Source organism: Nesoenas mayeri, assembly GCF_963082525.1.
Source record: "Nesoenas mayeri genome assembly, chromosome: 2".
NCBI lineage: Eukaryota > Metazoa > Chordata > Aves > Columbiformes > Columbidae > Nesoenas > Nesoenas mayeri.
In genome coordinates this window covers 83,469,744-83,613,922 of record NC_137543.1, presented here as the reverse complement: position 1 = coordinate 83,613,922, position 144,179 = coordinate 83,469,744, and the positions used below count along the sequence as shown (strand labels likewise).

General features: G+C 38.3%; 3 protein-coding genes across 4 annotated transcripts in view; 2 read left to right on the top strand and 1 right to left on the bottom strand.

Annotated features, from left to right (window-relative positions):
* Positions 1-26,162, top strand: part of LOC308037267 (cadherin-6) — a gene marked incomplete at its 5' end in the record, with an annotated part of 50,060 nt that extends 23,898 nt beyond the window's left edge. The window contains 10 exons of the mRNA XM_080338926.1: positions 1,960-2,254; positions 3,737-3,856; positions 5,893-6,060; positions 7,645-7,832; positions 9,297-9,550; positions 15,455-15,591; positions 20,079-20,200; positions 20,993-21,110; positions 21,198-21,449; positions 25,250-26,162. Of these exons, the coding sequence (XP_080195052.1) occupies positions 1,960-2,254; positions 3,737-3,856; positions 5,893-6,060; positions 7,645-7,832; positions 9,297-9,550; positions 15,455-15,591; positions 20,079-20,200; positions 20,993-21,110; positions 21,198-21,449; positions 25,250-25,740 (2,145 nt within the window). The 3' untranslated portion in view covers positions 25,741-26,162. The remainder of the gene's footprint in view (positions 1-1,959; positions 2,255-3,736; positions 3,857-5,892; positions 6,061-7,644; positions 7,833-9,296; positions 9,551-15,454; positions 15,592-20,078; positions 20,201-20,992; positions 21,111-21,197; positions 21,450-25,249) is intronic.
* A 27,957-nt stretch (positions 26,163-54,119) lies between these two features.
* DROSHA (drosha ribonuclease III) lies at positions 54,120-127,287 on the bottom strand. Its single transcript, XM_080340321.1, has 32 exons — positions 127,255-127,287; positions 123,707-124,564; positions 122,012-122,104; positions 121,419-121,650; positions 120,362-120,503; positions 117,331-117,485; positions 114,126-114,206; positions 110,666-110,752; positions 110,473-110,559; positions 107,461-107,532; positions 105,816-105,897; positions 104,419-104,493; positions 100,818-100,987; positions 96,252-96,376; positions 93,195-93,294; positions 90,114-90,221; positions 85,329-85,436; positions 83,175-83,313; positions 82,436-82,496; positions 80,421-80,480; positions 78,400-78,499; positions 75,339-75,441; positions 72,696-72,766; positions 71,576-71,620; positions 67,775-67,932; positions 66,400-66,505; positions 62,595-62,736; positions 61,645-61,727; positions 61,430-61,533; positions 58,413-58,505; positions 57,564-57,610; positions 54,120-55,129 (listed from the first exon to the last, which is right to left on the bottom strand). The coding sequence occupies exons 2-32, from the start codon at positions 124,555-124,557 to the stop codon at positions 54,999-55,001; spliced, it is 4,011 nt and encodes a 1,336-aa protein (XP_080196447.1). The 5' UTR covers positions 124,558-124,564; positions 127,255-127,287; the 3' UTR covers positions 54,120-54,998.
* LOC308038068 (UPF0489 protein C5orf22 homolog) lies at positions 125,219-143,238 on the top strand. Of its 2 annotated transcripts, none has more exons than XR_013921891.1 (9): positions 125,219-127,522; positions 129,892-130,037; positions 131,993-132,142; positions 133,546-134,008; positions 136,080-136,142; positions 138,299-138,420; positions 139,310-139,376; positions 139,588-139,691; positions 139,993-140,132. XR_013921891.1 is itself a non-coding variant. In XM_080340320.1 (9 exons), the coding sequence occupies exons 1-9, from the start codon at positions 127,418-127,420 to the stop codon at positions 141,650-141,652; spliced, it is 1,389 nt and encodes a 462-aa protein (XP_080196446.1). In that variant the 5' UTR covers positions 125,219-127,417; the 3' UTR covers positions 141,653-143,238. The 2 variants fall into 2 exon arrangements, 1 of the variants encoding a protein (XP_080196446.1); XM_080340320.1 differs by lacking the exon at positions 139,588-139,691 and adding an exon at positions 141,520-143,238.
* Positions 143,239-144,179: the final 941 nt, after the last annotated feature.

Genomic DNA, 144,179 nt, shown 5'->3' with positions numbered 1-144,179 from the left:
AAAAATACTGTTTTAAAGGCAAAATTCTTTTTATGCCTTTTTTGTTCCAGGATGCCTTAGAGGAAAATTATACTCAAATATCCTATTGAAATTACTTCCTGCAGTAGACTTCAAGTCTGATTTCTTAACAAGCAGGTCTAACAGATATTCATCAGAGGTTGAGATTATATCTAGCAAATCATATAATTCCTGCAGGCCCTGTGGCCAAGTGTATTGGCCAACTGAATGAGACTCAGGAGACCTGAATTCTATTCCAGGTTCCAGTACTAGCCTTCTGAGAAACTTCAAGTTCCTATGTGTTGTTACCAAAAAAAAAGAGCAAATGGTTCTGACTGCTTTTCTGAAGGGTTTTGAAATCTACTTATGAAAAGTGTTGCATAGAAGCTACTATTGGTGTCCTTATTATTGAGAGAAAGGGCTCTGTGCAAAATCACATGGAATGCTTTTTTTCTCCCTGAAGAACAAAATTAAGAAGAATGCTTCAGCACATCTGCTAACTATTAAACATACTACAGTGCTGCTATTTTGCATTATTGGGCACTTTTGAAATGTGTGTTGACAAAGAGTTTTACCCTTAAACACATGGTTTATTGCATGGCTCATGCTTTCTGTAGGGACTGTAGGCATAAATGCACATGATGGAGCACCATGCCACAAAGCGGGTTGTCAGTAGGCTGCCAGCAAAGCACTGATCCGGGCAGAAAGCTGGAGGGAGCTCAGAATATTGACCATGTGGTCATGCTGAAGGCTGTGAAGAGTTTCTATATTCTTTAAACCTACAAATCTTTCTCTTCTACAAAGTATGTCATACAGCAATGTTAAGTACTTTGCCACATAGTCAAATAGTTGTGGGTTTTTTTTCTAACTTGTGTACAGGAAATGAGAAGCAAAGAGCTGGTTGAGAAAGTCCAGCTCTTCTGATTCACAAACTTGTCTCTTCTACAAAATAAATAATTTCCAGGAATCTGCTACCTAATAGATTATTTTTTCCCACAAATTTCATCACCTATGCCTTGACTTTAGAAGCCATTTTAGTGTTTCCTTTTTTAATTTTTTATTTTCTCTAATGTAACAATGAAAATAATTGTAGTTGATTAGCCTTGATTTTAAGGCTAGGAGGGATAAATAAGGTTTTATCAAAGGAATAGCCATGAGAGTATGATTTTATCAGTTGTACCTTTTGCTTGTGCTTAGCAGTATTCAAGAGACATGGAAATCTCCTGGGGAAAAAAAAAAATGATTGTTTGGGCAGCTCATACTTTTTATGTTAATTACTATCATTCTCTTATTTCCCCTGTTTAGTCAATGTCCCTTTGCATAAGGCAACTGATCCCTTCATTGCCAGTGCTGGAATGGTCTAGTATGCCTGCCCCCCTCTGCTCTTATTTTGCCGCATCTGTAAATGCATATATTTATCTGCTGTTCATGTATGTATTTAGTATGTTATTATGTTGTTCACTGTGTGGTGTATTACATAATGTCCACAGGGAGTAAGAGCAGAGCATCCAGAATTTAAACTCAAGAAATGGCTGACCTGGCCACTTGTTAATTCCTTCCGTATTGCAATTCCTGAATCCAATATTTTTCCACTGTAGGATCTGACTGTCCTATATTTGCCTAGGATTCTAGTTAGGCCACTAACATTTAAATCTGACTGATGTATGCTTAGCTTGGGAAAGTGATCTGCAGCTTCAGTTCATGGTTTTCCTCAGGCAATTTCTTACCATGTTGCGGATCATTTCAATTCCAACATCAAGACACAACTCTATCAATTCACTGCTTCTACTGTGGTATCATCTCATTTTCCAAAAGCAGTGTACAGCCTATTGGCTGGTATTAATAATAGTAAAACATCTATCATGGTATCAGTTAAAGTATCTAGAATTGTGTTTCAATTATTTCTTTCTTTTTTTTTTTCTTTTTTTTTTTTTTTTTTTTTAATCCCCATTTCACCACCAGCTGCATTCAGACCAGGATAAAGGAGATGGATCACTTAAGTACATCCTTTCTGGAGATGGAGCAGGAGACCTCTTCATTATCAATGAAAACACTGGTGACATCCAGGCCACAAAGAGACTAGACAGGGAAGAAAAGCCTGTCTACATACTCCGTGCCCAGGCTATAAACAGAAGGACTGGAAGACCAGTGGAACCAGAATCTGAGTTCATCATTAAGATCCATGATATCAATGACAATGAGCCAATGTTTACAAAGGATGTTTACAATGCCAGCATTCCTGAAATGTCAGATGTTGGTAGGTGCCAACTAATAATTGATTTCAGTGTCTAATCTGGGTTCTTTCTGTGGACTTAACAAAGGGCTAGTTTACAGGCACTGAATACAGACATCCACTGTTTGAGTCTGGAGTAAAGCAGCTCAGCCTTTTAAAAAAAATCTAACTCCAGGAAAACAGTGACAAGTTTGATGGAATCAGATGTGTCAGCTGAGTGAAACCCACTCCTTGTGTTGTACCAGAAAAAAACATGCAAGATTAGTTTAGCTCACAGTGAAAGAGAGGTGTGCTAAGCTGTGTTACAAGACATATGTACAGTTTAATACACTTTGTTACTATGATTTAGTAGCAGTGTAATAAGATGGTAATCCATGGTCACCTAAGTGTGTCCACACCGTCCCTAGATCTGTTCAGCAACCATTCTTTAGTTCAGGAGGGTAAAAAGAAAAATAATGGAAAAGTACAGGAGCAGAAGTGGTTGCACACAACTCGGGAACGAAAACTGTCGCTTGAGTCAACCCATCACTGATTCAGAGACACAACATTAACTTCCTATGACCTTTGCTGCTCTTTTTGTGCAAAAGGAAAAAGGTTCAAAGTCCATTGAAGTCCATTGAAATCTTTCTATTGATTTAAAATGTATCAAGCTGTAGGAATAAGTCAAAAAAAAAAAAAAAAAAAGAAAAGAAAAGAAAATAACTTCCTTGAAATATGGTTTTAAGATTGCATCTTTTCCAGAGAAGTTGCCAGGTTTCGATTTTTTGTCTCTGATTCTTAGGGAGGTCATTTTGATTTCTTTGTCAGAGAGACATAGATGGTTAAACTGCAAGAGGCACATTTCTAATCTGAAATAATATCCAGAGAGAGAAGCATTAATTAATCATAATCAAGAATGAGATTAAAATAAAGCTCAAGCAGTATGAAAATAAAGACTTTGGGGCATACTGTCTTCTCTCATTCATGGGTCTTGTCACATGGATGAAATCTCATCTGGTGAAGGAAGAATGTAATATTCACAAATCTGTTTTAAATGCCAAAACCAAAGCTCATTTTGTATGTTTGTTAACACTTTGCCTAGGGTTCAACATGAATTCTTTCTCTAGAAGACACATGAAATAAACAGATTTATATTCCTATGCCAAATACTTTACAAGCATAAGTAAATTTGAGAAAGTATATTCTTGACTTAGATTCAAATTCTAAATGCCTTCAGTATCTAGGGGAGAGTGTATTTTTAGTTTCTTCACAAGAAATATGATGAAGGATCTACACATCCAATCAATATCTGTATATTTTAATGAAGAGAGAATAAATCAACTATTTTTTTTGTTTTGTTTTGTAGCTATGTGTCTCATGAACAGAGAAGCTGCTATAAAATAAGAATATCTCTAACTTCGTGCCACGAGTTTGACCTGAACCTGAACTATGCTTTTTCTGCATCATAAACTGCCTTGGCCATGAAAAAAACTGTGGATTTATATTTTCTTTAATTTATCATTGCAGGTACCTTTGTTGTGCAAGTCACTGCAACTGATGCTGATGATCCTACATATGGAAACAGTGCTAAAGTTGTCTACAGCATTCTTCAGGGACAACCATATTTCTCCGTTGAATCTGAGACAGGTCAGGGGACCTTATCTATCACTCTATGACAATGTCTGCAATTTAAAATGACATACTAAGACAAGCTAGGACATATTAGACAAAAACTTCAAAGAGATTACATCTTACTGAGTGCAAAATCTGGCAAATTTAACAGAGCAATACATCAGTAAACATGACACCTACCTTAATTTAATCTTAACAACAAAGTCTAATGAATACAATTAGTACTGGATGTGAACCCATTTTCAATCATTTTTAAGAAGCAGTGGGTACAGAGGCTGCTGTGGATGCTTAAATTAAACCAAATAGGTTGGCTTTTAGAAGAAAACGAGAAACAGGTGGGTGTGGAAAAAAGTGTTTAGTTCTCATAGATCTTCATAATGGCTAAATTAAGACTGAGGACTTGTTCAGCTTAGGTTTGTTTTTTTTTTTTTTTTCTCTCCTTCTGTTTCTTCAAAACTTGTTTAAAGTAATTATAATTTCTGTACATCTGCAACGTATCACTTTAATGTTAATTTTATGGAAGAAATCTTAATTAAGAATAATGATAGAAGAGGTAAAATTGGCTGTTGCACTACACTGGAAGATCACAAATAGAATCCAAAACTTCTGAGTTCTGTTTATGGAAGACATTTAAATTATACGCAGTGACTGGAATTTTTTATGGGCTGAATAACAGCCAGCTTTTCAATCTGTGCATGTAAAACACATGAATTCTGACTGACTGAATCTGCTGTACCATTGACTATCAGACTACACAGATATTCTCTTCTCAAGATTTATAACAAACTTCTCCACCAAAAAACAAAGGATCTCAACAAACTCCTTAAATGGGAACATCCATTGTGATAGGTTAATGGAAGCTAAAGAAATCGGTTCTCTTCAGGACCGTTACAGGAAATGAATTGATTACCCCAGACAATTAATCAGGTTTTAGTATTGTTTCTTAAATAAATCTTAAGAGACTTGGACAAGGAAAAGGAGGGAGAGATTAGATGTCTCAAAGAAAAATACGAGGTGAAAGAATGTACAAAATTCTGAAAAGAGAGAAAGTCAAGATCCAAGGGACCTTCTCTTCTAGAGTAAGGTATTAGATACTACCGGCAAGGATTTTTGCACTGGTAGACTCATTCTGACTTGGACATTACACTATTTAAAGTTATAATAAGGATAATGTAGCTGGGAGTTCAACAGTAATAATCTCTTAGCAAGAGGGTTGCATGGGGCACAGAGGGGAATCAAAGTAAACCACAGGCTTGATCTTCCTGCCATGGAAATCAATTGCAAAACTCCTAGAGCGAAATGAGTCTCTGTCAAAGCCTCTGTAAATTTTGCCATGGATTTCAGTGCTTGAATTTCACCCTTTTTGCCTACGAAGGAGTCAGTTCTTAGCCTTAAGATACCCAGTCATTTTGCTTCATGGTAAAACTAAATGATTGAATTTCAATAGGAGTTGGCCTCACAAGTGGTATTTGTGCCTTTGAAGAAGGAAATGACATGCAAAATGATTTCAATAATTGTATAAATAGAAATATACATAATTGGGCATTCTTCAATGCTCACAATTTTCTTAACTACTTTCTCTTCTCCCTTTTAATATTATTGTACTGCCTCTTTAATGATGTCTTGCTGGAGTTAGCTTTTTTTTTTTAACCACATCTGTCGAAATAAAAATATTGACAGAACAGGAGAGAAAAGATGGAGCACATTATAATGAACAAAGAGCCTTTTTCCAGTTCGGTGAGAGATTTTAGCATGGAACTGAAAGGGGGTAAATAGTTATGTAAAATAACACTGCTCACAAATAGGTAGAATGTCTTTCTGGGAATGCCACTAATATTGTGTCTGTCACATAGGCTGCAGCCTGAGATATGATATGACAAGTCTATAATTTAATGTGCCATCTTATAACAGTAAATATTTGTACTGGGCAAAGTTTACTTATTACACAGAGGCTGTTTTGTTCTTTAGGCTGTGGGGTTTTTTAAATAAGAATTCCCATCAAAGTCAGTACCTTACCTGTGAGTTTTCCCTCTTTAATTTTCGTATTTCAGGCATCATTAAAACTGCTTTGCTAAACATGGACCGTGAAAACAGGGAGCAGTACCAAGTGGTCATCCAGGCTAAGGACATGGGAGGCCAGATGGGCGGATTATCGGGAACCACCACCGTGAACATCACATTGACTGATGTAAACGACAATCCACCTCGCTTCCCCCAGAGTACGGAATATTTACATTCTAAGTCTTTACAGTAGAATGGACAAAAATTGATATATTTTTTTTCACTTCAGGTATTGTTTCTGCTGTCATGAAATTACTGAGTATTAGACTTCCTGTATGAAATAAACAGACAAAACGCAAGCAAGCAATAGGATCATGCTAATGTTAATTGCAATAACTAGGAACCATACCTTTAATATTTTTATTCCAGTTGCAGTAGATAGTCTGAGAGGTAAATTAATGTACAGAATCATTATTTTTCCTCTGAATTAAATAGCTTTGACTGATATAATCTTTATTTCTTGATCAATATTATTTCTATTAGACTTTGTCACTGACTGTGTTTTAAGATAACCGTTCTAATCAAACATATTTAAGCTTTGAAACATATTTATTTAAGTACATAAACTGATCCCAAGAGCAATTCTATCAAAATGTATACTTACACCTGGGAAGCATTTACCTCATTGGACAAAAGCACATACATAAATATACCAGATATTTCTACCTGTTTTTCTTCCCAGATCATTTGATAGATATCTGTGTGATATTCAAGGGAATCACTTGAGCCAGATCTTAGAAAGTGATTTCTATTGGACATAAGTGATTCAAAGTGATTCAGCTTTCATCCACGTCTTTCTTCCTTTATCCTTTCCTTTCCTTTCCTCCTTTCCTTTCCTTTCCTTTCCTTTCCTTTCCTTTCCTTTCCTTTCCTTTCCTTTCCTTTCCTTTCCTTTCCTTTCCTTTCCTTTCCTTTCCTTTCCTTTCCTTTCCTTTCCTTTCCTTTCCTTTCCTTTCCTTTCCTTTCCTTTCCTTTCCTTTCTTCTTTCTTCTTTCTTCTTTCTTCTTTCTTCTTTCTTCTTTCTTTCTCTAACACTGCTCTGTGTGTGATGTCTGTGTATCACAGTGTCAGTGTGTGTCAAAGTCAAGAGCAGATGTTAGAGAAAATAATTGCAGATAGTATCAGACAAATCAGCAAGCTTTGGCGATTAAGTCACCAGGAAAGTTATTGGAAGCAACTTGTCATTTAAGTTCAAAGTCTGTTCTTAGCTGTGGGCAAAGCATTTCCGTTTAAATTAGAGCAACTCAAGAGAAAATATCGCACTCTGCCTCCAATGAGTTAATTATACATCTCTGGACATAAGTGTCTTCAATTTAAAAGCAGAAGATACAGCTTCATAATGCCAACATTCCCCAAGTAGAATTTTTTCAGAGGAAAATACAACATAACACATTATTAATAGGCATTTGCCTGGATTTAGGTTTTGTGTTACTAAGCTGCATTGGCCTCTGACAGTTCCTAATATTTGTCTTCTGGTTTCAAAACATTTACTATATACAATTTTTATACGGCCAACAGAGACTTTGGTGATGTCTAGAAAGGGACATATGTTGATAAAGATATATGTATCTAGAAAATCTAAATGCCCATCCTTCCTACTAGAAAAGGCTGTTTCCCCAGGAAGGCCTGAAAACACAGTGACTAATCCATCTGTGCATGCCCAGCATTGACAGTGGGCTGAGAGGCGGTGTCCAAAGTACCATGAGACTGACTGACAAAATGTCTTTCTCTGTCTGCTGCAGGCACATACCAGTTCAGAACTCCTGAGTCTATGCCACCTGATTCACCAATTGGCAGGATAAAAGCTAATGATGCTGATGTGGATGAAAATGCAGAGATTGAATACAGCATCACTGAGGGGGATGGATATGACATGTTTGGAATTACTACAGACAAGGACACACAAGAAGGAATTATAACTGTCAAAAAGGTACACAATTTAACACGCTTAATCCCAGCTTCTGAAATACCAGCCAAAACTTTATCTAGCACATCTTTTTTTCCCTTTGTAGTGTGATGTGTTATTTCTTTTGAATGCTATCTATACAGAAACTTCACATTCCCATATGTAAAGTTTCTTTTATACAAGCTATTGAGGTCCTTCTCATACTCTCCTTTACTAAACCAATGCATATATTTCGAAGGACCTGAGACAGTAAATAACATAGGTAGTGGGATAGGACTCTGAAAAAAATTCTACAATCTGAACACATCCACGGAATAACTCAAGGAGGCACCACCATCCAACAGTGATTTTCTCCCTGTGATGCTTGCGGGATTTGCTCACCTTCTAGAAGATGTTGTGTTAAGAACACAGAAATAATCAGTATCACATTACCTACTTTGCACTACCAGAAGGTGTTGAATTGTATAGCTATAATGTATTAAAATATATAAACAAATTTATTTTGACTCACTTTTTGTAAAAATGTAATGAATAAATCCAACAGCATATTTTTGCTTTAGAAAAAAATAATCACAGTGCTTTGCTGGATCACAATAGACATCAGCTACTAGGTTGTACATTGGCTGTCAGAACAGGTTTGAGAAATATTATTTACAGTGGGTTATCAGGCAAGCTTGATAAGGTTACAGATATCATCCTCCATCAGTTCAAGTTCAGTCATCACTAGATAGACATTGTGTAGATTTTCTGAATATGCACTTGCTTGTTGATATCAGTACGACACCTGTCATTACTTGTTTTTTAGAAGATGCCTTCCAGGGGCTGATTATGATATTGGTCTAACTCTGTTTGCATTTATGTCTGTTGCTGACAGAAGCTGTGAATCTTCTACAACATAGTGGGGAAAAAAAGGGGGTGACTACTCTATCCCCACATTTCTCCAAGTACTGCGACAAAAAGTTGCTAAATGCTGCTTCTTTACACTTTTAACAGAATGTGATATAGTGTAGCCTATAATAAAATCATGTTTTCCTTGATGGGTGGTCCTGGATGTCTAGACACTAGTTGTCACAGTGTTTTGTTCCAGTGATGGAATGCCAATATTTAAACAAGAAGTTCCTAGAAAATCTTCCCACCTTTAAGAGTGTGGTGTTTAAAGGGAGGGAATAGAGAATAAACCATCAAAATGCCGAAAATGACAGAATAAAAGGCATGAAGAGTTAAGACCATCTGAGAAGGAAAGATGAATTGATGTTTAGGAGTTCCAGGCATACAGTTCTCTGAAAAAGTCTTTTTTTCTATACCGTACCATCAGTAACATAGAGCCCTGTCTTTCTCCTTTCTGCTGGCATTTTAATTCCTGTTCAGTCGCCTGTTATCTAGCACAGGTCTCTCCATGAAATCCCCCCATTTGGCTCATCTGGCTGTAAAACCAAAGCAATCCCCACAGACCTTTCAAACTTGATTTTGTTTTTGTTTTTTCCTCAGGCCTTGGATTTTGAAAATAAAAACCTGTATATTCTGAAAGTGGAAGCTACCAATACTCATGTGGACCCTCGATTCCTGTACCTGGGTCCATTCAAGGACTCGGCTACAGTCAGAATTCAGGTGGAGGATGTAGATGAACCCCCTGTGTTCAGCAGACCAGCATACATAATGGAAGTGAAAGAAGATGTTCCAATGAACACTGTAATAGGAACAGTAACTGCTCAGGATCCAGATGCTGCCAAGAATCCTGTCAAGTAAGCACACACTATTTTGACTTGTGTGTAAATTTTTTACAGCTATAATTTTGATTTTTTTTTCCTGTCAGTACACACGCAAAAAAATATTTTTAACAATGAAATTGTTCAGGTATGCTTAAATATGGAGTATTGTAGATGGTAAACAATCACTCCCACATATCTAGGTATGTATGATTGTGTTTGGATGGCCCTTGCATCTTGAATTATATCCTGCCTTCTTCAGTAACGAATGTTTGTGGTTATTTCTACCATAGAAGAATTTACTGCAAAAAGGGCACTAAGATGTTAGTGTTTTTACATCTTCCATATTTTCCAGTGCAGTGTGGTGCATTGTCTTGGCTATATGACAGGGGGGTGATTCAGCAGCCCTCTCCTCTCCCATCTGTCCAGATCTCCTTAACAGAGGTCCCTAAACTGCAAGTAGAAATGCCTTATAAGCAGCTCCTGTGCACACACAGACTCTGATCTCACTTGTATTAGTATAAGGTTAGTAAGATAAGAATCAGTCTCATGGACTTCATAAATTACACTTGCCATGAATCAATAGTCTTAGAGGAAGTGGATGAAATCTTAAGGTTGGAGTAGCTAAACCTAAGCCTTTGTTTTTTGTAAATGAACAGCTACAATGTTTCAGTAAATTTAAAAACATATTGGAGTATTTAAGTCATATTGGATAGAGTATAAAATAACCTTTAAATAGTTGTGTGCTTTAATTGAAGTTCATTGCTACTGACAAGGCAGTAAGAGGAGGAAATGAAAAGTATAGCCATATTAAATCCAGGTCAGTTTTCAGTACATCTCTGGGTCAGGCACCTTGGACATGCAATAGTACTTTTAAGATCAAATAGAACAATGCTTTAATAAAAACCCAATCCATCAATACTTTGCACTTATGCAAACAACTATCTTTCAACAAGACATCTTACAATGTTTATGAGGCATGAGTAAGTTTTAAGCTCTCAGGTCATCTTGCAATAGGAGAAAATATTATAATCTTATTTTCCTAGATGAAGAAACTAAATCTAAAGCATTTTTGGCAGAAACCCTGTCTGTCTTCAGTTTACATGAAATGCCCTGCACATGAATTCTTGATTGAGACTAAGCCTGCTAATTTTAATTAAGGTTTGCTTTCATTTCTATCATGACATGCAACAGTTATATGGAGTTCTGGACTAGCAGAGCACAGTAACTTAAAGAGCAACATAATGTTTTGTTGACTTTGGTGAAGCCCAGGGACAGAATGAACAATCTCTATAGCATGTCTTCATGGGCATGCTAGTATGAAAATGAAAAATTGGTTGGGGTGACACCTGGGCCCATTGGAGTCATCATATGAATCTGCTTTTTTATATCTAATGGTACTGTAGAGTGAGGGGAGTGCTTCCCTCTGCTTCCCTGTGGTGATAACTACAACCATTTGCATTTCACAGCAGCAGCAGCCCTTAATTATAAGTGATTTACAGTGGGTAGGGATTATGCTGTTCAATGTTGAATACTGCCTACTGGCTCTTCTCTGTTAATTGAATCTGTGTGCTAAAACTTACCTGTCTTTCAAAAGGCAGATCTTTTATACAGTATAGGTACTTTGCATATTAAAGTATTAAATAATTATTGAGCAAAATTTAGCCAAGGTGTAAAAATTGATGCAGTGCAGCAGAAGACTTGTCTCTGTTGTACCCTCATACCATGCAACAACCAAGGTGAAACGAGAAGAAAAAGAAAAATGAGGAAAAGGTTAAAATAAAAGAAATAAATGCAGCAAGAGAAACATGAAAATCAGTAAGAGGGGAAGGAAAACGGCAGAGAGCAGTAGTCTGGGAGACGTTAGCTTGCAATAAATGTAATTTTATGGTGCTAATATCTTGGGTATCTCCTAGAATTTAGGGACACAGGTTGAGTCTGCATCTTTTTGACAGGGTGATTTATTCTTTTTTTTTCTTTTTTCATCATGCCATAGAGATGCTAAATCCAATTTTCACTCTGAGCTTCAGGGAAGATGCAATTAGAGTATATATATATGACTTGTCACTTGCTTGTCAATTTTTCTTGATGGTTAAAATAAAATCTTTAGACACTTGATATTACAATGAAAATCTTTCATTTTCTCCTCTCCTCGAGTGAAGATTTCTCTTTTTAAACAAACTGAGCCTCAACTCTGTTAGATGAAAGCCCCTTTGATCTTCCATTAAAGGAAACCTTCACAATATCATTATGAAAATGCATTATGAAAAATTCACACACATCCCTTCCTGACCCACAAATCTTCCTGACTTGTGGCTACATTATCCAGCAAGCTGCCGAACATCAGAAGACAATGAAGCAATAGCAAAATATGAAGTGGATATCTGCCCTGATTGTAAGAGTGAATAAGCATTCATGACCTGCCTACTGGTAGAGCTGAATTTCATCAGTCCACCCCTTACAAATAAGCCTTACTGTGGCATGACATTTAGAAAATGCAAAAATACACCCATAACTGTATTTGAATATGCATCCACGTGTAGCGACATTGAAACACTCCTGAGTAACACTCGACTGTCCAGCTCTATTATAAAAAGAAGTTTTCCATTCTGCTTGTGTTTGATTTAAACAGAAATGTTATGAACCTCTGCATATTGAAAAAAATAATTCTGCAATTGGCACTGCTGTATTGTACATCAGATCTTTTTAAATTGTTAGTTGAGTTTTTTTGCCATAGTAACTCCTCAGAGGCATAATGAAGTTCATCAGTCACTGGAACTGTCTCCCTGCTGTGATTTGATTTACTAAAGTGTCCTAGATGAAAATGTTCTGCAAACAAATGTAAAGCTTAATTTCGTTTGTGTATTTTACTGACAACATATTTGCATGTGTTAGATTCTCTCTTTCACCCTCCTTCCTGTAATGTATGCAGAGAGACTGAAATCTGCACAGATACCTTTTAACTTCCTAGCTTGTCTATTCCTCAAGGTTTGAAAAGGATGAAGTCCTGAAATCTGACAAATACACACCAGTGATTTCATTAAATAAATGTAAAAATTAGTTTGATGTTGTCTGCTTAATTCTTACTAGGTTATGATCTGTAAGTCAGAATCACCACAAATTCAACATAATTAACAGCCCTTGATCAAAAGAGACTAAATTATACAAACTGAAAAACAGAAGTGACAGGCTAGCTTATTAAAATCATCCTTCTAGACCAGGGTTAATGGAATAATTAGAATATACTTTAACTGCATTGATCTTGTATGTATTTTCTTTCAGATGTGAAGAGATAAAATTAACATTTCATTAAGGAGCTCTTCTTGGATATTTTTTTGTTTTGGTTTGGTTTGGGTTTTTGTTTGTTTTCTGGGTTTGTTTTTTTTGTTGTTGTTGTTTTCTTGTGAGTTTAACTTTCAACTGTATAGATGATCGAATATACATACAGTTTTACAAGGACTTGTATTTTAAAATCCTTAATATCCTGAGGAAGAAGTCCTCAATATTACAGATCTGAAAACCTTAGAAAAAGTACAGAACTTTTTTTTTTTTTTTCAAATTTCCTCCAGATACTGTACCACAGATTGAATTTGGGAAATCTTAAAAAGTAAAGATAGTGATTATGATATGCCAAGGCATTAAAATATGCTAAAGCAGTAAGATATTTTAAGTCCATTCATAATATGAGGCATGAGTGAAAGTATAATTGAAGAAAAAAAAAAACAAACAACAATGAAGGGACAATTTGTGCCTAAAGCTGGTTGCATATTTTGCTGAATAAGAGCCTGTACATACTCTTACAGTTGGCTGGAAAATGTAATCTATGGAAAATCCTGATATTTCACTTCAAATAAGAATGCAAAGTCTAGATTTACTGCAAAATGGAATTACCAAAGTATTTCAACTGAAAGATATGGAAATGAGCTACAGAATATCTGAAAAATAATTGAATTCACAAAATACCAACATAATATCATATGAAAGCCAGAATGAATGAAAGTTAAAATGAAATGTTTACCATATCAAATACTTTGTCAAAATATAACAGAGTCAGACCAGTTTGTATAAACTTGTTTCCATCAGACATTTCAGCTAAGTCAACAGATTCACATGCACTATTTACATTTGGACAAAACAAGACAGCTTGCTGGAGCTGTCCCATCAGTCAGCGCTGCATGTTACAAACCTTCGCTCATACTCTTTTCAAGTTGACATTTTCAAGCTAACGTTACAGTGCTGCATAAAAGCACTAAGTTATTGACATCATTGCTGACTATGCAGATGACTTTGCGGTACCATTAGGAAAGTGACAGAAATTAATAAAAACTAAATCAATTCCTGAAAAACTGGCAAGCTATGCTCATGCAAGTCCTGCCAAAAAAAGTTAGCTTTTTCTGTGAGTACCTTTGAATCTCATTTGGTTGTTTCCATAAGAAGTTAATGTGGAAAAAGACAAACAATTTAGTGCAAATAATTTATACCTGAATACTTGATGGTTTTGTTTAGGAAGGTAGATTACACCAAAATTCTCATTTTAGAATAAGACCAGTCAAATTTGCTGTGGCTATTATATTCCTTTTTTTTTTTTTTTTTAACTTACAGAGAAGAAAAACAAAACGCAATTATAAGATAATTAGCAAGTTAGTTCATTTTAAACCTTTGACAGAATCATGTTTAAACTGGACTCTTCTATTCCCTCCTTCCATGCAAGGTCTTTTTCAGCAGTTAAGAGACACTGCACAGCTACTGGAAAATCTGTGCAGAATAAGGGAAGTGCCATGCTGCTGCTCCTAGGGCAGAGCCAGGAATGGAAATTTTTCTACAGTCTCTGCATTCCCCTCAATTCTGCAGTGGCAGTAAACTCTGCCAGTAATTCTCCTGGCCCAGTTTTCATCCGACTGCATACCACCTCAGCTGTATCTTCATCCTTGTCTGGATACAAAGGACCATGTCCCCTGTCAAGTAGCTGCCGTGTTTCCAAGCTACCTTGTCTCCATCAACATGGCCTGCAAGACCAAGGGAGCAGACAGGGCTTTCTGAGGCTCCGTCCTGGGTTGTACTTCAGCACACATTTGGGCTTGCAACAAGAGCAGAATAATGCAATGGCATTCTTGCTTTAGCAACATCAGAGACATATTTCTGTCAAAATTATCATAATTTATGTAAGAATTTTCTCTTTGTGAGAGATGAAACCAAGTTGCAGTATTTAAATTAAGACGGTAGCACCCTCTTCCATGAACTGGAGTTCTCTGCTTTTAAAGTTGGATTCAGTTCAGTAGAAAAAGTGAAAGATCAGACTGAAATTCAGTCCATGTTCAAATTCCAAGTTCCTCCAGAGCTTGTTAGCATTCATTTTCACATTTAGATACCATCAAGCAGGGCTGAGCATGTTAGTTTTAATGAATTACAGCAAATCTTTATATGATATGTACTATGGAATAATGAATCTCTGTTCTGTGCTGACTTGTTTTGGGGGGCTTTTTTTTTAAACACTGGGAAGTGAAAGGCTGAAATGCACTCCAGCTGTCAAATCTTATATCAGAAATTATTTGGAACTGTTGAGATATCAAACCGTAAAAAGAGAGTTTTATAATGGGAAAGCCAACTCAGCCTTAAAATAAACTTAATATCTTTCAGGACACAGACTTCACATTTCTCACTAAAAACAAAGCTTTGATAATTCTCAGAGGTATGTAAATTCTGCAGTAATTCACTTATTCGCTGACAATGCTCCACCTTCTAAATCAAACCTCCAATGTGTCATTATCCAGTAGCTCAGAACTGGCTCTTTGTGTGAATATATAAAGACTCTGAAGCCTGCACTGAAAACAAAAGGCAACCGCATTTGCTAGCTGTTTGATGTCTAGTTTCAGAAAATGGTTTAAGACCATAGAAATTAAAAAGAAAGCATTCTCCTAACCCCTGTCTCTGTATTTTCAGGTACTCTGTAGATCGACACACTGATATGGACAGAGTATTCAACATCAATTCAGGAAATGGTTCGATATTTACCTCAAAACCCCTTGACCGGGAAACACTGCTGTGGCACAACATTACAGTAATAGCAGCAGAGATCAGTAAGTCAAACAAAATACCACTACTGTCCTTGATGTAATGGATTTAGCCTTCTAGCTGAGCATGGAAAACAACGGCTGGACAGATGTCAGGTTATATGGATATTCCACTCAGTACTACTGAAGAGGCAGAAACTGCAAGAGGTGGTCTGCAGTTTTGTATTTACTAGGGACACAGTTCATGAAGAGGTAACTTAGCTGAGTAGGGAGGAAAGGTAACAATTCTCTGCTTTCTAATCAGTAATAGCCATTTTTAATTTTGAACATGATTGTTGAATTTTGAAATTGGTCTGCAGCAAGCAAGCTGTTTTAAAGCCAAACTGCATTCCATGGCTGAATTCAGTCTGATCCCAACTGAATATAGCACAGGCTCGATGTTTTCAGCTAAGACTAAGGTGGCTGGGCTGAGGTAGGTGTCCAGATCTTAATCAGTTTTAAAGATTTTCCTTTTTAATTTCTTTCACATGCTTTGAAATTGCAAGCTCTAGTTACAAATCAGTCTGTCAGTTTAGGATTGCTCAGAAGCAATCTTGTGATAATACTGGTCATGTTGATTGTATGAGTGTAAATACCAGCGAACTAGATAAAGGCATGTATGCTTGGTGGTCTAAATAATCAATTCTCATTATTTTAATACATTAACTATAAGCACGTGACATGCTCAAATATTAGGGAATGCAATTCTTTTCACTTTTACAGAGTCACAGTGCCTATGAATGTGAATTGTGGTGGAATGGTATATAGATCTAACATAAACACCAGCTCTATGACCATCACAAAGTCTTCGTGCAATTCAGAGGCCAAATGGCTTTTTTCTTTTAACATAAACTCAGATAATATAAGTTCTACTTTGTTATGTTGTGTATATCCTTCAACCAGCTGCTGAATGGTGAGAAGAGTGTAACTGAGGAGTACTTGACTCCAGTTTGCTTTATTCTGTAGGTTTTTTTAAAACTGAAAACTGCTGTGAAACGAGATTATTGAAGCAAGCAGATGGGGTTATGTGAAAGAATAGTAGTCTATAGCCTACAGGAATTATGCTTCTTAATAATTTTCTCCCTGACTTGAAAGTTTATGTCTTTTAATGTTAGGTATGTGGTTTCAGCATACCAAATACTGACTTCTGGCTGACTATTAGTCAGGGGTTTGTGCTTCTATGAAGTCTTTGAAGATATAATCTAGGATCAAGACTTGTACACTACTGACTGAGTTCCTCATAGAGGATGAGGGGAAAAATAAACACCTAAAAAAGAAAGAATAGCAAGAACATTTGGGAAGAACACTTACATTGATCCCAGAGGAGCTGAAATAATAGACAGTAGCATCTATATGAAATACTCATTTAGTTCCTTGCCTCCCCCCCCAAGGACAGACCTTCTACTTGGCCCAACACTCTTAACTAAACCTTTTGTTTAGAGACAGACACACTGGTGTCTGTCTTAATTACTATTCCTCTTTAGTCTGAATCCTTCTAGTCTGCAGCAAGGTTCTTCCCAGGTTTTACTTCACTGAGCCTAGGCCAAATTGGGCATAACTGAGGTAGATGCCTTCCAAAGGCAATGTTCTTGGTTGAAATGCAGCTACTGTTTAAATAAGCCTTGGTCTGATCCAGGCTTCATCACTAGTTTTAGTCTCAAGAAACTAGACTGGAAAGCACCACTGCTCAATGCTCCTAGCAAAACCCAGTAATTTCTAGCAAGGCTGGCTAAAACCCCATTCCCCTGAATTCTAGCTAATCACTGATTGCTCTCAGTGACATAGCATCCCATCAAACTCCAGGCATATGTCATTGAAGTAATCTAAAATAAATATCCAGTAAAGTTACAGGCAGGGGGTGCTCTCTTTGATAGCAAAAAAAAAAAAAAAAAAAAAAAAAGGTCAGAAAAAGAAACACCTTTCAGTGATGACTGTTCTTGATTTCGTTTTACAGTAGAAAAAATATGAAACTATAGAAGCTGTTTTGCCCTTAATTGTCTAGAATTGTCAGTAAGTCTAGATAGCTCAATTTTTTAATGTTCTGCTTTTTCACCAGTATGAGCTGCAGTTGCTCAGCAGCCCAGAGAATCATGCTGTGAATGTTGTGAACAAATAGTTGGTGAAACACTGCGTCAGCGCATCTGCCATTGTCAGAAGGCAAACTGGTGATAAAACTCAGTAAACAGGGCTGCTGATTCACAGCTGCAGAATTATAACCGATCTAGGGGGGCAGAATTCCCAGAGTATTTTAAAACATTCTTTACTTAACACTTAAGGGTAAATCAAATGCTGGTAGGACTTTGAGAATGTATTCAGAAAAAGAAAAATCTTAAACAGTTTGGTTGCTGGCTCAACAGAAGATATACTACTATGGAGGTGAATAGATTTAAGCAGTTAATTGAGTGTGTGTGGCTCTTTTTTGAGATGGAGCCCAGCAGTATTTAAAGGATAATGTAAACAAATTAACCTACATCAATTAATTTGAAAAAATATTTTGAAAGATTACCAAAAAAAAGACTTAAAGTTGTATACATATATTTCAACTGACATTTTCAGTAAATCAGAAAAAGGCGCTTGTCCGTAGGCCACAGAGTTTTTATGAAGATTCTATTTATTACAGTATCATTTTAAACTGCAAGAATCTTAAGGTCCTAGAAGTAAAATGAAAATACGTACTCATGGTTCAAAAAGCAGGAAAGAAAACAATTGTAATTCTCGAGGAGAAACACATTTGCCAATATATTTGAATATATTTTTTAGAAAAGTATGCCCTTATAAAATAGTCTCGCCAATAGTCCTGCAACTTCAAATGAGTACCTTTGATTTCTGCCTGTTATAAAACCTCAACATTTATATTGATGTATTTTAGCACAGAATTCAGCCTACTCTATATTATGCATAAATTGTTATTTTATATATTGAATGAATTTAGCCCAATGGCTCATATTAGAAAGTGGTTTATGCTTAATGGAATCATATTAACTTCAATGGGACTGTGGAGCTTTAAAGCACAATATTTTGTTCAAATGACTGAGATCTGTAATACAAATATACAGTGCCAATTTTGGAGAAGGCATTTTCAAATTTATAAAACTATGATAAACACAGTAATAGGACTTTTATTAAAGTCTAACTCAAAAAGCTATTATAATGAACGTTTGTAGAAGTGTACAGTCTTAGATCTGCTATATTTTATTGCATTATTTTTTTCACTTGAATCATAGGTTAAAGTGCATCAATAAACTATATTAACATGAGTAGGAAATTAACATAGCAAAACTCAATGTGAGCCTTTATGAAAGGGAGGGGGAAGGTGTTTATTGTAAAAGAAACTCATTTTGATCACATTCACTCATAGATTTCACTCTCTCACATTCCCACACCCCAGGGACTGGGACCCTCACAATCCCAGGAACTGATGTGGTTATGTCTGGGTGACCTCACCTAGATGGTTTTTTGTGTGTGATATAGAGCACAAAGGACACAAATCAGGTCCTGGTAAAGTCTCTTGGTTTTCTTTTGATCAGTGATGATAAATTGCTTTGGGAGCAGGCCTTGTACCTTTTAGGATTTGATGGTTGTTATGATGTGACTTTTTGCCTCAGAATCTTGCCTATTTCATCATTCATGGCTCCTAGGTGAGGTTGCTGCCCATTGTCTTTCCTCCTTATTTTGTGTATCTTCATGACTAAAACCTGTCTCCCTGAAACAGAAAAAGGAATAGTCTATACAATATGTGGTGCATTTCCAAATGTTTCAATTTTCATCTAGAAAGATGACAATATTTTCATCACTATGTTCAGGGATATCCTTGTCAAATTCAATCTCTTGGTACTCTACAGTCCTTATAGGGAAAAAAAACCCAACATATTTACTTATGGGGATCTGCAGATTCTACGTAATGCTTATGTTCTTCAGCTGATACATTTTAGTGTTAAGTCTAGAAATCAGCCAGATAAATTCTCAACAGATCAGAGAATATCTGTGATCACAGCCATGGCTACTATTTATATAACATAATGGTAATCACGGTAGTTTAAGGAACCATGTCACAAGATTTGCGGGGGTCAGATTATTACATATCACAGAGGGAGAGGGAAAAAACCTTCAGTCCCATCTTCATGATTCTTCAGTCTTCCTGTTTCAGAGTTAAGAAAGAGAATATGTTTTAGAAACTTTGTTTGACCAAGCTGTATCAGTTAGTTTAATAAATAGATTTTATTTAATTCCAGTATTACAGATATATATAATACATAGATTCATAATCATACTTGTAGTGTTCAAAAGAATTTGTAAATCCTGGGCTCCCATCTAATCTTAACTGCATAGCTTACACAGAATCAGAGTAATGATAAAAAAGCACAATTTTTTGGAATTCACCCTATAACATATTCCCTAGAAATCAACAGAATATAAGTGAGGTGTTGTGAGAATAATTAAGGCAATGGGTCTCTAAGACTGTTCTTTTCTTCTCCTGCACTGAGTCAGTATTATTTCTGGTTTTATCATTTCAGACAACCCAAAACAAAGCAGTCGTGTCCCAGTGTTCATTAAGGTTTTGGATGTAAACGACAATGCTCCAGAGTTTGCCATGTTTTATGAGACCTTCGTCTGTGAAAATGCAAAGGCGGAACAGGTGTGTTTTCTGCTTGTACTAAGAAAATATTCCAAATTAATTGAGTTTTCTACTACTCTTGCATCACCTCATCAAGGAGTGTACTTTGTATTGCATCAAACTGTCAGTTTTGCAAAATTAAACTAGGCAGTGGCTGCACATTATCTGTTTGCATTTCGTGTTCTTGCAGCTAACACGACAGTATGTTTTACACTGTTGTTTTCTATATTGCACCTTTTTATTCCTGATTCAGTTTTGCTCTGTGATTATTTATTGAGGTTCCTCCACTGTCTCCTTCAAAAAGTTTCAGGTCCATAACTGTTCCAGGTCCTGTCTGTGATATAACTATTTCCTGTCAGATAACTCACTTTACCAGTCCTGTAACTAAATGGTTCAAAGTAGCAGGTAATTTGGAAGATTCATCCAAACAAATCCTGTGACAGGAAATTTGGGTAGGTAAATAAACAGTCATCTTGGACTGTCTCGTCTTTCATCTCTATTGCTTGTAACATGCAAAAGTTTCCTACCCACCTGGACTGGCATCAAACCAAACCTGCTCTTGAATTCAACACAATTTTCCCACCAACTTTCAAATTCATTACATTACTGGTTGATGGTATGCAATGCAATAGCATGAGGATCCTAAACAGCATCACCAGCACATACATCACTTTTGCTAAGCTTGCCATAGCAGCACCAGCTGCTTTAAAGCAGAAAAAAAAAAAAAAAAAAAAATCACTTTACAATCCTAGAGTAAATAAATAAGCGTAAGGTCCACTGACTTTGAAGATAATTTTTTTCTTATTGTTTCAGCTGATACAAACATTAAGTGCTATTGATAAAGATGACTCTCACAGTGGACATCAGTTTTCATTCTCCTTAGCTCCTGAGGCAGCCAGCAGCTCAAACTTTACGCTACAGGACAACAGAGGTGAATTTCTAGGAAGACTTTTCTTTATTATCTCATCCTTACTTTCAGTCTTCAGATGAAGATTTAGTGTGTATTTTATGTTTCCAGACAACACAGCAGGGATTTTCACAAGAAAAACCAGATATAACCGGCATGAAATGAGTACCTACTTCTTACCAGTGGTAATATCAGACAATGACTACCCTATCCAGAGCAGCACTGAAACGGTGACTATTCAAGTATGTGCTTGTGACCACCGAGGAAAGATGCTGTCCTGTAATGCAGAAGCCTTGATTCATCCTACTGGTCTTAGCACTGGGGCTCTTATTGCCATTCTTCTCTGTATCATTATATTACTTGGTAAGTAGCTCAGAGGCATTTTGTTCCCTTCATGGTTATTTTGCATTGCTACAAGTGATTATACCAAGGCCAGGACAAGAGCAAAGCAAAGACATATTTGTCTTATCCTCAGTTTTATTATTTTATTTCCTTCTCTGAGGGCTCCTACAGATGAGGTATATAGAACACATCCTAAATAATCTTAATTATCTAAAAGTTAGCACTATCCAAGCAAGAAGAGGCAGCTGGGCTCCACTCTCTGGTCAACGGAAAGAGACAGGCACATGTAGAGAGACATTCATTCCAACCCCATATTCATATCTGAGGTTGTCTGCAGTTGTCCATCTCTTCCTGTTGACCATAGAAAGCCAGATAACTTAGTTTTAAACAACTAATTTCCCATGTCTAAACAGAGGAGAAACAAGACTTAGTGCTTCTGTGCTGCTGGAAAAAGGATGCTGAAATGAGGTGGCTACTAAAGCACTCTCTCAAAAGCTGCAGGGTCCTCCCTTTCAGGCACCTGTGAATATGAAAAGGCTGGATCCTGAATGTGGAGAATGTACAGATTTCTGGCTACAGTACTTACAAGTGGTCAACTTTTTTTTTATAAAAATAAAGACAGTTTGCAATATCTCTCAGATTCCTCTCACTCAGGTACCAGCCCTCTTCTACAGCACCAGTGATGGGTCCCTCAGCCATTAGCCATCAGAGATGTTATTAGTTCACCTTTAGTGTCTGGCCAGAAAAGAAGGAATCAGATTGATTTTATAGCAGTAGTGTCAAGGAAGGGAAAAAAAGGTTTCTCCACTAATTCCATTTCTTTCTGTCATACTCATATATTCCTTGGACATGCTCATCACCACTGCAGAATCATCCTGATCTTCACTGTTAACAAAATTTCTCTCTCCAGTGATGAAAGATCATGTTGTGATTCTCAGACTTTAACAATATAGTCATGGCTTGTTCAAACAAGCACTGTCCCATTTGCAGAAAAGATTTCCACAATAACAACCTTGCCCTTAATTCACCATTAAATTCATTTTTCAAAACATGGTGTCATCACCTTTAAGGCCTGAGTTCACTTAATATAAAGTTCCTTCCCAGAAAAAGAAATCTAATGGTGCAGATAGTCTTGCACTCGTTAGTACAACTGTGCTCATTAATATCAATCTGACATTAAACGATTTCCTGTTTTATGTCAATCGAAAATAATTGATTTTGTGTGCTAAGCAGCACTTTATGTCAATTACTGCTCATGCCACCATGCACCACAAGCAGATTTTGAATTAACTCAGCTATGTAATTTTCTATTTTCAGGCTGTTTGCAGGGTTTACATGTGCAACCAGTACTGAGTGAAAAACAACACTCTGGGCAGACCTGAAACACAGCTTAAAGTTCAGCAGCAACAAAAAGTGACAGTAAATTCCTAGGTTTATTTGCAGTTTGAGTAAGCATAGCAGCTTATCAGGAGGCCTCAGATACTGTTAAACACCGACATGCAAATAGAAGTGATGTATTTTAACATATATTTTCTAATGGGTTTTTTTGCCTGCAAGTTCAGTACAAAATAAGAAAACCCAGGTATCAGAGACGTGACATAATTATCAAAGTCTCATCCTTGCATATTCTGTGTAACACCTTTTTTATTAATGAGATACTTCAGTAACCCTTCATTCCTACACATTCTCAGATCATTCTACCAGTTGCTATTCCAGAAGTCCATTCAAAATCAACTCTGTGTTTTTCAGGTTCTCTGAAATTTTCTTCAGCTAGCTCTGTTCTCTCACATAGACCTCTGCCCAATACCCCCACATAGTGTCACAGCTTTATGCTTTTAAGGAAGATAATTCTCTCCTATTGTATTTTTGCGTAGCAGTACAAAGAAGCATCACTCATATCAGGACCCTTACATGACACTATACATAAATCTTCACCATTAACATGAGAGCCTGAAGCTTTCACCATCTGAATAATAGAATCATAGAATAGTTTGGGTTGGGAGGAACCTGCAAAGATCACCTAGTCCAACCCCTCCGCAATAAGCAGGGATAACTTCAACTAGATCAGATTGCTCAGAGCTCCATCCAGCCTGGCCTTGAATGTCTCCAGGGATGGGACATCTACCATCTCTCTGAACCAGCCCTCCTATTCCCTCAGTTTTACCACCTCACTTATATCCTTTCAACTCATATTAATAGATGTCAATATGACACAGCAGGAATTAGAGCTTTTTTCTACTTCATCCTATTTTCTTGGGATCCCTCTACAGTCAATGAAAACAGAGTATGAGACCCTTCCATAACATGCTTGAGCACACTTACAGATAGCATCTTGCTCTAAGTAAACCTGCAGGGAATTCATCATAGAAAAGGAAAGAGGGGAAGCCGGGGGGCTAAAATCTTGTTTTGGGGATGTCCTCAGTCCTTGATTTTGCCCTTAACAGGGTTACAAATGAGGAAGGGAGTGCCAAAAACAGTTTATGTGCTTTGACTCACCATTTTGGAAACACAGCTGACATGAAAGATAATTTTGAAATACCTCATATGTTTAGGCATTTTCTTATTTGGTTTATCTTGTTATGAAAAAACTATGAAGACAGCGAGATTTGTTTTTTTCTCAGAGTTGGCACAGCAGAGCTGAAATACTGAGCACTCAACCTCAGACTATGAAAGCAACAGTGATAGTAATAATATGTTGCAGCTCCTTGCTGTTGTTAATTTGTAAATATTCAGTTATTTAACCATCTTAAGGTATTATCCTGCTGAGAAATCTGAAATTAGCTTCTAAAGGAAATAACATGTTGAATATGAAGGCAACCATGAGGCTGATGTGGCCCTCAATGAAAATGAGTTTGACACCCCTCCCACCCTCTCTGCCAAAGGTGTCAAACTCATTTTCATTGAGGGCCACATCAGCTTCATGATTGCCTTCAAAGAATCGAATGTAATTTTAGGACTGTATAAATGTAACTACTCCTATATTTATCTATGCCCACTTCCCCAGCAATACCAGGGATCCTTATTGAGAAAAAATATTTAAATTTGAATCACTTCCTTGGAAAGAGCTCCTGCCCTCCAAATAAAAGAAATGTAGATATATATATGTGCGCATACACACATACTTTAGAATGGCAGGCATTAAATTATTTGTTTGAGAAATCTCATGCCTTTGGCAGATTAAATAATATCATTACCATATCTCACCAGTCTAAGAGTTGAGGCATGTAGTTTTTTAAGGTGATGTAGATTGTAAAAACACACAGAAAAGACAATAAAACTTGAACTTTTTGCTGGCTGAAAATCCACGCCATATTCCAAACTTTTTTCCAGAGGAGGACTGACTTCCTTATCTTGAAATGCAGCTTTGCTAACCTGTTGTCATAGCCCAGTACATACCAGCCTTGTCCACAGCACAAAGCACATCTCATACCAGGGGTTCAAGGTAAATAACACCTGATGTTACTCATATTGGAGAAAGTGTTTCTCCCTTCCCAACTCTCGTGAAACTAGTTCTGTTCTCAAGGCAACAAAATTGCTATATGACCGAGTAAAAATGTGCCTACTGACAAAAAGATACTCCACTTGGCTTCTTATAAGCTTGATGCCTCCTTTTCTTCCAGTGCATATCCATGTCATTTCATCTCCCAGAGTACCCACAGGCGAAGCAAGCACAGTCTGAAAACGTGACATGCGCATCTGCCGTTTTGCAACACATCTTTTAAAACTTTGAATTTGAGCAGAGTCACAGCATTTCTTCTTGATTTTAATGGAGTTCAGGATAAACTTTTCCCTCTCTCTTCCCCTGTTATTTTTATTTCCAGTTACAGTGGTACTGTTTGCAGCACTGAGACGGCAACGGAAAAAAGAGCCTTTGATTATTTCTAAAGAAGACATCAGAGACAACATTGTCAGTTATAATGATGAAGGTGGTGGAGAAGAAGACACCCAGGCATTTGATATCGGCACCCTGAGGAATCCTGAAGCCATAGACGATAATAAATTACGCAGAGACATTGTGCCAGAATCACTTTTTATGCCACGGCGGACTGCCACAGCACGAGACAACACGGATGTCAGAGATTTCATTAACCAAAGGTTAAAGGAAAATGATACAGATCCAACAGCACCCCCATACGACTCATTAGCAACCTACGCATATGAAGGTAATGGTTCTGTGGCCGAGTCACTCAGCTCCTTGGAGTCGATGACTACGGATGGAGATCAGGACTACGATTACCTCAGTGACTGGGGGCCTCGGTTTAAAAAGCTCGCAGATATGTACGGCGCAATGGACAGTGACAAAGACTCTTAGTACGTTGCCTTTTTTTTTTTTTTCTTCCTTCCTCATATTCAGAAACAGCATCGAGTTATGTGAAGTGGCTATTTCTTTCTATTTCTCCACAGTTGTGTGAAAGGGTGCTCTGTTCTACCCATTTGAATTGTCTAATGACTGCAGTCTGTGTGGATCAGCCGTCAGAAAGCTTTTTCTAGCATCATTTTATGAGCTTCCAAGAGGCAAAGTTCTTATTTTTATTGCATCCGGTTTACCAAGCCAATCTTCCAAGCACGGCAGTAGTGGAGGGGAAAAAAGGATCAGATGGGGGGCAATATTTTCACTTGTTCTGCTTATATTGTAGATTGGAGTATATTACTGTTTAAGCTCACTTGCTCTTTTTACTTGTATTCAGACTACTCAGCTCAGACGACTGCTCTGTCAATTGTGTGTTGCACATCCCAGTGTAATGAGGTACTTTAGCTTACCCTATGTATTATAGTCAAAAGTAGTGGTGATGGAATGAAGGTTTATTATACAAGTAGAGTAAGCCAAGAAAAAATATCAAACATGCATTTTACTCATGAGGAGAGTAGAAAGGCCTAATGGTCATTTAAATCTAAGTGTTTTTCTAGAACTCACCGTTGCCCCCAATGCACTGAATCATACTAACACACACATATATATAGTTCATTGACTGCTATGTATATATACTTCTGACCTAGCATTGCTGGAGAGATGTGTGTGTGTGCATGTGTGTGCAGTCAGTAGCCCCAATATCTAATTCTTAGATGGTTTCCCAGTTCTAACCCAGACTTGCCTTGTGGTATGGCGAAAGTCACCTAATTCATCTCCAGATTAGATTATGACTTGGTGGAAGGAGCAGATCATAACTGTGTTTTTCTTGGTACCTTTTCCAGTTCAGTGATGGCCAGCCACTATGCTGGGGTGGTGGGAGTCAGGCTTTTCATATCCATCTACTTCTGCCTGTTCTCATGTGCAGGAGGGGAATAGTAGCCACAAGGTGACTGCCACCTGTTGCCCATTAGGGCAAAAGAAGCAATTGCAAAGGAGGAAAGTGCTTTTTTTTGTCCTGGCCTTCCCTGCCTGGATGCCTGGGTTGACTTCCCGATTGACTGTCTGTCCAGTTCTGCTATCTGTAAAGTGGGGAAATACTGCCTACCTCATCAGGATGTTGCAAGAATTGCATAAGTCATTTGGAAATGCTTTACAGATAGAAAATGCTGGCATTCTGTCAGATGAAGTAATTTCTCATACTTTTGGGTGGTTGTTTTTTTCATGTTTTTGTTGGTTGTTTGGTTTGGGGGTTTTTCTTTGGTTGTTTTGTTTTCCTCCCAGTTCTGAATGCACAAGAAAACAAGAATCATAGAATCATTTTGGTTAGAAGAGACCATCAGGATCATCGAGTCCAACCATAACGTAAACTAACTCTAGCACTAAACCATATCCCTAAGAACCTTGTCTAAATGCCTTTTAAACACCTCCAGGAATGGGGACTCCAAACTTCCCTGGGCAGCCTGTTCCACTAACTGATAACCATTTTTTCAATTGTCATTCCAGTGGCCTGAAGATAAGGATTTATAACTATAACCCTTTTTGTTTTTAATAAACTACTCAGCCCGCATTGTTAAGGACTTCACCAAAAGGCAAAATTTTAAACACCTCTCTGTCTGTGTGTGTTCATCTGCTTTGCCAAGCTAAGTAACTTTTGTTCAGGGCTAGAGCAGAGGAAGACACCATAGTCTCATGCCAAAACAGTTTTCTCTACAGTTTGGGCACCGCTCAGTGTTTCTGTTGGTTTGTCAAATGCATGCAGTTGCTACTCTACAAACCCAGTCATCTGGGAGAGGTAATCTGGGTAAAAATAACGGGCTGCCATGGGAAATATCCAATTCCAGGAGCTAAAAGCAACCCCCACTCCCAAAGTAGGTACACAGCCCACGGTACTATGCCAAGAAAAGAAGGATTTTTTAATTTTTTTTTTTTTAATATACCTCATACATAACTCATTTAATGTATTTCATTTTGAAACAGTATTTAGTACCAGAATTACAGGCATGGATCTATTTTTCCCCTCCCCTAAATCTTAAATGATTCAGTCTGAAAACTAAACACCAGCTCCAATTTAAAAATAAAGACAGAAGGGAAAAAATTAATAAACAGAAAATTAAAAAGGATTAAAAATTAATCCCTGGAATTCATTACTCCTAGAGAGTTAAAGAGAGAAGTAAGACTCTCAAGTATTAGACTTTTACAAGCATGACAACATCATTTCAGCTTTTGCAAACCAGCTCACAACAAAGAGGATGAACCAGCCACACTGCAGTGCTGTGTGGAACTGGGAAGGACTCCTTCACAGGGGGGAACACCACACATTTACAAGTTTAGGGCAAGGTAGCTAATGGCTCGCAGATGCCCAGCATGATAGATTAGACGGGGTTTCAGAGTAGAGGAACCCAGAGTTTCAAAGGGAGCTGAACCCCCATTTTCACTGATGGAGTCCTCTCACAGTCTTTCAATCCAGCGAGGCAAGGTGCCCAACCCCATCACTTGGTGAGCCTGGGTCTGTCATTCCCATTGCAGTGTCAGTTGCACAACTAGGCACTTTTTATGTCCTCCTCAAGGCTTTTCTGTAATTTAAGATTTTAAGAGTCTTTGAAAATCTAGCTCTTCATGTCCTCCTTGAGCATCCAGAAGGCAACCTGTTTGAAACCTGGCTCTGGCACGCAGGAGGGGCCACCTGGATTTCAGGTACATGGAGGAGCAGCAGATGCTCAGCATCACCTGCCACAGGTCCCCCACTTCGGTCTGCTCTCCTCATAGAATCAGCAGAGACAGCTTACCCCTCGGGTGCTCTTCCAAATTGCTCCCTTCCACACAGCTGTGCCTCACCCTTCCCTGCATGGGGTGGAAATCGTCTCAAGCTCAGAGACAAGTTGGACGCCCAAAGCGAGTCAGCGAACTCCCCTTCCCCTCCTGAAGCCCTGACGAAACAGATTTTTGTGTGGAGGGGACAGCAGAAGTGGCTATGAAACCACGCATGTATTCAGCCCTGAGAACCACCCCTGACTCACAGGGAAGAGGGAGCCACCGTCGCTTGGCTGAAGACAGACATTGCACCCTGAAAGTGCCGGGCTACATTGCAGGTCAGCTTGCGTTGGTCACTCCTCAGGATGGGATAACAAGGCAGGGGGATCGCTGATCTTGTAACTACTTTCCTATGCTTTCACAGTGATTTTGTCTGATTTGGTGATTGTTAGTAGCAGTCCAAGCTCAAGTTTCTTTTTTTTTTTTTTTACCCTTTGAATTGAAAGCTGGTTTTATGTTGTTCATTGAGTGACACAGTGAATAATAGAGTGGCTACTCATGTCTGTTGTATAAATATATTATATATAAAATTATGTTATGTCACCACAAATAAGGTGCCTGAATAGCAAATGGATTCTTATAAGAAAATTCGAGGCAAACTTGCATCCAAATTATTATTTATGCATCTAGGTTTTAAGGTCTGTTTTTTCCTGCAAATTAGACAGATTTATCATCTCTCACACAGCAAGAGGAGTTCAATTCTGTCTTTTCTTCTTGCTTGGCAGTACCACAAAGTGCAATTTATAAAATCAGTACTGCATATTAAATATTGAAAGTGCCATATTGCAGTGAATACAAAATTTTACAGTAGTATTTCTTTGCACTTTGTTGCATGCTGGCATGCTAGATGATAGAAATGAGTATTTAACAATGCTTTCACACAATGTTAAAATTGTCATTTATAGATAAAAAATGCTAGACTATAAGCTATGAAGTGGGTTTCAAGGCTGTTTTAAGCCTGGTCTTCTTACAACCACACCTATTTGAGAAGAAAAAAATATTATTAGGATGTTTAGCTAATTCAGGTAGAGAAATGAGCAATGCAGTTGGCTTTTAATTTGGAAAAGCATCTGATCTAGCAACAGGGGATGTGTTAAAAGATACCAAGGAATTCAGTGGAGTTTTAATATGAAACAGGGGCATGTTTATATGGGAAAGTTTTCAAGTCTTGCTGCTGTAGAACATAACATCTCTACACTTTAAATTGAATAAGGTTTCTAGTATAGCCATTTCATCCCGACTCCGGAAACAGCTACTTTATTCCAGAAAAATGTTTGGTTTTTTACTCCAAAAGAATTACTATTTCAGGTTAAAATGAATTCTTTCCTGAGGCAGCACAAGTACGGGGAGACACAAGAGCACATGTCTCCAATGCCGTTGTGTCAGGACGTGTCTTTGTGCAGACAAGGGCTTGGAAGAGAGCTGATGCAGAAACTTGGAGCAAGTTCTGGACAAGGGAATTTGGGGGTTTCCACAGGACTCTACTAACAGCACCACAGGACTGCGATGTGTCCCTAAACCTGACATACACAGAGATATATCTAACCAGGAGAAAAACAAGTTGTTTGTGTTTTTCAGTTACTGCTGGGAAACATTCTGAGTAGAAGAACACTCCACCTGTACCAACACCAATATTTTCTAAATTTATCCTAAGAAACAGATACATTTTTCTGGTTTTTATTATGTTAGTTGTCTTAATTCATTCTATTGACAAGCATTTCCAGCTGTTGAATGTGAATGGGAGAGGCAACCTTCAAATGATCCTGTTTTGGAAGTAGCAAGCTACAGTACAAGGCACAACATTCCCATTTCTCTGTCACAAAATAAACAAAAAAATCCCACAAAAAACAACTAAGTGAATAAATGTAGTGCCATAAAAAACAGAACAATCACGAAGAAGTAGAACAGGGAGAAATGGCTTTGGCAATATGTGTCTGCACATGTACAGAATGAATAAAAAGAAGGGAAATAATAAACTTTGAAAGCTGGCCACATTTCAAAACCATACATATCCATGTTCAGCAGGGCCAACAGTGCACAGTTATTTCTAACACTTCCAGGTTTCCTATAGCAGCCAGAAGGAGATTTGTATGGGTAGGAAACAAGACATCATCTTTTTCAGTCCAAGCAAATTAAATGCATGCCATTTCTCTGCAGACCTCTAGGAAGGAAAGTTGCTTTAGCATGATTATTGTTAAAACATGTTAAATTTCTGTGGCAGATCTATCCTGATGGCCTTCTGCAGGGTGAATTATGGACAGTGTTTCTAAGCAGGTAGCTCTCTGAACACCACCATGTTAGCTCTTCCTGCCACCATCTGTTTTAAATACCTCCATGTTTCTGTTAGTTATAAGTAGAATTGAAGTGTTTCAGAAGACAACTGTCCCAGCTGGATGCTGCCATCCCCTACCCATTCGTGTTTCAATTAACACTGCCATCTGAGCTCTCTTGTCATATGAGAGCTGACAAATTAAGAGTCATTACGCTGCTTCTAATGAGTATGAGCTATGTCATCAGTTGTGAAAGGCACGGTTTTTTTCAACCCCTCCGGACGCGTGAAACAGCAGCCTCCTCCAATAAATGTCAAAAGCCACGATGTTTTTGAATTTCAGTTTAGTCTTCAGAATGACTTGTTTTTTTCAAGCTTGTTTCTGTACTTAAAGAAGAGGAACAAAAGCATATTTAATGTCCACAGCCCCATGCATTGCTTCAGAAGGAAGGGAAAAATACATCAGCCCACACAATGTTTTAATGCCAGTCTCTCCCCGCAGTGGTTTTATTCAGGTACAGTTGGACCAATCTTGATCCTGCCCATTGTTTTGCAGTACTACACTTTACAGCCCAGGCCTGGATTTGTCATAGCCTAAACACTTTACCAAACAGTTGATAAAATTCAGTTGTAGGTATCCGAAAGCCATGGCTGGCATTAGAGAGAGTAAAAGAGTCAGAGAACTGGGAGTTTCAGGAAAAAGAACAAAAAGTGAATTTTACAGGGGGCACAAAGGGAGGTAATTAGTCATGTGCAAGGCAGGCCCATGGCACTCAAAAGCCACAAAGTTGTCATATTACACATAGAGTTACTGGATTTCAAAGGAGTTTTTACAGAATCTGCTCTTTCTTTTCCTGCCTGTGTCTTTTGCTGCTAACTTCAAATTTCTCCTTCCACAAAGCTGGTTTGGCAATGCATAAGTCCAGCATACAGAGAAATCCTTTCCACTCCCATGGGCTTTTGACCTTCCCTATGAGACTGCACTATTTATGTAAATATACCTGGAGACACTTTCTATAAGCTTTTAGTTTTCTATGATCTATTACTTTAGTGTTTATTAAAGAAACAAATGTATAGAATTATTAAGCATTCAGGTGAACACAACAAAGAAAGAACACTGCAAACACAATTTTTTTCTGGATTTTGACACACAAAAGAACTCATCAGAATCACTGTACTGTTTTAAATCTGTGATAACTTTCAATGCTTTGAAAAATTAAACTTAAAAGAATGGCCTTATAATAAATGCTATGTGCATCTTAACTGTGTTGCTGAGCAAAATCAATCTGGCAAACTCCTATTGCAATTTGTGATTTTTAAACCCTTAAAATAAATGCTTCTCAGTATTGATTTTTTTTTTAATTAAAAATACTTCCAAGCATAAATTGAAACTGATGCTGCCACCTGGGAAGATTTACTTGCTGGCATGCTTCAGCCACATGCTCCAGCTCTTGCGATGCCACCCCCTGGTTGTGCCGAGGGACCCTCAGCACTGGATGGATCTGGTCGTTGCTCAGCACAGACGGATGTTCGCAGGTGATAACATTTTGGTCACCCAAGAGATTTACATCTAGAAGCTTCCCTGTGTTGCAGAGGGACCCATGCTGGAATGATTATCTCTTCTGCAACGTGGATGGGCAGTTTGTGATGGTCAGATGGCAAGTGTGCACTCTCTCCCTTATATTTCCTGTTCACTGTACTGGCTTCTTTTTGGGGGGTGGGGGACAGGGGGAAATGAAACTAAAGGATTTAATGAGAAACCAATTTGAACAACAATTTCTCACGGACAGAGTGAATTTGCCTTTTTGCAAATTGATTTTTGTAACAAGTTATTTATATGATACTACTTAATAAATTGTTTTTTTTCTAACTTGTTTATTTTTTTCCTAATTATCTCCAACTATATTTTGTATTTACAACACTATCATAAAGATAAGCCTTTGAAAAGATTCTGCAATCACTTTAAGACACAAGGGTAAATTGACTCAGTCTTTTAAATGCCATTTCTAAGTGTCTGGCTTGCAAAATGCTGTAAGAGCAGTAGGATCACTATTCTGTCAGCAGTGAGGCCTTCCAAAAGAGCAATATTATTTCAGACGACATCATTTAGTGATACTTACTATGAGGAGGATATTGGTCTATGATCACAAGCCAAATTTTGACTAGCCAAGGTTTCCCAGGAAGTCAGCAGGAGCTTTGTCAAAGTAAAGCATGTGGAATACCTTCCCTGAAGCGTATAAAGATCATATAAATTATAATAGCACTGTTCAGTTATTTGCCTTTCATTGTATGAGATCCAAAAAAGATTTAAAGGCACAGTTCACTCATGGAGAGTCTGAATGTCATTTGCAGTATCTTTTTTTTCTACACACAGTAAACAATCTCCAGAAAAATTATTCACTTTAACACTTCTTCAATAAAATATATGATTGCATCTCCAGAAATTCCATCATATTTAGATTTCTTCCTAAATACAAGGACAAAGAAAAGAGTGTGAAATATCACAACAGAGCTGTACTTAATCAAAAGCATTAGAATGAACCACAAAAAGCAACCCATTTAGCACTGAAACCTGTATGTGGTTTATAAAAGAACTGAGTAACTTAGAATCATAGAATGTCCTGAGTTGGAAAGGACCTGCAAGGATCATCGAGTCCAACTCCTGTCCCTGCATATGACAACTCAACAGTTCACACCATGTGTCTGATGGCATTTTCCAGTCTCTTCTTGAATGCTGCCAGGCTTGGGGCTGTGACACTTCCCTGGGGAGCCTGTTCCAGTGCTCTTTTGTAACCAATAGAGGAATTAGCCTAAACATCCACTTGCAGCCTTTGGTGGACCTGCAGAAGAAAGGTTCTATATGATAACCCAAGAACCCAGCTTTTTAAGACATGCAGTAGTAGATCAGGTGGCTATAAATACATAGGTCCACATAGCAATTAAAAGTGTTTATTTTTAACCGTCTCATTATCTGAACATCAAATTGCAGAAACCAAGCCACTGCCTGATATACATAGAGGATGGCACACCCTGGTACGGACCTGCCCTTGCACATGCAAGCACAGAGCAGCAGCAGTTACCCTATCTCTTGGCTCTTACTTTTTGCATCAGGGCAGCCCTACATGATTTCACAACTTGTGCTTCTCATGTTCTAGGCAAAGACAGTAGCAGCAGCAGAAATGCTGGTTGTCCACCTGCTGAGAGATGGCCCAGGCTCTGCAAACCTCCACGTGTACTGAGGCTCTGAGTGCCAGAAGCAGAAGAGAAGGACCCTACCACTTTAATTTATGTGAAAGAGGAATCTGCCAAATTTATTTTCTTCTTGTTTGATTTACTATATCACAGAGCATCTTGATCACAGAGAAAAGACCACTAAAGGCTAACATTTCAGGCAGAAAACATGTTTGATTCTCAGACATTAATTTACCAGTGTCACATATGTAAAATAACTCCGTCCCCCAACAAGCAACACACAGAGTACAAACCTCCCAATATTCATCTTTCATTAATACTACCAAAGTCGTTACAGAAACAAATCAGCTAGACAAGCTATTAAAGCCTACAGTCACTTACTTTAAAAAAGTTTAACCAGTCCATGTTGAATTTCAAGGACAGCTCAAATATGGAAACTAAATAAAAAAGCAAGAAGTTGAACCGATTCTTGAATACTTGCATAAAAATTGCAGGAATGATCACTTCCATGAATAGCCAAGTGAGTTCAGTGTTGGTCCTTCCAATCTCAGTTAATGTTACTTTTGACACTGTAAATGAAATAAAAGTTTATTCGATAAAGTACAAATATATAAAAAAAAAAATTAAAATACAGATTCTTACCCAAAGCCTTTGAAGCCTTTCCTCTTACTTACCAGCACTACTACATCTTCCCCTGTTATTGGCACAGCCAGTTATCCGGAAAATGCCCACACTCTACCTTTTCTTTTCTCCAGACTGACCACACCAACTAAACAGGTCCTTGGCAATGTCTGTCCCCACACCAGAACCCCAAGCACCTCTGTCCCTCCAGTCAGAAAGGCTGGTTCTATTTTCCTTATTGCCCACAAATTAGAAAGCAAACATAACCATTGTCAGGAGTCCTCCATCACTCACTATTTCAGAGTCACTCCAGTACTCATTATGCAAATTTTAAACCATAGAGTGCACAAAACTGTGGATATTTTTACTTGTTGTGGAAATACTCATGGCCTGATAGGACCTTAATATGTATCTTACTTTATTTAAGCAAAAGAGAAAAAGCTTACTAGGATCAGGAAAACAGAGCCAGAGAGTCAGGAAGACTGTATGCAAGGGGACATACTGGTCTGAATCTCCCAAAGAGCTTTGAGGGGGTTCCTCCATCATTCAAAACAAAACAAAACAAAAAACAAAATGAAACCAAAACAAAACAAAAAAACACATCACAACAACCCCACCAAACACATACAGAATCACCCATGTACAGCTTTCCATGTATCCCCTGCTGGAACTTTGACTTTCTTAACTCAGAACTTTGCCAGCTGTCTGCTCACGCATGCATCTTAATTAATAAACAAGTTAATAAATCCCCTCCAGATTGTTTTTATATGTTTTTCTAAACATCTGCTTCCACCTACATTGTTAGACAAAGCTGCTTTCTTCTACAACTCAGCAGGGGAACTTACTTCTCTCTCTCTCAGGATGCAATTGGGTATTTCACATCCATTATCTTAATTGGAAGCAAGCTTAACCTGCTTCCCAATTACAGATCCAGCTTATTAGAACAAATAAACTCTTAAACCTCCTTTAATAAAATAAAACCAAAAATGCCCCCAAAGAACAAACCTAAACTTTGATAAAAAGTCATTGAAAAGAGGGCTGACTAAAAGAGGGACAGAAGGAAAAAAGGGGTGTCCAAGGGGCTCAGTCTCTGACACAGCATTCCTATCAGTCTGCTGACTGGTGGCTCGCAGAGGGTGCACTTTCACCCCCCGCCACATGCCAAGACTTCCCTGTTAGAACAAACAAAACAGAGCTAGGTGCACCTTTGTCTTGCCACTGCTGCACATTTTGATGGCACAACTCTTTTATAGTTAAGAGTATGGATCCAGGTTCTCTCTATCTTGTCCTTCTCACACCTGTCCCAGGTGCTAACAGTCATGTTCAGATGGGCATGAACCTACTACCTATTGCCAAAGAGAGAAAGCTTAAAAGAATAAAAAGAATCCAGTGAAAAGAGGGCCAAGCCACCTTTTACTGCTCCAAATTATGGTTTGGTCAGCCATACTCCTCCATATGGCCTTTGTTCTCTTGCTTACCCACTTTTTGTCACAGTGTCAAATGTATCAAATATAGAGTTTCCCATACCAGACACCCCGCTTTTTACATATTTATGAAGACAATAGATTTATACATTTCTATTTGGCTTCCCATAGATGCCATCAGCTTTTTGAGATGTAACCACCTTTTGTGCACATGTTGGATACTAGTCTAAGAAATGTTGTGTAGAAATTATTCCACATGTTCTACGATCTACTTGCAGAGAGAGCAGGATAAAGGGGCAAAATATTGAGCACACAAGGTTATATTCTGCCTACCTACAGCATCTACCAGGTACTGATCCAATGATGAGTGCCCCCCCTTGCCAAGTTTGCACGTGCAGAAATAGTAACTATGATGCTATTTTGTTGTTTTCTGGTATTGTTAACATTTCTCTAAAGAATTTTTTACAGTTGTGCGTAACAAAGAAAAGTTAAAACTGCACTTTGAGATTCACCGTTCTAATATCTTGGTATTTAATCAACCTGTAATATAATATTGATTACAGATGCCCTGGAGACAAGAGATTGGTACTTGTCTTTAGAGCAAATACTTCATATAGCTCTTTATTGCAGAAAGAGCCTTTCAAATGTTTTGATACCGAATATCCATCTGGCCCATGGGCTCGCTCACTTGCACAGTCAGAGTTTTATCATTGATTTTGGCAGGAGTGAAATGGGACTCCTGAAAGACAATACAAGTTAACTGTTTGATGACCAGCATGAAGCACAACAGAGGACAAAGGGACTCAGAGTATAGATGTTGCTCCCAAGGACTATGAAAGAAAATAACCACATGCAAACAAAGACCTCTGGCAGAAGGATCACATAAAACATTGTCCCAAGACTGAAGCATTTCATTTTATTGCCTGTTAACAATTACCTTGCAAAAGCAAAATAACTCCGCATTGTATGTCAGCCGAGACATCATCAAATCCTATCAACTGTCTCCCTTCTCTTTCTCAGTTCATGTCCACCTGTCTCTCAGTTCATGTCCCTGCTGCAGGCAGTGCTTGCTTCGTGCCAGCTCTGGCCACCACTCCTGCATAGCCGGTCTCTAAACGAACGTGACAAAAGCTGAACTGCAAACTTCCACTATACACTAACTATATACATATAATTCTGTTATGCTAATGATTACTCAGTCTTAGCATCTTACTCCATCTTGTCTTTTGAAACCCTGTTGGGTACTTAGCCCACGTTCTGGTCTACCCCTACAAGTGTAAACGGATTATTCACATTTCACTGATGTACATCGCTCTGGGCACTCACTAGGTACCTTTTAATTGTTGGTAAAGTCCAAAAGACCTTTTATGTATGTGCAGTACTGCCAGCAAACAAGTTATTCCTGTCATCACTGGAGCCAGTGTTGTGCTGAAGTGAGAAAATGTAAACTCCAGAAGATACTTTATTTACTCAAGCAAAAACACTTTCCACTTAGATTGCCTTCCCACTGCCCAGTCTCTCTGGGACAGCAGTGAGTTACAGGCCACCAGAACTCTTTCTAGGCTCCTTAGCAAATAAGACATATTTTTTATTTGGTGTGAGGGGTGCTGAGTACAGGAAAAGGAGACAAAATTTCATTGTTCCAACACTGAAAGGAAGGCCCAGAAAGTAGCTTTAGGAAGTTGTTTTCGTCATGAAAACTGTAGCTAGCTAGTGCTCTCTTCCTATCCCTCCATCCCCTTGGTACCAGACACGGAAGAGGGACAAGAGAGTATGTCTGTGTTTGTCTCACCTAAGGACAAAAAAGGGTTGACAGTGCAGAACGTGTAAAGGAGTACTGAGGGTCATCTGGACAAATGCTGTTCCTGACAGAAATACAACTTGGACTGTAATAAAGGGTTAGAGGCCATATTTACATCTCTCCCACAAACCTGAACCATTTGTAACACAGGCACAAAGGAGCTGATCAAAGGAAACTCAGACATCCAAAGACTGCTTCAAAAATAATGGAGTTAGTCTCTAAAACTTGATGTGGGCTCAGAAAATGACTCTGATTTTTTTTTGTTGTTTGTTTGGTTTTTTGTTTGTTTGTTTGTTTTTGTTTGTTTTTTTTTTTGTTTGTTTTTTATTTTATGGTTATTCAGACTGTTAGTTCACTGAAACTAAAGGCACTAGTCCTGATGTTTAAAATGAAAAAATATGCATTATTTGTGTCTTATTTTCTTCAACTCTGGGACAAGGATTCAAATTCTAATCAGTCTGTTATTGGAAAAAAATACTTCCATGCTTGGGAACACATGCTGATATGCTGCAGATGTGAGAGTTTATACTTGTGACAAAATCATGCTATGTAGTGTTAGGCACTGTCCGTTCCAGTCCTCAAAAATTCTGACACTTTACTGCATTAGATTCTCATCCATTCCTGTAGCAACTTTGAGTCATTTACCATAAAATCAGAATAAGAATACTTGGATGAAGTAGCTTGGGAGAGAACTCACAAACACGTGAATATACTCTAATCCAGGGTTCATTAGCACAATTAATGTCATATTCACAAACTTGCTCCATTTGAGGGGACAGCTACAGCACCCACTTCTTCGAAACTGGTTCCATACAAATGTACCCATGTATCCCTCTGCAATAAATGAAAACATGTTGGCCTGTTTGATTTCTTATAATGTCCCAGATTAACGTAATATCCTTCTTCATTGCCAATGGTTCTGCACCTGTAGGAGGATACTAGTCTAATCAGATGTTGCTTGCCACATCCTGCTTTTTTGAAGTTAGCTTTGTTCTACTGTGCAGTAATTATATTTAAGATGCACTGGGCTGCACAGTTTTTATGAATAAATGATGCTTTGGCATATATTGGTTGTAAAAAGTCTTGGAGTCAGTTTGAAATAAAAAAGAGGAGAAGGAAATTAAGTTCCCAGTTTCCCACAGTGGGTGGACAGACAGACGCACCTCTGCAGAGTGACAGAACAAGCCAAGGAATAATTCACCAGGCTATTAAAAAGTAATAATGTTACCAAACATTTAGTGTTACTGAAACATTTATATCCCCATCATACAAGCTATTCTGTACCTGAACAAAATACCTAAAACTCACACATGTGTGTGTTTACACAAACAGGTTCTTTCTGTGTTACAGATAATTCAAACTCAATAATTACTTTTTTCAAAAAAGTATTTTTGTCAAGGAAAACAAAAGGTCCAACTTCTTGTGTTTTCTTATATTTACTTTTATATATGCTAGAAGAAATTAGTCTGCCAGGCATAAAGACACAGTTTATAACTCAGACTTGTTGATAATTCTATGGAGAATTAGCATGAATTTGTATTTTGTGCTTCCTTAGCTCTGGCTGAGTTGAAAGAATTGATTCTTAATTTCAAATACTTATTTATTTTTGAAGTCATTTTAGTTACTCTAAAAGAAAAGTTTCATCAGGGAAGGATGACCAGTCTTTTTAACTAGAGTGGCACAAATAGTATCTTTATAATGTGGTGCCTATCGTACTTAAGGCTTGAGGTACAATAACCACAATGCTCCTTCAAATTCCCTCATTTAAAAGAAAGGTCATTTTCTTCATTCAAGTCTCTTGAACTAAGAAAGAAAGATAGAGGAGATAGCTACAGCTCTTTGTAGTACTGCTTAGATGTGAAGGTTAATCATAAAGTGCAGTACTGTTTTTAAATGTTTCAAAATGTAACATAGAGATGCACTCAGACCTGCCTCATAAATGGACCATTCTAGCTCCAACTTTGAGAAATTAATTCCTGGCTCTGATTCTTTTTACTGGGAAAGAAAATATAGCGGCCTTTTGGGGCAAGATCTTTAAAGATTTTCGATGAGATTTATGTGGCAGAAAGAGCTCTCAGAGATAAATCGATATAACTAAGTACAGCGCTCTCATGCAATCACGATGATCAGGAAAACTGGCTGCATTATCGGAGTGGCTGTCATTTTCTCACTTACATTGTGTGAGATTGCCAAAGGTTTCTCACAATGTTGAAATCAAAACCTCTGGTTGACAGCAGCCAGTGACAACAGGGGGGTTCAGGAGGAAGGAGCTGTATCTTCTCACACTCCTGAGTTTCTATACACAATTCTTTTTTGGACAGACTCAAGATTCCCACTCCCTGGCACTGGATTGTCAGCACAGGCACATTCTCAGATTGCAGCTGTCCCTCTATTAGATAATCTTTAGAAACAAATGTGAGGCCAGAGATTGCAAGGAAAAATAAATTCTTGCACTTTTTATGCATTGAATGTATTTATTTATTTGGTGAGTTTTTTAATTAATCTATTTGTAAAGAACAGCAAGAAAATGTCTCATCTCGAAATGCTAAGCAGGATGTTTCTGCTCATCAGTTGTTCACTCTCTCATCATCAGATGAACTAATTGCAGAGTGTCTTTCTGTTTGGCTCCTTCTATTTCATATTAATTCCCATTGCATGGCCCCTTGGCATCACTCTGTTTTCCTGCTGTTAGGCTTTTTCAGGTACTGTGAGGAACTGTGAGGTACTGTGGGGGCAGGACTCTCCTGTTCCCAGCAGTGCATGGAGAAAATTAGTTCCCACCCCAGCAAACTTGCCAACGACAGGTAGCACATGTCCAAAGGAATTTAGGTATAAACCAGTAAGAATCAGGAAATTAAGGATTAGGAACTAAGCCTGCCTAGTCACTTCTGAAAATCCTGTTAGACATTTATGTGCAGGTCATTGTGCTTAAATATAGTTGTAAACCTGGCCTGGCCTTTTTTAAATGGAAAAGCATCCAAAGCAGGATACACACACTGAATGCTATTCTTGCATTTTAATTGCAAAGCACAGACTATGACTGCTTCTTCAATTGCATGCACCAGACTCAACGTATGTACCACAAATTATGCAGAACCTATGTAAGTCTGAGCAGCTTGCAAATAAGGTATGCACCAGTGTGAAGTGGAAGCAACAGGAATATAAAGTCCTATTTGAAAAACATAAAGGCTATAGGTTTCTTTTTTTGGGGAGGGGGGAACTGTGGCAGTTGTCTTAACAATACATGAAGTTTGGTGCTGATGGACGTTAAAAACAGAAAACAGTGCAATAAAAGAGAGAGCATTATGCAGTATTTTTGTGGAAATGTCCTTCACAGCATTTTAAGATCAGTTCTGCTGCTTAAATATTAGTCTTAAACATATGAGAAAAAGATCACATTAGTCAAAATACTTAGATGTTCTGGTGATGAAAAAAAAAAAAGAAAAGATGCATAACATAAAAATTATAGAAAGAGAAGAAAGAAAGGAACTGACAAGACCAACACAAGGGAAAAGAGAAACCACAGGAGGAAAATGAACATAGCCTGTAAATATCTTCAAGTTAACCATGTAGGTAGAAGAAGAAAATTACACCAAGTCTCAGAAGAAAACACAAAAAGAAATAATGGCCACAAGCAAAGGAAGGAAAAGTTTAGGCTAAAGATGAGCAAAAAAAGTCTAATTCAAAGGTAGCTGCGGTTCAGTTCATCACATATTTAAGAACATTGGACCAAGAATAAAAATGATGGAGAGAGCAGATCTGTAAATTTAAGTTTTGAAATGAAACAAAAACGAAAGTCTACTCTGGCATGAAGTCCATGATTTTTCTCCACAATGGTCTGATTAACTTCAGATTGGCACAGTGTTCAAATTCTGTCGCTCACGACATATTTTTTTTTCCTTATTACGAACTTCTTGTTCGTAATTTTTTTCTTTTGTGACAGCTGACATCAATGCTATTCTTTTCTCCCTTTTTTTTTTCTTTTTTAATTTTATCTTATTTGACTTGTCATCAGTTATACTTCAGTTACCACATCTCCTCAGCTCATCATTTTGCCCCCTTTCCATCCAGCTCCTTCAATCAGTATATAGACACAGATACTTCCTTTGCAGTAAGCACTGATTTGACTGTACATTCCTTCAGTTGCACTTACCTCAAGCATTTTGAATTCTGTCAGGTTCCAAGAGAGCCTGTAGCTGTTCTGGTGTAACTGGTGGCTGTTAAAAGCTGTGCAAATGCGTGACCCTTGTTCAACATGGGGCTGGTTTTCAATAGATCTTTTCTGTCATAAGACATCTGTGTTTCACTAAGTACATTATGATTTAGTACATAGCATAGATGTTGTTTCATCAGCAGTATCTACTTGATATTTTCACAAACTGTAAATTCATGCTTTCAAAGTCTCAGTTACTTGCATGCCAAGGTTTCATTTCAAGGTTCAACTTCCAGCTCAATATAGATGTTTATTAAAGTCAAGGGAAGGATGCTATCAATTCAGATGAATTTAGAATGAGACCTTATACTTCTATTCAAGCTTAAGTAGCCCAGAACATAAATTTGACATTTGGATCCTTCACCATGCAGTCAGTACAACAGCTTCCAATTCTGCTATCACAGCTGGCAGTCTAATTCAATGGTTTGTCTTAAATTCTCACACAACTCTCCATACATTTGTATTCAAGTGCTCAAAAAGCCATAACAGACTTACACTTCCAAGACTATAAGGTTAAGAAGTGCTATTTTCTTTTGAAGATGGGAGATCGACTCAGTTAAAAAGGAGTCGGGTATCTACATAACTTTGATTACCTATGTCAAAAGAACTTCTGTGGTGTTCCAGAAGCCCTTCAGCTTTTCCTGAAAAAGCACTTGAACCTGAATTTGCCAGCATGCGGCCACAATGCTGGGAAATCTGGATGAAGCCACAGCACTGCAATGACTTCATGAGCAGGTTAGTATAGCAGTAAGGAGCTTATGTAAGCCCAGGGACACCAGCAGTAGGTAAAAGGGAAAGAAAGGAAAGACAAAGTTCATAGTCCCTTAACAATTTTCTCTTCATTTTGCCATTGCTGAGGTTAATTAACAATAATGCATGCCAGTGCTAGAGGAACAATGCAGACTGCAGTTTTTACTTCTCGCCCATATTTTCCATAGCAGTGACCAGATCTTGAGATCTAACCTCTGTGAACGGTTTCTCTTTGCCTTCCAATTAATTAGCTTCATTTCACTTATGATGTATATTATCTGGGGAATTTATGTGGTTTAAAACATTAAAATATTAATCTTCTTGACATTTGAAAATACTCTAACTTCTGAGACCCTGTCACTCCTCCTCACGTCTGCACATGAGGTGGTTGTTGAGGGAGTCATATGGGGATAAGGAAAAGTGCTCTTCACAGCAATAGCTATGCAAAGTGTTAAGAAGGCTATGCCATGCTGGCTCAATTTAAGCACTCATGTCTTATTACAGCTACATGCCACAAATGTTTAAAGCCTTGATTCAACTCATCTGACTATGGGCATTGGACTAATCAGAAAGATAAAAGAGCTGTCGGTTCTCAGACAGGAGTGTGTGATTCATGAACTGGGCTCTGGACGTGTTGCTTTCTCTCCACTTCTCATAGCCGGGTCCAAAGGGGCCACAGCTATGACTGCAGTGCCTGTTATTTGTTAGGATGTGTTTTAACCTTTGAGTTTAGCACTGCAGATGAACCTGCTGGGAGTTCTTGAGTTTGGGGCATTTTGTTTTTAATAGATGCAACTTACTGCAAGTTCTGACTTCAGACATGGTCCTTAAGAGTCTGTTGTGCTGGCCTATGCTTCCCTCCACGCTCTGTGTAATTACATGCGTGCAAGCTGCAGACAAGTGTTACTGAAAATTCATCTTAGAGCAGCAGAAGCCAAATCAACACACTTCTTCCACTATTTTGGCTAAGGTTCTTGAAAAACAGAGGCTACTCTGCAGAGCCAGGTACATTCACATGTCACTGGTATTCACCTTCAGCAAAATAACAGCCCCCAGCCTTTTCTCCACTATTACTTCCTTGGAAATGTGAGCGGGATCAATGAGAATTCTGAAAATGCCATGCTGGAAGTCAAAAGAGGAGCTTCATATCTCTTTTCCCTGGAACCTCTTCTGAAGGGGTGTCTCCTCCAGACTCGCCTTCTCTGCATATGCTTCCTTGTACGGAAAAATTGCTGAACAAAAGAAACTGAGTTAAGGTGAACATCTTGAGTTGTATTACAAGTTTTAAGACAGAAGCATGTGATCTATTCTGAAAGTCCCTGATGATTTATTTAGTGGGCATATTTTTACATTGTTTCCTTTAACATCAGAGAAAAGGTGCCTTTGGAGAGGCATGGCTTTTATCTCATCTGCTTTAAAATCACACCACAGATCTCAAAAGAAAGGCTACGCTGTGACAAAATTTAAAACATTCACCTTATGCCTGTCATCTAAAGTAGATGAATATGTGCCACCGAGTTTTAAATGACTGCTTATGCTGCCAATCATAGTCAGAAGTTCCCACTGTTTTCCTGAAAGCGATGAAGCTGAGTCTTTTTATACAAGAAAAGGATCTGGCCCTTAAGTTTCAGCGTCTTCCAAATCCAAAGTAATTTTATCTACTTAAATAATTCATCATCATAACCTATTTTTCATTAATTTGACTATGTTCTCGTTCCTCTTGGGCTTGGTACTTACAGTTTAGCTCTACTGCAAAAAAACAACTATGTGAAATTAGCACTTTCTTACTCAGCAGATCGCTTTCCTGTGGGAAGTCAGAAAGAGTGCTGCTAAACTTACCATTAAAAGTGCTAATTTTTCCCCACCCTGCTGTCTGCTTTCCACCCAGCAGAACCAACACAGCTGAGGGGAATCAAACAGGATAGGATTTTGGCTCATGTATTTATGGGACTGTTAACCAAACTGCAGGGTCCCTTGAGCAACCCCCGGGTCTCTGGGTTATGCCGACTGCTACACTCCTGCTGCAGACAGCAGAGGGATGTTTGCACAACCGAAGTTTGCTAAGCTGACTAATATTAAAGTCAAAACAACGTGAGTCCCCAATCCCAGTTGATGTGCTCAACTCAACAGAGACTGTCACGTGCTTAAAATTAATCCTAGCCATAAGCGTTGCAGAGTCAGGACCACAAGTCTATGGGCTAAAAACCAAATAAGGCTATTTGTTGATGTCCTGCAAAATTTCTCGTGTGTGAACTCTTCTGCACCAGTCCTGAGAAATTTGCTTATTTAAAATAGATCATGGAATCAGACTGAGGGTCCCAAAAATCAAATAAGAGTTGGGGACCATTTCTTACATTGTAAGAGATAAACTTATTGCTCTTTCAATGACTGATAAAGTAACATTGGTGTAAGAGGCAATACACACTCTGATGTATTCCATTTTTTTTTTCTACTTTTCAAGATAAGTCCTTTCCAAAATTTGTGGTACAAGTTCAGAATTTGTTTCTCCTTAGAAAGTATGTGTGATACATAATAAGCCCAGGAATTTTCAAAACCACTTTCAATTTCTCTTTGCCATAAGATATTCCTTATTAGCAGAATGTTCTTCAAGTTTAAACAGTCTCTTAACATATGACTAAATCACTTTGTCTGTCAAAAGGTAAAGGGCAAATGAGTTATAAGGGCAGCTAGGTCATCAGAAGTCATTCTCTTTGGACCTAGCGTAGTAAAAAATACCCTCAGTCTTCCAAACAACTAAAGTCCCGAAAGGCCACAAATCCTAGCTTTGCAACAGGCCAACCTATTCAACACAAAGGTCAGTATCATTAAACAGAATAAACAAACCAATCCTATAGCCAGAAATGACAGATTTGCCTAGGAGGCAAAGGAGTGATGCAGCTGTCTCCCTGGGCCTCCTCCACCTCCTTCACTGGCACAGTCCCAAACTTGTTTATGCACACACACATACACTTTTGTCTGTTTAACTCCCTACACTTATATGCATACATATGTGTGTACAATGTGTGCATGGGTGTGACCAGACAAAAATCCCCCGAAAACATGGGAAGCTATGAGAGAAGCGATTACCAAAACAGTATGGAAGCAATAGCTGACCGAACTGAGGTCTTCTGCATGTGTACTGTCCTCTGGACTCTGTCTTGGTCCTCATTGCCTCACAGGAAATTCTGTTTCAGTCAGAGATTAACCACAGCTTACAAAGAGAGAGGTCCTGCTTCTACCTTCAGCTCTCACTCCTGTCTCACTAGTTTCTGCCAGTCAAGGCTGGACTAAAACCCATGTTTATTTCTCTACCTGTTTTATTAATGGCTGAAAATGGGTATGTTCCCACTCACCCACCTCAGCACTGGCACCTGACGCTGCCAGCTCCAGCATGCAGCGAGTGATCTTGCCCCCACTTCCACCTCCCATCACTGCAATATGGGTTGGCGACCACTAATCCTCCTGCAGGAGCAATTACACATGATAGTACAAGTCTGAGAAAAGGGGATGCTGTTCTTTTTTACTGATGTTAACTGATGGCCCAGATTACCTTTCTGTAGCCATTACTGGAAGGCAAACAGTTCTCATACAATTTCTTTTCAAGGAAATGAGGAAATCACATGGCACTTCAAAATCAAGTACTTTGCATAAATGAGAGCACAGCTGTTTGCATGCTTGCTTTTGTTTGTAGCCATGCTGGAAGTATAGTACACGTGCTTAGAGCCATACTAGCATCTAATGGGTTTGGTGGGGATACAATCTGACTTAAAAAAACACCAGCTGTAATGCCTGGCTGTGAATCCAAGCCAGAGAGCTGCCTTGTTCTGCATGTGCAAACAGAGCCAATGCCAGCTCTGCCGCAGCACACCGCTTGTTACCACTTGAGTGACACCTGTCACATGCCCTGTCACAATGTGGACCTTGGAGCTACGAGCCCAAGCTGCCACAGCAGGAGATGAACAGCAAACGTGAATGTGCTGGCTGTGGAGAGAGATTCCTACCACGCAGCACCAGCCACTTGAATTCTGTTTCACTTTTTAAAATTACTTTCATAAGCTTTCAGTATGAAAGAGATTACGTAAAACCACATTCTACTCTGCTGTGCCTGAAATTTAAAATGCCTGCCTTAACGCAGAAATAAAACAACTACTATATCTAAAGATAAATGTTGTAAATAAGTAGCTATGTGGTATGAAGAGAGTACAAATCTCAGCCAGGACTTCACAGACTCAGGTTTTATTCTTGTTTCTACCCTTGACCTCTTCAGTGACTTTGAATAAGTCATTGCTTTCTTTCTATTTCTTTCTGTGTCAGGGATTGCCTGTCATTTTGTGTTCATATAGTGTCTGGTCTGAAAAGCCCTAGTGCTAGTGAAGATCTCCAGGTATTACTACAACACAAACAATATATAAATACCTGTTAAACAAACAATGAACACAGAGAACACTTTTTTCTCTCGGTAAAGAAGTATCGTGTTGCGATGAGTGAAAACTTCAGATATTTCATAAATAAATAAATATATACATCTATACATATATATCTGCATTCACTTCAAACATACATATTCAAATATGTCCCTAATTAAACTCCAGACACCTATTACAGCTTTGCTAGATTATTTTCCACCACTGTATCTTGAAATACTGAAGCTTTATCACCTCACTTCTACTTATAATAAAAAGTATTGATTTGCTCTATCTTATCTTCAAGATTTACACTTTGGCTTTGCATAAAACTCAACTTTTAATGCATTTTTAAAGCCATCATCTCAAGGACATGGCACAGAATTGTATTTATTTATAATGAAACTCTATATTTTTCAGTACATATTTGAAAGTGGTTAACGTGTTTTCTGTCCCAATCAATCTGCTTCTCAGCAGTCAGTGTTGAAATAGGCCTTTTTCTAGTGTTTTAGGTAACAGTTCTGCATTCTTGTACCTCTCTCTCATTGCTTATATGTATAAATGTCCATTTATAAACTGCCAGCTGAAATAGATACCAAACATAATCCAATTGCATAAATTTGCAACGTAAGCTGCAAAAAATACACCACTACATGCCTTAACACTTCACAATCTCTCTTAAAATGTCTGACAAAATCCCCCCAAAATTATAGTGGAAAGATTCAGGATTTTCTTTGCGTGGGTGTACAGTGAGGCTTCTGTTGTCGCTATTGGCACTTGATTTCTGATATAAATGTTGAGGTACGACTTGCAAGGCCAAAGAGTTCAAGGTCATTTATTCTCTTCTCTCACAGTGGGCAAGGACTTGATGCTGTATCTGCTAACCAAAAGTAAGGATCTGGAAAGTTTGAAACAGGAGGCAGTAGTGCTGTGCACCACATTAAAAAACAAATAGAAAAACAGTGAACACATTGAAAAATGAAAACAAAAAGACAAAACAAAACAAAAAAAACCCACAAAAACCCATGAACAAACAAAAAACCCCAAATAAAACCAAACAAAACACAAAGAAACCATAACATACAAAAAACCACACATACACAAAACTAAAAAACAACAACAACAACACAAATAAACCTCCCAAACAAACTAAAAACCAACCAACCACGTATTGATAGCAATAGGAGCAAAAGGAATATGAAGTCTTGAAAACCAGTCACTGGGTAAAGCCATTGAGTTCTCTGAAAATTTGGAGGGCTTATAAAGTTGGCCGTGTCCCACCATTTTCAACGTCTGGTTAAGCCCTTATTCAAAATATAGTGGGCGACAACACAAGAACCAGGCTGAGATATTGGTTGTAAAATCTGACACATTCTGACAGGTGGAAAATGTATTTAAAATGTTTAGCTTAGTTTTTGGAAGAAGGAAAGAGAAAACAATATTAAATGGCAAATTTTAAACATCAAAACCAGTTTTTTCTTTTTTTCCTTTGAACGGCATGATATTTATTTTTTTTTTCTTAATGATAAAAAAGGCAAAAGATTCTCATGTATTTGACAATGTTTTAGCATCCCAAGAACAGAAGAGCAGAAATTTTGGATGACTTGTCCAATGAGGTCATTAAAAATTCCTATCTTAGAGAATTTTAACTGGATTTTTTTTCTTTAAGAAAAAAAAGACTTTATAATTGGATATTGAAAAAATATTAGCATTTTCAAGTGCTGCTGGATTGGGAGATGGTTGCTTTCTGTTTGCCAGTTCAAGTACCCCTCTGGAAACAGGGCTGCGACATTTGAATTGTAATTCTAGTTGGCAGCAAAACCTAGTCACCATGTCAGGATGGTTCTGACACAATAAATGGCTGAAGTAATGACAGGAGGAAATCTGTAGGGAAGCAATATTTTTTTTTTTTTTTTAAATACTGGCTAAGCTTGCACCAGTGGAGTCCCATGGGTTCCCATGACTACCATCCCCACCTTTAAATAAAGTAACAAGCTGCCTCCAGTGACAAACACTCACCCATCACTACTGCATCACTTCTGGACCACTGAGGTATGAGCTATTTCTGCCACCAGTAAAAGTTCACAATTTGTCAGCTCAAGAGCCTGTCCTTTGCTAATGGATTACTTTTGAAATGTCTGCTGTAAGTGGAAGTTTTTATTTATTTATCTTTTCTAAAAGTGTGTACAAGCAATGAACTGTTTAGGGTCTGGATTCTTGGAGTAGAATCCCTAATTTTAGAGACCTTCTCAATCATTGTTTCCCAAGAGTCCACAGGAAAAAGGGATGAGGGTGACAGTGCCCAGCCTGCATAGCCAAGCTCCCCTTTTCTCCCTCAAAGACACCCTCATGTATGGGAAGAGAAATACAGCATGCTTTCAAAGAAAAGAAGATAATCAATCCACAGACTGGGGCAGCCACTGGATGAGGCATCATTGCCCTATCACAGACCTCCTGAGGCCTGGACTCAAGCGACAATTTCGTCCTTGTTTTCACATCTCAGCAACAGAATAAATAGCCCCTTATCCCCTCCACACAAATGCTGTGAAGAGCAACAGAATCTGATGCTTGAGACACTCAGGTATGATTGTATTTTAAATCATAGGTATTACATTTATACACTTATTCATTAAAGATTTTGGAATCCCTTTCAGGAACGTAGTGAGAATTTAGACAAAAGATTTAGACACCTAGTGAGGTCTTGAGTGTAATTTGGTGCTTCCTTTGTTATCTATAGAAAGCAAGTGAATAAAAGGGCCTCTGAAGTAAACTTGCTACCCGATGGATAGGGGAATCTGAGTGCCTGGAGAACGTAACCAACTTCATTTCAGAACCCCAGAAAGAATTGGTAAAAGTTGAGGGTACCTGAAAAAACAGGCATCAAAACAAAAAAAATCCAGGAGAGCCAGAGAAGACAGTCACTTTTTTGTCTTTGAGCAGTCCTTGTCTTTTGACATTTTAAAAGCAGAAGGCATATTTCCTTTAATTTCTCTCACAGACTCAGCCTACCTCTTCCGGTCAATGCACTAAGCTCTGAGGCTTCCTGACTCCCTGGTAGATTTTCCCTCACACTGATACCAGCCAACACACTCTGGTCAGCAACAGTCCCTTCCCTCAGCTCCCTACCTTCCAGGTCAGGAACGTGCTTACAAGCAGAAAGTTGAGACACAAGCGCTTGGGATGGTCTTCTCTTCTGCAAGTTCAGATGGTTGCTCTAGCTGAGCACCTCACTGCAACAGCATTGAGGTAGGTTACCATAGAGAGAAGAAAATAAGGAAAACAAGATCAGTGCAAAGTTATTCATGCTTCTTGCCTTCTACAGTGAGAGAACTGCTTTAAAAGAGGAATCCAGATAAATGCTAAGGAGATGTGATGGTCTTACCCAGCATTTCATTGCTAGACAGACACAGTATGTCCATAAACATGAAAAATTTGCTAAGAAATACACCATCTGTAACTCAGGCTGAGAACACTAAATACATCGGAATATGAGGGAAGAAAAAATAATGAAATATTTCAAAAAGGTCTTTCTCTCTAAAATAAAACTCTTCACCTTGTTTATAATTTAAGTGACCAGTACAGCTCCAGATGTGCAATCTCTTTTGATCAGTATCTTCATACAAAAAGAAATTATGTCTTAAAAATACAAGGAGTTAACCTGTTTTTCAGTAGTGGTCTAACGAGCAGCTCTGCAATAAGAATAAATCATATTGAGATGTGTCCAAGACAGGTGAGAGATCAGATTCCCTGCTTCACCTACCATATTTTTATGGCTTTTTTTTTTTTCCTTAGTGTAATAAGTAAATGCTTGTTCACTATGCAGCCACCAGTTTATCTTGCAGCTGCTTACCTGGTTATTCATATTTGCTTTACTACGAATGAAAGAACAGCAGAATCTGGAACACTTGTCCCTGAACACCATGGCTTTCTGGCAAGAATAGTTACCAGCAACAAATGATGGGACACGTCACATTTCTTTTCTGAACCTATTCACAGTAAATTGTGAATCATTCCAAGAGCTAAACATTTAAGCTTGCAGGCAGCAGAAGACAGCAGAGCACTCTTCAACTGCACATTACCACCACTCTGAAACAAACAAACCAGTAACCACTTTCTGGTCATTATTTCTCATTTAGGCAAAACTATTTCAAATGCTCAATGACAGATATATAATCTGCGAGGGGGGCGGTGGGGAGAGAAGCAGGGTGGGATATATGGGTCACAGAAATTTCTATCACAATACCATCCCCAAGAAAGACAAAGTGCAATGGTACAAAGTAGATGATCAGCTCCATAAGCTCTTACAGGGTTTCGCAAACTTCCACCAAATAGAAACTTGTTACAAGTGAACCACTTACTTCATTTAAATATGTAGCCTGTATAGTCAGAGTCTTTGAAGTAGGGAGACAGATGATCAGGATTTGCCTTTTGATCTTTCCAAATTGTTTTAGCAAGTAACAACTATGCCTGAAGTCTTTTCTGGAAAATTTTATTAGCAACAATGTTTACAATAGTCTCAGAGACCAAGGTTCTTTTAGTATCACTGTTAAATAATCTTACAGAAACGGAAATCTTACAAAGCTAACTCAGGCTCTGCAAAGAACTATGATTAATTTTATGTAAATTCAATTAAAAGTCCTAATGAAATGAGCTACAATTCTATTCAATACTTTGTACATGTGCACATTAAAAAAAAAAAATAAAATAAAAAATGTGCTTTCACAAGATCTGCTGGATCCACACAGATCTCAGTCTTGTTCTTTGTTCATCTACTTGTACCCAAATCAAGTCAATGGATCTTGCATGAGAACCTCTAGATCAGAATAAGTGAAGCTCTGGAGCAATCAAAAAAGGAAAAAAGGACCTCACCTTATCAATAAGCCAGAGACACCTTCACGTTTCTGAAAAAGCAGCCAAAGTTGCCTAGTTATAGACTACATTTGTTCCACAGATTAGCATAAACTTAGTAACTTTTTTTTTCCCCAAATTTAAGGCAACTTAACGGAACAACTTTCTCTCCTGAGTGTGTGTCATGAAAGACTGTGCTCACATTACACATTCTAGGCACCCCCTTAAAGTATCAGAAACATTCACAGGCACTGTTATTAGACAGTGCATAGAGAAAAAGACACTCTGGTTTTGACACAGACAAAGGAAACGTGAATTTCTTTAATTTTGTTTTCTGCCCTCAAGACAAGGAAAGCAAAATTTCTTCAGGCAATCTTCCTAGCCCATGCTCATACAGTGAAAAAATGGTTATCATCTGCATTTTATTGAGGAAGACCTAACATTAATTAACTGTAGTAATGGAATGCAGAAATAGTTTTAAAAGTTTGTTGGTTTTCAAGCAATTTCTGGGTCAAAGAAGTAAAGAGAACAGTTCTGGATTCCTCCCCCCAAACAGCACAGCTGATAAATTAAATCTGTTTTTATGCAAATGTTTACAGATAAGCTTACAGTCTTCTTACATCTGAGAAGTGAAATTTCATATAGGAAGAATGAAAAAATATTAAAATATGAGTTAATTCCACTGGGCTACACTGGTGACGATGAGAGAAATTTGCAAAGCAACCATATACCTGAACATTAAGTCATTGCACATTCTAGTTGTTAAACACATGAATCTGGTCACAGTCAAAACGGAAAAAATGAAATAATGGTGTACACAATTACCCTTAACCCTCAACCATTGCACCATTTCAACTTACAGCTAGAAGCAGATGGGCAATTCTACAAAAGAATTTGAAATACAAAAGACTTGAGGGCAAGGGAGTTGCAGCTCCTCGCTTTTCAAGCCTGCTGCTGTTCAGAGGCATTCCAGCTTTTTCTTTACAGACTGAAGCTATAAGGAGTTACAATCACTTCTCAGAAGTCAAAGAACAGCAGCATCCAGCAGAGAGTAGCTCCTTGCCTTTATCTTGTTGTTTTTATCCCCTCCTTTATGTTAACAGTTTATTATCATTCTGTAAATTAGACCTTTTTTTTTATTTTCCCCCTCTTATCCTCTAGATGGATTTAAAACATTAATCCATCAAGAAAAGGCAATCATAGAAGCTGGATAATGGGAGGTAGTGCTCTGGGGTCAAGTATAAAAAACAAAACCAAAGCAAGTCAAACCAACATATTTAAGTGCATCTTGCACTGCATGTGTACGACAATGTGCTTATGAAAATGCATATATTAATTAGCTCAGTAGTGAAACCTCAGGAAGACATTTGGGTAGTTTGAACGTTTCAGCTATGCCTGTGTCTATTTTGGCATCTGTAATAAAGTGCTTTCATGGATGCCCATCACACACCAAACGGCAGGTGTTTCAGGGAACTGCTGGAAAAGTTGCTTAGCGTAGCGTGGCCATTAGGCAAGTTTTCTTTTGGGAGTCTGTATGAATTCTTCAGGCCAGACTTGTGCATCTGCACTCAGGAAGCTGCTTGGTATTTATCACATACATCTGTGTTACTTATATTAGAAAAAATGCGTAAAAAACTTCCCAAAAAGGATCTCAAGCAGGAAGAAAATGCACAGTTCATAAAAATAAGAGTTGCATCTATTTAATTTATCAGAAAAGAAAGTGAAATGACTATAGAATATGTACTAAGTGACTGTTTTAACTTAGAAATCAGGACAATGAAAATGAATGGCTTGAAGCTGGCAAATTAAAACAATGCACCAACATCTACAACGAAGCTGGTAGTCAGTGAGAAAACACACCAACAGACACAGTGGATGTTCCACCTTTGGTACCATTCAGAGCTTTCTGTCTAATAGAAGCTGCAGACACCAACAAATCAAGGAAACTGGGTGACTGCAAACTATGTGTCACCTTTGAACTACACCTTGTGGACAAATTCTGCCAGTTTTCAATGAACCTACCTGGAATGGCATCTCTATGGAGTTTCTAATACACCATTTAACTGTTATCATCACACTGGTATCTTCTGGACAAAGAAATACATTACACACCAGTCTGAGAGAGCAAGAAGTTGAGAATGAAATTAAACTTGCAAATGTAAACTTGGTTCATTCTCTGCAAAACAGGTTGTCATACTCTGACTTTATAATTACCTTTTTTTCTGTTTTCTTAGAGTTTTATAATATTGATTTAAAGACAAAACCCCACAACCTCCCACACAAGTGTGTGTCACATTCCAGATGTGGAACACACTGCTTAAAATTGAATATCTCCTTTGATTAAATTAGTGTACCAGTTTCTGTAAAAGGACCTGAAGTTTATGGCTCTGGTTTAGCAGAGTCAAGAAGTACATTTAGCTGTAAAACTTAGGTTAGGTACATGCTTAAGTGCTCTGCTGAATTAATTTCTCATAATACTTTCCTCCTCCACAGTGGAGTTCATGCAATAACTTGGCTGGTCACTGACAAAACATCATTTGGACGTAGGAGACAATTGTTAAACAGCTTTTCCTCCTACAGGTTTTTGAAATTAATACTTTATTACTTCATACAAGACAGTAAAAATAATAAAAAGAATCCCACAACTTTTCATAAAACTTAAAAGGATTTAAAATCAAATCTTATTAAAAAGCCAAACAAACTTTGCACTTTAAACCAAACTAGAGAAATAATACATATACACAAACTTTTTAAAGAGGAGATTATGATTCTCTATTTGATATCAACAGGCATTCCTCATTCATCATCTGCAAGAAACTAGGTTAGGTCTCTATAGGCCACAGTCAGAGTTATTAAGTAAATATGCCACTGCTTCTGTGCCCTCCTTTTATTTCCTTGCTTCTTCAGTCTCATCTGGCTCTCTCTCCTGGTGCTCTCTTTCCCACCTCATTTCTTTCAACTCTTGTCTGTACTTCCGTTCAATGAAGCGTTTCTGATGGGCCATCTGGGGAAAGTTATCTGACACAAGGAGAAATATTTTATATTAATAAACAAACTGGTAACACAGAAAGTCTCGGCTCTTTTTTTTTTTTTTTTTAAACTTTGATGAGATTAAGGGTAGGGGGGAATAATGTTATTACCATTTTTACCCACTTATTTCTAATAATCCATAGTAAACCAGGGCTGTGTGTGATAAGACTTCGGTTTCTTTATGATTTCCACATCTCTTTCTCCTGCTACAAAGCACTGCCAAATCTAATACACTCAAAAAATATAAAATCCTGGTATAGCAACTTGGCCAGGTATTGCCTGGATTTTACATTCTGTTCTCTTAGCAACAGGTGGTCGATACTGAAAAATGAATGTGCAACTACTGCCAGTGCTGTCAGGGTTTTTTGTCTTGTCCTCACTCCAAAAAGTATAAGCCACTGGTTCCAAGCATTGTATAGATGTTCCCATATTATTATTATTTTAGACCGTGAAGAATTCACTAGATGCCCCACATGTCGGCAGGGTTCCTAATGGGAAAGTAATAGTGTAGCAAAATGGAAAGTAGCAATATCTATTCCTGAAAAAGTCAGTGCTTGGCTATGTACCAGAATACAGCCTTAGCAGAGTCTTAAGAGCATGGATGAGTGAAGACTGGGTAAAACAGACTAGACAAGGCTGAGGTGATGGAGAAATAGCTGTGAGGATGGATGCTTCCAATTTCAGACATTTGTCCACTGGCTGGTACATTTGTACACTAGTTAGAACTGAGGTTGTAAAACCAGCTTATATAATTGATCAGAACTGCTCTCAGTTTAGTGCACAGCTGACAGAATATGATGTTTTCTGCACAACTAGGGTGCTGACATTCATCTGTGTGTCTGTGCTGCAGAGACCTGCACCCTCTAGCCCATCAGAAAACAAAGAGATGGTAGAGTACATGGCAGCCTGCAGTTGGTAAATCCTGTCGGGATGACATAGAGCTCTGGGATCAGCACTGGCTACCTGTCTGTGTCTGAGATGAACGCAAAAGGTCACTACACTGACCTTTAAAGCCATAAACAAATCTGGGAGATGTCTCAGCAAAGGATTGCTCTCTATCTACTTGGCTATCAGAAGGGAATTCAGCTGAGGCTCCTCCGGCAGGAGTCCCTTGACATCAAGTGTCATCCTCCTCTTTCTGGGTCCCAGGCAGCACAGATTTGTTCAGCTAAAGAACATGGTGCAGAAGTCACATAATCTCCAGGAGTTTGTGCTAGGGCAGAATTACTTTCTGCAGCTTTGTTTTACTGACTGGTTAAATTCATGCCTTTTATTATATACTACAGAAATAAAGGGTTTATTCATCAGTTATTTACAACTAAGGCATAGGAAAGTATATTTATTTAAAACAAAAAGCAATCTAAACAAAAGCAAATAGTTTTTAAATTGCTGCTGTTTTTTTAAAACACTAGTGCTTTGTTTAACGGAGTTCTGGGATATCTTGTTGCTCATGTGCACCATAAAATGAAAATCAGATTTTCAGCACTGTGCCTGTAATGTGATTCTTTAAAAACTCTGAAGAACCCACCCAGCTTGGTAGCAACCTGTTTGTTTATAATCCATTTAAGATGCTGAGAAGGAAATCTACTAAATAAACTCATTTTGGTTATCATATATATAAACAATACATGAAAATTACTTTTACTTGAATTTAACTACTTATGCATTAAAAACAAAAAAACAACTTCACTCCACAAATAGACACAAACTAGAACAAGTGCCCACAGGGGCTGTGGAGCTTCCATCCCTAAAGACAGTCAAAAACTGACTGGCAAGGCACTAAGTAACATGACCTAAACTGAAAGTTGGCTTTGTTTTGAGGGGTAGTTGGAGTACAGACCTCTAGAGGTCTAGGGTATTCAAACAAATACGTATGTTGGAAAAGAGCTGTGAAGTCCTTGGACTGACAGGAGATGAAGCTTACAGTTTCTGGGCAGTGATAATGTCACAAGAAAAACACTCAAAGAAAACTTCATTTTGCAGGTATTCAGGCGAGGAGGGAAGTTACATTGACTGGGGATCTGTCTGTTAGATTTTAATCTAGTCTACTGTATAATCTGATATCAAGTTTAATTTTCTATATTGGCAACTGAAAATTTTCCTCCTCCCCTAAACCACATCATCAGAGACTAAGTAGTCTTACCTTACTGCATGGAAAATCTCAATGAGACTTCACTGCACAGAGTTACCTAGCTGCAATGTCTGTTGCTGAAACTCCCTTTAAAAAATACTTGTTGATATCATATTAACCTCATCTGTTATAAAATTGTCTTGAAAGTACTGAATGGAAAACCTGCTGTTCAGAAGCTGATGGTATTCAGCATATATGTTCTGTTCAAATCTTATCCCCCACAAAACCTACACCTCCCCAAAGACCAAGGATGTACACTAAATTATTTTCTTTGTTGCCCAAATATCTTACATTTTTCAAGTGCATCCATTGCAGCTCCCATTTCTGCTTGCTGAATACTGTGAAAGCCAAACAAAAACACGTTACATGAAATCCAAGTTTTACAGAATAAACTAAGGTTTCTGACAAAGTGGAACACTAGCTACTCTTTTGTAATAAAACTCCAGATAATCAGTAGCTAGTAATTCCCACAGTGTATGATATATGAGCCTTTCCATAAATATGTGAGCAATAGCAGTACAGCTCCAGCAGAATATTTTTAAACTTAGATCAATAACACTAGCAGAATATTCTAGTCCATTCTTCACTGAAGCACTTGCTTTCACTTGAGAGAAAAGAAAAAAAGAACAAAATCACAGAGGTGTGAATGCTATAAAACCAATGGTATTTTTATAACCACCACTAGATTTGGTAGTAGAAAATAAGATGAGGTCTTTGAGGTTCATGGTTGAAGTTTTCACAACTTTGGAAAACATTCTAAAATGCCTAGAAGTAGCAACATGAGATAAAAAAACCCGAGAGCCTTGCTCCCTTAAGTCGGACAGCAATCCAGTAGCAAAGCCAAAGACAATGTCACTGTTTCCTGGAAGCTGTTCTGCAGTTTCTAGCGTCAGAGCCACAGATCAGTTAGCATTGCTACCCGCCTGGCAGGCAAGTACACCAAAAAAGCCTAAGATACAAAACTATACAGACATTGAACCCCTCAGGTATTCCTGAGTTGGAATTTCAGAATAGCTTGAAGGCAGACCTATAGCTTTCCTTTTCTAAGGCCAACCACACACTTGTCTATTTCCATGGCTAGTCATTTTGGACATTGCTACACTCCAACTTTAACATCCCGTGATTAATTTTTTATTATACCTTGGGCCTTTACCGCATCCTATTCTTTCCCCTTTGAAGTAAACAGCTACTGTGTATGTCCTGGCATGAGATGGTCCCACTGTCTGCAAAGTCCTGAAATGAGAAAGATACGATTTATTCACACAGGAAGTATTAAAAACCAGAATTTGTCTGTGGCACATATATGACTGAGCTTTCAGTCTTATCAATACATACAGTGGAATTAATACAAAGCATGGAACAAGGGTTGAAAGACACCTATACAAATCACATTAACCCAGAGATTACCAGCATGGCGCACAACAAAAAGAACAAATTTACATAAAATCAAGGAATCACAGAATATTAGGGATTGGAAGGGCCCTCAAAAGATCATCTAGTCCAATCTCCCCGCCAGATCGGGAACACCTAGATGAGGTTACACAGGAATGTGTCCAGGTGGGTTTTGAATGTCTCCAGAGTAGGAGACTCCACAACCTCCCTGGGCAGCCTGTTCCAGTGCTGTCACCCTCACTGAGAAGAAGTTTCTTCTCAAATTTAAGTGGAACCTCTTGTGTTCCAGTTTGAATCCATTACCCCTTGTCCTATCATTGGCTGTCACAGAGAAGAGCCTGGCTCCATCCTCATGACACTCACCCTTTATGTATTTGTAAACATTATAACGTCACCCCTCAGTCTCCTCTTCTCCAAGCTAGAGACCCAGCTCCCTCAGCCTTTCCTCATAAGGTAGATGCTTCACTCCCTTCATCATCATTGTTGCCCTGCGCTGGACCCTCTCCAGCAGTTCCCTGTGCTTCTTGAACTGAGGGGCCTAGAACTGGACACAATATTCCAGGTGCGGTCTCACCAGGGCAGAGTAGAGGGGAAGAAGAACCTCTCTCAACCTCCTAACCACCCCCCTTCTAATACACCCCAGGATGCCACTGGCCCTCCTTGCCACAAGGGCACAGTGCTGGCTCCTGATCATCCTGCTGTCCACCAAGACACCCCGCTCACTTTCCCCTACGCTGCTCTCTAATAGGTCATTCCCCAACTTACACTGGAACCTGGGGTTGTTCCTGCCCAGATGCAAGACTCTACACTTGCCCTTGCTATATTTCATTAAATTTTTCCCCACCCAACTCTCCAGCCTGTCCAGGTCTCCCTGGATGGCAGCACAGCCTTCTGGTGTGTCAGCCACTCCTTGTTTATAAAATGCACCTTGTTTATATTGGTTATATTTATTTCTTCAGGTTCACTCAGGAGTACCATATGAAAATTAAAACTTTAGCCTATAAACAAAAATGCAAAATGTAACACGAAGTGCTTAAACACTGTAAAAACACTTGTAATAAAGTCATATAAACTGGGTGTAGCTGTGCAATTATAAATAATCAAGTCAATATGATTACTGTGCAAATTAAAATTTTAGTCCTTGGGAGTTGTGCAGTTATTTAGGTTTTAAAAGGACTTCATATTGGACATGGTAGCTCCCTTCTGTGAATTATCATACTACAAAGAAATTTTCCATCAACTTTGAAAAGTTACAGTTCATCACAAAACAAACTTTCCATCTGAGCTGAAGTCTAGGACATGCATCAACAACCATCTAAAGTGAAAAAAGAATAATTCCACAGACATCCAATGAATTGATGCTTCTGCTGTTTCTTCCTGCTGTCCCAAATCTCTCCCCACTGTCAGCTCAAATTCTGCCCACTATCTTGTTTCTTTTTGAAAGAAGCATCAATTTCACATCAATTTTTAAAGTATCTAACTACAGTACTTTGTCTCCATGTACTGCGATAAGAGCAAATAAAGCCCACCCCAAATTTAAAAGCAATAGTACTGACTGCAGTGAAACATATAACCCCAAGAAAAGGAATTTAACAAGATAATAGGAAGATAACAGCATATTACTAGCTCTAAGCTGTACTATAAAAATCAATTTATCATCACAGCAAAACAAAACAAACATTTGGTACTTGATATCGAGTGGATTTTAGAAGAATCAGGAATTGTTTCTTTTGTATTCATCTGCCTCACTGAAGACAAAGCTGTGAGCCCCCATACAGAGACACTGAAAAGTCAGATCTACAGAGCATCAGTTGCAACGTTAAAGCGATCGCATTTCTGAAGTGCACTGTTTGCCACTATAACTGAACTGCTACATTTCATTGAAAACTTTATTATGCTAAATGTGACGAATGCACTTGGACTTCCATTCTTCATCATTTTTGATTTAGTAATTCCAACACCACAAGCCTTGAACTTTCATAGCCTTTATCTCTTCTTTTGAGGGCTAAAACTGCATTCATTCTTACATTAATTGAATGGATATGGATGCAGTATGCAATCTTAGGTTTATTATTACATCTTTGAAGCAGCTATTATGCTCTTTTACAACTGAAAGAGAGAATAGTGATCCATCCCATCCAGCTTCAGGTATCTAACTGAGGGGTACAAGTTAAAACATTCATTACTCTGAACTTCTTCTATCACTAAACAGGAGGATGTTAATGGGCTGAATTGCACAGCAAAAATGTCCAAAACGTGTGTTGCCCCTCAGTGCCTGACACTGTGGATTAGAAAGAGCCTATAATCAGGATGTGTAACACAAGGCATTTATTATGTTTGCTTAAAATGCAGAGTAGAGAGAAACTTCATACTATTACTGAAAATTGAATGGACGTATCTTGACTTTACACCCTGTCACTGTTCCATTCCCTTCATTTAAAATACTGCCATTCCTTACATTAAAAGAAGAACAAACATAGACTGATGCCAATGAAATACTCCATTAAAACACAGAAATTATATTTGCCCTTGCAATCGTACATGGTAAAATGCTTAGTAATTCTTCCTTGTAATGTCTTAAAACACCTAAAGCTTGGAAAACATTGGTTCAACACTTTCCATCTTCAGACAAAGAGAGACTGGAGGGGTTGGATAACTACAATAAAACCAAACTAGGGGAAAAACATAGGGTGACTTATCACATCTTCATCCACATACAAGACAGACTGATAATTGGCTTGTATCCATCAGATATCAGTTCTTACTTGTAAAGGGGAATGTCTGGCTCTTTTCCTTCTGTCCTGAGAGTCAAGCAGCACTGTTGAAGCTGAGATTTAGGATCATTCCAATCTTGATTTAAAATAAATTCCTGTAAGAAGTTAGCAAAGATGCTTTTAAGATTGAGAGATTGTGATAAGTCCCAAATACAATAATGTGTTAAAACATAGTGGCAGGAAAGTAGGAACCTGACTGATCTTACCTTTAGACGTGGGAAAAAGCATACATTCATGAAAGTGTGAACATATTCCAAATCTTTATCAATGTACAGGGCAGCAATAAAGGCTAGGGGAAAAAAAAACAACCACATAAAATCGTGCTGTCACACATCCAAAGAGAAAATAAAGTTGATCAAGAGATTAAGTGATTTACCCAAATCCACTCAGTCATTTAAAGGGCTAGAAACAACACTCAGCTCCTAATCTCACTTTTTAACCAGGAGACCATGGATACTTACAAATAAATCACTACTGGGCACAATAAAAAAAGTTTTAGATATAAGTCTGTCCTGTTTGCATTATTTCCATTGTCTTAGAGGATTTGGCAAAAGCCAAGGGGTCTGAATGGCTCATAAAATATATCAAAATATACAAGATACAGATTTACTTTCTTTGCAGAATATTTATCACTGTTTCCACTTTCTTTGGAAAGAAGTTAGCACAAACTTCCATAAATGGACTAAAAATAATTTAATTTCCATGTAGGTTTCCCTCTTGTGGAATGACCATTTTTAAGCCTCCTAAAATTCAGTCAGATGAATCACAGATACACTCACCTGCTGAGGAACTACTTATCTTCTAACAGTAACAATAACATATTAATGAAACATTGAAAGTGCTGTTAAATAGCTCCACTCAGATTACACGCTTTAACTTTCTAGACATGCTTTTGACCTGGTCATCATGACCCCTCAACTTCAAAGCCTACAACTTTGTATCTCCAATTACAGCTACTTCTTGCATTCATACAGTTTTTAAAAATCTAGGCTGGTGTTCAAAAATTTGGCTCTCAGAGGTATAGGCATAATTCATTTGAAAACCTGAACATACATTTTTAATAGTGATTTGTGGGATTTCTAATGGCTTTCTTAAACAAGCCCCAAGGAAAAAGAAATTGCGTAAGTACTAAGCTGTCATAACCAAGTTAACTCACATTCCAAGAGATCGGCCAAAGTCTTAGTTCGAAGAGCTACAGGTCTTTTTGTCTTGTCATTAGTGATGGCAAATTCTTGCATACCCAGCTCTTCTGCCACCTTAGCCTGAGTCCTGTTGTTTACCAAAGAACTTCTCAACAGCTGCAACAGAAAACAGGTCCACTCAATGGTAACAACAAGCAATGTTAAACTATAAAAGGCAGGGAGGGAGAGCTGGGGAAAAAAAGTTCTATCCTTGTAGCCTCTCAGTTTATTTATGTTTGTTTCAGCACACCTCAAATGATTTACATAAACATACACACATTATTTCTATTGCTAATTTTTCCTTCTGTTTCAATTCTTCTCACCAAATTTTATTTATTCTATGGACACATTACTTCTGCTGATACATCTTGCATTTCAAATGCTTGGTTGTGAGTTTGCAGTCATATACCATCTCTTCAACAGTCCTGTACTTTTTCAGATAATTTGCATTTCTCCAGTTTAAGTAATACACAGTTAAATACTTTTTTCCACATTAAGTATAAACATACAATATTCTGGAGTCTATAGAGTAGGTTCCAGTGTCCACCAAATAAGAAATAAATAGGTAGCAATTAAAACAAATACATATTAAAGCAAGATACTCTGGTGTTTCTGAATGAGTAGACAAGGAAGATGCTCTATTCATTTGGCCGGAGACAAAAATGCACAGCTGGAGAGCCTGTATGTATGGTTTGCTTTACCGAAAGCAGTTCGGCTGAGCTGGTGCATCCGTGACAAAGATCCAGCTCTAACATTTTCAGTGTAAGACGATGTTCAGGACATCTGGTTCTCCAGCAGAGTTCCCTGAAGTGCTTAACCCTGGCTCTAGGCAGATCACTTAAACAAACATAGAGCTCTGGGAAAGATACAATCCAATACAGCTTAAGGGAGTATTTTTGATTTTTAGGGTTTCAAACAAGTTTTTGAACACCTGGTTAAGGTGAGCTTTTTTTTCTGTTTCTTTGCTTTTTTCCTTTAAATTAAACAGCATTAATCTAAGAAGTTAGGGATTTTATGGGAGGTGGGGGTGGGAGAGAAAGAATGCCTCTCTTTTCCACTGTTTATATGTTATGTAGAGTTTAGTATCTGCATACACACTTTTTTTCTCTTTGTCTTCCATTTCACATTTGCTCAGCTTATTAGATCCAAGTTATATGCTACCTGGCTCCAGCATGCCAAGTGAGCTTATGAAAATAAAGATTTATTTCCTGCACTTGATAGTTCATCTCTGACAACAGATAAATAAAGAACTGTATGTTCATAATTTGTTTGGCAATGATGTATGAAGCAGATATTTACACCTTGATCTTCATAAACCAGGCAGACAGCAGACAGGATTACTACCTGCCTCCTTAATATCTGCTTAAACTCGTCTTCTACTTGCTCCTTTCCAAATTTTTTCCCTGTTAGGTCCTTAAGATACATAAACAATACTTTTCCCAACAAAATCCTAAGTATGATATGGAACCTACATGACAGAAGTACAGTACCATGTGACAAAGATCTGTTTCTTGTAATGGGAAAAGAAGAATCTCTTTTGGTGTGTTTGCAGAGTATTTCTTCTGATGGCACCCATAATCATGATTAGGAGTATCATAAAACAGAGAGCAATATATACACTACACAGCGAATTAGAGATGGAAAAAAACAGTTATCCTTCTAGCACTGTGGTTATCAACTTGCTCTGTATCAGAATTTGTCTCCTCTACATGTGTGATCTAGCAAGAAATTGCATTCCCCTTAATGATATGGGGAAGACATGGTACCTGTGCCTTCCCCGCACCTTTTTTAGAGCTCTCCTCTGCTCTGTCAACACACAGCCTGCATCACTGCAGATGCTGTAACATGTGACAGATGTTCAACTGGAGCTTAACTCTAATCACAAAGCAATTATTTTTTATTCTTCCATCTCCACACAGTACACTACCACCCATGACAGCAGCATGAGCCAGTACTGGAGAATCTGCATCTTCCAATTGTGAACAAAATTTTGACCTCTTTTTTGGCCAATCACTTGGCTATATAGATAAGACTACATTCCCCTGTCTTTTTCTTAAGTATGGTTAATTTACAGACAAGTAATCACTACACACTGGGAATCCACTGCATTGCCAGTAAAATCGAATCTTCCTATCCTTGACCAAAAGTGTCCTCAACACTACAAAGACCATTCAGCTTATGTTCCATTATTACTTCAAATATAAGTATATTCCCAGACAACAGAAGAAAGAGCTCAGTGTTTGCACTGTCTCTTCAGATCCCACATCATCAGTCTCATTTCTCACACATCTTATTTAATGTGTCCTCAAATTTAAAAACATTCTAAGACAACTTTCTTTTTCACTGCATGAACATCCCTGGAGTTGAAATTTTATTCTAGGCATTGCCTACTTCCTTGCATCTTACTGTGTTTTCAGTATCCAATCCACTCTAACTTTCTAGTTTCCCTTATAAATCTGGACTGTACAACTTGTTCTACTTGCCAGCTCACTAATCGTTAAATTAAGCATCACTGAGATGTTCTGATCATTTATCTAGTATTTACACCCATTAATAGCAACAGTTCATACTCTTCTTGCCAAATAGTTCTTGAAAGATTTATCTTACTATAACAACACTGATGTCTACATTCTTAAAAGTCACCTACAAAGCAAAAAAGCCCCACCAATCTTGGATTTCTGCCTTATGTTTTTGTTTCTCTGAAGAATGAATAAGACAAGGCTCTTTCTCTTTTAACTTTTACTTCAAAAGTTCAGGCTTTATCTACTCTGTCTCTTGAATAGTGCAGAGGAATCCATACAAATATAAATGAAACTTAAGAACTAGTGAAGAAAAATTACTTTTAGTCAGAGCATATGCTTTTTTTCCTTATAAACAGCTTTAGCTCAAATACCCAAGAATATTCTTGATAACCCACTGCCTGCTAGAGACTTAGCATTGCTGTCTCTTTATTGATTGGAGAAAACCACTCTGAGTAGCTAAGAAACCTACAGTGCTACTTTCCAATTTTAACTAGAAGACTGAACTCATATTCCTGATATATGTATTATACTTTCATTCTAGTCAAGACTTCAAAACAAAGAAAAATTTAGTAAGCTTAAGAAAATGTCTTCCTCACATATAAAGCCACAGCTGTCTAGCTGCAGTACTAAATGAATCAATCAGGAAAAAACACACATATACTACCATCCTGTGTTTAAAGTGCTGTAAATTGGTGAAACATCCCCAAACTGGGTGGTTCAGAGCTCCGATACTAGAGGCTGAAAGGCTACAGTAATCAATAGCAGACTAGAGTAACAAAAGTAAAATTAAATTTAAAAGATACCACAGGAGCTTCACACTGCAGACAACAGGAAAATCAGACTAAAATAGATGTAAAAACTTCTTATCTGGAAACATAACCCTGCCTGGTTGCTGGTGTAACAGATTAGAAGTCATGAATAAAAAAGAGTCATGTGATGTGTCTATTTAAAAACAATGGTTCAAGACACCCATCTTTAAACAAGAACTAGTCTTATCTCCCAGTTTCATCACTGACATCCTTAAAATTACTGATCCATTTCACAGACAGAACAAAAATTATTGCAGTGGGCTCATAAATCACCATTTACTATTCATTGCATTGCTCATGACTTAAAATTAACAAAGCCTTATTAAGAGCACTGGTTGCTGAGGCTTCTTTTATTAATCAAATTCAGAATAATTCACTAGCTTCTCCCATAATTTCAGTCTCCATCCCACTCTCGCTTTCCTGGACAGCATGATTGATGGCAGTCTCACCGTTAAGTGCCCTTCATGATGATCAGGGAAATGTATGAATAAATACTCTGTGGCTACCAACTGCATTATGGAGTCACCCAGGAATTCCATCCTCTGGTTGTGGCCTCTGAAAAATGAGACATCAATGCAGCAAAATCAATAAGCACTCAGGAAGGAAAAAACAAAACCAGCATGCACACACAAATTAAAATAAAGAATGATCTGCAAGTGAGCCTTGCTCATTTCAAAACACATTTAAGACACTTTTCCAGTGTTAACCAGGTGAAATGAAAACATAGTTCATTACTGTTGTAACAACAACTTTCAGAAAAAAAGCAAATCAGGGTAGGAATCAGGGCAGGTACATATAATCGAATGAGAAGAGCAGTTGACATCAAGAGGAAAGGTCCTTATCTGCGACTTCTTATAAAAAAGTGAATTAATGAATGCAACAACTTCAATAAAGAGAAAGGTCTGTCCATTCACAAAAAATAAAGGGAGCAGGGTTTAAACCCATATGAGGTCTTGGACTGGGTGACCACTGGTGCGGCTCTGTTTTTTGCTTCAAAATGGGGCCTGGCAGCTCCACACACCACAGAACACAAGGGCTGCACTTGACCAAAGAGTATGGTTTTACTTCTTTCCTCTGACCAAATGTACCTCCAAGTATGTTTTGCTGCTGTCTCAGGATTCATGTGTAAACACCAATGAGGCAGGAGGCTCAGAAGAAACACCAGGATGGCTCTCTAACATCTTCTATAGTCTTTCCCAAGGTATCCACTACTGACTATGGTCACAGACGCGATACTGAGCCAGGTGGGCTTGCAAACATAGCTGCTCTACTCTCTTCTGGAGAACAGATAGAATCATAGAATCATTTCAGTTGGAAGAGACCGTCACGATCATTGAGTCCAACCATAATCTAACCTAACTCTAGCACTAAACCATGTCCCTAATAATCTGATCTAAACAACTTTTAAACACCTCCAGGGATAGTGACTCCACCACTTCCCTCGGCAGCCTGTTCCAATGCCTGACAATCCTTTCCTAATATTCAATCTCAACCTCCCCTGGTACAAACTTGAGGCCATTTTCTCTTGTCCTATCACTTGCTACTTGGGAGAAGAGACCAACACCCTCCATGCTACAACCTCCTTTCAGGTAGTTGTAGACAGCAATAAGGTCTCCCCTCAGCCTCCTTTTCTCAAGGCTAAACAGCCGCAGTTCCCTCAACCTCTCCTCATCAGACTTGTGCTCCAGGCCCCTCACCAGCTACGTTGCCCTCCTCTGCAGTCTGCACTGAAATAACATCCCATATTTGTTTACAAATAAAGCAACTTGGGATACTAACAGAAGGACCAACAAAGCTATATGAGGACACTTGCTGTGTACTCACAGAGTCAGATGGTTAAAGCCTACTGTCCTCAGAGTGAATGCACGTGCTAGAAGCCGAACATGAGTAAAGATGACTCCAATTGCCTCCTCAAACTCTGTAAGCTTCTGAAGAACTGGAGAGGTCTCAATGAGCTGCCTGTCAGTGTTGGACTCCTGCAGCTGTAAACAGAATGAAATGCAAATAATGACAAGCTGACATGGTTTCAGAACTTTTCAGAGAAAAGCAAGCCTCCTGTAAACTAAGAGCAACAAAATACACTGAATAAGTTGTTCTGTAAAGAGCTGAACTGAGAAAACCCAGTTTCCTCTGGCTTTTTGTCTTGTTTAATATGCTGGGTCAGCTGAGACAGGGTTAGTTTCTCCACTGGCAGGATGCCTGACCCAGAAGTAACCAAAGGGGGTACCGATACAACATGAGGTCATGCTCATTTACATAGGGGAGGAGCTGGGGGGGCAGTCTCTCTGGCTCTGGCTGGCATGGCCAGTGCAGTCAGGGTTGGCTCATTCTTGACCATACAGTTTGGTACTCCTGTATTTTTGGTGAGAGTCGCGGCTCAGGGTAGGGCCGTTTCACAGTGTGAGCTTTGGATGGGTCAATGGGGCAGTTTTTCAGTGCGAGCTGCAGTTGGGAGCCCGGTTACCACTTTGGAAAGAGGTGGGTTGTTGCTACATGGATTGGTTTGTGCTGTGTGCCCATCACTTTTGTAGGTTCTTCCATTACTGTTGTTGTTACTGTTTGTTTGGGGTTTTTTTCTGCCCTTTGATCTTCTGTTAAACTGTTCCTGTTCCGACCCATGAGTTCTGCCTTAGTTTTCTGATTCTCCTCCCCATCCCATCAGGGGCCGAGTGAGCAGCAGCTCGTGGTTTTAGCTGCCAGCTGGAAGGGGAACTGGGGCTAAACTATGACAGTCCTTTTTGGAAAGCAAGGTAGAAGAAACGATGGGTTGGAATAACAACAGAGCTAACCAGAGTGTGTTAAAGTTTACTACATTAGTTAAGTCATGATGTTTCTTTGTTTGTTCACATGGCTGTGTCATCTGAATTCCTACACGCCCTATTTGTTCCCTGCAATGCTGGGAACATCTGGGAAAAGGATTAGATTTATCATATTGCTGTCCCATGTAATATCAACCTATAAGGTGATTTAATTTCTTACATGGCTCTGCTGGTATTTTCATAAGACATCTTTGGTATTTCCATAGCTCAGGTGCCATCTCTTGAAATTGATTAGCAATCACACCCAGTCTATGGAGATGATGGGGGCGCAGGGAGTGAATTTTCCCTCATTTCTTCACCTCCCTTTTCTCCTTCGGCTTAGGTGCAACAGTTTTGGAGGATTTTGAACACCCTGGGGATATTCAAGCTAGCATGCTCTGGTTGCTATGTCTTCTGAATATGTGCCAGGTCATATACAGGGTTACAAAAGGACATATCATCCAAGGTTGGATGGTCATGGGTGGAATGACACGTGGGAAAACATGGGCAGATATCTAGAAAATTTCTTGCCTCTGATGGTTTGGAGATTCACTCCTGAACAACTGTAGGATCCTGATGAGATGATATAATATTTAAAAGCAAAATGCTCTGGCTATTCCAAAAAAGCACTGACAAACATCAAAACTACCCGCAGGTGGACCGAGCTGCCAAGATTGAAGTGTCTCAGGTAGATTTGGACTGGCAACACAAACGTGAATAACTCAGTGGGCCCATGATGCAACATACAGATGGGCTCGTGATCAAGGGATGAGCAAAAGCAAACCCATCTGTGGAATTGCTTTTACTCAGGGACCTGAGTGCACTTGGTGGGTAATGATGAAGGATGGAAGAATCCAATGTGTACCTCAGGGGGATTTGATTCTGGATGAGAATACTCCCATTATGTGAATTGTATGATGCCAATTGCTGCATAATACTATACATCAGACCAACAATATTCAGTAAGTATCTTGCAGGTTAAAGAAGAATGAACAAAACTCAATAAAATGTGACAATCATGGAACCAAAGCTTGCTCCAACAACTGGTATCCATCCACCTCCACAAGTTGTGCCTTTGTTTTCTGATTTTTCTCCCCATCCCAACAGGGGCAGGGGAGGGGTGAGTGAGCAAAACATGGTTTTAGCTGCCAGCTGGGGTGGGGGACCAGGGCTAAACTACAGGAAATAATTACTCAAAGAAGAAGTGAGATCTAAAGTAACAGTTGAAGCAGTTATAACATATTGCATACATAGTCTTGTCTCTATATGTGGCTAGCATGGCCTACTTATTTGCACAAAACACATACAGCTGTATGTGTCCGAGCTTTTTAATATTATCATATTGCTTGCAACTGAGCAACAGATTCAAAAATTATTAGAATAGGGCTGGCAGACTGACAGCATGTCAAGATGAGACAAAATCCAAAACTATTTCTCCCACTTTCCTTCTATATATATAAAAATTCAATAATACATACTTAGTATATGAAATTCAAAAGGGCACAATAACACAAGAAAATGAAAATTATCATTTTGGTTCAGTATCTTTCCTTATCAGTTTCTTGTCTGTTGTCCTTGGTATAGTGATACTGTTAAATGGCTTTCTGGAACTGGGAAATGACTTAAGCATTTCCGCCAGCCAGTCCAGGCATCTCTTTCGTGTCGCAATGCCTTTGAGGAGGAATCATCCAGATCAGGATGCCTGAAGGTGAAGTAAGAATAGCCATTTTTTTTTTTTTTAAGTGGCATTAAAATCTCTTTTGGCTTGTTGTCTCTCACTTTTCTATTAATTGATTACACTCAACTTGCCTTTTTCCTTAAACGCTACTGAGCTTTCAGCTGACATTTTCATAAAATTACATATTCCAGCACCAAAATCCCACACTTGGGTGATAATGGTCAGTTTGGAGTTCAGCTGCATGTGCAGCTGAGATTGCTTTTTGCTCCCTCATGCACAGTCCTTTTTATTTACCTACACAGAATTTCTTCTGCTTTTTTACTCCATAGTTAGTCACTCTTGCACTCTCACAATCAGACCGCAATTCTTCAGTCTGCTGTTTTCCCTGCTACCCTGAAATATTTGGTATTGTGAACAAACAGCCACTTCACTGCTCATCCTCTTCCCTAAGCTGTTGATGTGAACAGCCTGTACTTCAGCAAAGACCCCCCAGGGAAATCTGCCAGCGATTTCCATCCCTTGTAAGATGTGGTCATTTCACTCCTGTTCTCCATTTCTTATGTCTCGGCCACTCCTTTAAATCTTCCAAGGGCTGACACTATTCACTGGGGTTCCTATATTTTTTCTCCTCTTTTTTTAAAAACACATTTCTAAAAGCTGTTTGTGAGTGCTTTTCCAATAGCTTCTCAGGAAACCCAGGAGACAGTAACATCTGCATCATCATATGCTTTTCTGTCTCCTCTAAAATGTAGTAATTTGTGAGGTAGGACTTGCCCTTTACAAGTTGATTCTTTCTAAAGGGACTGCATTTATCCAGTTTATCCTAACTTTGAGAAGATGAACGAGATGCCACCAAAACGTTACCTCTCACTAGATCTATTGTATAAGCACAGTTATATATCAAACATGAGCCAAGGAAAGGTGGATGATTAATCCTCAGGGAGGCAGACACTCATTATTTATTAAAACAAAATATAAACAACAACAAACAAAAAATCCAAAACCAAACACAAAGGCAAATATATATACACTCATTTAGCTACTTTTTAGCACAATTTCTGCGATGTCATTACAATGGAAACCTATGGAAAAGCATCTCTGAAAATAAAACAGAGCCAGGAAATTTATTATAGAAAGGGATACACTTACTTGGAGTGGGTGTAGTGGATAATTAAGCCATACATCCCGCAGGTCCTGCAAACATTGAAAGGCGCCTTTAATGCTCAAGGGAGTCATTTAACAAATTCCACAGTACTAAATAAAATGTCATTACTTGAAATACAGAACTATTTCAGATGCTGACTCTGCTTATTGCAAATTCAATAGTGCTGGCAAACTAATTTTTAAAATCATGTATTTGCTGTTGAAACTGCCTGTAGTCTCCCAATTAGCTTGTGTCAAAGAGGTGGGAAAATCCTTTAACCAAATAAAAAGTGGTTAAAGGAAGAAAAAGATTTGTTTAAGCCTCAGGACTAACTTTATTTGCAAGTACTCCTCAGTAGCAAGTTTGACTTCACCAAAGGCAAAGACTAAAAAAGGAAAGAAACCCCCCTTTCTTCTAGTTAATATAGGCTTCCTTCACTACAGGCACTGAGTAGCAAAAGAACACTGAGTTAAAATAAGCTTCAAAATACTTTTATTTCTAATAAGCTTTGTAATTTCACAGACTCAGAGACTTTCAAGAAGGAAAACACTGTATATTCATCCCCTCACCATCGTCACATGTATTGTCCCAGCAGTATGTATTGGTTACTTTCCTTAGCCATTATACAGGATAAATTCCAACTAAAGGTGATTTAAGACACACTATGCAGATTTCATATCTGCAACAGATCAGACTTCAATAATGCAATTGGGTAAACATTGGATGCAATCCTCTGTATTTTTTTTCAAAGATGTGTTTAAAAATTTTAGGAGTGGGAGGATTTAACTAATGAAATAGGAACAGTTGCTTGACATGTGCATAATTTCCCCACAGCACCCATCTCTCTTGTCAGAGCAACACTTTGAATGGAAGTCTGCAGGTTTCCCATGTCACCTGCCCTTCCCTATTTAATCCAACCAAGACAATACACACCTGAGGAAACATAATATTTTTTTTGCCTGAATCAGTGCAGCTTGTGATCCTAAACACACCACGCTATATTCAGTTTCCAGGAAATACATACAGCAGGTATATTCCTGTTCATTTGTGATTCTCAAGTAAAACAATGGACAAGAAAGCATACCTTCAGTTATTTTTAAAATAGAATTCAAATAATATAAATACCTTGTCATTGAAGAGTAAACGTCCAAATAATTGTTTTGCTTCTTCTAGGCTCCCCTCTAGATAAACAGCTCCTGCATGAGGGGACCAAGATGTCAATGGTCGATAATGCATTAGTACTTAGAAAATTACTAAGCACAGGCAAATCAAAGATCTCTGCCTTGTTCATCTCCAATACATCTGTTTTTAAAAGTATGTTTTTGTACTAATACCTATCTTTTTTTGAGAAATGTAAGGTGTTTTAAACACCAACATAAATCAATGGTCATAAAATTAATAGAAAAAATATGAAATAGTTAAATCAGTGATAGAAAACGATACATCCAAAGAGCAAAGATTAAACAAATTAGGTTAGAAGCTATCTATTTCTACAAGTAGTTTCCAGTAATCAGCTAACTATACCACATATGTAGACAGTGAAAGCCATGAAATACATTTCAACAGCTGGCACATAATTTTCATTTATTCCATACTTTGAATAACATTAAATTCTGTCAGGACTATTCCAAACCTCAGGGTCGCCCCAGTATCACAGTAAGGCATTGTCTGAACTGGAAACAGCACCTCTGCACCTCTCAGTTTCTAGAGATTAAAGTACTTAAAAAACAAAAACAAAACTCCACAAAAACAATCAAAACCCCCCACAACAAAACAAAACCAAACAAATCAAACTCAAACAAAAACAAACAAATCAATCTCAAACAAAACCAGCCCCCTCCCCCATATACAGCCCTCGCTAGCCTGCCACATGACCCTTAGTAACAAACTCTGCAAAATTTGTGCTAGTATATTATATTTTGTGTGTACCATATACACTGTATCTGCACAGGCACTTTATACATTCAGTATCAACATTTTGTCTTTTGATACTCTTTAGAGCAGGGCTCCTGAAAACCTCAAACTATTTCTTGTAAGCATATCTGTATGCAAGCAAAGGGAATAGGTAACTATATGAAGAACACAGAGAAAAGGAATCGATGTTCCCACATACAGGGAGAACATGGTTGGCCTTGCTGTGTCTTTCCCTTCCTCTTTCCTTTCAATTTCTCCCTAAGTCAACTACTTTCTCTGGACTCTTTGGAGAACAGTTTTGGGGGTTTATAAGACTATCTTGCCAGAGGCATATTATGAGATCACAGAATTTCAAACAGGTCCTAGGCAGCCTGCTTATAATCTTGGTTCTTATTTTCATCACAGGAAAGAAGCGCCAGACTTTAACAAAGGTTCTCAGGTAGGAGCTCCAGACCCCACATATACTTTTGTAGTCCCTTAACAAGCTCTCAGATTTTAGCTATGGCCCTGACAAAAATCTTATTGATCAATTAACTTTGTGAATAACTTTGTATTGGAGGTTAAACAGCAAGCCTGCCCTCTTAGCAAATCCAGTGCTTGCCAAATAGCCTTCATCATTATATCCCAGACAAGCTGAAGTTTATGAACAAAGCCACAGATATATATCTAGTGTTCCTTTTCGATATTTTATTTTAAAATTAAAGATCAAAGCACTCAGTGAAAGTGAAATAGAGTTAAATAGAGAAATCTTATTTCTTGATAAGATGAAATGCAATTTGGCCCAAGGCAGAATGCACAGAACTGCTGACAGCTAAGCCAACCTAAGATCTATTTTTTGAAACAAGACAAAATGGTTTAGGAGCTTCTGTAGTACGTAAAGACCTGAATCAGGGCTAAACAACTCCTATAGCTACTATCACATACAGTACATTTGGATGAATATGAATACAAAACAGTGATATTTAGTTTGCTTTGTGTATTCAAATAAGTAAAGTTTTATAAAAATATGTTCTTTATAATAGAGCTTGTGTGGATATAACAGATCAGATTTCCACCTTATTGTTTACTTATTTGGTAACTGTCGTCAAGTAGTCCTGATTTCTTCTCCAACATAGATTTAACAAGTAGCCAAGCCAAACACTGATCAGCATCTTAATGCCCAGCAGCAAATTTGACACAACTTCCCTTCACCCTTAGAGAGGGATTTGGTAGTTTTATTACACTAACCCTAGCATATTGCCATGCTTTTTATTTGCAAGGAGAATGCAAAGACCAAAAAAATATTTACTTGGCAAATGTCATATTTAATTCACAGGACAACGTTAGCTGGGCACAGTGGAAGGGGGCTGGTAACCTGGCTGGGAGCACCTGGTGCATTTGGAAAGCAAGCAGCAGAGTTTAAAATGCAGGGCTAAAGTGGGACTCCACATTTTGCAGATCTGTCAAGTACTACTAGAAGCAGTGGGCCTGCACTTTTCCTGCTAGGACATGGTGGCTGAACTCCCTCCCTCCAGACGGGTGCGGGTGGCAGGCCCTGGTGGCACACGAGGGGTGGAATTCTGCCATGACAGACAGAAGTGCTGCACCGCAACAGTATGAAATGAGTGTATCTTCAGTGCATGGGAGACAGGATACAGAAGATGAGATTTTCCCCGAAATTCTGCATAGTCATCATGCTATACAGGCAGCATATATGCAGGAGATGGGAAGAGACAAAGAAGGTTTAAGAAGCTTTACTATCACCTACCCTTACTAACACACCTTCAAAACAGACCCATGCTTTCTCCACAATCAACATGGCACCTAGACATACTAAAATATAACTGTCTGCCCACACAAACACACATGCTTTACCTATTAGGGCTTCAAAGCAGTTGGCCATTGCATGGCGGAGATCCGATTCCCTGCAAAGGTCTGGACCATGAGCATAAAGCATAAACCGATCTAGCTCCAGCTTCTGCAGAATATGTGGAAAGAGTTAAAACCACAGCTTTAGAAGTACAACAGTACCAGTTCTAGTCACTAGAGCTCAATTACACTGTTATTATGCAGCAACTGAGTTTGAGGGAACTTTGAAGCTTTTCTCCACAGTTTCAGCTCAGACACACGCTAAAATTAGAAGACTTCATATTTGTTATCAGAGGCAAGTAGCTAGAGTGTGATAGTGTGGGAAAGCTAAGAATTATCAAACCAAACTGTCAAGGGAAGCCAGACCAAAATCATGTTATTAGTGAGATTTAGGAATGAGTTCAAGAAGAAAACTGAGGGTGTGACAGAAAAATTGCCTGATACCAGCTGGATGGTGCAATGTCAAGTGTTTCTTGATGGTAGTTTGCCCTCATGTGATTTGCCTTAAGAAATACCAAAGGGACATTCAAAGGGAGAGGAATTAGCATTGAGGAAAAAGATTTTGCCTCCAAGAAGAAGATAAAGTAGAACAGTGAGGAACAGGAGCTCTGGTAGACATAATCCATTGAACATCTGGCTTTTTCCCTTAAGAGCATCAACAGGTGGCAGCAACAAAAGTCTCTGGGCACTGCAAGGAGAAGACTGATGCTTTAATCCACAGTGCCACCTAGCTTTCTTTTCCCTTTAAAAAGTGCATCATTAACATTTATCTGTTGCCTAAACCATTGTTCTGCTTGTCAGTCAGAGTCTCAGGTAGTGAGTCAGATATATTACATAATGTGCAATAATTCTGCTATAGAAATGCAGGTAAGAGCTACTAGAATCTCTTTACATATTCATTTTTTGACACAAAAGCATTATTTTACTTTTAAAAAAATATTTGTGCATCCTGCAAAGTTTGTATGAGAATAAGTTCTTCCCAACTGGGTGTAAGCTTCTACTAACTAATTTCTCATCAACTTTCAACTTCATCCTCCTGGAGTATATTTTAGAGGTAAAAGTGGAGACTAAGTTGTTTGAGGTACATAGTTTAGACATATTTCAACTGGAAAAAATGAGTTTTCCATTTTCAATGAATGACAGCCTACTCAGTGCTCCAGAACACAGTGAATTACCACTTCCCATGTGCCATTGCACTCTATGAAGTGCAGAAAGTGCTCATTAGAGTCAACATAAAAGTGGAACATTGATTGGTTTATATCGAATTTAGACTTCCTACAGATTACCGTCATTGTTCATGTTAACAGGTGTTGTTTGGGTACTGGTGTGCCTCCCCCACCTCCAATGACTTATCTCAATTATCAGAGCTTGCATTCAGCTTTTTTTGCATGTGTTTTGCTTCTCATTTTTTGATCACAATGTGTTTAAGATTATTTTTTTTAATTTCTTCTACAATGTCCTTTAGAGGCTACATAAATTTATTGTTTGATCCTCAATTAAAACAGCATTCCACATGCACAGAGAAGTTGAGGAGCTGAGAATTATGTTGAGTAAGTAAACTGAATGCAACATGACATTGCAGGGGCTAATTAAAGCAGATGAAACCACGAGCATTGTATAAGATATAGCCGAGGAAAAAGGGTAAGTTGAGAAATTAGGAATGCACAGATATCTATTATTTACAGTTGTATCTAACATAAATACATATAGTTTAAAAATGCTGAAATAAAATATTAAAAAATTTCCCATGTACATAGGCTGTGAACAGAGCTTTAAGAATATATGAGCTTTCCTGATGCAGGTTTTAAAATAGTAACATGAATTCAAATGTCAGGCAGTTTAATACTACATTTGTAAACAGAACCTTGATTTGAAACATTTCAATCAATTCTGCTTATCTAAATAATTAAAGCTTTGGAGGAAAGTGGTTGTGTTCATTTCTTACCCTCTGCCTCTCCTGAGAACTGAGCAAAAAGATGACATGTTAGAAATCATGCCAAAGTCTCAAGATTGGATATGCTTGTTTAAATTACTGTGTGAATATGAACAGAGAAGACTAAAAGAGCACTTGAAAACTACCAGCAGTACACAGTGGACATGTGTGTGCACATGCATGCATAGCTTAATACATTAAAAAACAGTCTGAGATTTACTGACATAAAAAGCGTGCTAACAAAATCAAGTATGAATAAGGGAATACCAAATTATCTTTGAATAGACTTAATCAACATTCTGTATCATATTTCTGCCCCTCAGTATCATGTAGAAATGTAAAAAGATCTGTCATTCACAGAACTAAATGGAATAGAATTATTTTCTTTCTGATGAGACAATACAACTTTTCACCAAAAGCCTTTCTCACATATTTCTCCTTCACAGCTCACAGTGGATCTGAAAATGACTGTGTAGGTTAGGGAACAGACAAGATGATTTCTTCCCCCCACTTTCTCTACCACCTCCTGCCATGTTCTCCCTACATGTTCTATCAGGAAGTCCTTTTATAAACAACCAGTTTGTTTTGTTTTCTTCTCTAAATTTCTACAATCAGCTTTAGTACCTGTGCAACTTAAAGGTAAATAGACATACCTTCAACATAAGCATCCTAAAAACTTATCTTTCTGCCTGCAGAAATTACTGCTTCTAAAGCATGCTTTGGAGAAAACAACAGGTCCTACTTCATCTTTAAAATCTACTTGCAAATTGAAAAGCATTCCTGTATCACAAATCTTGTACACAAAACACAGTAAAAACACCGATGTTCAAAGTAGACAGACCCCTCAAGAAGTAATCCACACACTAATAACCTGTTGCTCTGAAAATATGACAGAGTCTTATACAATTTTTGGCTCTAAAAGATGCTTACTTTTTTACATGTATAGCTGCCTGGACACTATTTTAATTGACTTTTTTATGAACTGTAACTAGGCCTTATTTTTGGAGTAGGGTTTATATTTCGAGCATCCTCAAAAATCCTCAAAAATCATGCTACGGCTTATTTTCGGGGTAAGTCTTATTTTCAGGGAAACAGGGTAGTATTCAACCTATGGATGTAAATATGGATCTGTACCTTAGCCAACATGGCCAGGTGTTGGTTCTGCACGATGGCAGTGCGGTACGTAGCTAATCCTCCTTCCTCCAGAGTGGGAAACAGGTAGTACAAGTGGACACTGGCAAAACAAAAACCAAGTCAGATGCAGTCAGCATTTGGTTAAAGATGTGCCCCTAGGGAACTGTGTCTTTCACTCAGCTCCCAGCTGGTAATACAGGTCACTTCTTGAAGTACCGTAAAGAAACAAACTTTAAAACAACGCTCAATAATGTCTGACTGGATAGCACTGGCAACAGGGGTGGAAGAGTGCTGTTGCTCTACTGAGCAGCACATAATTTCTAAATCCCTGCGATGACATGCAGTTCCCTCATCTGAAGGCTTCCACCCTGCAACTGCAGTGGGTTCAGCAAGGTTGACAGCCAGAGGATGCTGAGGAATAAAGCACAAGGGAACTGCTGGCCTTAAGGAAGGCTGTGCTGCAGGTGATGATATTACTTGTTCAGGCTGAACCACCACTCAGGATACTTGTTTTACAAGTTTCTTACAGCACTTTAACAGATGGTAGCAAAGCCAAATAATAGAACTCAACAGTCTATTTATCAAATGTGCAAGTCATTAATACCCCAGAAAAAAGAAATAATGAGTAAAAATTGCAGGCTTTCAACTGCCCTTAATGATGTTTGTAATCATGCAAGTAAGATAATTCATAAAACAGAAACAAAAAAAGTAATTCAGTGATCCAACCAAGATCTGAGTAAAGGATATTTATTTCTGAATAACTTCATCTGACTATCTAACCCATGATGGAAAGAAGCTAATACAGAGAGGGTTTTCAGCATCCCACAAATAAAGCCATGGATGGCACTAATTAATAGTATATTTCATTAACCGAGTACATAGGGAGAAAAGTGCAGATGGATGCAAGATTATTTAAGGGCAAAAACTGATGTGAAACTTAGAGGCAATTTAATCAAGCATCATAATTCACAAAAAAAAGAGACCTGAAGTCAAGAGAGTTAGAAAAAATATCTGACTTAAACAGGTGCTTACATGCTCTATTGAACAGAAATGTAGTTCATTTTTTTCTGAACTGAAACAAAAGTTAGCTCAAAAAGTCAATTGATGGTTGATGAACAATGACAATGAAAAATGCAAGACATTTTAATCAGCAAGTCTTCCACCTTCTCAGCCTGTGCTGATGTATGAGAGAAAAGGCCACGGGCTTTAAGGGCAGTGGAGACCTTTATAGACTAATAGCTTTTAATACTGAGTAGCTAATGGCTAGTAGAAAATGGAGATGTAAGGGCAGTCTTGCTATTCATATAACAAACATGCTTAAAGAAAAGCTGTACAGTAAACAAGACTACTCCCCTATTAAAAACAGTAGAACAAAGCAGCTGAAAAGAGATCATAACCTTTATTTTGTGCAAACTGCCTGCCTCTTGTACTCAGGTAAGAAGGGGCCAATGTAGGTAACTGATAATATCTCTGTGTTGTTCACTGACTTCAGAATACTGAAAACAGACCAAAACCGCAGCAATTTTTGATGAAACATGTTTTTTTTGTTATTACTTCTAAATAAATTACATTTGTGCTTGGCTATTTTATTTACATACAGACATAATGGAAGCTACAGCCCTAATAACTGAAAATATAAAAACTGCAATGCATTCAATATTACCAGTAAATGCTTTTCATTTGCAACTAGAGAAAACCAACCCATGGAAATAAAATAGCATGCTAGGAAAAACACCTTTCTTTTAAAAAAAGGGTGCAAGGTTCCACTTGCCTGTAGCTGAAAAATCTCTAGCCCAAACCAACTTAAAATTGCACTCCATGAAACACGAACTCTAGTTTTTCATTTTGCGGTCTTCCCTGTTGTATCATCAGCACTGAAGGAGTTTTCAAGAGAGCTGTGTGTAGATGTGCAGGATTGCAAACATGCACAGTCAGAAAGGAGACGCTACAAAGCTTAATAAGCCCAATAGTATGACAATAACAATACAAAGGTGAGGATTGTTGAATAATTCCCCATTTACCTCGTTAAGAACTCCACCACAGCATCTCCCAGAAATTCTAAACGCTCGTTGTGGTTAATCCTGAAAAAAGCATTTTAAGGTTTACTATCAGCTAAGTAACACATGCTGGTTATTTACACAATACAAGTAAAACAGGAGAAACCAGAGTTGATCACTAATCAGCCATGACAGACATTCTTGCATCCCCTCTGAGTTAAAATCCTTTCCGAACCACAATAACAACTACATGAATCTTGAAACTCAGGATTGACACTACCACATTTCAAACTTCAACGTGTTCCATTCTGAGCTATTGTCAGAGCTTAACGAATGCAGAAAGGAAACAGCACCGCTGATTGGCACTGAGGTCGGGTTTCTTTGTCCATCAGAGGGCACCAGTGTTGAAACAAACAGCTGGTCTTCAGTCTTGTGCATGCAACTGGCGACATGTACGTAATTAAGACCAACACCTGCAGGGTGTGATGGCTCTGCAACAGATTCATTGGTATGGCAGAGCTACAAGGGAGTCAGTACTTTCATTTTTCATAGCACCTTTAAATGCCCCATTTTCTGTAACTTCCTTTGAGCTCAAAAGAAAAAAAATGGCTGTACAAAAAGATGCATTCAAATATGCCATTCAGCTTGTAGAATCATATATTTCCTGTGTTTTCCTTTTCTTCTATCACTGTTCTTGATTTTCCTTTGTTTTGCAAAAAGTTTCATTTCCTTCAAACTCTTTCTGCCTGCTTATATAACAAAGGACTAACAGGACACAGCAGCTGAAAAAGAAGATGAATTTGTCCTTGAATACACACAAGCTTCTATTCTACACATAAAAGCATATAGGTAGCACCATTTTGACTTCAGACATGATTGCAACAGAATCAAGTCCATTGCCACACAATTATTATTTGTTTGTTTGTTTGTTTGGTTTTTAAATCCAGATATCTCTCTCAAGTGTTTGACAGCTTTTATTGTAATTTGTACCACCCTAACAGTTATATAGTTAGTCTATTTTCTGAAATAGCAAACCTTTGTTACTGACTGAAAGAATTCAGGTACCTCTGCTGTGTAAATCAAAGTGCAAGCAAAACTACAATTCGTCTGCATAGCAACACAGTGGAAAACAAAGATCTCTCTGAAGTGGGATTTTAAATTTGTATGTTATTTTGTGAGAATTAATGGAATTTAGCCTTATCTCTTGTTATCTTAAGAGGGCTGAAATAAGCTTGAAGCTGATTCTAAAAGAAAAGGGCATGGTCTAGCTCAAACAGCACTTGGGGAACTTTGCAACAAATAATTATTCAGAATTCAACTTCTCTCATTCCTGAGCTTCCTCCAAAATGATGACTCTTAAAAGGTGGAGTTACAGCACTAATTAACTAAATACACTCTGACCTCTAGTTCACACATTTAGGACATTTCACATGCAATTGCTTCTTGCATGAGCCCTATGAGCTCTGTTTATTCAGTCTGGCTAGATATAGGTCTTGTGGCTATAAACCACATCTTAAATGTTATTTATTTGCACAGAATTCTTAGTGGTCATTTAAGGATTATTACATTACAACATTAATGGGTTTTGCATACAACTTTAAATTGAACCAATAAATCAACTAAGCCCACTTTCAGTATCACACTCATGTTAAAAAGGTGCCATGCCAGAAAGGTACTACTGTGAGGAAACGTGATGGAGAATCCAATTTATAGCAATGATATCAACAAAAACAAATCTTATTTTTCAGTCTGCAGAAAGCAAAAAGGTAGCCTGTTAGTCCTCCTTATTTCAAGGATAAACAAAAATGATAGAATTATCTGTTAAAACCTTCCTCAAGAGTTTTCTGCAAGCAAGACCAAACATTCACTATGTCAGTGCTAATGGAGGTTCAGCACATCTTCATAATATAAAAGTAAATTCAAAATGACTTTTCATTTCAACTATTTGCCAAAGCTGCTGCTGACAGTAAGTTGGTTGTTTCTATCAAACATTTCCCACTGCAACAGCTTCACTACTTGAAAACTATTATTTCCATTACCTGGAAGGAGCTGGATCATCCTGTCCCAAACGGGACATGATATTTATCAGGGTGTTTATGCCTAGAAATATAAACAATGCAGCATTAAATAAATGGCCACTAATTCAGTTGGAATAGGCTGGAAAATAATTATTCAAAATGTTACTTTGTAATTGCTGCACATAAGATCATCCCATTGTTTACAGCATTTACTTACAGCAAGTATAATCCTTACAGATGCTCTCTGCCTAACTGACTGCAGTCCCATTACAATACTATTGGACTTTTGCGTTAAAAGCACTAGATAAAAATACCACCTTTGCATGAAAAAGACATTCCAAATATTACATAAACAATGAAAAATTTACTTCAGTACAACTCAATATACTTTTAAGGGGTAAGGAATATTCTGCAGCAGACAGACCACATATTTTCACATTAATAAAACATTTTTACAAAATATCCTCCAGTTGCTCACCATGTTGTGCAGCAAATTAAGAAAACAGTATTTGCCAAAAATCAAAGAAAATACATCCTCCCATTTGTAATCCTTGCTTTTTCTCAGCTCTTTACTTGTTGACAGATTTGAAAAATCCAGTCCTTTAAAAAGATATCACTGGCATCTGTGTATAACCATTGAAAACCTCCACTGAAGGGATCTCTCAGAAGAACAATGGCCAATGAGATAATAACGAACAAAAGATTTTCTTACTGATTAATTGTGAGGCAAGAGAAAAATAGTAGTGGTGCAACAGCATACCTTTTTTTCTCATGTGCATATGGTGAACTTTTCTATCTCCATACTTCGGCTGTCGAATCCCACAGTTGGATAAGGAATTTCTAGCATGATCTGGATTCATTCCAAAGTTTAAGTGATGGCTTGGATGAGTCATGGCAAGCTATAATATAGCACATACAGGAAAAAAAAAAAAGAAGTCTGGATGTATTTTTGCAAAAGTAAGAAAAAAAATCTTAAGACTTGTAGCTAGTAATTGTTCTATTTTTGTTTGAAGAAAGGCTACAAAGTGATGTTGTCAAATAGTACCTTGGTTCCAGCAATTTAAATGTAGGATGTATTATTTCAGACATCAGCCAGTTTAACTAATTAACATTCAACTGTTTTTTGGTGTTTTCTTTTTTTGTTTGTTTATTTGTTTGTTTTGTGTGGTGTTTTTTTTCTTTCAAGAAAAATTAGTTTAGGAGAGTAAAGGAATGAACTGTTGACTTGCCTTAAGAGTTTTGTCACCAGCTTTGCTGACTTGATTTCAATACATTTACTTATTTAAACTTATATTCACTGTAACATTCCAGCATAAATATTCATATTAAAAATATGAACAACTAAAAGAACTTTTCAACCATTCACATATTTGATTTACATTATTTAAAAACCTATAAAGCTTTCCTACTTCAAAATACCAAACAATGACAAACAAGTATATTATTTCTGGCATGGTTATTCACAGAAGATCTCTTTCTCTTGTGACTATACAGGACCACTCTTCAACTGGAAGCGAACAGCAATGGAAGGATTGGTTTTCTGTTTTCCATTTGTACCATCTCACATTATCAAAAACTTACTGTGCTGCTGACAGCACCACTACAAAAATGGCAGCAGTAAATAGAACTATAGCTAGCTTTTATGATTTTATCCTGCAAACTCATCCATTTTCCCTTTTACACATACACACCTAAAAATATTATGCATGTACAAACGCATGTGTACATACATCTTGTATATAAAACATGAGATACAACGGCAAATTCAAGCTGCAGAAATCACTTCTGAAACACTTGCAGGACTGTCAGCCATGACATTCTAGTAGTTCATTCAAACATTGTCTGTGCTTTCCAAACACAAGATTTAGATAAATTTTAATTATTTTAGAGAGTAAAATTACATTTTATCAACAGTAAGAACTTTCTATGAGTCCTTTTTAATTCCTCACTATTATTAATAAGTTTGCCATACCATCATTGCATTTTTATCTTTTGTATTAAAACTAAGGCAGCCTGTGAACAATCGAGTCCTACAAGATGCTCAGTGTTTAGTGTAATTTTCAGTAGGACAAACCCTGGAAATCAACTTCGAGAAAACAGAGAAGCTATGAGAAAAGAATTCTTCGTAATCCTCTGCTTAAAGTACTTTGGGAGTGAAGCCTCCATACACATACAGAAACTGCATGTTTTCAACTTAGAGAAGACGCACCTTTCTCAGCCCTAGTCAGTGGAGGGAGATGATGCTTATTTCAGGGGGAAATCCTGTGATTTCAGAAACCAGTAACTTCAGAAGAAACATAAAAGGAAAGGGGTCACCATGCCAAGAGTCAGCTTTCTGGAGCTGATCAATTCCAAAGATGCATTCAAAACAAACAAGAAATTCTCTTCTCCAGTTCCTGCCCTCGTTTGTAAATGCAAAAATTTCATCATGTACTTCTAGAAATCTAGAGCTCAATAGAAGTTTGCAAATTCCTTTTCACTGGCTATAAATGAAAAATAAAAAGGCAGTGCTTAAGTTAATTCTTTTTTGGAAAAACAGACCACGAAAGGAAGAAGCAAGGCATGTGTGCTCATCTGCAGATTAACATTATATTTTTCACAAATATCTAAAAACAGCACTTACATGGAAATAATGAGTAATGCACCCTACCATCTTCTCAGTAAGCATATTTTTGTCTTTTTATACATTACAAGTAAATCCAGACCAGTATGTCTGGAGCAAAGGTAGGCGTGTGCCTATATGCACAACAGGTTTCTCTATTTAGAAGTCTGCAGTGCAAGTAACCAAGTACATCCAAGCTGTGGCAAGGCAGTGCATTTCTCAAGTTTGTCCAGCAGGCAGGATTATGGATAAACTCAGTAATATTTGATATCAGGACAAACCAGCAAGTAGTTGATTTTTTTCATATCTTACCTGCAGCAAACACCTGTCTCGAAAAGTGTAGCCTATCAATTTGTCCAAATGCATCAGACACTGATGGTAGCGGACGTGGTGGGTAAGGACAGGAAGCATCATTGCGTGCTAAAAAACAATTGCAATAAGGAAAAACATTCAACTTCAGTATACAGAGCACTCAGCTGACTAAACTATAAATACAAAGACAATTTTGAACGTTGGGAAACCTTGACTTTTTTTTCCTCTTTCAAACCAAAACACTGAAACCCAGTGTTGTGACAAACTGAAAATTTGGGTTTCAGTGTTTTGGTTTAAATGAGAAAAAAAAAAAAAAAAGGTTTCCTAACCCTTATCATTAGAGTACTTAATTAAGTCAATTTTGTCCATCTGCATAATCACAGTGAGGACACAGCCTCACCTGGACTAAGTAAATAAATACAGAAAACCAGTCTTCTACTTAAGTATTTTGAATGAGGTCAAAAAGAAGAAACTTGTCACCAGTTACAACAAATTTCAATAAACTGTGATTCCATACACTGCAATATGCTTCTACCTTTTAACCAGCTTTACCAAATAACAGCAGGTATTTGATTTTCAAGCATCGTTATCAGTGCCTTGCTTCATTTCCTTCTGAGGAAGGGCTTCTTGAAATGCTGTAGTCTGGCGTTTCCTGTCTTAATGTGCTAAAAACTATCAGAAAGGTTGCTGTTTGATCACCTAGGAAGCAGATAACTTTTCTTCTGTTGGGGAAAGTTTCAATAAAAATTCAAGCAACTCTGTTGCAACAACAAGAGTCTACCTCTTTCAATGTTGTAATGCAGGAGTTCTACGCTAATATTGACTTCAAATGGATCTGGGTTGAAATGAGTAGTACAGTTTTTTGGTACAGTAGTACAGCAAGTATGATATTGATATCAAAAATCTTGCATAAGAACGAATAGTAAGAACTACAGGAGAAATGTCAGTATTTAAATAAATATATGCATGTGACCATTTTTGTGGCACTGATATAAAATTTTACTTTTTCTAACCATTTCTATTAGTAACACGACATGAATATTTTCAAAAGAATTAGGTGTTTTAAGGAAATCAAAATCTGAAGGCTATCACTATTAATTTCAGAAAGAGGAACGTATGTGATTACAGAATATGCATGTATAGTGTGAAGAGATGCAAGAAAAACAAGCATGCAAGGCAAGATGATACATAATTTACAGAATAAATGATGCTATAGATTTCTGCATGTCATTTAAAAAGAATAGCAGAAGACACAAACTGGTGAATGTCACAAGATTCAGAAGTTAAGAATAACAAATGGCAATGCTTTCTGTTTAAGTAAAAGACTGCAAAATTCTTGAGAACTGAACACATAGCTGGAAAGTTATCATTGAGCCATTCAGGTTGGAAATTACCTTTAAGATCAAGTCCAACTGTTAACACTGCCAGATCCACCTCTAAACCACGTCCCTATGCACCACATCTACACATCTTGTAAACACCTCCAGGGATGGTGACTCCGCCACTTCCCTGGGCAGCCTGTTCCAGTGCCCAACAACCCTTTCTGTGAAGGCATTTTTCCTAATACCCAATCTGAACTGTCCCTGATCTCGTCTTATCACTTGCTACTCTGGAGAATAGACCAACACCCTCCATGCTACAACCTCCTTTCAGGAGAGCTAAGAGAGAGCAATAAGGTCTCCCCTCAGCCTCCTCCAAGGTAAACAGTCCCAGTTCTGGCAGCTATTCCTCAGTCTTGTGCTTCAGAGCCCTCATCAGTCTCGTCATCCTCCTCTGAACTCTCTCCAGCACCTCAATGTCTTTCTTGTAATGAGGGGCCCAAAACTGAACATAGGGTTTGAGGTGAGGCCTCATCAGCACCAAATACAGGGGGACTATCACTTCCCTAGTCCTGCTGGCCACAGTATTTCTGGTACAAGCCAGGATGCTGTCAGCCTTTTTGGCTACCTGGGCACATTGCTGGCTCATGTTATGTCAGCTGTCAATCAACACCCCCAGGTCCTCTTCCACCAGATGGAAGTAACTAGTTAATACCAAGAAAAAGACATTGAATGGCAGAAAAATGCAAAACCACTCCAAGCAAATTGATCAAGTGAAATTGTATTTTTTTTACCATGTCACTCATTCAGAGTTTTCTTAGGGTAATTTACAACCTAGGGGAACACCCCTCTCATCTCTTTATAAACACATAGGTGTGCTTCCTACTTCTTCTTTCACAGAAGGAATTAATTACAAAACAAAATCAAAAATCCCCAAATTTGTTTCATGGGACAGCTTTGCTTCCCTGTCTATATGTTCCACTGCACTAGGCAGAAAGAGTCCCTCAAGCAAAGTTTAATATTGTTTGTACCAATACAACTGGCCCTAAGTTTGAGGACTGAAATATCAAGTTTTAGATTTTTATCAGCTGTGATGCAGTGAACAAAGAATTGACATCTCCCTGGGAGCACAAAGAAGGCCTTTACTTTGACTGTTGCAATTATATTGACAAAGTGCTGCTTTCATGGCATTAACTACTAGATTGATTCAATTAATGTGCATCATGTTGGATTATAGCTATTTGATATTTCTGATGTTTTATGTATGTATCTCTTTATAAGAAAATAAAATACATGCTTAAAAAATTGCATTAGGCTAAAGGATGGCTAGTGACCAAGTCTCCTTAAACCATATGGCCACAGGAGTTATCCCATAATTTTGGTACTTGCATTTGCTTATAATAAGTAACTTTTTTTTTCTTGTTTTTAGAGATATATGACTTTAACTACGCTGCATGTTCTCTTGCTGCAGCTGGCATGGCAAGGCAGGGACTCTCTTAGGTGACCTAAGCTAGTGCCACCATCCCCTATGCTGCCAAATGCTCCTGACCTGAAGCTACTAAGAATAACCAGGTGAGCTGAAATATTTTGAAATGCATCATTTCTCTCCTCAGCCTGAACACTTCAAACAGCTGCTGAGAGCACACCAACAATAATACAGGCAATAATGGTAGTGTGTGTTTGTGTGTTTGTGTGTGTGTATGTGTGTGTGTGTGTGTGTGTGTGTGTGTGTGTTGGGGTAAGGGGAGAGTGGGGTGGTATCTTCTCTGTGTGGTTCCATCCTGCCAGACTGCGTACTAAGTGCTGCCCAGCCTGGTGGCCAAGCAGTGCACTTCATCTACTGGATAATTTCAACTGAGTCTGCCAGAACACAGCCATTTTACATTTTTGGAACATTTCACTCAACCTTTTTCCTTCCCTTCCAAGTAGTTAATTTCTGAGACTCCGAAGACCAGTGTCATTACTGCTACGTGGAACTTAGAGCAACTATAATGTATCAGAGTGACTTAAAAGAGTTTAAATTTCTAAATGGCAATGCTTTTAAAAGCATTAATCTTAAATCACTGCACTTCAGCTCTGTCCACAGAGTCAATTTATGTGTATTTATTTTTAGCCTTCTTTAATCTGGGAAAAAGCATTTAGCAACAGTAGCAGTGTTTCGTTTTACAGAGATACAGTTGGCCTGCTACAGACATACTCTTGGCCTCTCAAAGAAATCAAAACAAAGGATCTTCATACAAGAACTGACTGATTTACATGTTACGGCTGCAGATGGGCACAAAAACATGAAATAGCTGTTCTTTTGTTGTTCTTCAGTGTTTTGCTGTCCTTCAACAACAAAATGAAACAGGAATAACCAAGACAACATTTAGAGATAAATCACAGAAGTTATTATGAATAATACAACTGTTTCAAAGCTCCTAAATTAGAAACTTACACTGTTTACCTGTGAAAATACATACAATGCACAACAAAAAATTAGAAAAGAGCTGTAATTTTCCTCAGCTATGTGAGATGATATTGTTCTACTATTCTCTTTCTTTGACTTCAGGAACAATAGTAGAATCACGAGAAACATTGCAGACAGCAGAAAAGCAATTTTACTTATTAGCATTTCTCTCCCATTAGAATTTCCCCTTGGCCTTCCCAACTTCTAAGATAACAACAGGATTTCTACCTATACCTTTGCCTAGCAACTCTCAAACTTTATACTTCATACCGTTAAGTTAATATGAAATCGTAAGCATTTAATTCTTAAAAAGCATCTCCAAAACAACAGCTAAAAAAATCATGCAAGTATACCTCTAGTATAATTATTTGGCTATTATAACTAGAATTTTACTAATACAACATTATATAAAAATTGCACTTATTTTTATCATATCACAAAGCTAGTGGCTGTCAACTGCTTGAGAAGAAGATCTGGCAGAGATCTGTACCCTGGAGACGTCATGTGTATGAAACAGAGTATCTGAAAGTTATCTTCCCACTGAGGGTGACCTGCCTTAATTCAAAAGTTAGTTGTGGTGTGGTTTTTGTTTGTTTGTTTGTTTTTCTTTTCTTTCAAGTAAAGAGATATTTCTTCATGCTTCACTGTAAAACTATTTCTTTTAAATATGTAAATATAAAAATATATCAAACCAAAAATATCTAACCCCAACCCAACTGACGGATGAAGAAGCCCTTGGAGTTTGACACTAGACGACATTTGGCTAAGCCCCAGATTCAACCTGGCCATTTCTAGTCCCTCTCCCTTGGCAAGAAAACCAAAATTTTAAATTAACTTTTTGCGTGTGTGGAGGGGGTAGACCAGACACTAGAACAGTTCCCCAAATCAACAAATTTTACTTGAGGCAAAAGTATTCATTTCCATTTGGTTCTTCAGCCTAGAATCAGAGTAAACCCTTTCAAGACGTAAATGGCAGCTACCAAGAAAGGACATCAGATAACTCTGTGATTTAGTCACCTGGCAGACGTCAGAGCGTATCCCTGTTTTCCAGAAACCTTGGCTACTCAACTCGACGGTCACTTCACGTCTCATTGTGTTCTTCTGACGAATTTTCTGCAGTGCTTCCTAGACAGGGAATGAGCACAGCCTCTGTAAACATCTTTCTACAACAAAGCAGCATTGATGCACATAAGTGCATTCACAATACCCATTTAATGTTCACTTTCGGTGAGCAGTTTCTAAGACTAGTCCACATCTTGTAACTGCCAGCCACAAACTGTGGTGGATGTGCTGGAATAGAGCATAGACAGAGGATTTTGGGAGACTGAGAAGGGAACAGAGGTGACTACATTTTTTTATTGCAAATGACAGTCAGTCACACTTATACATTCAAGATGATACATAAGTAAGCAAGTTAAGGTCCTTGCAAAGAAAGCACCTTCTTTACCCACATGTGCAAAACAACCTCTTCATTCAAGTCCATCACCATGAGTACTTCTGCTTTGAAGCATTCAGTAGGAGAACAGACTAAGTAAAAGAAAGGCTTTACTTTGTGATTTTGGCTACTTCATAACAGTTCCTGTTCAACATCATCAGTACTCCCAGTCTGGGAAAGAGGTCAGCATTCACTAGTCCTGTAGCCTATTATGATGTAATCTACCAATATTGCTTCATTTTAAAAATTAAAAGAAAAAAAAAAGTGTTTTGGACTGATAACTGGCTGTTTGGTGTTCTGTAAACAGTTTATTTGTCTCTAGAAACTATGAAAGGGACAGAATCATTAAAAAGATTCTGATAGAATCATTAAAAGAGAATATTTTCTGTAAAAATGGAATGAAAGAAAAACAGCTAAAACAAATCACCCCTGGATCAGGATCTCCCGGTTCCATAACTACAAAGCCTCCAGTGTCTGCAAGCTCCCCACACAGCTTGCACTAATGGTAAAGACTCCCCCAGTGCTCTTCTTCAGAACACAAAACTTTTCAAAGCTGCAACCCATCCTCCCTCTCCTTCTCCTTTGCACTACAGGGCACTTGCTCAAAGCTGTTTCTTCCCAACTTCCAGTATAAAGCCTGTGAGCATCTCTGGGCAGGAATGGGCTGTGTCTTCTGTTCTGTAGAGACTCACAGAGTGGTTCCAAGAGGCGCATCTATACAGATTCATCAAACCTCAGACACCTTGATACTGAGGCATTGAGGGTAGGAGGCTAGTTAGTCCTGTCTCCTTTTATATTCAATGAAGGGGAATAAATGGCTTCAAAACATGCATTTCTCTCTCCACAGACTTCAAAGTGAGCCTTCAGGTCCCAATTTATGCACCTACTATAAACGCTCAAAGTTAGGTTAGAGGAATAAAGCCCTCAGGCATGACCTTGTCACAACTAATAACATCATAGAATCTCAAAGTAGTGAATGACTGATGGCAGAGGGAACAGAGATGCTTACAGCACTGCACCCCTTGTGCACTAAAATTTGCATTTTGAGGCTGTGTCATTGGATATTTTCTGAGACAGGTGTTACAGTGTTTGCTAGACCTAGCTGTACTTTCAGGCTGACTGGCTCAAGGATGCTCTAGTGTTAATAATAATATATGATTCATCATCGTGAAAAGCCAAGGTACTGGTCAGATACAGCCCTACAGTTTCTCAAAGTTGCTGACACCTCCACTGGCAAAACGCATAGGTTATCCTCACATAAAGCTTCTGCTTCAGCCCCTGTATGCCTCTCTGATGGCAAACTATTTGATAAACACATTATCCCAGATAACATTGTCTAGAAACAAAAATCAGCACACCACACAGTGATAAATACCAAAGCAGCATTTTCTTTTTTGAAGCAAAACATAATTATCTCCAACATCCAATCCACTACAATTTTAGAAATAAGTCATCTATTAGCTCCTAATGAAAAGTTGCCCATAAACCAACGGTCTTCCCTTCTACTTGCTCCGAGTCTAAAAAGCTGTAGCAAAAAATTATCTCTTATAGGGAGAATTTTTTTTTCCTTACAACTGTGGCACAGTTAAGTCACAACATTGTTTTTTTACCCACTTAAAAGGCAGCCAAGGGCTTATTTAATATCAGCATAAATAAAATCTTAACTAAGACTCTTGCTCATGCAACAGCATACTATGCTTTGCAGTAATAATAAAAATCAGGTGCAATGTCAAATTATCAAACATTTACTGCAACCAAAGCTACACAATTAGCAAACTGGAGAAGACTCAGGAATTGGACTCAATGATTCTCATGGGTCCTTTCCAACTTCGGATATTCTATGATTCTATGAATCATCAGGGTTTCTAATCAATATAAAACACCACTTAATTAAATTCCATCCAGCAGCAAAGAAGTTATTTTCTCCTCTGCGTATTCTTTAAGTAACTTGCTCAATTAAGGGTGCCTGATAGACATGCACCAGACAAATTCAAAGCTACAGTGCAAGATTGTAAAAAAATAGATACCCGAGAGCAGGCTGCTTTAGTCTATATTTAGGTTACTGTATTTTTTTGATTTTAATTCCCGGTTGGTTGAGCATCTGCACTTAGGAAATACTTATTGCTCATTATATCAGGGGAAAAAAAAGAGAGAAAAGATAAAAATTCAACAAATACCTAATTTTTCATTAGAGATTACTGAAAATGACAACAACCAGATGATTTTAACTCAAAGATCTTAAGGAATGTCACTAAGACTGCCTAACAAATTACAGTTTAAAATCATGCACAAGTGTGGCTGTTTTTATGTCAGCATAGAAGTGTTTAAAATAATGAGCCAGTTAAAAGTGCACTCTGAAGTCCTTCTCTATGCTAATTCTTGAAACCACTAATGGCAATGTCTATAAAAAGTTATGTTTCTACAAACATCATTTCTATAATTGGGAAAAAACTGCAGTAGTTTGAAAGCTGAAAAAAGTAAAAAAAAACCCACCACAGACATTCATAAACACGCAAAGATAAAAATAAAATCAGTGTTAACAGCGTGAAAATAAAATCTTTTGTGAAGGATTTCTGTTGTTGCCATAAATAGGATGGTCATCTGGATTTATTCCATCCTGAGTTAGCATGTTCAATTATCAGTTATAGGAAGGCCCAGCATACCTCTCTTTGTGATAATTTCTGTTTATCAGCCTGTTTGACTTTGGGACTATTAGCCAGCAGGTGACGCAGCTTCACATAACTCTTCCACAGCTTTTGGTATCTAAAGGACAAAACCAGAAAACAAATATTTTGGTTGACACAACAAAAGCCTCTCACCATTTATTGTTATGAGCACACCAGCTGCTAATAATGCATCCATTTACACACAGATTGTCTACAAGCATCTTTTAGCTTCAGGAAAATCTCTAAGCATTTTCCAAGACAGGTGACAGTGTCTCTGCAGTTGATCCAGTGGGGTGGGCACAGCAGCAGAGCGGAGGCACCACTGTGCAGTGTGAGTTGAACAGTAAAGCTCAGGGTAGAACCCAGGCCTTACAGATATCCACTTGTCCTCTCCAAAGGGCCAGGTTCCCCATACTGAAAAGACTTGTCCACAGCATAACATCTAAATTCACGCAGGTGAAAACTCCCTCTTCTCCACAGGGTTTACCCATCACTCACTGAAAAGCAGCAATAATCTTTCCTGAGAAGTGCATGTCCTTAGACTGGCTGAAACATTTCAGTGAAGCACACCAGGAAGAGCTCTGCAAGTCATGTGCAACGCAAAGTCATTCTGTGAAGAGTGAAACAAAAGTTTCATTCCCTATTGGTTTGCGGTGAATGGAAAGAGTAAATCAAGCTTTCTCGGTGGCTAGCATATACCTAAAGTTTCTGGTTGTCTCCAATGGTCTAGCTTTTTGGGTTTTTTTGTTTGTTTATTTTGAGGGTGTCTAATCGCACATGAACTTCAATAACAGAACTTCCCTGGTTGGGAGCCACTCTGTGACCTAGCACAGGTTTTCACAAAACTTTTAAGAATTTACTCCATTTGTAGCAACATCCCACTACTACATTCCGCTGCAACTGACCAACAGGTTCAAAAGTTACTCTGGTAGTAGCAACAAAGAGAATCATGACATGGACTTTCTGTTCTTAGGAAACAATGTTATCTTCAAAATAGTATCGCCTCTGTGGAGTTTTTTCAAGAAAACACATAAACCCAGACTTTTAATAGGAAGTGGGGAATCAGAGGACAGGAAATAAGTTTACCAAGTTATTTATCTCCTTCTATATTTACATTATAAAAGAAGATCCTTCTCAGCACCAACTTAAAGCAGTGGTTTTAGTAGGAAGTTACCACATTAGTAGCAAAGCAGTGAAAGAAGCAGCAGCACTTTTACTATTTCATATTCTTTCCAGCATCCCACAGGCACACAAACAGATCTTTTCTTATTGGCATTTTTTCCATAGCTATTTCTTTGCAGCATTCTTGAATGTATAGTCTCTGCCTCTAGAGATGCTGACATTTTTGAGTCTATAAGCACATCTGAAATAGTCAATCCATAGATTTTTCTTATGCTCTGTTCTCGGCATTTCTGAAATCAAGAACAGCGAAGTCTATTTCTGACAAATTCCAATTCAAATAAGAACATGAGTTAATAACAAATCAACCAACCAGAAAACAAACAAATGCAATTATGAGGTTTCAACCCAAAACTGAGAACCTAAAACTATGATCTACAATACTTCTTACTACCAGTATTAATATGGATGAAATATGCTCTGTTATTACAGCTAAGTTTGAGAATTAATACAGAGATTACAAATAAAAAAAAAAATAAAATCTGTATTAAAACCTGATAAAGAAAAGACACACTAGAGGAGAATCTTTTCTGGACTTTATATATTTCACACATATACCAGAGTTAAGCCTGAGATTTATGATGGCACCACAGAGGTCTTTCACAAAAACTGCACTGTTAGTCTGATAAAAAGAAGCAGGCCTAAATTCTGTGAGCAGCTCTGTGAAAGAAACAAAACAAACCAAAAAAAGCCATGGAAATTGTAAAGAAAGGTAAAACATAAAAGTGTGGTAAGAATATTTTTTGTATCTTTATACTGTTTTCGATGCACAGAGGAGTGATTGAGCCTCAAAACCACAGATGAAAATCAACACCCTTAAAAGACACTGTAGAGAATTGCATAAGGAAAAAAACCAATCTTAACTATACATGTGCAAGAGATGGGCTCTGTACTGTCTGTCTTCATGCAGAAAGCAGATCTCCAAATCATTTGAAAAGTTCTCTGAAACTGTCAGAAATTAAGAATTGTGAATGAAATCCAGCAATCACTATTATGCCATTACGTGAATCCACAGGAAACAGTATTTCTTGCTCTGCCTGAAGTCCTGATTCCCTCTCTGCTCCTTCACTACATTAATTCCAATCTCTATAAGGATTTAAAAGATACAGAGAAAAGTAGCATGAATGCAACAGCTTCCAAGATAGAAAACAGTACATAGACTTGCTCCTTCAGGGCATAGAAAGAGAAAACTAAGTAGGATATGGCAGGGTGCAAGAAACATAAATTTCATGAAGAAAGCAAACAGAAAATGGCTATATTCTTCATTATTAGATGTAAGACTTGAAGAGCATCTAATCAAATGATCAAGTAGCAAATCTGAAACAAAAGTCAGTCCCTTTTCATAGGTTGCAAAATAGTACTGGGGAAGTGATTACCTGGAATCTTCTCCCTACCAAGTAGCATAAAAAAAATTAGAACTGTGATTTGAGAAATTTAGACAAGGAAGGTCCATACAGAGGTGTTAAAATGATCTAAACACAACCTCTAGCTTAGAAGTCCATATGCTACAGACCTTTGGAAGTGTGGGCCTTCTTCCCCGTCTGCCTTCCTGTTACACTATTCTCTCTCTAAAACCCTGCAGCTGGCCTCTCAGAGAAATAACATGGAGCTTAAGGAACCTTTGGTCTGATCTAGAAGAGCTCTTCTCAGATTGATAAATTTCACACTGTGCATGCATGCACGAACATGTAGTTCAGCAGATTCTGAATTATGCCAGAAAAAAGTTATACCTTGTCTGTAACATGGAGCTTGTGTCCAAAGTCATAAGCACTAAGCTTTATATCAGACTCAATTAAGCATATAAACAAGCCCTATATAAGCCACAAATGACAATAATGAGTTTCTGAACAAACAATGGAAAGAAAAGCATCTTACTGAGGATCTCCAGCATAACTGAGTTGAGCAGGTCGTATCCCAAAGTGGACAATAATGGGGAAAGTAATTACATCAGGATTGAACTGTTCACGGTCCAGTTGATCAATACGCACTGAGCTGGGTTTCTAGGAGAAAAAAAAACCAAAATATACCTAAGTGACAATATCTCCATGGAAAATTTATTGCATCTAGGCTACAGTATCCAGGAACCACAAAGTAGCAATATTCCAAGCTTATTAAAATACACATAGAACTAATAATTAATATTAAAATAAATATTTGGCAATGACTGAAACAAAGTTAATCAACTTAGCCCTCACAGCAAAAAAAGGAAGTCTTTTTATTTTCATTTTGCAAGTCAGGAAATTCACAGTTTGATTATTTCTGAAAAGATAAAGCAACTTTCTTTGGCTGAACTTCACACTGGAAATAAAATCAAGATTAGTATTCTGGTATCCAAGCTCCCACATGCCTGAGTAGTTCACTAAGATCAGGCTACCTCTCTAATTTTAGTTCTGTTCCTGATTTCCTCAAGTGAAGCCATTATTAGATGCATTCAATCACACTGACTAAACAGCATTAAAAAATCTGTCACACTACTCTTAGAAAAGGCTGCTAGGCTGAGGTGTACAACGAGGAATACAGTCTTGTATAATGAGGAGACTTTTGTCCTTTTTACATTTCAAAACAGAAGTTCTTTTTATAGTTAAAAAGGACAGTGTAGGAGGCAACTTTTGCTTCAGGACTAAAAACGCAGAAAATGAGTAACTGCATGTCACTGCAGAAGACGTGCTGTTTGCAGAGCTCTCAATCACTTATCTAACATATTTAAAAACTGAGTTCAAGGAACACAGTTTGTCTCCAAGTAAACATTTTTCCCATCACCTGGCAAGCTGCTTTGTTATCTGTCTGCTTACTCCCCACTTTGCAGTCAGCTGGATGACACTAAAACTTTCTGCTTTTCTAAGGTTTCAGAAAAAGGGCATTACTTCTCGATACCCACATCTCAAAACTTCTAATTTAGAATTGTGCATTTCTCAAATGTAAGTTTCAGAGTTACAGAAATAGTTCCCACCATTCATAAAACAAAAGCTGTGTCAAGAACAAAGCTTTCACCCTTCAAACCACCTTGGTAGGACTGTACATAAGGATAATTTTCTGCATGGATAAGCAAAGTTAATTCTAGAAATAAAGGTAAGCCTCATCAGGTAACCACATTTCCAACCTATTCTAGAAAAAAAAAAAAACAACACCTTATTTAAAACTTTGACTTTCATATAGAGCAACATTTTCCAAGGGAAAAATGCTTATTAGCTTCCCTTTGGACATGGTGACTGAACACAAGTTACATCACTCTGCAGCCAAAAAAAAAAAAAAAAGGAGAAAAAGATTAAAAAGTGAGCTCATGCTGCCAGGTTTAAAATGAATACAAAAAAATAAAAGAAACAAAGAAAAAAGAAGACAAGTTTTTCCCCTACAGCACTTTCAATAAAAAGGGATCAGGACAACAAAATCTAATGAAAAACATGGGGAGAATTTGTAGCAGGTAGAATGCGGTACTCCGAACCAGAGCTTTAAGTCCTGAAATGAAAGTTTATCTGGTTTTGTGGGGTTTGTGGAAAGCCAATTTGAAGAGTTTTCATCTTCACCAAAGTTTTTCTTTGGTTCTCCCCTCTCTCAACATTAAAAAAGAGAAACTTCTTCCATCCCCACCCCCTCACAAAAGGAGCCTTGCTACACAACTACTTCCCTGAGAACCAAGATGAGTTCTGTCACTCAGTTACAGAGCTGTTCACAGATGCCTGGTAACAACCTGGACACAACAAAACCTTATTTAAGACTTAATCACAATTGTTTCTTCACTGAGGGTGATGAGAGGGGAGTAAGCAGGCTGCGCTTCTTCTCTTCTGTGTAGTGAACCCCAGCTTCATATCTGGTGCCGATTCTGAAGGTTTAAACGAACAAAAAGCACCAAACAGAAGCACAGAGTATAAATTGTACACCAGCAGACAGGACACAAGCAAATTAGATGTTATTCTTCCAGATTTTTATACCTGTGTTCTTTTAAAAGGAGTGCTGCGAGAGACCTTCTAATAATCACAACCTTGCTTTTAAAATCTCATTGAAAACAAATAAATTTAAACGGAACAGAGGCCCATTATCTTTGTTTCCTACTACAAGCCTCATCAATCAAGGCTCTGCTGATATTAGAAGACACAATGAGATTGCATGCAGAAGTAGCACCTAAGTATGTCAAAATACATATATATTTGTATTAGTGATAAAACCAGCAATATTTTAGAAAGAAAGAGTGAAGTATTAAAGAGGATTAAAATTTGTGAACCTTTAATTCTATTCCAACACAAAGTTTCACTGAACTAATTAAACATCATCAATAAATTAAAAGGTTTTAAATAATGCTGAACTACTGTTAGATGTTTAAGTAATGGGATTTACATGCCTATCAATTTTTTTCCCTTCTCCATCATGCATATACACGCACTTTACTTGAAAACAACAAACCCACAAAAAACCCCAAAATAACAAGAAAAAAACACAACTTTCCCCCTCAAAAGAAACCAAAACACCCCACAAAAACCACATATAAAAAACCTAGAGATGCTCACAAGATGAATTATTATTTCTGAAGTGATGATGTGGAGGAAAGCAGCAAAATAAAATACAGTGGTTTTACTTTGTTGTGTCAAGTGGATTGAATTGAATTGAAGAGCTGTCATTTTCTGAAACAGTTTCACATTGTCTAACAGAACTGTTTTGTGTTCTAAAGGTGTAAAATGCATAGAAAATACTTTCATACTCTATTTTTCACTTACTTTCATACTCAGTAATATACGCTGCAATGAACAGAAAAAAAATCCATAAACTAAGAAGAAAGTCATGGCAATCTTCTTGAGAGAAAATACATGTTCTAATGATGGCATTGCAACATGACAACATCTCAAAGTGCTGCAGATTTGTTTTATGCTTACAAATGTTGATGTCCACATGCATCTCTAAAACTTTGCCAGATAGAATGAAAAGTTTGTCAGTAAAAATCACATAAGGTCTCAAAATTAACACTAACACAAACTGCACTGCCCTGTGCATAGACATTTACAGTTCGTTTACACAAAGAAGCAGCATATATGTGTTCCTTCATGCTAAACAAAACAGCACATTTTCAGCTAGCTGAAATCTGCAAAGCTTCAGCAAAATCACATATGCTATGTCAGTGTACACCACCCAGATGCTGACACTCGTATACTAGCATGTATCTTGTATCACAGAAACTACAGGCTACATCAAGCTAAACAGTTAAGGCTGCCTAACAATGTCTATTAAGAGATTCGGGATTAGCACTCGGTTTTAACCAGCTCAGGTAGAATTTTCCATACTGAGAGTTCACATGCATTCTGTATTTCATGTTCCCACAGATGATCTTATTTTCCTTTTGGTCTAGAAAATTTTAGCCTAAACGAAAAGACTAAGAACGAAATCAAGTGAAAAATAAATTATCCTGTCCAAGTTATGATTATCTTACAAAGTAGTTTAGTAAACGTAACACTGCCATTCTTAAAAATATAAACTTGAAAAAATATATTTAGGAAGTCACCTTGGCTGCAGTTTGGGGACAGGTTTTTCAGTGAGCAAACTACATTTCCACTTAGGCTTGATACCAAGTCACACTTTTTCTGGAAAAGCTAAGTGTAGTTATGAGCAAAAGAGGAAAATTAAGTCAGGGAAAGAAAGGTACTACAACTGCAAAAGCTACATGGCAGTCTAAAATATTATTCCAAAACACGCCTCCACTACTGAGAAGTCACTTTGCAATACTGACCAAACCACACAAAGACAACCCTGCAGCTTTTATGCAGCATCATCTATTCTTGTGACCCTCATTTCTCAAGTGTGAAAGTTAGAAAAGTGGGCTAAATTAACATAAACACTGGAGTTGAAAGGAGCTGTGTTCAGAGCACCTATGCTTCAAAATACTAATTGTTTCAAAAATAATAAGGCCATAGGGGTTTCAAGCTTGGCACTGAAAATTAATGGATGCATTCATTAATGTAGGCAAAATTCCTCAGTGTGAGCAACAGTAACATAAGAACAATGTGGAAAAAAAAGTAGGTAGAAAACACCTTTTCCATATTCAGGGCAAAATCAGGATAGAGCTCTTTAAATAGAGCTAGGGGGTCAAAAGGGGAAGATGAAAGAAAACTGCAAACAGTTAGTAATTCTCTGGTGCTGTGTCAGGCAAAAAGAATGAGATCAAGCACGTGAAGACTGTCTTAAGAAAATAGGAAAGCAGAGGAGCAAACTACAGTTTCACATACATAAAATATAGCCATTCCTTTTATTGTGCACACTGAAATAGTGCTCATGTGAAAATCTGCCCTTCAGTAGAGCGGCAGAGGGTGCAATTCTTCCCAAACTGGAACAAGTCAATGAACTGTTCCTATAGCAATCTGCGACTCCTCCCTTTCCAATTCAGCCTGTTGCAGACCCTCTGAAACAAGACATGTACGTGTCACTGGGTTGTTCATAAATCAGAATTATTTGTTTTACCATGCCAGGGCTGGTAACAATCATTCCTTTGCATTCTTCTGCATATTTCTGCCATTCCAGTTCTTCCCACTGAAGCATATTGGCAATCTCCTCTTCAGGCACCAGAGCTTTACTGCATCGCAACAAGTAGAGAAGAATCTGATGCATTGAGAGTACTTCTTTCCCTCCATCTTAAAAACATAAATAAATAAACAAACACATTTCAGATATTCCCTCCTAAACAATGAGCAAAAGAGAAAATATGCAGAACATAAAATATTTGGATGAGCAAAATAAAATGCAAAATGCTTAAGCGGCTTGACAAATACAAAGGCAAATGTTTTATTGATGAATACTGCACATGTATAAACACTTTGCTAAATGGGAAGCAATAACAGTAACGGTAGCAAGAGTAACAGTTTCATCATACAGTAAAGCTGAAGTTTCTAACTTGCCTGAAAAACTTTAAAATGAATAGGCAGAACAATCAGTTATATCTTCCTTTTTACTCTTTTATCATTCTTTTTACAATGGTAGTCAAAAAGCCTTTAGGCATTTATGCAGGTTTTTTAGAAAAACACTCAAAATTTTACAGGATACTTCTAGATGACTATAGTAAGTTATCCTTACATTTTAAACTCATCTGTAGTGCTTACATGCTGTACCTGCAGTAATGAAGACTTAAAAGCCTCATGTCATCTCCTGTCACTCAATGAATTGATGGCATGTGAAAACTGCTAAATACTTCTACCCCAGGAAAAAAGCACAGCAAAGGCTGCTTGTAAAAAAGGAAGACAGTATAATAAACATCTGACTGGCTCCAGGTAGACAATTACAGATGAAGATGCAAACAGGAAAGACGAACGAATGACAATTCTGACAGACCACCACTCAGAAGACACTGACTATTCAGATTCAGTATGTCCACTTATATAAGTAAAAAGATAGACATGTTACTACAGTGCTTTAATTTTGACACATATCTCTCCGACCCTCTCCTTCAACAACAGCCTGTTAATTTGTAGGTATGGAGGTATCTTCCAATTTCATCCCCAGAGCACAAACATTGATTTGCCTTCCTCAGTAAGCAGAAGCAATCTCACCCTGTCGCTGAGTACATTCTATCACTACACACACACACACAAAAAAAAAAGGAATAGAGAACAAAAGAGAAGCCTTAGAGCAATTTGGGGGATGATGCCACAGCACAAGGAATGTGATCCCAGACACAGAAAAATCCTTGCATAATGGCAGTGCTGCATAATATGATGTCCTCTCCACAACACACAAAAACGAGTGCTTCTCTTCATCTGGGATTACAGCACCGTGGTACACAAAAGATTCAAGGGAGTGAGTGGTATCACTTGGCCTCTTAGAACAATCAACCTCATTCAAACTTCAAGAGGGAATCTTGAATAGAGAAAGACACCCCAACGTCACTGGAAACAGAGCTACAGGGGCAGATTATTTAGTGTGCAGTTTTCCTTCAAATTAAACGGGGACTCAGTTCACAAGACTCATCTTTGTCATAAACTAGATTATACTGTTAAGCAAGAGGTAGCCTATGTCCTACAATCACTAAAAAAAAAAATCAAAACCTAAACCCAACAACAGCTATAGCCTTACTTGCTGAAGACCATGTACTGGAAGGGTGCTAAACAGTAGTTAGAGACCTGACCTTCTCAGAGTCGAGACATGTGGTACTTGTGACCTCAAATGTTTTATCCTAGTCTTTTTCTCTCTTAAGACATTTAGCATCATAAAAATCTATGACAATGAATACAATACAGCAACTATTCTACATGCTATGTATCTCTGGCACTCACTGAACCTGGTACAATCAGCTCAAACCTTAGAGCTACCCCAAGGCCTGTCTTTAAGTAATTCACATAGAAAACGTGGCATCCCAAACCTCATATTTTTAGACCACGTTACAATAATATGAAACTAGAGGCAATGGGAAATTACCAATTCATTTCTACCTTAAAAGAGACAGTTGATGAATGAGTGGAGATCTGTTGCACCAGTGTATCTTCTTTGATTAGACATAGATAAAGTTCTGCAAACATACCTGAAGGAAATAGATTTCCAGTTTCTGAAAATTAAAAATCTCCAAGGATATCTCAAAAAATAATCAAAACAAAATGCAAACTTTATTAAAAAGTATCTGTCATAAAGATGCTAAAAGGCAACTATTTACGCAAAAATACCAGGAAAAAGGCATTTTTATAAAGAGTTAGAAGGCTGGGAACCTTCAAGAGGAAGCACACAGGAATATGTGTTATAGAAACTTCTCTCCCTATCAGTCAACAATCCCACATCACAGAAAGAGCTGTCTTCTAAACTGAAATTAAAAAAAAAAAAAAAATCAGAATATAAAAACCTCAAACTAATAGGAAAACACCCTCAAGCTACACAAACCAGGCAGGTCAAACTTGTTCTCATTTTGTGATGAGGTCAAGTTAATCAGCCACATGTGGCTTGATGGCTTATTTTGTAAATTGCTTCAGCAGAACCAAATCAATGTTTGCTAGCAAACCTCAGAGCTCTGCTTCTGATTGAACAGTGTTGTGCATCCAGAAGGGAACAACAATTAGAAATATAGTCATCTAGCCATCAGTACTCTCCACAGCAATGAGATAAACCTCATTTAGCTATAGCTATAATTAATAACCCAACTAAGTTTGAAAGCCCAGAGCAGAGAGCACCCCCAGGCCACAGTCTTCTTGATGAAGATTGTTCCATGTCTCATCTGCACCCTCAGTCCAGCAGCCAAAACGCGTCCTCCTGTCCACACAACACTTCTGGAACAATCACTGGCAGGACCTCAGCAGGACATGTTTTCAATGGAGCCATGACATTTATAGCAACTGAAAGTCTGTCCTAATATCTTAGGATGTGTTAAATGCCTGCATAAGCTGTTCACTCAAAACAAGCGTAATGCTCCACACTGAAGCTTGTCCTTGGCTGGCAGGCTAGGGTTGAACTGCATAGGAATGGTGTTTTTCTGTCTTTCACCATTTGCTGCAAGGTCTAAGCTTGCATTAAGATAAAGAAAGAAAGAAACAATCAGAACAACATGTGCTCAGGGGTGCCAATCATGCTGACCCTCGAAAATGCACATCAAGAATTTCAATATAATCACACAGTATCCTGAAGAGCACAAGGGACATGAAATTCAATTTCACACATAGGATTAGATAATACCGCTCCTCAAATGCCACAGCTCCAACACAGGACACAACAAGAATAACCCAGCACCACCTAAAATCACGTCAGAGACAAAAGCTAGAAGTGAGACCTGGCCTACCCATCTGAATGCCAGTGCTAACTAAATCAGCCACACTGCAAGTGAGCACTAAAGACTTCAGATGGAAGCACCAGAACTCTGGACTGACTGAACCATTTCACTTACAATAAGCTGCTTTTTTTTTGGCTTGTTGTTGTTGATGTTTTATTTGTTTGTTTCTTTGTTGGTTGGGGGAGGGGCATAGGTTTTTGGGTTTGTTTTGCTGTTGTTGTTTTGGGGGGCTTTGGAGGAGGTGGTTTTGTTTTTTTGTTTTGTTTTGCTTTGGGTATTTTTAGATCTAATTTCCATAAGGCTACATAATATGAACATTACCTGGAAGAAATCTCACAAATCGTGGCATGAAGTGAAATCTGGGGCAGCAAACAGAATCACTTTCAAGTGAAGGACCTTAAATATGAAAAAAAAAATACAGAAAATTATGAACAGCAATGTATTTGTAGAAGAAGAAAACAAAAGGTAACTCTATCGTAGATGAAAGCAATGAATGGTAATTAGATTTGATAGGGCCTAAGTTTTAATAAGAAAAGTAACAAAATGCATTGCAGAGAGGAACATAGTTAACAACTTCTAGTGAAAGCTTTCACATGGATAATTTCAAAGAAAGCTACAATAACTTACAAAGAAGCTAACAAAACCACAGTAGTTTCATTTGAAACAGTGATACAGAAAGGATTATTTTATATCAGTAATTCACTTAAGTCTTACAGACACAAACACTAGCTTATTAGTCCCTCCCAATTAGTAGGGTGTTTCCCAGTTAGAAAGATAATAAGGAAATTTCTGTGATGCTATTTTGCATGAGGTTTTTTTGTTTGGTTGGTTGGTTTTTTTCTTTTTCATTTCCTATTTCATCATCCAAAGCTTTGCATGAAATTAAAAACCAAACCAGTGAGTACCTGGTGTTAAAAGAACTATCAGAACCAGTGATATGAAAGACAATATTGACATCAGAATACCTTTAGTATCAAACCAAAGAAGGCTACACAAAATATATGAAACTTGTATGCTACTCTGTTGAACTGCAATAAGTGAAGAGCATCTCCATAGATAAAGCCAAGACACCAAAAGACACCAACATATTCTGAAATGAAACTCCTTTTATATTCTCATTTTTATTTTAGATCAGGGGAAGGATCATCCCTGCAACTCTTCTTTGTTACAGTCTTCATAGAAACATAGATTTTCATCTTGTCAAGTCAAAACTTTCCTGTATAATGATATAATACATTATCCCTCTATGGCTGGTTGTATGACACTGCTTTGTAAGTTGACTGTAGAGAAATACTGTATGAGTAACCTGTTTGTTAGCTTGTAAAAACAGAGAGAACAATTTACCTGACAACTTGGCTTTCAGAATACCATGCACACAACACGGTGCAATATTAAACATACATTAATATTCTAAATTAGATTAAAAAGAACAGTTTTGGATTAAAGAATAAATTCGGTTTATCTGAGAGAACACAATGCTAAGTTCGCATTTCAGTTGCTACAGTCCACACTAATGAACTCTAATATATTTCATCTTCTTGAAGAAGAAACTGTAAGTCCATCCTTCTCGCATAAACCACCATTTGACTTTGATCTTTTGAGGCCCATCCCCATTTTTTCTTTTTAAAACAAAGAACATCACAAAATAGAGTCCTATTCACAAAAGCTGCAACTAATTCCAATTTTGTATGGTTTTTTTTTTCCTAAATAAAAGTTACCTTTAAGATTCCAGTCATAGAGCTCCAAAATATCTTTGAATAGATATGAAGAGAACAGCTCAAGACCCCTCACACAAAAATTCTGAGGAAAGAAAAAAAAATAAACCAGACTTATAATTATATAACACTGTAATACAAATAATGCCACTCAGATATGTGTAAACAAAACAATAACAAAAACAGTAGCTTCCTATTTGCCAAGGCTAGACACTGGGCTTTGGAAACAGTACTGATATATCTGTAATCATCTACTGTAACATAACACAGTGATCTCTTCAGAAAGCACCGTAAAGAAAGCATTGTAATGAGGACACTTTAGCCAATGTCCAAATAGGCAGAAATTAAGAATTGTACACTCATATCCTTTCACCTGAATAAGCTAAGCAGATAGCATATTTCTGAGAAGGGCCTTTTTTGTAACTCACTTCTTCCTATATGTTCATATTAAAACTTTATAAATCACCATCTGTGATATCGTGATCACGTCCATAGCAACATATCAGTACAACACAAATTGAGGACTTTGACCTGAAGACTCAACAGGAAAGGAGAAAAAAAAAAAAGAAAAAAATAAAAATAATCAGATTCTTCTCATCAAGCAGAGAAGCAGCTCCCCCAAAGCAAACAGCTTTCATTCAGAAATGAAAGGACATGAAAAGCCTTCCTTAAGAAATAGTATCAGGCCACGTTGGTATAAATTGTATGTGTATGATACTGGCCATAAATTCCAAAACCAACAAGACAACCTCTCTCCCAAGAACCCTTTACTAAAGATGGTCTTAAAAGAGTGCTGTAGCCAATTGCTGTGGCCAATTGACCAAAAGTCAAAAAAATTGTCAAGTTCCCTATTTTGCTTGGTGGCTGTTTGTTGTTTCAGAGCAAGATCTGGAGACAACACAGCAGATTCAGTAACAAGAAATGAACTGCTTTGATCACGTTAATCTTGCTGAGGAATTTCAGGGCTCTTGAATATATTTAGATGCTGTTGAGCAACAAAGAGAAAACTAGAAAGAAAAATGTAAATATATGTGACTAAATTAAATGCTGATCCTATCTTTGTAGTTAATATGCAGGGGTGTTTCTGTACCTACACATGCTGTTCCACTGCAGCAATTTACATCACAAACTGGCTTCACTAGGACTAATTTGTAATAAAAAAAAAAAAATATGAACCGAATGTGCTTTGTTTGTATCCACCGGAAATTTGTTTTGGCAACAGCTTATATTAAGTACTGATAAACAATCTTCAGAGCTTCAAACTCACGATTAAGTGTCAGCTCTGCCACTGACTTATGTAGTCCTAGCAAACCAGCACCTCCACATGCCTTATTGTTGTCATCCATAAAAGGAGGATAATGCCTAACTCAGCTCACAGATAAGAGTACCTGACATATATTGTATATAACTTAAAATGAAAAGAAGCTATGGATATAAGCACTTCTTACTATTTGATTTTAATATACGATAGCCTAGGTAGATGGATTTATGGTAGAACCTGTGAGTGCAAGTTCCTTTTCAGCCATTTGTTCAGAACACAGCCTGTCTCTCAGAGACTTCACAAAATGGGATTCTGAAGAGTTTAATCCATTAAGCATATCAACAACTCATAACCCACTCTGACTTTTTGACTAATTATCCTTCTTACCTCAGGCATCATCTCCTCAATGAAATGAATTGTATAGTCAATGTTAAATCTGATTACTTTACACAGAGGAATCTGGAAGAAAAATAGAAATTTAGCATGAAAAATTATACAGCATCACTTGTATAGCTAATACAGTTTCGTATGCAAAGGTGTTACCGTCTTTTGAAAAGGGCATTTACTAAAACAGCTGCTCTGGGGGATCATGCAAAGACAGGAACAGAAACATGTGCAAGAGAAGTAACAGTTCTAACCTCCACCTCTGTAACAACACAGAACTGACAGGAGATGGTAAAGGAAGATAAAATAATGCCATCTACTGGAGAAAAAATTTTCTTTGGAAGAAAAAGCAAAGCTCAGTAAACCCATCTTTTTTCTCACTTGTGTATTTGAAAGTGAATTTATTGTTGGTGACACAACATGTCAGATTGATACAGTGACCTGAAGGCAAGGTGTTTTCAGCACATTGTCAATTCTGTTAGCTACACTGTCTTAAAATATGGCCTTAAGTCATAGCAACATAATGCAAGAACTTCAGGATAAATTTATAGGTTTATACTAATTTCATCCAATAAATGTTTTCAGAACTTCATTCAACTAATTGGTTAAGACAAACATCTAATTCCTTTCTTTCACCTTTGAAAAAAGGTTCTTTGGTTTGAAAAGCCCATGCACTGCTGAAGGTGTGTGATTTTCTGTCTTTTTTTTTAAGGAAATTTTTGAAAGAAAAAATGTAAAAGACTAAAGAAAGGCCTAATCTTACCCTACGTATCTACAGGTCTAAGCAAGTGTTACTACTCACTGGCCTTGCAAGCATAAAAGAATCTTAGAACCATTCAATGGTCTGTGAAAGTGAGGCAAGCCAAGGTTATTTTGCATTGACAAGCATACAAATAAATATCTGAACAGTGCTGGGGCTGCACTGAAATCAATGGACTTAGCAGAGACACAATATTCTGCTTGCATTTTCTTGCAGCCCAGTATCAAACACCTGACTATTTTGTCTACAGAAATCTGTTGGTACCTGCATGATAAACTAAGAAGCTACAACAAACAACCGAACAAAAAAAGTGCATTTCCTACACTTTGATACAATATTAAATGCAAATGCACAAGTAAAAAATCTTGGAAGTCAAAAGTCCTTAGAACCTGAGGATAGGAAAATCTGTCACATTTAAATCAGCAGGGCTTAAAAAAAAATACACAGAGTGTTTGGTTACTTTCTAACACGTAAGTTCAACCACGAAAGGATGTTTGGATTCTTCATGAATTCGAGCTCCATGTACACATGCAAATGCATAGCAAAGGAACATGAGGTTGGTACTATCAAATTGTTTTGGTAGTTATATTAAGAAAATTAGAATTTCTCTTATGACTGTACTAACCATTTTCTCTAATATCTTATCTGCTCAGTTATTACTGAATAATAGTAAAAACAATAGTAAGACTTCTAACAGTGTGCCAAGCTAAGACTTCAAGTTACAGAAATTTGGTTCATTCAAAGATGCTGGTGTTCGGATCTCTACTTTTGCTACTCTTTGCCACCTCCCTTTTATCAAATATGTTCCAACATGTCTCCAAAACAGCAGTTTTTATGTTGCGAAAAATCATCTCAAGACAACAAGAGACTCCTTCTAAAGGGCTTTATAACTGTTAGAAACAGGAACTGACAAAACAGTGTTGCTTTGTATTGTCCTGTAAAAAAGTAATAATTTGCTGCTGATCACTTCCCCTATTTGGAATGAAAAAGAAAAAACCAACCAACCAAACACACGTGCACTTTACGGTAAGACTAAGCTCAATGTCTTCACTAACTACTCAGGTCAGATAAGAAGAGTTTTCCTTGTTCTCATATATTAAAGATTTCCACAACTCTGCCTTCCTGTCATGAAAAGAAAAACTATAAAGATAAGGTGTTTTTTTAGCCTTTTAATGGGAGTAAAACGAAACTGTTCCTTTTTGCTCATTTGCAAAGTGAAAATGTAAAGCCTTGGGTCAAATCTGCCTGAGCCCCAAGGCTGAGTTAACGCTATCTGGCAGGAATGCTTCACACTGCAAACCCACCGGCTGAACTCTACTCTCTTACTGACTTCTCACGAACATAACAGTCTCTTCTCCTGATCACCAAAAGTAAAGTGTTGCCATACATATTATGCAAGTGAACTGTCACAAAAAAAAATGCTTTATTCTCAGTGCCTCTCAGTACTGCTACTCTTACATCCCAGTACTGAACTGATAACCATGCTTACACCGGGTTTTGGCATTGGTGGTGTAACTATTAAGATGTATAAAATCAAGGAAACAAACCCTACAATATTTAAAAAACCAGTTACTGGAATATCAAGATAACAAAAAAGTCTTCAAATGTACAGAAACTAAGTATTTGCATATTTTTCATTCAGATATGGCTAACAGCTTATAGTGGAAAAGCAGGGCAGTCAGGTACCAGCCATGTCCTTTTCTTGTTATATGACTTTCAAAACATAAAATTAATTTTAAATAGCTAAGACTTTTAATAAAAATCATAACTTGCCTAGTTCCTGAAGAAGATTAACAGATGTTAGAAAGTAGTGGATAGGTCTAAGTAAGTTTTTAGAAGAGAGAAATCCTTTTAGAGTGAATCTCTGAAAAAAGTCAATTTGTCACTTAAAGGAAAACCTTTTCCTCTTGCTGTTTTTTTCAACTCTTTCAACTTAACAAACCTCCTCATCCAATTTAATCAAATCAACAGTTTTAACAATTTACTCCATGGTTTGTTTCACTTCCAAATTGTGAAACATATAAAAACATTGCTTTGATGCACACCACAGTCTCAGTCACAGTTTGAAGACAATGCTTAATACAATTAGTAGAGAAAAAAACTGAGACCATTAGCACAAGCGCACTTCCCATGTCCCCAGTTCTGGTGCAATGTTTGTAACATACCTACACCATTATTTTACAGAAATTCTACTCAGGGCAGAAACAGCTTGCCTTCTAAACAAACCCCACGTATATAACAATGAAAATACTTACATTTGTTAGTGGGGCATGTGCAAACATTGAGAACCCTTCAAAGATATATTCGTGGTCATCATACTCAATAACAGTAGGTCTGTCTGTCTAAAAAATGCAAACAAAATCACCATGAATAAGCAGGAAGCAGCTCTACTTCCATCATTGAAAATAAAATTAGAGTCCCAGTCAGAATGCTTTATAAAGTACTTACTAAGAAGTTTGTGGGAGGTGACACAGTAATTCGATAATGATACAGTCTTCCAGCATTGTTGGTCATGGGGCGACATGGTTTAATGGGCTTAAAGAAAGAGATAAGTAGAATTATGTGTAGAGTCAAGGCAAATTTAGGTTAAAAGAGAGAATAAAGCATTTCTAATAGCCATGAAATATGCACTAGGAAAAATTAAATAAAAGCAGGTAGTCATAATAAAGCATTCTGGGAAGAGGGAAAGTCAGGCCTTATCTGCAATTTCACTTTAAGAAATATTTTTAAAGCTATTCAAAAGGAAAAAGGGTGAAAAACACTGCTGCAATTTTTTCATCTTCCATTTGACTCTCCAACTTTCTTACACCCAGCAGTTAGTTGTTTAGGTACCAGACCAACTTCCTCTTTTATAACATTTGTTTCAGGAAACTCATTTTAAAAGCTTAGGAAAAGGAACCTGGACCTCACATAAGGAGATCTCAAAGTATGTTATCAAGACAGACAAGTATCAGCTCATCTGCCTGGGGCAAATCTGGGGCCTGTAGAGAGGGATTAGTCCATCACCCAGAGGCAGCTCTGGTAACCCAGCTCTGTCTGGCAGGTTGTAATGCTCCTGCGAGGAGCAATGGCAGGCAGCCCTCGGCGTGCTCTGATGCAACACCAAATGTCTGGGACTCCGGTTTTCTTCCAGCTTGCTCTGAAGCAGTCCAGTTTAAAGACTTAAAAATCCTCAGCAGTCAGACAAAACCAGTTTCTTGCATGCCCTACATCCAATCTGCTGCAGCTCAGAGGCTGCCACCAGCCTGTTCAAAATTCATCTGTCTGCATGGTAAAAAAAAAAAAATAATTCAAAAATCACTGCAACGAGCAAGGTATAATAGTACTTGTTGAGCATTGATAAGGACCATGGCTGAAAACATTGTGACTAGTTCAGCCAGGAGAAGACACATTCAGAGCAGGGGGAACTGCGATCTACACATTAACAACAAGCTAACGAGCCACAGATCAGGCCGGCTGACGGATCAGAGATGGAGGATGTGCTGGAAGGCACATAGCCCCACCTCGTGATACGCCCAGCTCGCCAAACAAAGGAGAAAAGTTGAGACCCTTTAACATGGCCCAGAGCTTGTCGAAACTTGCTCATCTTTTGCAGTCATCACTTCCCTCGATTTCTGCATGACAGAAGGAGCAAAGAAGAGACCCCTCAACGTGGCCCAGGACCTGTCCAGACTTGTCCCTCTTTTGCAGTCACCAACTTGTCCCTCTTTCGCAGTCACCACTTTCTCCCCCCAGACTTTCCTGTACTCTGGGCGCTATAAAAAGCCCACCAAAACCAGCATGCTTTGGAGAATACCAGTCTTATCTAAGGGCCTGTCCAGTCACCATCAAGGAAATACCAGCCTCACCGAAGGAAATACCAGCTCGGCCTCACCAAGGGAATCCAGCACCCTGAAGACCCTCACTCTGAACCAGACATCAGAGGACTCTGCGCTTCTGACCCCAGCACCCTCGCCGTGGAACACCGAGGCCATACATCATCGTACAAGTCCTGTCATCCACACTGTGGGGCCATAAGAGACTAGATCCCTCACTCTTTTCTTTCTTCCTTTCTCTCTGCTCTTTCCTTCTCTCCTTTTTTCTATATCCTCATTTCTTTATCTCTCCTTCACTCTATATATATATCTCTTTCTCTCTCCCTTATACCTTAGCTTTCTTCCTTCTCTACCACTCTCTTCCTCTCTTTCCCTTTCGAACATATAAGGACAACACCATCTTTAAGCTCTGCTGTTGATTTCTGGTTAAATTTCATATTATAGCTACTGATGGTTGTCAACATACCGCTCGTAGTAGGATTTTTGCTGTTAATGTGTTGATAAGTTCTGTTATACTCTTGCAAAGTCATCATTCGCTGTAACCAATATTCCAACAAGTACTTTTAGTAAAACTCACAATTGAATTGGACCCCGGAGGTGATTGTCTGTCATTCACTTCACATAACCGTGCAGAATTAACCCAGAGTTAACTCACACCTGGTCTCATCTGTTGAGCCAGGGCACATGTCACGTCTAGAGTTACCTCATCCCTCATCCCATCTGTTGGGACAGTACCCTAAACAGCATTACAAAAAGCTGGCCTGATGGCAATGGAAGCTGCTACACCACTATGCAGCTCTGTGCACTTTGCTAAAACCCATCCAATAAGGAGCATAATTACTCTGGCTGTTCAGCCCTAGTTAAGCTTCTCACTGCTGTGACGGGACAGTTAAAAATGGTCTGTTTAAAGGTAGGCAGTTTTAGCTACAGGACACTGTGAAAACTGTATATCCTAGGAGATTTTCTGAAACCTCAAACTGTCAGTTGGCCTTGCTCCAGGAAGCAGCTGTCTTCATGCAGCAAGTTTTATATACCAGTTTTATCCTGCTAAAATTTTCTCCCTCCTTCTCTGCAGGAAAAACACTACAGACAACGTGGGGAGGAATTGATCCTGAACTGAAGCAATTTATAGTAAGACTAAAGCCATTTTTCTGAAATGGAATAATTCACAGAAACAAACATTCACAAATCTTTAACTGCAGAGAAATAAAAGAATGTTTCAGTAAATACATGTAAAAATACATGCTGAAAAATGAAATTCTTCAAGAAAAATTACAACGGTAAATTGTAAAACCTACATATTTACATTCTCAAACTCTTTCATAAGAACAAAGCGGTTTAGAATAAAAAAAGCTTGCGGTGGTCCAAGCACTGTTTTTCTTTCCAGAAACAATACTAATCATGGAGCATGATCTGCACAAATGAATACTTCTAAAGAAAAATAATCAAATACTATTTCCACAACATTTTTTCAAAAGAAAGGCAGTCATTATAAAATATGTTTCAGGATGCTGATGAAGCCATTTTTTTCTAATCACCAATTAACTGTTTCCGAGTGTACAGAGAGCACTGTGTACAGTACAGACATGCTCTAGTGCTACAGCAACACCTCCTGACAGGCTTCCTGCTCCTGTCACAGCAGAATTACTATTTTATTTACTTTTCCTTTTAAAGCAATCCCTTCACAAAGAGGGCCTTCATAACATACTCATCCACTTAAAGATGGCAGATCTTTAATAACAAGTTCTTTTTTATTAATGTAATTGTGGTTCTGTGTTTCAGAAACTCAAAAAACCCAAACCAAAGAAACAAACAAACAAAAAAAATGAACAAAACAAAACAAAACAAAAAAAAACCCAAAACAAAACAAAAAACCAACCTTGAACTGAACAAATAGAAGTAAAAGTTTTACATAGTTTTCAGGTAGATTTCATTACCAGTATTGCATTTTCAATATGAGGTTATATATATAAAGTTGCACAGGAGTTTTTACTAAGCCTGTAAATCGTGGAAAAAAAACCCTCAAATCATCCCAAGTATGAGTTTACAGCAGCAAGTTTGTATTCATAATTGCAATTCTTAGAATTACTTACCTCTTCACCAGGATAAATGCCGTGTCTTATGCCTGTTCGTCGGGCTTTAGCACTACACTTGCACAAAGGTCCATCATTCATCTGTCAAAAACAAAATAGGATTCTGTTTTTATTGAAAAATGGTTTTGGAAAACTATTTTGGTTTTAATGCCCGGGGTGCTGAAGCTTCTAAAAGCCTGCCATGCTTAGATTAAGTGGATGTTCTTAAGCCAATAAAAATGAAAACAATATAGACTAATGTAAGAAAACTGCACAACAGCATTAGAACTTCATCACTGTTTCAGAAGCACAGGATGGAAAAACGCTCTCAGCAGAACTGTACTATGCTATCACATACATCTTTTCAATTTCTTATACATAAAAACCAGCACATTGCCTAAAATGAGATTCAGATCCTAAATATGCACATGCAAATATTTACATGCTGAAATCTCCATGTTCAAACAGTTTCACTCAGTTCACTGACTGAAATCCCTTCCCTGATCAAGCCCTCTGCAATGTTACAAGGCTACCACAAGAAGTATGCAAAGCAGACCATTTGACGATTTTCCTTGTTATTTTAATGAAGTAACGAGAACACTTCAAATGCATCCTGCAGACATCAGAAAAAAGAAGGGGGAAAAAATATCCACTGCATTATTCTGTATAGGTGCATCAAATAGCTATATCACAAAAGGCCACTGCACATGGTATAAAGCCAGTGCTTTTCACTTTTATGACCAAGTTCAATGCAGGCTATCAATTACTGCAACACCCTAAAGCTTTCTGCTCCTAACATCATGCCCATTGCAGAAACTCAACAAAAGAAAATCCAGAACCAAGCCAGAGAAACTAATGAAGTTCCCAAGCTCAGGCTTTAATGATGTTTTCCAGAGTTTGAATCCAAGAACTAAAACATTATTTTTAGACTCACAAAAAACTCAACCCTATAATGCAATGCAAAAACTAGCAGAACTTCCTGTGCCATTATACACAACCTGAAAATGGACACAGCATCCATAGGAGGGCTACAGAGCATCATCAACAAATAGTGTGAAGATATCTCAGGAAGCAAGAACCACCAAACTGCTGTTAACGAAGTCCTTAGAAAAATGGCAGAAGGACGCAACTTTTTAGATTTGATGTTAATTCTCCGAATGTTAAGCTGTTAAACTGCTGTTAACGAAGTCCTTAGAAAAATGGCACAAGGACGCAACTTTTTAGATTTGATGTTAATTCTCCGAATGTTAAGCTCAGTTAATTTCTTCAAACAGGCACAGCACATAGGAACGTAAGAAGTAGAACACTTCTCGACTCCTTTGGGAACTTAGTCATGCAATCTTAACAACAGAGTGACATGACAGCTTTTTGTTCACACATTTTTTGCCACACTCTGAGACCCTGGAGGAAAGTACATGCTCAATGAAACTGAATCATGCTTATAGGTAAAATCATACTTCCCCACTGGGTTATACAGCCACAAAAAAAATAGAGTTAAAAATGCAGTCAATAGCAAATTGCTCATCACTTCCCCAAAAATAAGGGCCTACTGAGGCTATTAAAATAACCATCACTTATTTTTGAAAATCTCATCCTTAATTCTTAGGACTATTCAGCACTTAAACTGCCTAAGTTACATTAAATGCGCAGACTGAAACCGAAGGAGATGTGAAGCACCTGTAAAGTCCAAGACTTGAAAACAGAGTAAGATACATACCTACCTTGTCCCTAATGACACAGCTCATGGAAAAAAAAGTCAGAAGAGCAACTACGAAGTGATGATGAAATGATATTGAAAGATCACAATTTCACATAAATTAAGGCAATGGCTTTTAACTTTCTCTGATCAAAAGGGCAACACAAACAAGCAGATAACACTTGTAAGCAAAAGACCACTGTTGTGGCATCAGCTTTTACAATTTATTTTCTGGCAAGAGCCAGCACTGCTGGAGATTATCCAAAATAACAAGCGCACTGCTCCAACTGAAAGTTGGGAACGTCCATCCTAAAAATCTAGTTCTGTGTCAGACAGTGTACTTGTATGTGCCAGCATGCATGGCAATCATTCCCGTTTTATGCAGTGATAGTTAGAAAGCCTTCTGGCATACCAGATAAATACTTAGGAAAACTTCAAGCATTTTCAAATAAAATCTGCTCAGAAGTATTACAGCATTGATAAGCTCACCATGATCTGATTTCAACCCTTTTAAGAAAGATGAAGGGTCAGTCTCAAGAAAGTTCTTGGGAATGAAAGTTTTTCAGCAAGAAATTCATAAACCACACATTCCCGAATCTATCATTCCCACAGTTATTCCACTTCTTTTTATTTAGCTAACATTCTTAACAGCTACATTACTTTGAAGTGTGCCCAAGAGCTACACAATTTTTTCAGTTAAATATCTAAACAGTTTGCTAATTTTGTTTTCCATACAAATAAAAACAGCTAGCCATGCCCGGTCATTTTTTTTTTAACTAGAAGCATAAACATGAGCCTGTAATAGAATATTCAACAGACCTTTGAATTACCACAGCAGCAATCAGCATTGCAGTATCTCTTGGCATTATGATTTGTTGCATGCTAAACTCATGCATCACACAAAGTGCCAGAAAAATAAATTTACTGAGGTGCCATTTGACAATGAGTTAGAACACACTGTAAAACATTTAAGTAAGAAAGATGAAGACGGCATATTTGAAAATAAAAACTAGTGTTCTGTGCAATGTATGCATTCAAAACAATGCTTCATGAGCTCAACAATTACATTTAATGAGAACTATAATCTCCATGCAATTACAAAACCACCATTAGACAAGAAATTAGGAGCATTAACTGCATATTTAAAACATTATTTATCATTATGAGCTGAGAGCTTTTAGGTGAAAAATTTGCTATGGAGATGAACATGCTGCCTTTTCTCCATTCCAGAATTCATCTGTGTACTTTTATCTCAGGGCTAGGAGGATAGCACTAGTACACTGTTAGCAATTCAGGTTTTATTAACATTGTCAGACATGTTTCCAGCTGAATAATCCCCATGATTCACAAGCTGGAACCACACTCTTGAAATCAAAAGTGAGGTGCTTTCAACAAGATGAGAGAAAAAAGGGAAAAGGGGAGTAAAAATGTGTACTGAACGATGTCAGTGTGTTTGACAACAATGCAGCATTTCAGGTCTACAGGGAAGAATGACTTTCAGACACAAGGCACTTTTTCCTCTCGCCATACCTGTCCTGGATCATTGTACCACAGTTCTTCATGGAGACGATCAGGGTGTGCTTTTTTACGCTTAATTTCTGCGATGACATCGAAAACTTCTGAATCCGAACTGCTAGAGCAGCTGCTGTCATCTTCAGAGTCACAGTCTGAGTCACTGGAGCTCTCTGATTCACACAGGGGAAATAAAGTCAGCTGAAAACCACTTCCACACACTCTTCTCCGAGATAAATGCATTCTATAACATGACATGGCTAACTGTTGCATACTGAAATTGATTAAAGTTGTGCATGACATTCACACAAATGAGAAGAGACAGTAACTGCATTTTTAATTAAAAATGACTGCACGTGCCATGGATATTAAATGCCTGCAACCAACGCATCTGCTTGTATGCAGAAGATTGCTGTTTGGCTGTCCGGGAGCACGACTGACCAGTTGTAGAAGAACGGCATCAGTTACTTGACATTAAAGATTACAGAGGTAATACCAACACAAGTATTACTGTAAAGTTAAAAACAAACCAAAAAAAAGAGAGAGAAAATAAAAAGAATACACATAAGGTCACTAGTATGAGCTAAACAGAACTTCTTGTTTAGAAGCTAATTCTGCTTGCTATGAGCAAAGTGCTTATGTCTAGCTTCATTTTACCTAAAAATGCTCTTGTCTGTAGCAGAATACTGTCTATTTAAGAGTTTTGAAACAGCATATAGGTATAGAATTATTATAGAACAAGTACTGTTAGACTAATTTTTCAAAATTAATTATTTCTAATAAATCCATTACCACCTACTAGAAGTCACAGACAAGAAGAAAACCTAGAACTACTAGCTGAGTGAATCCAGTCATAAGTTTTTTGGAAGCCCTATTCTGTGAGTTTTCCTCCTTTTTAAGATATTTTCCTTTGTATTAACTGAAACAAATTCTCTGATGCATCAGAGATGAATACAATGGTAAAGAAAAAAAAAAGGAACAGCAGATGTTCTTAACTTGTTAAAATGTCTCCTTTGTGGTACTGCCAAGCTAATGTTATTAAGTGTCTGGACTTAATTAAAACAAACAAACAAAACAAAAAAAACCACACAGAGCCTGATCTCACATATCTCTAACCTCCCATAATACTTGTAAGTGACTCCCTTTCTAATGCATGTGATGTCATTCATTTCCACAGATCACCTCAGCTCCAATTTAAAAAGTGCCTTCATAACCAAGATATATACCATGACGCAAGTAAGGTTTATTACTGGAAGAAGGGATACAGCATTTCTTCCATTTCTAACTTCTGACTTCAGAGAAAACTTATTACTACACTGACAGTCTTTTGAAATACTGTGAAAGTATGGTTTAAAATATATGCATTTGTTGAATACAAGATTCTCTTTAGTTAAAAGGAAAATGAGGGAGAGAAAGAAAATCCAGGAACATCTACACATATTCCCTACAAATATTCACAAACACTTGAGTTTTAAAAGTTCTCTCATAATCAGCTGTACAAATCTAATTTTAGGTGCAAAATGAGTGTAAGATCTGCAAAAATAAGCTGGAATTCTGAAAAAACAATGCAAACTTTTGGATTTCATATATTGAAATCAGCCTAAAATCTAAAATTGTTCTTGGAGTTCATTGCTATCTTACTGCAATACATAATTATGTTAACACAAGGCAGAACAGAGACAGCATTTATTTAAGTACTAAGGCAACAGTCCAGAAGCCTGGCTGTAGGAGAAGCTGGCATAGCCACCAAGGCAGCCCAGGGGGGCAGTGCAAAGGCAAAGTGTTTGAGTCCTCCAAAAAGAGTGGAAAAAGAAACACAGAGAAGTTGCTCTTGGCTCTGTCATATTTGAGCTTGGAGCAGTAAGGAACCCTTTCTGCAGAGATCTGAGGAAGAGAAGCTTTACACAGATATGTTGCATGCAGGAGTTCCATCCTTGCTTCATCCACATGAAAATGTACCTCCTGAAAAACCCTACAGTTAACTTTGTTAATGATTCTTGAGTGAATTTTGAATATGTGCAAATCCACTGTTTAAAAAACCAAAAATGTGAATTAACATTGTAATCTGTATTTAATTTTTTCTTTCATCTTTATTTTATCTTTTTATACCACCAGTATGCATCTGACCATGTCATTATATACTTGTATTTCAACTTCAGAATTTTTGATATGATTTTTAAAGACTTACTAAGCTCAGATATGACAGTCTGAAGCAGTTCAATGAGCAAACATGAAGTATCAATTAAAAAGGAAGCCTGGAGTATCTAAATATATATAAATATTTATATATAAATATATCTAAATATATATGTTCTTGGATATACCCAAGAATTTATTGAACTAATGCAACTGACTGAAAAAAGCACACTATGAAACACCAAAATGCTGGAAGTATAGAAAGAAAAGCTAACAGTTCTCACAAAGCAGGAAAAATAGCTTCCGCTGACCTCTGAGTAAGCAAATTGCTATCAAAACTATGACCTGCTAATTCACCAGTATCTCCCCAATAACCGATACAACTAGCAGACATATTTCATTGCAAGAAGATCCATAAGGGTGATGCATGACAAGGCAGATAAACTGTGTTTTGAAAACTGATACTTCTGCCCAAGATTATAGTAAGCAGAGTTGCACAAGCAAAATACAATCCAGAAGAAAGATGAAGTCAGTGCCATAAGGAGCAGCCATATCAGTTTATCATCACTACTCTTGCTTCCTTTTTAGAAATATAAGACCAAGAGCTCCTCAAAGCCTCTTGCATGTCATGCTTTGGTCTATGTGATCCTGTTCATGGCACTTTCATGCCGTGAAAGAGACTTTAGCATACAGTAGTGCTGGATACTCTCCATTTTCCCTTAGGCTTCCTGGGTAAAGAATGTAGCTCTATTTCTGTCAAAAGCAACAGTAAAACTACCATGGATATGCAATAGAAAGGAAGGATTTAAGAAACACAGATTAACCTACCAACATTATTAAATACACACAACTTCCAAAACCAGGTTAACTACAGATTATTCCCTTGCAGAGCTTTGTCAACATTTCTGCCTACCTAAGTCTTCATCCAGCTTGGTCTTTGGTGGCTCCCATGGTGGCCTGGCTGCTTTGGCCTTTGCCTGTCGCTTTCCTAACTCCTCATCAAACTTTTCATACAGATCTCGGAGCTTGCTTGTTCCTACCACAGTAGAGTCACCCTGTTAATTAAAAAAACAGAAAAAAAAGTGTTAAAATAGAACATGAACACAACATGCACCAGTGTTTCACAATGAAAAGAGTGGGAGAAGACAGATCTCAGCGTAGTTCAACAAAACATGGAAGTATTTGTTAAGGCTTTAGCATACCATTACTTGCTTCATCAGGTGAATTAACAGAGATATTACTTCATTTGCTGGTGCATTATCATCAAACCTTTGGCCTAACAAAGCAGAACGATGGCTAAGCATCTTTAGTACAGCTCAGTATTGATTCATAGGAGGCTTAGAAGAAAAAAAGAGACCTGTGACAGTATTTTTGCAATTTAAAAGAATTTTGGAACATACAAACAACACAAAACTCAACTCATATTGTTGCCTGCTTTGAATCACCATGAATTCACTCTCTCTGTCATTCTCAAAAAAACGCTACAACCAACCACAAAAAACCACAAAAACTAACCAACCAAACAAACAAAAAACAAAACAAAAAACCACCAGAAACCTCCCCCCCAATACTACTCCACCAGCCAGTGTTATTGTCAAGTACAAAGAATCCTGACTTGCTCCTTTTGTACAAAATTTCTCCAAGGCTGTGGCAATATATGGTGCTTCAGACATCTTTGCTCAAGTATGATTATAACAGGGGAAAAAAAAAAAAACAACAAAACATTCACTCCTAGAGACAAAAAGGTATCCCTCTTCCACATACTAATCTGAATGAAAACAGAAGAAGTTGATGAAAATAGAGAAGAATACCAACTAATAAAGTTCTTAGCAGGGTTAAAAGACTGAGATGGTTGGGAGGAGAGAAGGATTAAATGATGCAAAACATGATCCTACTGAAAGGTTCACATTAATCAAGTAATCACATAAAGGACTGTGTACAGTAATTTGAGAGTTTTCTCACAAACATACCACTTGATCCATAGGGTCATTGGAATAATAGTTTTCAGAATGTGTACAGCGAACCCAGACTGGCTTAAGTAATTCCTCATCTTCCTCTTCATTTTTTTCAGATGCATTCTCCTCTGATTCCTTGTCTTTGATAGCAGTATAGTTTTTCTCTTTGCTGGAGCTCTGGTTCTCAGACCACCTTTCTCTGTCCTCCTCCCATCGGGGTCTCTTTTTCTCTCTGCTTGGAGAACGGCTTAGTGGGAGAAAGTAGACAAAAGCAATTACCTTTATTATTTTAATAGTGACAGTTTTGTAATGAAAAACAAATAGTTTCAGATCAGTAAATCATTCTGTCACATAAATCAAAGTAAAATCCAATTGTCCACAGGACACAGCAGCAAAGCCTTCTCTCTTGAGGCTAATTCTGTCTCTAATTCCGCAAGGTCTTGAGATAACTGACATTTGTATGTATAAGTAGATGGTTATAAATGTAAGACACTCATCTCTTCTGATTTTCAAAACATGCATGTATGCATATATGCATACACAAAAACTCACACATGTGGATGTGCAGAGCCCCAAATACACAAGAGACCAAATGTAACCTTCCTTACCTTCCTGCTCTCTTGTAATCTTTCTTGTAGGATCTGTCTGGTGACAGTGATCTTCTGCTGTCACGGTGCCTATGCCTCTCCCTCTCCCGCTCCCTTGGAGAGTTCAAAACATAAGTTAAATGAGAAATCTGGTATTTCATACATTCCACACCTGAAAGGAGCACAGAAGCAGGCTGAGATCATGTTACGCAAAAATAACACACAAGTGCTGGCTGCTAAAAACCCAGGCATTCTTAACGCTGACCTTAAAGGAATTTGTAAAAGACAGTCACCTGTTTCCTCCGCCTTTGTCATAAAGCTATCTATCTCAATACAATGGTTAATTCATATGACACAGAGGTAAATTCTATACATTCATCACAGGAATTGTTGCCATTCTTGCTCTTCTCCTGTTACAAATGGCAAAGGGTAAGATTATTGTATCTTTAACCATTCTTAATGCCTCAAGGAAGGGAAAGAAAACCTATTCCATGCACAATAGCTTTGTAAGCCCAGCAGTCATTCAAGTGTTTCAGACAAGCCCTCCCTGACAGCCAGCTCAAGCACACACAAAAACCTTGATAAACACAGAAATTCTGCATCATGCTGAAACTACAAATATCATCTACAAAACTCAACTTGCGCATACACATAAAGAACTTGAACACACAACTTAAGGCTCCAGGAAGTGTGTCTGGAAAGCTGCCTGTCAGAAAATGATGGGGAGGTGTTGGCTGACAGCCAGCTGAGTATGAGCCAGCAGTGTGCCCAGGTGGTCAAGAAGGCCAACAGCATCCTGGTTTGTATCTGCAATAGTGTGGCCAGCAGGACTAGAGAAGTGATTGTTCCCCTGTATGCCGCATTAGTGAGACCACACTTCATTATACATCCAAAAATAAGCAGTCCACACTAATCCATCTGAATCATAAGATGTCAACATAGCCTACAACTTGCCTATTTCTTTTAACTGGTGTATTCTAATTTTCACTGTGGTCCTCTTTTGAGATCACAGACTGGCTTGCTGAGGCCTTCACCCTGAACAGAATCACACAGGCAGGTCTAAGCATCCTCTGGGAGGTCCCATAAAGCCTGCACACATCTGTGCTAGTCTCCCACAAGGATGAGGACAGAGCAGGATGAAGAAGGCCAAGCAACATGATTTTCATTAAAACACCTCACTGCAGGGATTAGATATGTGCACTTATCAGACTATTAAACCCCCCAGGTTCTGTTTTTCTACAAACACAGAACTTATTCAAAGAAAGATCTAATTCAAGTAACACCCAAAACCCTGATTCTGGTACCTAAATCTTGAAATTTGAACAGCTGGGGCTTAAGCTTTTGCAAGGTTCAACTTTGAAAACAGTCTTTGCACAAAGTTGTGCCAGCTCTGCTTTCATGCCACATATGCACAAGTTTCTATGGTAAGCACCCATGAGAGCAGAGCACTACTCAGTCATTCACTCAGTTTTCAAACAAGAGCTTCTTTGATTTCAACTGTCTCCATGGACAAGGGAAACAAGTCTGCCAGATCACAAAGGTGAGGTATAAACAGTGCTTCTGAAAGGCATCAAAACAGTAGCTCTTTCCATCAGACTCAAGTACAACCTTCCACGCTAGAGGGAAAAACAAGAGTGAAGGAAAAACATTGATGCAAACAAACACTATGGGACAACGACAGCTTTCCTTCTGCAGACAGAAGATACCTCAAGTTACCTGTTACGCTCGTAACTTCTGTGATGAGGCGATATCCTTCCTCTATCATAATCTGTCCGGTGCCGACTGCTTTCCTGCCTCCTCCTATCCGGACTCCGGCCTCGATCCCGACGATCCCCATGGTTAGCGGACCGATGCCTGTCAGCGTGGATGTGACTGTGTTCACGATGTCGGTGGTCATCATAGTGCTTGCTTCTCTCTGGGGACCGCCGATCACTTTGCGACTTCTCTCCCTGGTACTGACCCGTGTGCCGGAAGTGGCTGCTGCCGCCACCGCTGTTGGCAGCGCTGCTCTGAAAAGAGCCGGAGTTGTGCTGATAGCTATTGAAGGTGGGTGGTGGGAAAGACTGCTGTGAATACCCTGTGGAGTACATGGGCTGGTAGTTGACTTGCTGCGGTATGACTGGTGGGGGAGGAGGATGTGGCACTGTGGGAGGTGGCATCATGTAGGGAAAGGTGCTTTGCCCAGCAGGAGTTCCTGGCACAGGAGCATTGCTCGGATTTGGCACAGGCGGAGGAGCAGGAGGGAAGCACGGAGGCACTGGGAAGCTCTGCCTCATCTGGTGGTTCGGAAATGGTGGCCTCACAGGACACTGGCTGATGGGATTTTGCGTGGAAGGGGGCACTGGAGGAGGATAGGGCACAAAGTCTGGCCTGGGAGGCATGTAACCAGTGGTCGGAGGGTTTGAATAGCTTGTTGGAGGGGCAGTTTGCTGGTCATACTGGTATTGTACGGAGGGCTGTTGTGGGTGAAGCTGTCGTAGGTTCTGAGGGCGGTAGGTCTGTGTTGAAGTTCTTGTTCCTGGTCCCCCCTGACCACGGGGACATCCTCGGCCAGAATGGAAAGACATGGCTCACCTTTAATGAGGAAAATAAAAGCCCAGTGTCACACAACTTTTGTAGTATGTTCTTAATGCATTTGTAGGAACTACTCCCTAAGCGCTGAAATTATATTTTCTGCAACTTCCTTTAATAGAAGCCATGAGTGATGTGCACTCTTTCACTGGGAGCCTTGTGCTCCTCAGACCTCTAGCACAGGTCATTTATGCAACTTTGATTCCTTTAAGCTTCTAATCGACAAAAGCACCCTACCATCTTTAATCCAGAACCCAAACTGGACCACAGCCTCTGATTTAGGGTAATGTTAATTTCAACAAATGATTGATATGATGACTGGCCAGGGATACAAGTGCCTCTCCAAGTACTCACTAGACACTTTGATATAAAGCCTTCAGATACCCCACACCAAAGAAATCATTAATTTTAACAACTGCAATTGTCATTCAAAGTCCCATAACAAGAATTCCTTTCTAGAACATGATTCTAAACTTCAGGCAGAACAACTTCACTAACACCTAATTGCAAGCCAACTGGACCAACAAATCATGTAAATTTTAAATGAGATAATAGAAATTTACATTGACAATTGAGACACCGATTCAGTAAAGGACCGAATTCAACAAATATTTCAAAGTATTTTAGGTTAGGTGGGTATATTTTTGTGGAATGAGGATCTTCAGGTTACAGAAAAAAAGTTATGTAGACCGTGCTGTTACTCTAATTTCACTGAAATAAATGTTTCCCAAAACATCCCTTAGCTGTCTGCTTGGCCCTGTTACCTTTCCAGCAATGGCCACTGCTTCAAGTAGGTGTAAACCTTGCTCAAAACTAAGCATGTATTAATGTTTGTAAATGAAAACCACCGCACTTCATTAAAGTTAAAATTCATTCTTTAATTACAACATTAAGCTTCAAAAACTGGAAAAAAAAGAAAAAAAATTAAAATTTAAAAATTCATTCATGGTGTCTTGGTTGGAATGGAAGGAGAGGAAAAAAAAACATTAGTTAAGCAGTCACCAAACTCAAATCCTGTTTTCCATAAGGGGGAGGAAAAAAAAAAAAGAGACACACACATCATTAGAAAGATCACTGGATTACGAAAACAAAGCCTCTCTTTACTGAGGCTTTGCTGATGCTGAAGTACACACACAGAATGTTCTCCCACCTGCTATTATACTACGCAACATGGCCAACCTGGACTGCTCAGAGCACTGATTTCAGCTGCATTCTTGTGCCAGTGCTGCAAAAGACGTAGCTTGCTGAGAGACAGCAGACGACTTGTGGTGAATCAGAGGGAAAAAGGAAAAGAGATTAAGGGGGAAAGGACAGACATCAAGGAGGAAGAACCGAAAGGACCCTTTGTCTCTCCTTACACAGGCAGGGCTTAATGGAAGCCACTGGAATTGCTTGTGGTGGCATTCATCCCCTCTTCAGAGCAACTGGACAAAGGCTAAAGTGAGGATCCCTCATATATAGGAGGCAGTGGCCATGAAGGTAAAGCCACTTGTTCCCTCCAGTCAGCCTGTGCCTGCTCGCACCATCCAACCCCATAACGGTTCTCAAAAGAACCAACGGGGTCGGGGGGAGGAAGAACATTTCTATGTTTTTGTCTGGCAGTAGTGCAACCTTTTGCCATCATTAATTCTAACATATCAGAGATACTGACTCAATTTAGCTTTAGTTCTCCAGTCATGGTATTACACAGCTCAGGCTTGTAACAGAAAATTGTTTTATATTTTGCTGACATTTACATACATGTTCTATTTAAACAGGCTGAGCTAAATTCTTATTAACTTAAACAAATTAAAGCAAAGTCTACTGTACCACAGTGCCTTTCCTTAAAGCACATTTCTTTTTTGTGTTATGGGATTCCAAAGACAAGTCTTGTTTATCAGCTCTCTCTTAAATAGAGCTGTAAGACTTCCTCTACACCAAAGAACTACTCTGGTTCTACCACTTTAATTTTACTGCTTCAGAATGCTCAGAACCACAGCTGGGAGAAAAAAAACAAAACCAAAAAAAACACCAAAAACCAAACCAAAACAAAACAAAAAAACAACCAAACAAACAAAAAAACCCCATACATGAAATTATTTGAAACACCCGAATTATTTTACAGCTTCTTTTGCTGAAAACTTTGGTTATGTCCCATTTTCAGTTAAGTAAGCTCCAGTACACCGAAAAGGACAAATTCTCCTTTTCCTGTCACCTAGAAGAGAAAGTTTATTGCACTGATAGAAGCTATCACACACAAACTCTTCTCTCCCTGCACGCACACAGCTGAGGGCAACAGGCCGCATCCAACCACCGCCTCCCAACGGTCCGTAACGGCTTCCAACGGCCACCGAAGGGTCAGCGGTAACAAACCCAGCGACGAGACCGACACCCGGGCCGGGCAGGCTCGCCTCGCCGCCTTCCCGTCACACGGAGCGGCCTTCTCTGCAGCAGGCCGGCCTGGCGGCTGCCGCAGGAGGCGCTGCCGGCAGGGGCCGTCCGGGCCCCGCTACCCCGAACCCCACCCGCACCGAGGAACCCGCCAGCACCGGCGACACCTCGACCGCCCCTGTAGCGTCCCGGGGACCGACTCCCACCGCCCGCCAACCCCACACGCCGCGCGGGGAACTGCGGCACAGCCAGCGGAGCGGCCTAAGGGAAGGCCCTGCCCGCCCCGCAGCCCCCCGGCAGGCAGCCGCGCCCGCCGAGCCCACCTGGCGCCCGCCGCCACGGCCAGCCCAGCCCGCAGCGCCCCGCGTCCGGAAGAGGAAAACGGTGGGAGGGCGCTGCCGGCGGAAGCACCGCCCGCCGGGAGACCGTGGCGCGGAGAGGCCGGGCTGCGCTGTGGGGCCTCGCCGGGCCCGGCGCCGCCCAGGCATGAGCGCCGGGGCCGCAGTGGCTGGCGGCGGGGAGCGGGCCCGTGGGGGAGGCCTGCGGGCCTACCCGGCGCTGCCGGTGTGGGTGGTGGAGGACCACCAGGACGTGAGTGCTGAGCGGCCGGGCCGGGCGGTGGGAAATGGGGACTAGCTGCTTTTCTTCCTTCTCTCCCTGCGGTGTCTATGTAGGTAGGAGCGAAGGAGGGGGGCATGGTGGATCCCGGCAGGATGCGGCTTCCCGTGGTGTAACCAGGGTCTTCTCGCTTCCGCGGGAATAGTTCCCCACCTTCGCAGCCGTGCACGGATATTAAACCTGCTCTCTCTTGTGCTACGGAAACATAAGTTCAGTGCCCAGGTGACCTGAATTTTCTTCCCGTTTCAGTGATTAATGCCATGATTGGATTTGGGTATCTTCTTAATTATTGCTGAGTCTTTTTTTTTTTTTTTTTTTTTTCCTTTGACTCTTAGTTGTTGTAGTTAAAAAGAAGTATTACCTGCATACCTACATTACGCTGCTCTTAGAATTAGCTAGTATTGGGAACTCAACCCTACACAGTAAATGGCATGTTGACACCAAGTTGATAAATATAATCACATACTAACTTGGGGATTGGCTGCCACTTGATGAGAAATGTTGAATTTGGAACTTTGCAGTTTTGCTTAATTTGTTAAACAAGGGGGTGAAGAAGGAGCTGCTGTTGAACTGCTGTTTCTGTTTTCTCTTTTAGTGTAATAAAATTTATTAAAGAAAATAATGTTCTGAGCTTGTAAGAACACAGTTTAACGCAGATAATTTTTGCCAGGACTCACTGAAATATATGTTGCTGTGACAGCTGTTTTTCCATGGTAACCAAGGACTAAGATTGTCACTGTGATAGGAGTACTAAGATAATGACTATTAATTGTCTTTGTTTTACTCTCTATACTTCTGGTTTCAATTAAGTTAACCAAGTCTGTTCATACTAAATATATATGCAGGGTGTTCAGTACATCTGTGTATATGCATTGGTCTGTGTTGCATAAAGCATATATGGCCATTCATCCCAAAGTGTAAGAACTTCAGAGAAACTTTATATAGTCCTTTGCTGACACTGACGTTCCTCTAGGGCAAGGAGTCACTAGATGCATCATACTTTGATTAATAGTAACAGCTGGTATACAGGAAATTTTATTCTTAATCCAAAGTAGGAGAACTTGCAAGATTAGAGATCCTAGTCACTCATGTCTTCCACCCTCTCCTAGTCTCACAATTTGTAGTAATGCTTACCTGAGAGGAAACTTTAATTGCAAAGATTGTAGGTTTTTCAGGTAGGCCTAATCTGTTCCTTTTTCCAAATAAGTAAAAGTTATGGATCAGGGAATCCCTGTTATTTTTAACTTTGTTTTGTCTGCTGTTACAGTAGTGTGTATGTTAGTACATACATAGTGGTTAAACTGAGGAATTAATTACTAGACAGATGGAATCCAGTCCAAATTTCAGCTGTCAGTCATGTTTTAGGGTTATGCCCATGCAGTACACAGGATTTGTCATATTAATCAGTTTTGTGCCAAAAAATTATCTCAATTTCTGTTGTAATGTAGAGATCATGTGTAATTTTTATTGCCTAATCTTTTGGCAGCCTTTACATTCTCTGTATATTAGGAATGTGCTTCACAATCCTTGCTGGGTTTGTTCTGGCAGCTAAGGCAGTTACTGTCCTGTAACTGTGGGAGGGTTTCCCTGTACTGCAGTTCAGTGTAAGAGATATCATGAATCAGCCATTAGTTTTCTCATTTTGCCACCCTACATTATTGTACTTCAGTGATTTGCTACACTATAAATTGATGAGTTGTCTCATCTCCTGTTTTTCCCACTTTTGAGTGAAGACCTTCAGCAGGGGATAAGGTCGGGCAGTTAATAAAGGTAGCCTCTTTATTGAAGACACTAAATCATGCAGGGATTGGGAATTAAGGCCTTTCTTCAGTGGGGATAGGTTAAAAGATCAGCTAAAGTTTAAATGATGGTGGGGTCAGTTTTCACTTTCTATTAGTTGACTTATAAAGCATAAGTAATGAGATGGTTTTGTCTTCACAGCACCCATGTATGGTGAGGAAGCTTCTCATGGAGAAGACAATGCAGGGGCAATATTCTGCAGAAGAGGAGGCTCAGTTGTAAATGAAAAAAAGTAGCAATTCAGTTGAATGATTAGTGAGAATTACTTCTGCAAACAAGGCTTTCTATGAAGAAGGAAAGAGCGAGTAAAGCTATTATTCTTCAGCAGCTTCTTCTGTGAAACTCTTGGGCTCATGATTACAGTTCATCAACTGTCTTGCTGCTGGAGTTGTTCCCTCTTTGTATTGTTTTCTGCTGCCTCCTCCTCCCTCTGAACCAAATTCTAAAAGAATAAGAGTGGGACTAGTGTTTTTGCTGTTGAAGACATTGCATTTTTCAACTCATTGGTTATGGTGGAAATATTTTTATTTGTGTTGTTTTAGGTGCTGCCTTTCATCTATCGTGCCATTGGTTCAAAGCATCTTCCTGCCAGTAACATCAGCTTTGTTCATCTTGATTCCCATCCAGACCTTCTTATTCCTGTGAATATGCCTGCAGACACTGTATTTGACAAAGAAGCTCTTTTTAGGTAAGTCCTGGGTACTGCATCAGAATACTTTTAAGTCTGTTTCCTGCTGTCTTTGATTTAGAGTGAATATTGGTATGACTGCATACAAGATATGAACAAGAGATGTAAGTCAGCCTCAAGTTGTATCATCTGTCTTTTCACTTTTGCTGAAAACTTTATTTTTTTGGACAGAAAAAGTTATGTTTCTAAGTTTCGAATGTGATCAAATATTAAGATCACATATCAAGCAATTTAAGACTTAAAAATTTACTTCATTTAGTTATTCAGTAGTATATCATGTTATTAGGCCAATAAGTTCCTCTGAGTAACAGGACAGCTCCCTAAGTGGATGCTTTATGTCTGAAGAGCTGTGGTTTTAAAACAGCCTTTCTTTCTTCATACTGAAAACTTGACTTTGAGATTGAAATAACAGCTCCTGTGTTGACATGGTGAATATGTGAAGTCAAACAAGATTTTCTGTTAAAAGCATTAAGACTGATATTTTCCTCCAACTGCTTAGGAAGGTAACAAGCCACAGAGTTATCTTTGCTATTGTCTTTTCCTGTTTTAAAATAAGTTTAAATTGCTTCAGTGTTATGGTAATTTACAGCAATGACAAAATTATGTAATTGGTATGTAAGTGTCAAGGTTTAAGGCAAGGCAGCAATAAACCATGGCAGACGCTCTCTGTTATCCCCTTTACCTCCTGCCGCCCTTCCTTTAGATCGGAAAGATGATAAGGGGAAAGGAAGAGAGACTTAGACTTCAAGTTGCGGAGTTTTAAGGGGTTTTACTAATGCTACTAATAAATAGAGAATATATACAAAATATATAAAAACAATCTCAAGTACTTGATGTGGAGTTGGCATCACTCCAGCAGCAGGAGCTGGGCGTGCAGAGCTGGCGGCTCCAGCAGGTGCAGCTCAGGCCCCCGGAAGTCATGGACGGGACTTCACAGCAAACTGGAACCTGGTTGCAGGGATGCAGGGCCTGAGGCCTGTAGATCACAGGCAGACAGACAGGGTCCTCTCTAGATGCCGGCCGTGGTCAAAGAGAGCGTGGCCCTCGTGATCACTCCCTTATATAGGGGCTATGAAGATTATGGGATGGAATACTTCTGTTGATCCTCAGTTGGTCAGTTCTGGTCATCTGTTCCATCCACCCCTCCTCAAAGACGCCCCTCTTACAACAGAACATGGGAAAACTTATCAGTCTTTCTTAGCTGCCATAGTAATAAATCTAAACATGAGCTTCTTCAGCATTCCGTTGGACTCTTATCAGTACCGAGTACAGCATCCTAGGAAAAATATGCAGGCTAAAACTCAGAAAAGTACAGCCACCTAGAAGAACTGAGCTGAAAGAAAAATCACTAAAAGAGAATTGGTCTTGTTTTCAACAAAACCAGGACAATAAGCAATTGTGTCATGCTACCTGTAGTCAATATTTTGTTTTCTTTGTTGAATGAAGAAGAATTTTTGTGGACTACAACATACATCTAAGAGTAGGGCTTTGATAATCAGGAAAGTTGCTATTCTGTAAGTGCTGATTGACTCACTTTAATTACTGAGATTATATTTAAAAGCTACCTAGAGCAGTTTACAGTGGAATACTTCTTGAGGTCAGTTTGAAGTTATTTAGAACGGTGTTGATGATGCTCCTTATACTTTCCTCTGTGTGAGGTATCAAGAATAAAAGGGCAACAAGCCTGTGTAGTTTATAATCAAAGTGCCATACTAAGAGTGAAGCTGATTGCACTATGTAAGGCTTTTTAAAATTCTACTGTAGACATTTTTGGTCTATCTTATGATTAAAGATTTCCCCCTTTTTCTTTCTTTGATGTGAATCTTACACAGAGTACTAATTTCAGATAATTTGCATTGGGGCTTTCAAGATGTGGAAGATCTTGTGTTCTTGACCATGTTTTACTTACAGGGAAAGTAATAATATTATCTCCAGCCTTTCTCCATTCTTTACAGTGAATTAAGTATTGAGAACTGGATTATGCCTGCTGTTTATGCTGGCCATATTTCTCAAGTAGTGTGGCTTCACCCACCCTGGTCGCAGCAGATCTCGGAAGGAAAACACCATTTTTTAATTGGGAAAGACATATCAACAACTACAATCAGGTAAATTGTCTGCTGTCTTATGAAAGGCTATCTCTATATTTTTTCATGCTTTTATTTTCTTTTGTTGTTTGTTTTTTTGGTTTGGTGGGTTTTTGGTTTTTTTTTTGTTTTTTGGGGGGGTTTTGGGGTTTTTTTTGTTTGTTTGTTTTTTTGTGTATGTGTGTTCTTGGCTAAATATGAAAATTTAATTTGTATTTGTGAGTTCCATAGGACCTAATGTGACTGACCATTTGTGTGAGTGCATCCAGTTAAAATTGTGCCTTAAATTATTTTCTAACTATTCACATTTCATTTCAGCAACCTAAGTTTTAAATCAGTTCTCTTCAATAAAGTCAAAATCTCAGAAAGCAGTGATCTTTAACAGAGAATTTAGGTAACAGAGGGCAGCAATTAGATCCTCCTCAGTCCTCCCAGGCCAAAACAAATCCAGTTCCCTCAGCTTGCCCATTGTATGCTCTGGCCCTTTAATCACCTTAGCGGCCCTTCTTCAGTTTGTTGTTGTCTCTCTTGTCCTGGAGACTCAACCCTGGGCAGAGTACATAAAATGTGACCTCACTGATGCTGAACAAGAGGAGAAATCTCTTCCCTTACCTTGATGATTCTGTTTTCTCACATGTGGTAGTGGTGGTGGTGTTTTTTAAAGTTAATATACTAGTTAAGTACTGAGACAGGTACACAGATGGTAAATTCTTCATTTGACAAAGTCAAAACTCAACTGGATGAGGCCCTGGGTAGCCCTGCCTAGCATTGAAGTTAGATCTGCAATAGATATCTTAGTGTCCCACTAAGGTAAAGGCTGTAGCATGAGCGTGTGTTGAACCCTGGAGAATTTCTGAGAAGAGACCCTGTGAATGCCCCACCAACAAGATGGAGTTGTGATCCAGGCTCTCACCTTAGCATGCTTAGGATAATCCAGCCACAAGACACGAGGGAACTAAGCTTCAAATTTCTGCTGCTCATGAAATCATTTTTCTTTGTGGTTGATTGATCTGATTACACCCTGTAATCAGATGAGGCCTTAAGTGTGAGCAGAAGTTCACACTTCTTAAGCTTATTTTTTAATCTGAATTTATGATGCTTAAGGCTTCCTGTGCTGAAATATGCCTTGAAAAGAATATTATTTAAATTTTCACTGTAACCATCGATATGGAGGTCCTTGAGTTACCTGCCCTCTCCCATTTAGAACAGGGAATCTCTGTTGGTGGTGAAGTTAAATGCTACCTATTAATTCATACTATTTTACTTTTACTAAATCAGTATCCATGCGCTTTAGGGCACTTCTCAAACACAACTAAATAACATCATAAATCTGTTCATTCTTCTCAGGTTTCTTTAAGGGTACATGCTTTTTCCTAAGCTCTTTGTGAAGGTGTATATTAACTGTGAGTTATTGTCAATTGTAGGGTTACGGGCACAGATCATTACTTTTTAAGTGATGGTCTTTATGTCCCTGCTGATCAGCTAGAAAACCAGAAGCCTTTAAATTTATATGTCATACTCATCAATCCTACTGAAGCATCAAACAGACAGGAAGAAAATGGTGAAGTAGGATCTGCTAAGAGACTGAAGCTAAATACAGATGACACAGCAAGCACCACTTCTGCCTCCTCATCAGTGGCTCCTGGTGACCCTAATCACAGCACCCCAAGTTTGGAGAAGAAGGAAGTCCAAAATGCAGGTGCCCCAAACAAGGCAGAATCGTTGTCAGCGTGCTCAGCTTCAAGATCTCTCAGAAATGGTGAATGCCCAATGAGGAAAGTTGTTAAAGATGTCTGCCAAGCACTGCAGAAAGGGGATGCATATGTTTTAGACATTGACTTAGATTTTTTTTCAGTTAAAAATCCATTTAAAGAAATGTACACAAAGGTAAGCATGACAATGGAGAGGCCTCTTGTCATTCACAAAAGAGTTCCAGTCCTAGCATTTATATCTATGGAGAAACTTTCATCTAAGCTAGTTAGCAGATCAGCTGATCGTTATTAATGATTCATGGCAATATGTGAAGGAGAAGCGTTCTAAGCGAGTGTACACTCCAAAGAGTTACAACAACCTAATAAGGCTGTTATAGCCTAATACAACAACCTAAATTCCTTATGTATGAAATCGGTATTGGCTGCCCATCCAAGCTCAGAGTTGTGTGACTCACTTCTGCTTGTTGCTTGGGACATAAAAGCTACACTTGGGTTTCTGGGGGTGATGTTGCAAATACCTACAGCAAGATTCATCAGGGAGGCATGACAGATGGTATCATTTTTTATGATGCTGGAAAGCCACAATGGTATCAGGAGACTGCCCTTCGAAAAGGCATGGTGGTGTTGATCATCTGAAAAGTAGTGACTTGTCCCAATGAGAGGCTGTTATTCTCATTTTCTTTGTCTGCAGTGCTGTGTGTGAGGATGAGCAAGCAGCTCTTGTCTCTCATGTAATGGCTTTGAGTTTGAGACTCTGCTTTGTATTCCATTTGTAACTTGGCTGCACAGCAAAGGTAGTTCACCTGTATAGAGTCATAAATATATAGATCCTCAAAGGTGCAAAGCAGTTAGGACCTTTTCTTGATGTGTACAGGATTGTAGGAACTAACTGATATACCCTGAAAGTTCGATGTGGCATTTAGGTTTACAAATTCCTCTGCAATATCATGTTTGTAGCATTTTAATCTGTCTTGTTAACGCTGTTTTAACTTCACCCTGTGCTGGAGAACATCTGACATCTTTGATTTTCAGCTAGACTATGGTTTCCTTGTTCACCCTAAAGAAGTGAATACAGGGTCCTTGACCTCTGGTAGCTTTTGACCTTCAGTATTTATGATCACAGTATCTTCGGACAATGTGCAGTGCCAGCTGTTCTGAATCACAAAAAGAAGCAAACAGCACAGGGAAAGCGCTGTGAGGGTCTTGCCATGTAAGAATAAAATTCAATACCCCTCTGAGAGGCTGAAATACATTCTGAATAAAGTAATAAAGGATTTGGGGGGGACATGAGTCAGTTTGAGGGAGGGGGCAGTTTTTTGTTTTGTTTCTTATTCTTTTTTGAGCTTCGTGCTATGATAGGTTCCTAATTATAGGAGCCACTTTTTGAAGTGGGCTTGTCCAGAGCACCCAGTGTACCTTTATTGATATAATGATTTCATTTGCAGTTAATATTTCTTAACTGTATTCCCTCTATAGTAAATTATGATAATTCCATCAGAAAATTTTTCCCAAGTTAACACTTGAAATATAAAAATCCAAGGAAATGCTAAAAAGCAAATATAGTTCACCAATCCAGAAGAGTATTGATTTCCCACCAAAAAATGTCTAAAATCCAAAACATCGCCCTAAATATGCTTTGCATTTCTGTAAAAATTGAATAGTCTTCCCATCCTTTCTCCCTCTGCTCTGAAAAATTCATGAGTGTTCACCTGTTTAATACTGTTAAATAAGTAATGAGATCTGTTTATCCTTGTATTATCCTGAGTATTATCAAGTAGAGCTGACAAGACCCTGTAATAATTCACTTGTGAAATTGTTGGCCAGTCAGCCTGAAGCCTTTACCTGTCCTGTCTTCCTTTACAATCAGAGTCTCCTGTTGGTTTTGCCTGCCTAAATCTGCCATCTCAGTTTTACTCAACGTCTCATTGGAACCTTCATTCAGTAACATCTATATTTTATTTCAGAGACTTTTTAAAGACTGTAAATACTTAGATTTTAAAGATGTGTAAAGAAGTCAGGTTTAAAGTTAAGCAATTCCAAATTGTTTGGCTGGGGCCATGAAGTATTGCTTTCTCAAGCCTCACAGCCCCTTCCTCACCTGCATTTATAGAGTTGCCTGCAGTACTAGAGCACAGGAATGATCCCGGGGATCAAATTATTTTTCTGAAGCAGGGAAGCTTTGCAGATTTTGTTTCTCATTTGAAGAGTCTAATTTTTTGCCTCTTTTTTTTTTTCCTTTTTCAAAGACAGAATATGAACTATTGCAAGAGTTGTACAATTTCAAGAAGCCTCATAGAAATGCAACAGAGGTATGGTATTTCCTTGTGGGATGTATGAGGGAATGATTCTTTTGATTTATCCAATTAAAATGAGTTACAGCAAGGAAGGAACCTATGAAATGTTCTAAATGAAGTGATATCCTATTAAGTTGTGCAGCGTGTTGAATGCTAATCAGCAGCATCTTAGGAATTCTTTCCTATTAAACATTTTGCTTAAACATGTGAATTGCATAAATATTTAGCATAAGTTGAAAATTAATTTCTGTAAACAAATGGTAATTGACAAGGAAGAAATTAAAATATAATAAGTCATCTACAATCTTGTTCTTTTTATGGCTTAACAGGGTTTTGCTTCGTGGTTTGTTTTGGTCTGGGTTTTTGTGGTTCTCTTTTTTTTTTTTTATTCCTCCAAGCGCTCCTCTTCCTTACTCCAGTTGCTCTTCCTTGATAGTCAGAACTGTGTTGAATGCCTAACTAGTATTTTACCTATTTATTTAGATGTGGTAAGGTCGGTATGATACCACTGCAATGTACTTTTCATTCTATGCATTGTGTGCTTCAGAATCATGCTGTAACTGCCAAAATAGTCATTCAGCCCTGAGCCCAAACCATGGAGACAGCCATATTGATGGTCATTACACCAAGTGATTTCTAAACAAGGTCTTGTCTTTGCTCTTGTAATCTCATCTGAACACTAGTACAGGGAGATTTAACACAAATTAATGAATCCTAATCAATATGTGTGTATAAAGAAACTGGTTTATGTGAAAGATTGTCAAAATGATGTTCGTATTTCTTAATCAACAATCAAAACAAGTACATATTTAAAAAGTAGTTAAATGTAAAAGAGGTAAATGTGATGTAAGCACCCAATATGATTTCAGGACCTAAGTTATTTACAAAAGCAAACAAATTTCTAGGAGACAACTGGAATGCTTAGCAGGCAGTGAGTAACAGATAGGTGTAGAACTGAGCATTGCAAAACCAGATCAATGGATAGTTTTATAGTGAGACAGTAAATGTAAAGGGTTCAAAGGTAGAAAGATAATGAACTTGGTGTTTTTCAAAGTTTCAGAAAATATTCTAAATGTCTACTCTCTTAAAATCTGTTTTCATACTTCCACAGTACAGTTAGATGCATGTTTCTACAATACTACCAGATAATAGTTTGGAGTTTGGATTTTTTTGTTGTTTGGTTATATTTTTTAAGTAGTATAGAGGGGGAATGGATGTGTCTTTAAGGTTAGTTACTGGTGCTGCTTAGAAAAGTATCTTATACATACCCCAGGATTATTAAGCTGTACTTCATGAATGGTTGGTACCCTCAGCTCCTCTTAAAGTTATCCCAAAGTTGACATCACTGGCCAAAAGAAGCAGCGTCTGTTAAGTGATATGGCCAGCAGCATCTTAAGAGGGAATAGTTACATTTTTAATTGTTACCCATCTATTCCAATATGCTTTTTAACAATTTTCCATCACACATCACTGCATTTTTAATACCAAGTATGCCAAGCATTGCTTTTCATTTGATATTTTATTTAGGATAACTTTCTGCAAATGTTTGCATGTACAGCTATATTCATGTATATAGCCTCACTCCAAGAAGATTGCCTCTTTATGTGTTCTGAACTTTTTAAGAAAGGCCATAAACCTTTGCAGGATCAGAGCAGTAAATGGCGCTTTAAATTAATTCCATGTTTTTTTCAGGCACACAGAGCTGAAACAACCTCAAAGCATCAAATAGCCCATTTTGTTTTTCTGAAAATACATTTGTTTTACTTTTTTTTTTTTTTTTAACTTAAAAAATAAATTCTCTTTTCATTATAAAAATGTAAAGCTCGTACTCATCTGAGTATTTCTGTGCTATGGAAACAAATCCAACAACTAGTCCTATACAGTATCTTAACTTTCCCTGGCATATTCTGCCAGAATGTAGATGTGACTTTTTTTCATTTGTTGCGGGAAAGACAGAACAAAGAGAGGTGATTTTTTCTGAAGGTATAACAGCTTCTGCAGGTATTCATTGTGATCCTCTTGAAAATATATTCTGCAGTAATGAATCAGTTGTTTCTGAATCCTCACTTGCAGTACCTCAGTCATTTCAGAATTTAAATCATAGAATAAGCCATGACATTCTTACCTCTCTTTTTTTTTCCTAATATAGTTTTTTATGTGCTTGTTTAAAGGAGGGTTTGCTGGATTGTGTTGAAAACCGTGTTCATCAGCTAGAAGACCTGGAAGCAGCATTTGCAGATTTATGTGACAATGATGATGAAGAGACCATACAGAAATGGGCTTCATATCCTGGGTAGGAGATTTCTAAATGGCGTAAAATGCAATCAGTAGTTTAGGAACTGATTAGTCTAGCACTTTGTTAACAGAAAAAGAGAGAAGCTGAATAGGATCTACACAAGGCTACTGCTTTTCCTTTAGTTCTAGCGGAGAAGGAATCAGACAAAACAAAAGGCAGTCTGCTGTCTTCAGTGCTGCGGTAAGCCTTCCAAGATCATCCTTGTACAGATTCATGCAAATTCTGTTGCCTATAGAGGGAGGCAGATTTGGTGACTAAAAATGTAGTGATCTCTGTGAAGCAGAGCTATCAAAAAAGCAACAAACTACAGAGGACATGGAGAAGGATGCTGGTGCTCCTAAAGGCTCTGCTTTCTGTGGAAAAATGGAAATGAATGAAAGGCTGTAGCTGAGTGACAGTGTCCACAAAACATCCTGGCAGCATCCTCTGTGCTTTTAAACTAACTGGTTTTAGCTGAAAAGAAGCGGCAAAAGTCTGAGCTTTCCCTTGGTAGGAGAATCACTCATTTTTGCCATCAAATGCAGCAGCTACTGCCAGACTGGTATATCAGTGATCACAAGCATTTCCAATCAAGTTCAGGCAACTTTAAGCTGCAACAATTTCTCTCTAGGTCTGCCCTAAAATAAGTGCAAAGAGCCCTTACCAGAGACAGGTATGAGTATAGGGGCTTACTAAGAAAGACCTAGTGAAACAGTACAATAATACTGATAATTTCAGTTTTTCTCAGGTACAAGATGACACAGAGGAGCACATTTCATTTTCAAGCCCTAGGCCATGATAACCTCTACTTCTTTTATCTCTCTCTTTTTGTTAATTTTTTTTAACCACTTATGGTAAATATGTTTCCAAGCATTTATGTAACAAGCTGGTTTTGTTTCTACTTCAGAATGAAGGCACTTGTCCAGCTAGTTCACGGTTTGAAAGCCAGGATGGAAAGCCCAGACTATGAAATGGTAGGTGGCTAGGGAAAAGTACAGAAAGTAGGCATATTTCAAAAACATTGTTTCAACAGGGAGGGAAAAGATCATTCTTCATTTCGGGCTTGCTTCTTGATTCAGCACTTTGTGAGATTTCAGTACTTTCCCTTTTTTTATGTCTTTTATTATCTAGTCTAGCTTTTCTTTTTAAAGATTCTAAAATTCTACTCTGCTTGTTTATATTTAGGCAGCATTAATGTGATGTTCCAGGATGGTGATGTCTCAGGGTGCTTCCTGTGAAGGAAGGTTTCACTTCACCAAAATCTGTCGATATACCTTATAGAACCTAAGGTACCTCTCTGTAAACGATCAGACCTATCATCTTCAAGGGCTGCAGCATGCTCTGAATTCATAGGAGAGGAACAGTGTATTGGAGATAATAAAACAATCCATACAACCTCCAGAATTTTATTATTTTTGTTTAAAGAACACGTTGAGAGGAAAAAAACAAACAAACAAAAAACCCTCTTACTGCCTGAAGTGGTGTAAGTTACCTACTGGGCTAGAGAAGGTATCATAGAGACTTTTTACACAGGTAAACTATATCAATAATTCATCAACAGAAATTAAATCTCTGTTTAATTTACATCAGGTCCATCAAGCTGGTCTGACCTGCGATTATATGGAGCTTCCCCACCATATTAGCACTGAAGAGGAGATCGAAGGCCTCATACAATCCATTAAAAATCTACTAAAAGATATGCCTAAGCCCACACTAGTGACAGTTGCTCGGTAAGACTATGTAGATACTTTAAAATGCTCAGACTGAAGCTAAATGATTCAATCAATATAGCACTGGTTGGCACATCCTAAATTCTGTCTTATAGTTGACACTTTACAGTACAGTGAAAATTGACATCTGGAAATGTTGATCATAAGGCAGTGACAGTATCTACACAGGTAAGGAAAAGTTCTGTGCTGATGGCTGGTTTTGCTGGGCTTTAGAGCAGCTAGCACAGATTTCAAAAGCAGTGGAAACGTGACTTAATGAGCTTCAGCACACTTTATACAAAGCCTGTGATGAGGCCTTGTGTGTGTTGCAGTTGACAGCTGTCACTGAAGTTCATACATCTCCACTGCTTCTGTTGCCTGTGCCAGTTAAAGCAAAGCCAGCTTGTACAGGCTTTCATGGGCTGAAATCACAACTTCATTACTCTCTTGTTCTAGGGTTCATTGTACTACAGATCAGGTTTCTGTTTTCAGAGCAACTTCTGACAGAAGTGGTTTTCATCTAATAGGCTGAAAATTATTTATATCCTAGAAAGCTCTAGTAAAGCTGTGTATGGGATAAAAGTTACGTTTCCAGGACTGTACAGAAATTATTTGGGAGAACGGGATGGATTTTGAGGCCAGGGACCTGAGAAAACTAGGGATCTATCCTGGGAGAACCTAATTTGATGGCTACAGTGTATCTGTTGACAAATTATTGTAATGTAATCACTTCAGAAATACTAAGTGTGCCCTTAAAGGGCAGGCAACATTAGTAGAAACCGACATGAAATAGTTTTGTCAACAAGAAGTAGCAGGGCTAAATACCTACAAGAAAAGAAAGCTGTACTTCCTGGTAACTACAGGGTTACTATCCACTGCTGCAGAGAAAACACAGAATCATTTAAGTACATCTTGACAGATATAAAATCCAAGAAGTGTCAACTCTGCTTTTTCAGTGAACTGCAAAGAGATACTAGTGATAATGTTCCTGTAAGTAATGTTTATATCCCAGGGACTATGAAGATTTGTTTTTCAAATTTTCTCACCTGTTTTACTAGTAGCATTTGAATTTTTCAATCTTATCTTTCCATCAGTCCTTTAATTAGTTCTTGTGCTTGAACTTTGACTGCAGCATGTTCTGTGTCAGAGTCAAGTTGAGAGTCTAATTAGAAGGATGCATAGGTCAGGTTCCTAATCTGCTCCAGTCTGTCTGTTCAACTTCAGGCAAACTGTTGCTATTGAAAGTTGTGAGGAAAAGCACTGTCATGCACTTTGAACTAATACTGGTAGGCACAACTCAGCACAGTTTGAAAGTAGCTTCAGCCTAGACACAGAGCATTACAAGAATAAAAAATGTGGTGACAGTGGTGGTATCTGTACTCATGCTTTTTTCAATTCCTTGTTACAGATCAAGTTTGGATGACTATTGCCCTCCAGAGCAGGTTGACATCATTCAAGAGAAGGTTCTCAGTGTGCTAGGTTCAGTGTATGGCACACTAGATGTGCACTTAGATTACTCAAGCACCTCATCGTCTTTGTGACCTGTCTTCATGTATTGCCCTCTAATGCATTAGATTAATTTAAATTGCCTATTAGCTATGGTTGCAAGGGGAAAAATACTGTTATTTCAGCAGGTGGCACTACAACCCAAGCTGACCAAGAGCTAGTTTTGAGTTGCATGTCTTTCTCCAAGTCAGCTGCATCTGAACTGTTAACTGTTCGGGTTTGTTCAGATTAGTTCTATGATTATAATTTTCACTGTCTTGCTTCTTAAAATTGGTTGTGAGAGAAAATATTTTTGTCCCTAAAATGTATTTTTTTCACCTGATTTCTCTAAGTTTCTGTAAAATAGTTATTATGTATATATAACTTTTAAAAATAAATTTACTTCTTCTATGTAGTTAAACATTTTTTGATGGAGTTTGGGGAGTAACAGAGAGATTCCTGAGTTGCACTGTAGCTTTTAAAAAATTACCTCAATAATGCCATTAAGATATTACATTTACATAGTCATCTTTCTTAACTGCTGTGCTCAAGATGAGCAGGCATCCCTCTGTCATTTCTCTAGAGCAGCTTATGCCTTCTACTCCATCCACAGAATATCATTTATATTTATACTCCATTGCATTGTCTTATTTTGCCTTAGAGTATTGTCATGGAGGCACCTTAAAAGTCAATTTCTGTAGTCAATAAGCTCCAAACAGACTTTATTCTAACCAGAACTGTTAAGTGAAAAACTAACTAGAGATGGGGTTTATCCAAAATTATTCAGCACTCCAGCAACATTATATTAATACAACACAGGTTTGGATACTGGTTAGGAGTTCAATTATTACACAGCAGGTTCGAACTCAAGGGATCAGAGTGATGATTCAAAATCCCCATCTTCTCACTCATACAAAGTGAGGACTCCCAAAGGTACCCAGAAGATCACTTACCAATAAGGCAAAGTGTCTCAGTGCTCCGGGAATTTTCCTTAGATGGCCAGCCTAAGGAGGAGAATCTTTGACTGCAGACGTGCCATTCTGAGGAAGATCCAACTCAATGGGGTTCTGCAGTGGGCTCCATTTATACCCTAGTTGAATCTGAGCTGGTCATTTATGGTGGTGTTCCAGGCGGGGTGGAGAGTACATCTGTCACAACCATTTTGTTAGATAATGGCTTGGTATTTTCATTTTTAACCTATTTTTGAATATTAAGAAGTATGTGTGTATGTGCATGCTTTTATCTGTTGAATCCTGTAAGGAGTTGGACGGATGTTTTCTTCAGAAACAATGATTTAATTTCACTGAAGTCATCAGAAAAACCTTCTGTACCAGGTTTTTGCTAATTTCATTGTTGCTATTTGGAAAATAACTGTTTTAGAACCATTTAATTTATAAAGTAATCCCATTCTAGAGAAAACTGCCAGTTCCGGGGGTGGGTGAAACACACAGGATTTATTTGGGAATGAAACGGAAATGGAGAAAATTATATCCCACCTAGAATATCATCTTTTATCGTGAACAAATTTTGCTTGTAATTTCTTCTGAAATAGTTAAGTTCATTTGTTAACATTAGTATTTGCTCTACAGAGACCTCATGCACTTTCACAGTTTACTACTTCTGCTGTTGATATGACTGTATTATAGATTGTAAATAGATAATTATTTTAAAATATTTCTTCCAGTAGAATAAATTCCATGACCATGGGCCCATTTGCTTCTTGCTTATGCCTTCTGTCACAAAGATGTGGCTACCCTTGGATCCAAGATCCTTAATACTTCATAAATAATGAAGAGCCATACATTGCATAGGTACCTTGCTTATAAAAGCCCGAAACTCTGATCACATACTGCTTGTGTAAAAGTTTTTGTGTATTTTAAAATAAAATATATTTTTTACTGGACTTAGATTGTAGAAAACAAACCAAAGAACAACAACAAAACACACACACATTGGCTTAAAGGTGCCAGGTGTACTGTAGAGAATTATGTTAGCCTTGGAAAGAGAAGTGTGCGGGGTATGATAGCACAGTGATGCCTGGCTGATACTTGGCTTCTGTGTCCCAGAGTATCTGCAGCACATCAGCTTGTACCGGCTGCAGGTGCCCAAGTGCCAGCAGCAGCAGCAGCCCCTGGGGGCTGCCGAGTTGGCCCCTGTGAGGAGCAGCCGGCGCTGCCCTGTGCAGGACACAGCCGGTTCCAGCGGCCCCAGCGCAGGGCACAGCTGAGCCCTCAACCACGGGCGGGCGCCTCGGGGAAAGCCTGGGGAAGAAAGGGCAAAACGCTGCCCGGCAGCCAGGGCTGAGGGAAACCCTGTGAGAGACAGCCCTGCCAGCCCCGAGGGGAGAGCAGGAGGAGGGGAGGAGCTGCTCTTGGTGCCCCACAGAGATTCCCCTGGGATCCCAGGAAAGACCCCGCTGGTGTTTCCCTGCAGCCTCTGGGAGAGGACCATACCAGAGAGGTGGATATTTTCCAATGGAACACTAGCCCACGGAGCAGGGGAGAAGTATGAGGAGGAAGGAGTAGCAAGGAGAAATTGTTACCCATCCTGTCCTGTCCTGGTACTTGAAGGTGTCCTGAGCAT

What these genes read in the sequence shown, in the direction of transcription:
- DROSHA (XM_080340321.1), bottom strand. Translation starts at nt 124,557, where the DNA reads ATGTCTTTCCATTCTGGCCGAGGATGTCCCCGTGGTCAGGGGGGACCA. An exon ending in GCATTTATCCTGGTGAAGAG is followed by an intron (nt 110,753 to 114,125) that starts GTAAGTAATTCT and finishes TCTTTCTTTAAG; the next exon opens with CCCATTAAACCATGTCGCCC. An exon ending in TTTGGCCGATCTCTTGGAAT is followed by an intron (nt 61,728 to 62,594) that starts GTGAGTTAACTT and finishes TTTTTCCCCTAG; the next exon opens with CCTTTATTGCTGCCCTGTAC.
- LOC308038068 (XM_080340320.1), top strand. Translation starts at nt 127,418, where the DNA reads ATGAGCGCCGGGGCCGCAGTGGCTGGCGGCGGGGAGCGGGCCCGTGGG. An exon ending in GACAAAGAAGCTCTTTTTAG is followed by an intron (nt 130,038 to 131,992) that starts GTAAGTCCTGGG and finishes CATTCTTTACAG; the next exon opens with TGAATTAAGTATTGAGAACT. An exon ending in AAAGCCCAGACTATGAAATG is followed by an intron (nt 139,377 to 139,992) that starts GTAGGTGGCTAG and finishes AATTTACATCAG; the next exon opens with GTCCATCAAGCTGGTCTGAC.